This window comes from Choloepus didactylus, chromosome 20 (assembly GCF_015220235.1).
Source record: "Choloepus didactylus isolate mChoDid1 chromosome 20, mChoDid1.pri, whole genome shotgun sequence".
In the NCBI taxonomy this organism is placed as follows: Eukaryota; Metazoa; Chordata; class Mammalia; order Pilosa; family Megalonychidae; genus Choloepus; species Choloepus didactylus.
This window is the reverse complement of record NC_051326.1, coordinates 26,688,580-26,798,069: the sequence shown is the minus strand read 5'-3', so window position 1 is coordinate 26,798,069 and position 109,490 is coordinate 26,688,580. Positions and strand designations below refer to the sequence as shown.

At 37.5% G+C, this 109,490-nt stretch overlaps 1 protein-coding gene and 1 pseudogene across 3 annotated transcripts; both read right to left on the bottom strand.

Annotated features, from left to right (window-relative positions):
* Window positions 1–8,451: 8,451 nt before the first annotated feature.
* XPO7 (exportin 7) lies at window positions 8,452–108,022 on the bottom strand. 3 transcript variants are annotated; one of them, XM_037812519.1, is made up of 29 exons: window positions 107,949–108,022; window positions 71,071–71,102; window positions 44,219–44,365; window positions 41,983–42,076; window positions 41,307–41,473; window positions 40,213–40,305; window positions 38,314–38,418; window positions 36,252–36,417; window positions 35,591–35,664; window positions 33,841–33,960; window positions 31,210–31,356; window positions 30,258–30,430; window positions 28,550–28,743; window positions 27,990–28,095; window positions 24,970–25,105; window positions 24,374–24,447; window positions 23,145–23,225; window positions 22,164–22,227; window positions 21,625–21,733; window positions 20,610–20,716; window positions 18,455–18,543; window positions 17,631–17,738; window positions 15,579–15,661; window positions 15,082–15,296; window positions 14,699–14,837; window positions 12,675–12,835; window positions 11,713–11,811; window positions 11,022–11,149; window positions 8,452–10,057 (listed from the first exon to the last, which is right to left on the bottom strand). In XM_037812519.1, exons 1-29 carry the CDS (start codon window positions 107,974–107,976, stop codon window positions 9,964–9,966), a joined length of 3,333 nt encoding a protein of 1,110 aa, XP_037668447.1. In that variant the 5' UTR covers window positions 107,977–108,022; the 3' UTR covers window positions 8,452–9,963. The 3 variants fall into 3 exon arrangements, with proteins under 3 accessions (XP_037668447.1, XP_037668448.1, XP_037668449.1); XM_037812520.1 differs by having other exon boundaries at window positions 40,240–40,305; window positions 107,949–108,021; XM_037812521.1 differs by lacking the exons at window positions 71,071–71,102; window positions 107,949–108,022 and adding an exon at window positions 44,888–46,244 and having other exon boundaries at window positions 40,240–40,305.
* On the bottom strand, window positions 71,597–75,813 carry LOC119516956 (annotated as a pseudogene).
* Window positions 108,023–109,490: the final 1,468 nt, after the last annotated feature.

Below are 109,490 nucleotides of genomic sequence, written 5' to 3'. Positions count from 1 at the left end.
AGAAATGCACTCTTTTTTGTGCTTTTTGCTCAGCAAAACATGTTTGAGATTTATTCATATTGTTGCTTGTATCAGTAGTTCATTTCTTTTTATTGTTGAGTGGTATTCCATTGTATGACGATACCACAATTTGTTTATCCAGTCACTTGTTGATGGACATTTGGGAAGTTTCCAGTCTTAGGCTGTTATGAATAAAACTGCCATGAACAGTTCAGAGCCAGATTTTGGGTAGTTGCATATGTTTAATTTCTCTTGGGTTAATACCTACCTAATAGTGATGTAGCTGGGTCATATGGTAAGCATGTCTTTACCTTTAATCAAACCTGCCAACTGTTTTCCAACATGAATTTACCATTACACATTCCCCTTAACAATATATGAGCACCCCAGTTGCTCTATGTCTTTACCAACATTTGGAATTGCCGGTCTTTTTCATTTTGGCCATTCCAGGTGATGTATAGTAGCATCTCATTATAGGATTTATTTGTATTTCTTTTATGACTGGTGATGTTGACATCTTTTCATGTGTTTATTGATCACTTACATATTTTCTTTTGTGAAGTGTTTTTCAAATCTTTTTCCCACTTTAAAATAGAGTTCTTTGTTTTCTTATGACTGAGTTGCAGGAGGTTTTTATACTCTCTGGATACCTGTCTTGTGTCAAATATTTGTATTCATAGATTTTTTTTTTCACTCCAGGTGTGGCTTGCCTTTTCATTTTCCATCAGTGACTTTGAAGAGCAGAAGTTTTAAATTTTGATTAAATTCAGTCTTTTTTTTTTTGTGGCTAATGCTTTTGATGTCTTAGGAATCTCTGCTTAACCCAAAGTTGTGAAAATTTTCCTCTAAGTTTTCTTCTGAAAGGTTTATGGTTTTAGCTTTTACTTTTAGATCCTAGATCCATTTTGAGTTAATTTTTATGTATGATGTTAGGTAAGGGTTGAGGTTCATTTTTTCCCCAAGTGGATATCCAGTGTCTCCACCACCCTTTTTGGAAAAGACTATCCTTTCCCTGTTGAATTACCTTGGAACCTTTATCAAAAATCAATTAACCATCTATGTGCCAGTCTATTTCTGGATTTTTATTCTGTTCCACTGTTCTTTAGGTCTATTTTAATGCCAGTACCACATTCTCTTGATCACCATAGCTCTATTGTAAATAGTGTGAGTTCTTCAACTTTGTTCCTCTTTATCAAAAATGTTTTGGCTATTCCAGATCCTTTGCATTTTCATATAAATTTTAGAATCAGCTTATCAATTTCTACAAAAAAAGTCTTGTGGGATTTTGATAAATATTGCTGAATGGTATTATCAGTTTAGGGAGAACTGATATCAGAATTTTGAGCCATCCAATCCATGAGCATGTTATAATCTCTCCACTTATTTGTCTTCAATTTTCCTCAGCAATGTTTTACAGAATTTAGTGCATAGGCCTGCATATATCTTGTTAAATTTATTCCTATACAGTTCATGTTTTTGTATGCTATATAAAGGTTATATATTTTAAAATTTCATCTTCTAGTTGTTTATTTTTAGTATATAGAAATACAATTGATTTTTTATGTTGACCTTGTATTCTGTTATTTTGCTAGATTCATTTATAAGTTTGAGTGGCCTTTTTGACCCCCAAGTCATGTCATCTGTGAATCAGGTTTTACTTCTTCCTTTCTGATCTGTATACCTTTTATTACTTGTTCATGCCTGCTCTGGCTAGGACTTCCAGTACAATGTTGAACAGAAGTGGTGAGAGTGGGCATCCTCTCCTTGTTCTTGATCTTAGGGGAAAAACATTGTCTTTCATCATTAAGTATGCTGTTGGTGGTAGGCTTTTCATGGCTTTCTTTTATCAGGTTAAAAATGTTTCCTTCCACTACTTTGCTGAGAGTTTTATGGGTGTGTGTTGAATTTTGTAAAATGCTTTTTATCTCATGAGATGATCAATTTTTCTCTTTTGTTTATATGAATTACATTTGTTAACTTTTTAAAAATTTTAAACAAACCTTGCATTCCTAAAATAAACCCCTCTTGGTCATGGTGTTTTGTCCTCTTCACATGTTGCTGGATTTGATTTGCTTATATTTTGTTAAGGATTCTTGCATCTATGTTCATGAGACACTGTAGTCTAAAAGGCTCCCCCCCCCGCCCCCTTTTAATGTCTTTGTTTAGTTTTGGTAGCAGGGAGTGCCTGTTTCATAAAATGAGTTGAGAAGTGTTCCCTCCTTTTCTAACTTGTGAATTTTTGTGTGATTGGTATTATGTCTTTTGTAGGAATCCGCTCTTGACATCTCTCAGTGCTCTGCCTGAGAGCAGGGGTCTCCTTGGCTCCGAGTTCCATTCAGACTCACCAAGCGTGCTGCCCTCTCCATGGTACTCTCACCTCCCACCACCTGATGCCTCCTCTTCCTTGACTCAGCAGCTGTACCACATGCTTTCCCTCTCCCTGTTATGCAACCTTACCCACACTCCCAGGAGTATTCTCTGGGCCTGCCTGAACCCTGGCTTTCCTCTAAGGGAAGTCTGCCTCTGTGGCCCTTGTTCACCCATTCCCTATGAGTACAGGGGCTAGATTCACCTTTCTTCTAGCTTCCTACTGCTATTCCTTCTCCATCCTCAAGCTTAAACATTCCTCCTTCAACCACTGCTCTCTGGTTTCTGTTTCCACCATTCCAATGAAACCGCTTTTGCAGAGGTTTTTCAATGATTGCCTTCATCAGCAGGAGGGAATAAGCTATGCTGTCGTAACAAATAACCCCTAAATTTAGGGGCTTAACATATAAGAAGTTTATTTCTCACTTATGTTTTAGGTCCGTTGTGCATTAGTTGCAGGGCTCTGTACTTCAGTCACTCAGGGACCCAGGCTGTAGAAGCTTTCAAGCTTACCGATCAGTGGAAAGGACACACAAGTTATACGCTCGTTTTTAAAGTTTCCACTCGGTTGTCACACTCATCACTTCCACTTGTATTTTACTGACCAAAGTAAGTCACATAGTCATGCTTCACTTCACAAAAGGTCAGGGAAGAACAACCCTACCAGCTGCCTGCAGGGAGAAAAGCTACAAATATTTAATGAACAATCCTAATTACTACCACAGCTCTTAACATTTAAATCTAAGGGGCATTCTTTTGCTCAGTGTACTTGGCTTGTGATGGCTGATACAGGTGCTCACTCTCTCCTGAAAGTTCTTATTCCTTGGCTTCTGGAACAACACTCGGACAATTCTTTTTCTTTTTCCTTTCCCAAACATGTCTTTTCCCTATGGTCTATCCCCAGCTCACTGCTCTTCTTACTCTTTACAATCTCTTCCCAAACCAGAGCTTTAATGATCACATTTACTTCTCCAACCGAGGCCTTTGTATGTCTGGATAGCGTGTCCCTTCCCATTTCTCCAGCTTGGTCACTGACCCAAGACCTGTTGCTTCCACTTCCCTTAATGTTTCTCAGTTGTCTCCTCAGGGTCCTTGTCTTGGTTTAAGTTCCTACTTCTCACTAGTTGGTCTTTTCAAATGCATCATCCACACTGCTGCATGCGGGACCTTTTGAAGCAAAGACTGAGGGCTAGGCTGCTTTGCCTAGTGGACCTTAGAACCTGATTGCTTTGGGGACCGAACTCTATAATCCCGTGCGGTGCAGCAAGCAAAGTGGCCCACTCTCATTTAAACACCTAAACGGCTGCCCTCTCCCTCCAGCCATACTGTTTGCAATTCCTAGAAAAGTACAAATTGTTTCAAGTCTAAATGTTTATGTACTTCTGCGTCGTTCTGCCTGAGTGTTCTTCCCTATCTTCTTCGACTGACTGTTAGGGTTCCCCTTGGGTGCTTCTCCTGTTTAGTCTTCTCCCAAGGCAGGGTCCAAGTCTTTATCCCTGTATCGCCTAGAACAAGTGCCCCTATGATTACCACTGCGGATACTAGGTTTGAGAACACGGTGCGCGTGAACTCGAGCTCTACGGGGCACAGGGCTCGGCGGGGGTCCGACGGCTGCACGAGCTCAACTCAGATCCTCCCCAAGAAGAACCATCCCGTGACGGTGGAGACAAACCTGCCGTCTAGCTAGAACAGAACCAAACAGCCTGCCCGCCCAGGAAGGGATCTTAACTACGTCTGCGCGGGGCCGCGGCGGAACAGAGTGTGCGCAGACGCGACCCGAGCGCGGTTGCGGCGTCTCTGCCAATTGAAGGAACGTGGAGAACCGCTTCCGGGGAAGCGGGGAGGCTGTGTGCGCCTGAGGCTTGGTCGCGGCTTGCTGGGGAAAATGAGATGAGTCGGGTGTGAATCTTTTCCGTCTGCTTCGCAGGGTCCAGGGGGATGGGGTCAGCCCTTTTGATCTTTTCCTTTCGATAGAGTCTTACTGGCAACGATGTGAGCTTAACTCGCCCAAACTGGTCAGCCTGTGGTTTCTGCATCTTTCCCAAATTGATTGCTCCTGCTCTCTCCGCGCCCGACCTGTCCTCTTGCGCAGATCCTCCCCACATCCCTACACATCCTTTCCGTTTATCAGGATCTTTTTCATCTGGTCCCTACTTATAAGGACGTGGAAGGGGGGTAGATTAGTAACACCTCAAAAATGTGAGTAGGTCTAAGGCTCTTAGGGATAGGGACAGTAAGGAGAGACTTTAGAGAGGGACCGGGACTCGATTTGGATCTTGAAAAGTAGGTGGACAAAGGACATGGAAGTTTAGACTGAGAAGAGAGGGCTCTGCAAACCCAGAAAAGGCATGATGGAGGGCATGGAGGCAGAGACAGCAGTTACAGCTGTCTAGTTGAAAGGAAGGGGTTCCACTACAGGCAGTTTGTAACTTGAAGGGTAAAGTTTATAATTTGATTGCTTTATACCTCTGGGTGCAAGGTGTTGAAAGGTTGGGGAATTAGTTTTTTGATAACTACAAATGATAATGGCATGCTATACTCTTAGAATTAAAAGTAGTGCCATTTCCATTATCTAAATTGGTACCTTTTAACCATTCTCCAGTTGTATTAATTCAGCTCCGAGAGGAACGATTTACCCTGATTGCAAAGTGCAGTGAGTTTTTAAGAGTTGAGGAGAGATGGTGTGCCAGTTTGAATGTGTTATGTCCCCCCCCCCCCGAATGCCATTATCTTTGATGTAATCTTGTGTGGGTGGACCTAGCAGTGTTAATTAGATTGTAATTCTTTGAGTGTTTCCATGGAGATGCATCCCACCCAACTGTGGGTGATGACTCTGGATAATTTCCATGGAGGTATTGGCCCGCCCATTGGGTAGGTCTGAATTAAATTACTGGAGCACTGTATAAGATCAGACAGAAGGAGCGAGCTTGCTACAGCCAAGAGGGACACTTTGAAGAATGCACAGGAGCTGAGAAGAGCTACAGATGAGAGATGGTTTGAAGATGGCCGTTGAATGCAGACTCTTGCTCCAGAGAAGCTAAGAGAGGAAAAACACCCAAAGAGCAGCTAAGAGTGACATTTTTGAGGAGCTGCAGCCTAGAGAGGAACATCCTGGGAGAAAGCCATTTTGAAACCAGAACTTGGGAGCAGACGCCAGGCACGTGCCTTCCCAGCTAACAGAGGTTTTCCGGACGCCATTGGCCATCCTCCAGTGAAGGTACCCGATTGCTGATGTGTTACCTTGGACACTTTATGGCCTTAAGACTATAACTGTGTAACCAAATAAACCCCCTTTTATAAAAGCCAATCCGTCTCTGGTGTTTTGCATTCTGGCAGCATTAGCAAACTAAAACAGATGGCTTGGTTTTTTGTCTTCTATTCTTAGAATCTCCCACCCTTTTACTAGCTGCATGGATTTCCTATCACTCTGTATAACCCGGCCCCTCTGAGCTTTGCACAGGAACAAATTCATTGTTCCTCAGTTTTTATCCTGTGACAGTTTGTCCTCCAGATCTTGAAGCCAGACATGCACAGTTTTCCTTAATTTGTCATCCAGTAGCAGGGGTTAGGAGATTCTCCACTTGTCATTCTTCACTCCTTTGTAACGTAATTCTGTGATGGTTTGGGCCATGTGGGTGACGCTGTATGCTTAAGTCTATTGAGTTGTCTGTCTTCATGGTTATCAAGCAGAATTAAAAATATAACTGTGGTGCTTGTATTAGTGTTGCTCACTCTGTTATGGAGTCAGTTTATATTATTTAAGGATCATACCCACAGAGAGCAGAAGGGTGGAAATGAATTTGCCTTGCAAATGAGGATTTCTGCTTTTCTTTTGAGTTTACTTTTCTGTTGCTGTCAAAAAGGTATCTGGCCTATAGAAGATAAACTTAAGTATTTGATGAATGAACAGATAACAAAGCCCAGCAGCCAGGCTGTCTTGAGAACAGTAAGGATTTTCTGAGGAAGGGGGATATTATTGCAAACTTGATTTCATCTTCCTTCTGATAATTTAATGTCTCATTGTCAGAGTTGACCCATAGTTTCCTGGAAGACACTGAATGACCAATCAGTAAATTCCAGGTATCCAAGACACCCAAGATAAATGTAATGGACCCAGAAGACATTCTACAAAGGCAAGAAACCTTAGATCTTATCTAGCATCTAACTGGCAGTTGTTTAGTTATGACTGGTGAGTACATTTTTATTCTTTCAAACTATTTAAAAAGTGTCTAAGGAACTAGGACTTTTAAGTAGCTATAATCATTTACATTTTTCAAGGCCTTGACAGATTTATGGCTTTTGTAGGTTCCCAGTAACTACCTTTCTTTGGATCATTCCTTTGACCATGGATATTTTGGAAACTGGTCTGATTCTGTACTTGGTTGAAATTTCATAGGGTACAGGTACTAAAACAATATTTCTTTTGTGTGTGTGTGGTGGGAGGGAGGGAAGTTCTTGAGAATAGGCTCATAATGCAGAATGTAAAGCTTTTATTTTTTAGTAGATTGTCTCTTGTCATTAGAAAATTGACACTTCTGTGGGAATGACATTAATGTTTAAAATCTAAAAACTTAAAATTGTGACGTTGGGTCAAATCGCTTTCCTTTGTCTGATTTACACTTTAGTGGGAATAGATAACTTATTTGTACACAGTACAATGTAATAATCGACAGTGAAGAATTTAGGAATTTTGTCAATGTAAGGTATAGTTTGTGTCAGGAAACACTGTTTAGAGACAACTGACTTAATGAACATAGCACCAAGCAAAGCTCAGGAACTCCCAAATAAATTCATGTTTTGACAGAATAAAACCTCCCACATGATTTCTGGGGAAACTGGAGTCTAAAGATAACTGACCATCACATTTATTAGGTTTAATCATAGGAAATTGCTGATAATTGCCCATTTTGAACCCCCCCCTCCCAAATGGCTCTTCTTTCGGTGCCTCCTTGAATAATTGCCAGTTAAAGGAGTGAAAAGCTGTATTATTTTCAAAGTTTGATGGGGTCAATGAAGAGATTTTTACTATGGCATCTTGTCGTGACTGGGCTGTGCTTAGATTATCATCATTGAGTTTCTTGTCTCTAAAATTGTTTTTGAGGAAGGGAAGGGAGAAGTGTGGGCTTTTGCTCATCAGTCATCATCATCCCAAGGTAGAAGGGGAGAGGGGGCTCTTCTTCAGGACCTATGAGAAAGTTATTTTTACTCTCCTTTACCACAGGATTAGCATTCCATGTCCTTAGAGTTTATGATGGGAGTGTTTTGCATATCAGTGAAGCTTCACCATCTTCTATTTCTATTAAGCTTAGAGAAAGAACATGGCTAAGAAAATAATCTTATTTGCTTTCTAGCCACCAGGAAACAATTTGTTGCCTTTGAAGTAACTTAGGACTGGAAAGGTTATAACAGAACCCAGCAGACTAAAAAGGCAGAGAAATATTAGTAGAACATCTAAATAAAGTGGACAGGAGTGATGCTCTAGAGCCTGTGATTCACTGGATATAAATCTGCATCAAGGTACAGATACCTATTTTTATCTTATTTGTATTTTAATGCTTCTCAATTTTCCTGGCAGTGATGTTCTCTTATCCTTAGGTATTACATAGTATAGGGTTAGAAGAAGGCCCTGTTAACAATAGTAGCCTTCACTTGATAAATCTGGCCTGGGAAGTCTGAAAAATATTCTATGAGATAACATTTGCCCTTGAACTTGTCAAGGTCTCCAGCCTATATTAGAAGAGCAGATGTCAGAATATTAATAAAACTGGGCTTTCTCGGATTACTATTTTTCTGCTGGTAGCCATGTTTTTACTTGGATATAGTAAGAAAGTTAGGTGTGGAGAGGCTTCACTTTTATGGTTGTGGACAATAGCATATGCTAAATATATCAACGGAACTAGAAAACTAGTCGTATTTTTAAAATAAACTGAATCAGACTTAGTCAGTGAGAAACAAGTTAATTTTATAAGGTTGAGGGACCCTTGTCATCCACTGGCTTTTAAGAATGAATGTTTCCAGTAGCTTCACGTGATTCAAGTTAGCCATGTCCCTGTAAACACACTAGACTTGACTGCTGACACCAGGTCAGTAGAAACCATTGAAGTTTATTGGCGGTCACAATGCTTACACTGTATGCAGCAAACACCCTTACAAGTCTATCCGCAACCTGATCACGCAAGAAAGGATTCACCACACAATCGCCAGAGGAGAAGGAAAAAAAAAAATTAACAGGCTTGTTTCCGGGGGTAGAGGAGAGAAATAAAAATAAAACCTAATTGATGAGTGTCTCATGGGCAAGAGCTGAACTAGAGATGCGAACAACTAGCAGCAACAGTTATGGAAAAAGTACAAGGCAAATAGCTTTCTCCATTAATTTTCCTCTGTAGGTTAATTTTTTTTTTAATAATATTCAAAACATTTATTATGGTTTTCATTTTATAAAAATGTATATTTTTTTTAAAGGGGTGGGAGAATGGTAAATACTTCATGCTAGGCAGACCTTGTTATTAAGAACCCCCTCCACTGTAATAACTTCCTCCAGTTCATACATTCATGAATGCAGGGTATATATATATATAAATATCCACACGCATACATCCACACACACTGCCTCAAGGGCTGGGGAAGACGAAAAGTTAATGGCCACACGCAGCTGGGCCTCTGGTGGACTCATCCAAGTTGCTCAACAGCAGAGCAACTGGCTTAATTACTTCTCTCAGGTCTCCATCTTACAGAGACCAGGAACCCTAAACATATAGTCACAGACTGTTTTAAAAGCAAGAGGCATCTGTCTGAGGATGAGGGTAAGAAAAAGTGGGAAAAAGGATGGAGATAAAAACACCAAACACTTTTAGCTGGAGTTGTTTGTTACTGTAAAAGGCCAGGGGACCTAGGGCAGCATCTATGGTTAATGGGGGAGGAACGGTGCTCTGGCATGGCTTAGAGTTCCTAATAACAAGGGTTAATACAGTAACAGGAAGTGATACTTTTGGGGCGAGAAAAGGGCAATAAGAAAAAATATACATTTGGAATTTTTACCTTTTTTTTTTGCCTCCCTACACTTGTGTCACTAAATATATCTCTGCACTTTCACACATTCTTGTCCAGTAAAGCTTCAGGCCACCAGAATACACATTTTCTTCACTCGCATACACAACCCCTCACATCAGCATTGGTGCACTAGACTCTGTAAAAATTTTTCAGTCACACTTTTTGTTTTTAAACTTGAGTCAATATAAACCTTGTTCAAAATGTTATGAAAAAATGTACATGTTTATACAAGGCAGGTTGTGGCAGGACACTGGGGGTTCTTTCCCCTTGGGTGGCCCCAGGAGGAGGGGGCTAGAGTCTCACACTTTTGTGTTGCTATCTCCTCCCACCACCCTTCCCACCCAATCCCCTAGGAACCAGCAGCGCCCTGCCCCCCAGTGAGTGCACTCATACCCCTATTCCCTGGGGAAATAGCTAGTTGACCATTTCCCCCACACCCCTAGAGGAAGGAACCAGGATCGGCCAGGCCCTCTCCCTTGTAATTGTTTGCCCCTCTGGGCCAGACCAAAGGTACGCTGCTCTGTACAGGTAGAATCCAAGGAGGTGTCAGCTCATCATGTCATTGCTATTCACGCCATAAGTGGAATTCTTCATCGAGTCGTTGACTTCTCGACGGAATGCTGACAGGTTCTGGGTGAACCTGCAGAGAGGATGCATGTGGGTTGGGGAGCAGGGTGTAAGGGAAAGGTCTTTGCCTAAAACGTTTTTAGCAGAGAAGTGGCTACTAAGAAGCAGAACGTATGAATCGATGAGTTCTGTTTCTAAGACATGTTAGTCTCAAGACTATAATGCAAAGTTGGGCTAGTTTTGCCCCCCTTTATGACCCCTTTCTTCATAGCAGGCCTTGAGATCTGGTTAAATCTTGGGCTTTGAGGGCCATTTTGGGTTTATGGCAGCTCAAAAGGAATCTGGTGTTGGGGCTCCAACTAACCTGGTCCACTGACAGAGGTGGGAAGTAACTTTCAGCAAGTGAGGGCAGTAAGAGAATGAAGCTGCCTCATTTCTTAATGCCAAGAGACCAGTGGTTTAGATCTGTGCTGTCCAATACAGTAATCGCTTGCCACATGTGCTAATCAGCACTTGAATTGTGGCCAGTGTGACTGAGGAACTGAATTTTTAATTGTATTCAATTTTAATTAATTAAAAACAAACACCTGATACTCACTTCAGTTATTAGAAAACCTTTTAAGTATGTTTGGACAACCTGGATATGGGAATCTACTTTGTCAACTCTGAAGTTTATGAAGTCTAAATACAGACCAGGTATTTCTGATGAAAATTTAGCATCTGAATTGAGATGCACTACAAGTGTTAAATGCATACAGGATTTGACGACTTGGTACAAAAAAGAATGTTAAAATTCTCAATTTTTTATATTGATTACACATTGACATAATATTTTGGATACAGGTTAAATAAAATAAATTATTAAAATGAATTTTGCCTGTTTCTTTTTACTTTTTACACATGTGGCTCACTTTTCTATTGGACAGCGCTGCTTTAGATGGTCTCCAAACAAAGACTTTCTAAGGAATCTCCCTTGCTTCAGTGATCTGAACAGTAACAACTGTCCAGGATTTCATGGCAGGGCCCTCTCCACTCACCTGTCTCTGTTTTTTGTAAGAAGATTTCGCTCGATGCCTTCCATCAGGTTTTCAAAACACAGATGCATAGCCTGCTGTTTCTCTGGTGGCTGGCTGTTCACGATACTGTTCCTTAGGTCAGAAAAATACTGTGGGGCAAGGAGTGAGAATATGGAGGGAAGGCAGATTAGCCTTCTGTCATCTGCAGGGTTGAAGGAATATTATTCTCCAAGGGGGAACTGCTACTATAAATGGATACATTATTTGAAGGATAATATATCTTTATTGTATTTAAAAAAAATAAAGAATTTTAAGTTTGTAAAGCACCCTGAGAGTCATCTGATCCAGTGTTTATTTACATTTATTTATAGCAGAGCTGGAACTAGAACTCAGGTTTTAGGTGCTTTGACCTCCAGGTACAATTCTCTCCTACTGTAAAGGATTTCTTTTACTACCAAGAAGAAAATACTTCCTCATCCTTTACCCCTCATCTGTTTGAACTGCCACACATGCTGCCTTCCAACAGCTAAGTGATTATGTGATTAGATACAAATGATGTTCAAAGCATGGCGATGGCAGGCTCAGTAACTGGGTCCTTTTCCCTCTGCTTTCTAGGGTGTTTCTGTAAGCATTTTTTCTCACAGGCCCCTGAAATGATTGCAAAACGCACCACTGCTTCTGGCTCTGGGCACCTGAGATCTGGTTCTCCTACCTTTTCATTAAGTAGTATCAAGCCAAGTAGGGGCCGGGACATAGACCACTGGTTCCTGCAATCTTCAAAGATGATAATGTTCAGCACCGTTGACAGCATCTATAAACAGACAATATGAGGCAGTGACCCTGGGGAGTGTGTGGCATGGTCGGTGGGAAAGAAAGTTACAGATTCCAAGTAGAGGAGTTTATTAGGTGAAGGCATTTTCTGTCTAGGGTAAGCCAGAAAAATGTTTTGTGAAGCTTCATTTTAGTATTATATTTCAAGGTAAAGTTTTCTTCTCAGATATTTCTTTTTCCTGTCTTTTAAACTGGTTTGATAATTTCATTTAAAAAAGGGACCTTCCCAGTTCACTCTGATTTTTGTGGGGAATGGAATGGGGGGTAGTCAAGCATTATTGCTTCCAGATACTTATCTCTGAGAATATAGCTTTATGTTTCCTTATCTATTTTTCTCAGTATTGTTTGTTTACATTGTTTCCCAAATCTTATTTTTGAAAAGATGTTGCATACAAATAATATGAGGGCAAGCATATGGTTTGATCTCTGTGTGGGCAGTTATTGCCTTCTGTCCTGCATTCTTGTTCCCAATCTGTAAATAGGAGTACAGGCCAAAAGAAAGATGATACTGCAGACCCTTGCTCCATCTTTGGCAGTAAGTAGATGAACAATCTTTTCAAGGAAAGAGAGTGCTCATGAGATGGGCCAAGGCATTGAAGATGGTGTGGGTCACTCAGAAGAACAATTTAGAACCTGACTTTTCCAGATATTCTATATCCAGTGATTACTCAGCAAACTCTCAAAATCAATTGCAATTTCAATGAATAACTTCACCCCAACAGTATTAACTTGATGAGATGTTACTCCAACTCATCATCTTGCTTTGCCTCCCTTCTCTTCCAAAGAGATTTCTTCCACTGTAGAATAAACCCCTCACTGCTTCAAAACCCTCAAGTGCCTTACCTGCTGTATCATCTCTGGATGCTGCTGCATGATATGCAGAAAACGGTCACTCTCCTGGTTCAGGGGCGTTGTCCTTTTCTTGGTACTACGTGACAGCTGCTTGAAGAGGTATGTCACGATGTGGTCCAGGCAGGAGCAACAGCCTGTGCACACCATGGTGTCTGGAAGGAAGAGGGGGAGAGGTGGAGTAAAGCAGGGATACTGAGCTACTGATGGTGACATGGGCAAAAACATGGATTCCTTTGCCCTAAGCTGAGAACCCAAGTAGGTACCCAGTAACACTGGGAACTGTGGCTATTTCAGCTAAGGCCATTACTCAAAATGCTTCTTGTAAACCTCTTACCTTCATGGTATAGCAAGGCCCAATTTCTAAGTTTGAGAGTAAGTGTGTGGTAATAGATAATATAAATAATACTGAAAATTGCTGACTCAGTGTGTTGTGGATATATGTTTTCTGCTTCATAAATTAGCATAATGTTGTTTATATTCAGCAAGTGCTCCTTTTGTGCCAGATATTATGCTAAGTGCTTTACAGGTATTATCTCTAATTTATTCTCATGAGAACTCCATGAGGTAGGTGTGCCATTTTACAAACGAGAAAACTAAAGTTTGGAAAGTTCATGTGACTGGCCTAAGATCACACTGCTAGTAATTAGATTAGAATGTGATTTGAATCCAAGAAGTCTGAGATGTGAGCTGATACTCTGAATTACTTGGGGGATGCCATCAAACCCAGTTTAATAGACATCTACGATTTATTAGAATGTGGCACTGTATTTTTAATCTCTAAAGCATCCCCAGGGAGAAGTTAGGGGGACGGAGCACCAAAGACTGGTCTCTGTTTTTATGAAGGGAACACTGCAGCACAGTTTGACTAGGGGAGGCATAGGCCAGAGGACTAAGGGGTGAACCCTTAAAAGAGTGAACCATGCTCTGTTTTCTATGGGGCTGATATTTTCAGTAGAGGCCCCTCTATTTTCAAGAAGCTATAAAACAGCCTCCCAAAGAAAAGTTTGATACGTTGCCTGGAATGTACTAGATATGGCTATGAAGTAAATGCCTATCAAGAACTGGCACAGAAGTGTTGATAATTCTGTGTCTACCTAGGTGTAGATAAGACATACTATGTGCATTTGCAATATATCATGATTATCTCACAGCCAACTTAACTTCTTACTTATGTTTTGTTCAACCTCATATAAAATATGTTTTATTCTCTGAAGACACACACCAAATTAGTATGTAAACAAAATGGTTGGCAGGAACTAGCTAGACTAGGATGAAAAACCTCATGTAGCTGCTGCTTAAAACCCTTCCACAGCTTCCACTGCCCCTAGGATAAAAGTTTAAACACCCTAATAAGTTTTAAGGGCCCCCTTCATGATCCCCAAATTTGCTGCTGTTTATCTCTACTGCTTCATTTCATTCCTCTCCAACTCTTCTGCCCTAGCGTGCCAACCACCTCAATTTCCTTTTTCTTTTTTGCCTACAGGTGTTAGTACTTGCTGTTCCTGCTGCAAGGAACCCTCCTGGACTAATCTGTTCAGCTTTTGGTTTTAAGATTTGATGCTAATTCTTCCAGCAAGCCTTTCTTGACCCCCCTCCTCAGAACCAGGAGTTTAGGTATTCTTCCTGAGGGCTCCTGCAGCAGTTTGTACTCAACTCTACTGTAGTTCTTAAATATGGTAAACTGGCAGCTGCCTGTTTATGTGACCTTTTCATCCACCAGACAAAAAGCTTCTTAAGGCTAGGGACTATATGTTGTTAAGAACTGTATCTTCAGTTCCTAGCACACTGCCTAGAACTTAGGAGGGGATCCATAAAGTATTTGCTGGATGAGGATCTACCCCACGAGTTATGTATTCTGTTGTAAGGGCTAACTCCACAAAGCAGTAACCCTGCTGGACATTGAGGCAAGATTGTTCCCTTCTGTTTAAATGAGGAAAGAAAAAACAAAAACAAAAACAAACAAACAAAAAAACAACCAACCTAAAACCAACCATCCATCCAACTCAGATGCTTACCAAGTGCAGTAAGTCCTTCAGAAATGGAAGAGAGAATATACATGATGACATGAGGTTCCAGGCTTGCAATAAAGTTCATATGGTCCTGGGTTAGGACTTCCAGTAATGAATAATAAGACTGGCTGAGCTTGGGGTAATCCTGTGGGAGAAGAGGAGGAGGAAAATCAGCTTAGGCATGTGTGCCTTAGCATGCATGAAGCAAGATCTGAAGTAAAACAGCTTAGTTCACTTCAGATGGAGAAATAAAAGACCTAGTTATAGCAGAAAGGATTTAGCTTTACTATCTCAAGAGAAACACTGAATCATGGTCTCAGTTTAAAAAAAAAAAAAAAGACTGGAATGTGACAAGGGGCTAGATCCTGTCAATGAAGCTTAAGGCTCACCAGGAGATCACTGTGGGGAATAGAGAGGAGCAGCTTGATGAAGGTCTGTAGAGCATTGTCCAGGGCATCATCTCCATAGAGACGAAAGACTCCAAAATTGACGTAACTTCCACTGAGAGCAGCCTTCAGCATGGAGAAGCAGATGGAGATGCCCTTGAGCTTCAGTGCATAGACCTGATCCTTTGGGACCTCTCCTAGTGTCAGGATACGATTGCCTGAATAGACATATAATACGTATGTATGTAAATATTTATTCAATCACAATATAATCGATAGTTTATATACCAATTTCAACCCTCCTATTCAAAAGAAATACAAATTCTAGCAGGCCCTTGGTGACTGCTGGCACTCTAATAGAAACCTATGAGGAACACAAGTCTATGAGAATGCTGTCCTGGCTGTTGCCGGGCTAGCCTGAGACTCACACACTAATGCTCTCAGGGTGGTGACTGAGCTGGAATTCACTTCCAGGGGTGATGCTCCTTTAAAGCACTCACCATACATTGTTATCATCTTGCTGGTTTCTCGGAATAGCAGGATACCATTGGGAGAAGAGACGTCAAACTGTAGTCGCTGGGATCTGAGCAGAGAACACAGAAGTAGAAACAGTCAGTGGCTGGAAGATCAGAGAATAGAAAGGCTCTTCAGGCTCATATATGAGTACCTTGGATGATTTTTTTTGCACTAAAATGTGCAGATTACATATCCTGATGTGAAAAAGCCCCAATAAGTCAAGGATATTTAACCAGTGATGTAGACTGTACCCTGAAGACCAACATACAAGATCCAGGCTCTACTACTCAAATTAAAAAAAACATTTCAAGGGAACAAAAAGGAGGCAGCAGATAAAACTACTCTTAAAATTTTCAAATTTCATTGATTAAAATGTAGCCTCTTCCACAGTTAGCTCCTGGTACTGCTAACTCATAGACCTTCAGCCATTAATTTTTATGTACTTTTATGGCTTCAGTGGTAACTAAGGGAATGGTAAGGATTGTTACTACTTCATAGGAAGAGAACATGCAAAGATGAAAAATGACTTGGAATGGTATAACAGAAGTCAGGCAAGGATGGGGAAAAAAAAAAATAGTTTTGAGTTCCTGACTCTTGTTCCCCAGACCAGAACACCTCTTTTTTCTGCTCTACCTTTTAGTGAGCTTCATTTGACTCTGGTTGGTTAGTCCTCAAACTCAAGAGTTCTCCTCGACTCTTCTTTCCTTCCCTCTCCATGTCATCAAAATCAAGCTCTAAAATACGTCCTGAACCCATCCCTTACTATGTGGTCTCCCTGCTTCCACTCTGCCCCCTATAGTTCAATTTCTTACACGGTAGTCAGAAAGATACCTTTAAAAAATATACATGAGATCCTTTTAATGTCTCATTTAAAATACTTGAGTAGCTTCCCGCTGCAGTGGGAATAAATGTGTACTTCTCCCTGCTGCCAACCCAAGCCCGACCCGACGGGCCTCTCTGCCTCAGCATCTCCCGTGGGGTGTCCCTCATACCACACTCCGGCCACTGTGGCCTTTTTCTGTCTCCCTGTCACAGCAAACTTATCCCATATTAGGACTCTTGCAGTTGTTTTCTATTCAGAATACTCTTGCTCCTTTTCTTTGCATGGCTGCCAGAATCTTTTCTGTCATTTAGATCTCAGCATAATATAACCTTTCTCAGAGAGGCCTTCCCCAACCTTCCTACCCTTCAACTTCCTCTCTATTCTATTGCCTTGTTTTATTTTTGTCACAGCACTGATCACTGTTTGAAATTATCTTCTGTACTTTTTATTTTTATTGTCTTAACTGAATGTAACATCTAAGAGGGCAGAGATTTTATCTGGCACAGTAGCTAGAAAAGTGCTTGGGAAAGAGCAGATGATACCAAATATCTATTTTATAAATGAAATAATATAAGCCTCACAGGAGGCTATAGCCTCTCTGAATATTACCCACTCCTTCATGAAGGTAGTTCTAAAAATTATGAATTCTCCCAGGAGTCTTATGAGAGGCAGATGCACATACCAGAATCCTAGCAAAGCCAAGGTGCTGGATTTTTCTTTTTCTCCATTCCTAAATTGTTGGGCAAGTCTAAAATTTGGTATTTTGGAACTCTTTCCTGACTTCTTAGGTAAATTTCTACCAATCCAGCTGTAATAAATACCACTCTTAAAAAAGGTATTCTGATACATCCTGTATTACTCTTAGTTGTCTCTAACTATGAAATGTGATGGACATGGCACCATTACCAAAACTTAACTTTTGTATTTGTTGAGAAGGGAAGTAGGAATCTTGGTTGCCAAATTCACTTCTCATAAGAATGAATACCTTGAGACTCTTTTTAAAGTTTCAATCAGCTAAGGCTTTGTGTGGTTGGGGATATCCTTATTTAAAACAAACAAAAAGATACATTTTTAGAGATTTTCAAATTTTAACAGGAGTAAATCTTATAAGCTTCTACAATCTGCCTGAAACACTAGATAAATCAAATTCTCTTAGGGCTTTCTCAGGGAAAAGGGCAGTTGTGTGCCCTTCGAAATTATTCCTCCTGCTTACCTATTATGAACTAATTCAGCCATCAGCTTGAGCACAGGTGTGGTACAGGCTGGATCATGGTACCAAAGTTCAATTGCCCGCTGGAGAATTGGCATGTAAGATGGATATCTGTAAATGAGAGAAGCTAAGGAAGAATTTGTGAATCCAGAAAGGTTCTGAATTTAAAATAATTTTTCAGCACTAGCTAAGCCCCAATTTTCAAATTATAGTTCTCTAATTTCCTGTCTTTTCTTGTCTTTCTGACCAGATGTTAAAATATTCCCTTTAATCTAGAATAAGAATTTGATACCTTTTAATTTACATAATGTCTTTCTTCTGAGGAGCACAATGTATTTTATACTGTTATTTATCCTAACAACTTCTACATGATAAGGGATCAGCTATTTCCCTTATATAATTATTGGAGAAACAGGACTCAGATTTTAAATGATTTGTTCCAGATTATAAAGTCACTAATAAGGTGATACTTCTTAATTCCTAGTAAAGCTGTCTTTTTAAGTAGTTTGAACTGTCTCTCTTTTCTAAGTGTAGCAAAATTCATGTGGAATAGCTCCACAGTGGTATAGTTCCAGAGGCATTTGTATTTGTGACCCAAAAGAGAATTCTGGAAACTACCTCCCTCATTTCCAGTGTCAATGACCTGAGCAGACATTACGTCATTAGACCACTATGGAATGGCAGCATACAGGACATACGTGGCAGGACTTTTGGATAATTCTTTACATTCTTTGCCTCCACCCTTCCTCTGTCCCCAATTATTCCATCACCCATTCATACTCCAGTTAAGGCTTGCTGTGTTATGCTCCTAGTTTGAGTTAGGATACATCCATTCAAACAGCATCATGAAGCTGGTCTTGGCATTGAAGGCAAATGCTATCCCTCTCAGGTCTCTTACTAGGCCAACAAGAGTTCGCTGTAGGAGAAGGCAAAAATATGTTAAAATAGAAAAATAAAACCTATAGCTGCCCATTAGGGATTTCACATTCTGTAATCAAATTCTTCCTCCCAGGATTCAACAAATACTTCTTCCCAAATATTCTGGATCAATCTCTTCCATGCAAGAATGGAGTCTATTTACTTGGAAAATTAGTTTTGGAAATCTGTTATACGAAGAAAAAGGAATGGTTTCTGGCCCATCACAGTAAAAGGAGGGGCTGATAAAGTTTAAGAATTACAGTGATAACTCAGATGTAAAAAACAGAAAAGCAAAAAAGCCCATTTGGTCAAGGTAGAAGGGTTATATCCCTAAAGGCCTGTTTTTGTACCTAATCACACAAAGGTACCAATAACACAGGAACTCAAATGCAGGCCCTCCAAGAAGGAAAATAAAGAGGGCAGTCTATCTGGTACTTGTCTCTTTGGTTGGAGTGTCTGGAAATATGACTGAGGTGTTGAAACTTAGAACTAGAAAGTACTATATTCTTTTCCAGAAAAAGAGAGACTGAGGTCTTAACAGGTCTAGTAACTTGCCCAAGGTCATGCTGTTAGGTGGTAGAACGGCTAGGATTAGAACGCAAAGCACCAAGATCCCAAACCAATACTCTATTATTGTTATATCATACTCTTTCTCAGATAGAACTTTTACTTGTGGGCCTTGAACAACAATTAGAGCACTTTTAAAAGCAGTCATCAATATGCTCGGGAAGGTAGCCTATTTGGTGTCCTGACTCATTTGTCAAAAATTACAGTACTTCTGCTAACAGCCTGCTTTAAGCAAACAGCTCTATTCCTAAACTGATACTATAAGCTCAGTTTTCAAGTCTAAGACATGGTCACCCTAAAAGACTTACCATGATACCCCTTAATTAAGTAGTTGATATTGGTTGCTGCTCTAAGCCTCCATTACTAATGTGTTACACATTAGCCTTAACTCTGAATGGTACCCATCTCAGACCGCAGAACACAATTAGAAAGGAGAGAGAGAGAGCTGGACAAAGTGGTGTTGCTAACTAACTTCTCTACCGATTTGAAGGTGGAAAGCCAAGAGGCTTTCAAAAGGTGAAAACAAAGGGGAACTTGAGAAAGTGAGGTAAACCTGGCATTTTTTTACGGCTCTAGTCCTGGTTATCTGGTGGCTCTATAATTCAGCCTCAGTGTTCTTAAGAACATTGCAAAAATTCCTAGAAGAATTAATATCCTAGTATCTTCTGTTTTGGGCACAGAGGATAGAGGCCAAAAGATCAGGTGTGTGTGAAATAAAAAGAGGAGGAAAACAAAATTCAAGAAATGACAATTCTGAAAGCCAGGAATCGATAACTGAGAAGTAACTTTAAAATTCCATATATATGGAAATTCAAAACCCTTCTAAATGACTCGTGTCAAAGAAGAAATCTTAATGGAAAGTAGAAAATATAAAGACCTGAATGATAATGAAAATGTTACATATCAAAGCCTGTGGAATACTATACCTAGAGAACATTTACAGTCTTAAATGATTAAATAAGGAAAGAAGAGCAGAAAAGTTAAGAAGTTAGAACAGAATAACCCCAAGGAAAATATAGGAAAGGAAACAGTATAAAAGCAAAAATGAAATAGAAAACACAGATAAAATAGAGTTAAAATAAAGCCAAAAAATGTTTTCTTTTTATCTTTTTTCAAACACTGTTAAAATTGACAAACCTTTGGTAAGACTAATCAATAAAAAAGAAAGCACAAATAAGTAATAGTAAAAATGGAAAGGGAACATTAAGTTGTAAGAGAGATTAAAAAGACAATGAGAAAAATATAATTTTATGCTAATATTTTTGAAAACTTAGACAACAAAAATCCTAAGAGCTGCCTGAGAATATACCTTAACATGGAAACAAGAGTTTATAAATCTGTATTGGTCCTTCTATTTCAAAATTCCAGGAGCCCAAAAGATGAAATAAAAAGGTAAATCAGTGGATAGTTCATGGATAAGCACTATTTCGCTAATGCTGTCACTATCAAAGATCGTCTTTAACCAGAACCTGATCAGTCAGTGGGTGAAGGACTCACCTTTGCCTCTTGCTCGTTGAAAGTATTAGTGCTAAACATCTGGGCCACAGCCTCAAATGCTGCTGTGAGTGGCAGCATGAATTGCTCATACTGATCTTCATCCTCTCCTGGAAGGAAAATAAGCCAGGGTGTGACCCCAGTATAAAAAACTCAAAGCTGTGTATGCATGGAAAAGAAGATGGAATGAAAGATGAGTGGATCCAAGGATAATTCCAAGGGGTCCCTTTATTATCTTACCAGGTAGCGGTAGTGATCTAAGAATAAAATATCTATAAAACATACTTTTTGAACTAGAAAAGTCCAGAAATCATCTAGTCCAGAGATGTCTTAATTTTTCAATAATTGGCCAACAATCAGAGATTCATATGTGTACAAGGTACTATGTTCTTCATTTTTCTTTACATGAGAACTATAGCCAGTTGAGAAAGGACTGAGCCTGCTGTGTGAGGACTAGATGAGACTCACACCTGAGTTGTGTGCTTGTGGCTTGTGGAGCCTTATTCACCCTTATTTTTCTTTATTCAGTAATCCTTCATAACTCTGGAAACTTTTAAATGTCATTTTAGTGGGATTAAATTTCAATAGCTCAAAATTATAATGACATCATTGAACTTCAGTTATTAGTGGACCCAAAACTGATAAGATCATAGCTAGAAAGGTGATTAAGCCCTCCTTCCTTGTTCATATATGCCAGTGAATTGGAAAATAAAAGTTTTATAGACCATCTCAGAGTGTTGTACCTCAGCATGGGAGATGAGGAGCTATCTGGCCAATGACATTAATTAGGAATCTCAGTTTCAATCCCTCTATTTTACAGATGAGGAAAATGAATAGAATTTTAAAAACCAATGCACATCGGATAAAAACTTCAGGGGCACACTGCTCTTGTCTCCTAGCTATAGGAACCATGATAGCATGATCTGTTTTTCTCCCTCACGTCTACTTTTCTATCCTCAAATAAAAATTTAGAACAGTGCCAGATGATTTCATGAGCCTCTAAGGTTTACTGCAGTACCTAAATCCACCATGAGGAGACGCCCAAGTGCTGTGTAGAAGGTAGTTCGACACCGCATGTCTGTCAGGTTGGACTGATTGTTAATACCCAAAAATGAAAAGTGCTCGCTCTATTGAAAAAAAAAAACAGAAAATAAGTTAAAAAGATAAAAGCATGAGTTAGAGTCAGAATACAAGCGAGTAATTTTGGAATTACTGAGCCCTTTCAAACTAATGGCCACATGGTCATACCCAAGGATCTGAGGATGTTTTTTTGTTACTGTTGTTACTTATAGCTAATTTATCTGAAGTATGAATAATAGTAGTAGGTGACTTCACCATAACTCAGATCATCTGGATCCCAAGAGTAGGTCTATAGAAGTTAAGTGTAATATGGCAGATTAACTTTTAGGAAAAAATTTGGCAATGTGTTGTGAGTCAGTGAACAAGGTCTTCTGCTGTAGTGGCACCAAAAAACTCAATGAAAAAATCTGCTTTGTGTACTGAGAATGTGTATGGGCAGCTGGAGATTAGAAACAGGAAGAAGGTAAAATCACTCACCGTGTGATTGTTCAGCATGAACTGTACTGCACTAAGCTTCACTAGTTTCCTTACACTACTGTATGTAAAGACAAAGGGAGAAGGTCAAGGAAAGTGTGAAACAAACTAAGAATCTTAATTTAAGGGAGACGGAAACTCTCCAGGATAAATTACAATTTATTTCTTTACTATGAAATCCTTACTCAAATATCTTATTTTTCTTAACTGCTTGAGTATGCCACTTACAAAAAGGAAAAAAATGTGTTCTCTTAAAAGCATTCTTTTCTACGCAATATTTAGTGACCAATATGAGAGGACCCATATCAAACTCCTATCTGTAAGAAAATAAGATAAAACCTAGCATTTTCCCACCAAAATCATGAATATTCAGAGTAGCTTTTCTCAACAGGGTTTCAAAGAGAAGTCCTAATACCTGCCTAAGGTATTCATGTGTGTAAAGATTTAATTTCTTGCCTATGCATTTAGAATGGTGTGAGCTATATATAATCTTTGAAAGAACTGAGAAAAAATCACTCAAATATCCACCCTCCCCCAATAATTTTTATAAGATTTAATTCTCTCACAGAACCCTGGTTGTAAAAGACTGTCCTAGAACAATTCAAACTTTACAGAACTAATCAAGTCAAGAGGAAGTACAACCACTTGTTTTATTGCAAAACTTGGTTTTGGCTGATAGGGCAATCCAAGAAGGACTTTGCCTCCACTGAGAAGGCTAAAATCTTGGCCATGCAGTGTGTATACCTGTGAAACAGATCTGCTGGCTATTTCCAGACTGTAGGAATAGTCAGGGAGAAATCTGTAATAAACTGTTAGGTTATATGTTGGCTCATTTTTGGGGTCTGGAATTATTTCTGGATTTTGCCTTGGCTGCAAGGAAAATCGAAGATACTTCAGTATACACACTAAAGAGCTAAATTAAAGCAGAAAAAGCAGGAGGCCATGATTTCTGTTGTATACAGACTCTATCTTAGAAAAGGATATCCAATAGAGAGGTCATTGAGAAGCTGTAGTGTCTTGGAGGTGATTGGTTCACAACGGCCCCAGTACTTCAAGTTGGTGATGCTGCAGGACAAAAATAAAAAAAAAAAGCAAGAGACACTTTTGATTTCCCTGGTTTCCGTGAGGGTTGGGTGAAGAAGAAAACCATCCATCAAAAGTCACCACACATCTCCATCACCAATTCACAGACATCACGACCACAAAAAATGGGTATAAAATCTCCGTACTTACATTTGGTTGACTAGAAAAATTATCCTTCAGATAATCTTCACTACTTGGTTCCAAAGCTACACTGGCCCATACCCAGGCCCTTGGAATTCTGGGGGCACTCCAGGGCTGATTTCTGCAGCAAGGGTAAGAGATTTCTGCGGCAGTGATAACATGCAGACGTATGCAATTCTGCACCTGCACCATCCACTGTCAGCTGCAGAATTCTAGTAGCCCTTGCTTCTGGATTCTTGGCTGGGAGAGTCCTTTAGACCCCCTTTGCTTTTTTCATCTTAAATTATTAACCAGCTCATGGATATGAGTGTTCAGGGGCAAAATGTTACTTTGCACAAAGCCCTGGGTAATAATATATTTGGCTTCTAGTATGTGCTTTAATAAATTGAGCTCCTAAAAGAGGAAATGTAACCAAAGGGGCATAACTTGGGAAAAAAAAAAAAAAAGAAAAAAGAAAGAAATAAAAGGGCCAATTAGGAGATTCAACGTTGAAGACAGTCCAAACAATAGCACTAGATTTAGGAGACTCCAAACTCTAAAAGGGTGATGCTTCTTGAGAGGAAGAAGTCTATTTTAAAGTAGGACTCTCCTCTTGTGGGCATAATTAGTGAAAATGAGCACCAGAAAGTGAAAGCCTACTCTGGGCATCCCTGGCAGCACAGCCATTGGGTGAGAGGCTGATCACCAATCACTGCAGAGGCAGGTCCATTTTGCTAATGCCATGACAGGGGTTTCACCCCATGACTCCAGAGGCTCAAGATGAGATTTCATAGGAACACAATTAAATCCTTTCCTGTATAAGCCTGGAATGCTCTGGGGCCGGGCCATACCTCTAAGCACAGGTTGTCACACACTCAAATGCACAGTTTTCTGACGCAAACGATCAATGCTGGAATACCAAGGCACTGGCAGCAAAATGCCAAGATCACATTCTACAAATGCAACAGGATTTTATGGGATTCTTGCTGATGGCAAGCTAAGACACTTACATTTTTCCTATGAAGACACTAAGGACCATGGTCTCATCATTCAAGCCCAGAACTTCTGAGAGTCGGCGGTACAGCTGGTAGTGTGTTAAGGGAAGAGAAAGTAACCAGGAAATATGGATTAGAACAATCACATCCCAGTATTATTTTTGTTCCACATTCAGGGAGTAAAATGTTGGGAGAAAAATGGGCAACAATGCTGGGGGAGACTTTATCGAAGGGATAAGCTAGTTTCTAGTATTATTGAATACTGGTTAGATGCTGAGCTATCTTGTTGGTCCCCTTCAACCCTGAAATTACAGAAAGACTACTGTTCTGAACATTCATTCGTGTACAGAATCTACTAAAAATTGCTGATTTTGTGGGGAATACTGACGTTTTGATGGGACATTTGTTAAGCATGTGTAATACTATAGAAATGGACCCAATTCTTTGATGAATCTCCCAGAATTCTACAGACTAAGACGAGATAATTGGACTCCCTTGATACCTAAAATTTGGAGGCTGTATTTTAACTGTTATCAACTTGTTTTCCTCAATCAGCAATTCCACAAGTGAGAAGTGAGAACTAAATGTAGCCAATTGAGAGTCTCTATTACCTTAGAGGATTTCTGCACCTGGTCCCCAATGTAGATTTTACGAAACTGTTCAAAGAAGCTCAGCATGGCCAGTTCCAGCTTCTCATTACCCGCCTGAGCCAAGCGAGAGTCTGTGAGGTTCATCAGCTGGAGCACCCTAGAGGAAGAGCAATGACACTCTCAGCAGCAGGAGATCCTAGTCACTAAAAAATCCCATCTACCCTGCAATAGTCCGGTATGCCTCCTTTCCTTTCCCATCCTATCTGGAAGGTGTTTTCTGTAGGCTCTAAGCTCTGTTGAGGGAAAAATTTGTTCATTTCATTTCTGCCCCACTGGAACCAGAGCCGAGGAGCGAATGACTAGTTAGATGTTTAATACTTTCTATTCACCAAGACTGCAGTTGAGGCAGAACTCATGATCGGCTTAAAAGTAGTGGAAAAAACACTAGTATGAAGGGTAATTGTCTTTCTTGAAAAGTGAGAGCTTGGGTAAAGCAATTTATTTTCTGAATCTCAATTTTTCATCTTACAAAATGAGACTGGACTAGACCAGTGGTTCTCAAGTCTTTTTTCCACAGAGCCATGATAGGAAAGGAGACGTGAAGGATAATGTTCACAGGCAGGTAACATGTCAAGGGACAAACAGCAGATATGCTAGCTGTGACTTCATCCCTTTTTCTCTATACCCTTTCCTCCAAAAGAAAGCATGTTAAAATGCAAGTGAGTGAATGCTGAGTGAACAGGAATCATCTTATGACAAGTGAGTCATCTGACATGTTAACAGTGTGAGAACAGGCAACAAACTATTTGAGGCCTCTCAGGAGTGAATTAGACTCAATCATTGTGTTGCAACCCTCAAGCTGAGAACCAGACACTGTGTGGTCTAAACGTAGGTATTAGACTTTCCTCTTAAATCTTTGCTCAGCCCTTCAAAAATTGCTGATGGGACAATGCCATGGAGATATTTGTCAGGATTAAGGCACCTAAGGGCAAATGGGCATCTGATAAACAAAATGGGGGTGGGAAAGAGACAAATGGGATTTCCTGAAGAATGAGAAATATAGTTCAGGTCTTTAAGTAAGATGTCTGGGGACCAATAAATTCTAAGGTATTATGTTAAAATGTGTTCATCTCTAAGGAGGGCACCTGAAGGTTTAGAACCCTTTAGAGTAGCAGTTCTCTGCAAGATCACAAAACCATTTTCATAATAATACTAGGACATTATTTGCCCTTTTCACATTTTACGTGCAGTCTCACATAAGGGTATAGTGGGGTTTTCCAGAGGTTAAAAGAAGTGTGATATCACAACAGATTAAATGCAGAAGCAGCTATGACAATCCAGTTGTCTTCTATTAAGCCAGAAATTAAAGAGATTTGTAAATATGTAAAACAAAGCCAGACTTCTCATTAACGTTTTGGGGAAATTTTTCATAAAAATATATTATTTACATTAACATGTCATGGGCTTGTTATTTTAAAATGAATTAATAAATATTTTTATTATTATTATTTCTCAGTTTTAATTTCTAATACAGTAAATACTGACAGTTATAATCCATTTAAACAAAGTTCTTTGATGTCCTCGATAATTCTGAAGGTAAAGTAAGCCTTGAGACCAACGTTCAAGAATCTCTGCTTTTGCATATTAAACAAATCCTGCCTTTTTATTTGTTAGCCTCCCTCCAACACTTGACTCAACTTAGAAAATTTAAATGAACTTCGCTCATTTAAACGTTTTTACTAAGAAGAGAGAATTACACATAAAATAATGAGCTCTTGTATGGCCAAGAGATTTGAAAGGCTATAGGAAATCTATCTTTGGGGATATTCAAAGAACCATAATTTCCTATTAGACTTATTTTCATTTGGCAAAAGCATTCTACATTTCGACTGACGGCTTGACATGCTGAGCCCTCTGTCTTGGTGCTTGTCCCTATGAAGCTTGTTACTGCAAAGGCGAGGCTAAACCTGCTTATAACTGTCCCTAAGAGTCTCCCCCTGAGTGCCTCTTTGTTGCTCAGATGTGGCCCTCTCTCTCTAAGCCACCTTGGCATGGTGATCTTACTGCCCTACCCCCTACGTGGGACTTGACTCCCAGGGGTGTAAATCTCCCTGGCAATGCAGGATATGACTCCTGGGGATGAATCTGGACTGGGCATTGTCGGATTGAGAACATCTTCTTGATCAAAAGGGGGATGTGAAATGAAATGAAATGAAACTTCAGTGGCTGAGAGATTTCAAACGGAGCTGAGAGGTCACTCTGGTGGACATTCTTACACACTATATAGATACACTTTTCAGGTTTTAATGTATTAGAATAGCTAGAAGTAAATACCTGAAACTACCAAACTCCAACCCAGTAGCCTTGACTCTTAAAGATGATTGTATAACAATGTTGATTACAAGGGGTGACAGTGTGATTGTGAAAACCTTGTGGATTGCACTCCCTTTATCCAGTGTATGGATGGATGAGTAGAAAAATGGGGACAAAAACTAAAGGAAAAATAGGGTGGGATGTGTGTGGGGGATGATTTGGGTGTTCTTTTTTATTTTTATTTTTTATTCTTATTCTCATTCTTTCTGGTATAAGAAAAATGTTCAAAAATAGATTCGGGTGATGAATGCACAACTATATGATGGTACTGTGAACAGTTGATTGTACACCATGGATGACTTGGTATGCGAATGTATTTCAATAAAACTGAATTTAAAAAATAGACTAAAAAAAAAAAAGCATCCCACATTTCACTAAATCTGAGATGCTGTCGTTAAACAAGAACTAAAAGCTACTCCCACTTTGGTTTTCCTAATTCTGTATCCTATTTTTTTCTAAATTACTGCAAATGCATAGTAATTAGGCAGAGTTCTTGCTACACTTACAAAAGGTTTGATATGGGCTTATAGTAATTCTTCATTTTCACGGGCAATCAGCTTCAAAAGCTTATATTCTATAAATGGGGAGCATGTCAAGTCCCTGTGTCTCAGGACTCAAAGTGAGGGACCGTGGCAATTAAACAGAAACCCTCTGTGGGGAGTGCTTACCGACAGACAAGTTCACCATCCATGGCATCTTGCTCGTCAGTGCTGGCAAAAGAAACCCGGCCACCAATCACTGCTCCAATAATGTAAACCAGCCACGTCAGCCTTCCTGAAACAGGAAGACCACCCTGTTAGCGTCACCTCCAGTGATAATTTCATGGAGAAATTCCTGAGGTTCATTTCTCACTTTGAGCTTCCTTAACCTTCAGAGCACAGTGATAAAGCCACAAGGTTTTAATTTCCTAATAGAGTATTCTACTCTGCTTTGGCAAGGATGATGCCAAAGAGGAAATTTATTAGCTAATCAAGACAAGATCATTATTTTTAGGATACAGACTTTCTTAAGAGTTAAAAAGATCCATTGCAGATATAACTTGAGTGACTCTTCCCTTGTCCCTTGTTGCATTTATTCACAGATATTCTTTTGCATACATGGAGGTAAATGATGATAATAGAATTCTTTTATGGGGGAAGGTAGAAAAGAGGCATGACAATGAGTGAAGGGGTTCTGACAGCTTCTCCTTACAGGTCTCAAGTTCAGGGGCAAAGCACTGTACACTCACCTTCCTGCACTGCAATATCCACAGGGCTTGCGCTGGCACTCTGTAGCAGCTCCTGATACGACTGGGCCGACTGGTCAAACAGCTGCACGAGGAGTGCACATGTCTTCTCATATTCACAACGCCCAATTGTAGACAGCTGGTCCAACTGCTGCTGGACCAGACCTGTATCGTCCAGAGGATCTTCCAGCCCATCTCTACTCCCAAGGGAGGAAGGAAGGCAACTCTCTCAAAACATGCCTATTGGTTTCCTCAATGCAGCAACTCCCTTTCTTCTTAATCAGCTGTAGCCATCATGCCCAATCCTAGAGGCCCACCTTCTGATACTACTTTTTACCAAGGAAGGAATGAAAAAAGGTTGGAAGGCAGATGTCTTTGCCCTAGCATCAGTCTCCCTTAGATATATTCTGCTTGTTGGTGTCAAATCCTCAAATCTGAATTACCAGATTTGTCTGCCTTGGCTCTTTCAACCCTATGCTTCTCAGCTCTATGAGGTCTTGGGTCCTGGCCTTTGGCTTGTTCTTGATGATAGCAAACTTGGAACTTGCTATGGGTACACAATCCTTTGTGTGAAGCCACTGGGGCAGATGTGTTTTGGAATTCAGAAATTTTTGGTAGGGTAATATGAGGCTTATATTATGCTATGTAAAACTTTCAATGGGCTCTGAGTCAGTATAAAATATAATATTTCTGTAGAAAAATCTATGAATATTATGAATAGTAATAGTAAAAAGGCTCAAAAAAGACTATAAATGAACTCGTATCAGTTCATGCCACGTTTTGCTGCCAAATGAGTTTTGGTGCCAAACAAGAAAATTCAGTTTTCATATCTTCTTGGATTTCAGAATTGCAGAAGAGGGCTTATGGATCTGAACCAGGTCTTGCTTTATCTGCTGGTTCCTGGATTTTAAAATCTTGTCAAATAACAAGCTCTTTGTCTACTGTTGTTACATCATGGAATAACTATGTGGACAGAAGTACCAATCTCATCCTTCTGCCCCACCGCTACTACGAGTAGTTAATATCTGTAGCTTTGCCATGTGCCATTTACTGTTCCAGGACAAATTAATTTAATTCTCAAAATAACCTTATGAGGCAGGCCTGTATAATACAAATAATATTGTATTTTATAAATAAGGAAACTGAGAAACTTGTCCAATAGTACATGCTTTATGTAGATCATTATAGGTATTTCTTTGGCTAAAGGTTTCTGATCCAGTTACTAGTCAAGGTGGACAGAACTCTGTGTTAATATAATAAAATCAGGGGTCAGCTGCCTAGAATTCTTATGACTTCTAGTAAACTCCGAAATTAGAGAACTGGATTGTGTGATCTTATTTCTCTAGGAATTAACATTAAGTACCTATAACTTGCACATTATAATTCTTATCATCTATATCCTATAAATGTTTCTTTCATGTTTAAAGAAAATCAGTGTCAAGGAAACACATTATACTGATATATTTTGTATTTAAAGATGTTGCTATGGTTGGTGAAAAAGGGGAAAATGAACAGGATGTTAAAGAGAAAGGTATTTCTTACAGACTTTATGCCCTCATATACTATTCATCTGACAAAGAAAAATAACAAGCTCCCATAAGACTCATATCAAATAACCTTTGTCAATTGGGTGTCTGATCTCTGGTAAGTCTGACATCAGGGTACTAGGCTACTGATTGGATAATGAGGGAGGCTGCCCCAGTTCTCTTACCTCAATATGATGTGCACCGATTCCAAACGGGATGTGATGTAGGCTTTGGTGACCTCAGGAGTATACGTTTCCAGCATGTGGGGCTCTGTGGCTTTGACATATGGCACAGAGGCTGCCAGTCGCTGCCAAAGGCTCAGGAGATAGTGCACACTATTTGGGGCAAATTCCCAGTGCTACGGAAAATCAAATGAGCAGAAGATATATTTTTCATGTTTGTATACAATACATTAGTCTTATGCCATTCAACACAATGGATAAAGACTTTTTATTTAAGAGGATAAATTTTCATGGGCTTTGTTTTGTGTGGCAACTAGTTTAATGCATTCATTAAATATTTCAAAGAATAAGCATCTAACAAGAAGAGCTGTTCTAAGCTGGTTGTAAACCTTACCACAAAGAAAGCATCATGAGAGTGGTTCTGTAATGTTACTATGTATCAGAATCACTGGGAGAACTTGTTAGACCTATGGATGCTTGGGTTCCACCCTGGATCTAGTGAATCAGAAATTATTCAGGTAAGACCCAAGCACAGTATTTTTCATCAAGCTCCCCAGATGATTTTGATGCAGGCCATAAAATCTGAGAACCAATACCCTATATTATAGGACTGAAAAAGAGCGAGGATTAACTCTCTACTCTTCTATCTAGCTCCCTGTTCCAATCTTCCCTTTTTAGGGATGATTATGAGGGAATTCTCTCTGTCTCGAATCTAAATATTATCCTTGCAATTCCCACATGTTCCTCTAATCATACCCCTTGCATTTTTGCAAATGCAAATAAATTGGCTACAATAGTAACTACTCTGCAAGGTTTTCCTATACTTACATTCACTTTTGCAAGAAAGAAAAAAAAAAGAGAATATTGAGCATATTCAAATAAGGTTAAAAACAATGAGCAACAGGAGAGAGGTTCCAATGTTTAGGAAGAAAGGGACAAATAATCAAAGACAAACCTGCAGGCTGGTCACTGTGAAATTGGCTATCAATCGAATAACCTCAGGGTAGTTTTCCACCTTTACCAATTCTCCCAGTTGATAATTGCTTTTCAATCGGGCCAGCAGTCTGCAAAACTCATGGTAATTGTTTGGGTCTGATAAACTCTGGTGACAGACAATATAAGAGGAAAATAAAAGGTAAATTGTGACACACAATATTTCAAGAATTACATATATTTGGGATGGCATGGGGAAGGGGAGAAATCTACTTTTTAACTTTTGAGCTGCAAATCACCATTCAGAATGATATATCTGTATAAAGTTTAGAAGCAATATTTTTAAAAAGTAATTTTAAAAGGGACAGACACATCTATCATCTCATCTGTGAGATGGTATTCTTAGCCCAACTGAAAAAGTTTGAAAAAGAAGCCCAGAAGGATAACACTACTTCCATAGGGTTATAAAGCTAATTAGTGGCAGATATGCGGCAAAATCCAAGATGTGACTGTTCTGTCTGCTTTCCACCAATTTAAGAAAAGACAACAAAAATTTTCATTTTTGCATTTGTCAAATTTATCACTAAGCACAACTTAACTATTTTAGCAAGGTTACACAAATGTTTCCCAGGTTTCTATTATATCCTCATTAATATAATAAGTTTATTTATTCATATATTATATTAGTATATTTATATATTTTATTACAACTTACATAAAATATTTTTGATTTGTTTTTATATTATAACAATATATTCAATTATATGCCTCCTTATATATGTATCTTCCTGTATCAGAATATGAAGGTGGAGACTGTTTTGTGTCTAGGCATGGTATCCCTGTGCCTGGCACACAGTAGGTACTCTATACAATCTGTTGAATGAATAAGTGAAATTTTAAAAAGAGGGACAGAACTGGGTGTATATATATATATAAATATATATTTTTTTTATTAAATTCAGTTTACATTTACACACCGTACAATCATCCATGGTATACAATCCACTGTCCACAATATGATAACATAGTTATGCGTTCATCATCACAATCTATCTCTGAACATTTTCCTTACATCAGAAAGAACCAGAACAAGAATAAAAAATAAAAGTGAAAAAAGAACACCCAAATCATCCCCCCCTCCCATCCCATTTGTCCTTTAGTTTTTATCCCCATTTTTCTACTCATCCATATACTAGATAAAGGGGGTGTGATCCACAAGGTCTTCACAATCACACTGTCACCCCTTGTAATCTACATTATTAGATAACTGTCTTCAGGAGTTCAGACTGCTGGGTTGGAGTTTGGTAGTTTCAGGTATTTACTTCTAGCTATTCCAATACATTAAAACCTAAGACGTGTTAATCTATATAGTGCATAAGAATGTCCACCAGAGTGACCTCTCGACTCCATTTGAAATCTCTCAGCCACTGAAACTATTTCGTCTCATTTTGCATCCCCCTTTTGGTCAAGAAGATACTCTCAGTCCCACGATGCCGGGTCCACATTCATCCCCGGGAGTCATATTCTGCATTGCCAGGGAGATTTACAACCCTGGGAGTCGGGTCCCACGTAGGGGGGTGGGCAGCGAGTTCACCTGTCGAGATGGCTCAGTTAGAGAGAGAGAGGGCCACATCTGAGCAACAAAGAGGTACTCAGGGGGAGACTCTTAGGTACTATTACATACAACTTTAGACTCTCCTTTGTGGTAATGAGCTTCATAAGGGCAAGTCCCATGCTCGAGGGCTCAGCACATCAAACCGCCAGTCCCAATGTTTGTGACAACATCAACACCAGTCCAGGTGAGGATGTCCAACACATCCGCACCCTTCCCCAGATCCTCGGGGCTGGGGAGGGAGAGGCTGTAAATATATTTATTATCTACCCAAATTACTCTGGGATGTGTCACTACTTCACTCCAGCCTATACTAACCTACCGTATTTCACTTCCTATTCAAAGTTCCACGCAATTGTGGTGTTTGAACAAATCGACTGTAGAGTTGTACCGTTTAGAAAATTTAGATCCTGTACCAAATAGATATCTATTCCCTTGGTCTCATATGGAAGTTGAAGTTTTAAAACACAATCAGTTTCAACCTTTAAGAACTGGGTATATTTAAAAAGGCTTTTAAAAAATATTTCCTAGTGTAGAAAAATGATAAAATGACACCTAAAAATAGTAGGTGTTGGCTCAATCTTTGAGACTGAAAAAGACAAAAGGAGCAATCGAGTTATGGAAAGAATATTTAAAAGAGAAATAGCTCCCTTCCCACCTAAAAACAGACTATACACTTGGATTAATCATGTACATTTAAAAAAAAAAAAGGAAATGAAAACAAAACAAAAACTTTAGATTCTTATTTCTTAGGGAAAAATGACTAGATCTATATTTTATTTTCCTGTATCAAAGTGATCCCTTCCCACAATTCCTGCATGAGTGAAGCTGGAGGATACAAGCTCCTCTTTTGGACAATACTCTCAGAATTTGCCTACAATTATAGATTCACATAAATCTTCCAAGGAACAGCAGACTGAACCATTTTCTGGGATTTCTGCTAAGTGTGGCCTTTAGATACATTTCCTCCTGATTCATAACAAATAGTATATATTAATTCTATCTATATGGAGTCCTAAAAAAAACTGTTAGAAAATTTACCTGAGGATTTTCCAGTATTCGTTTAACACCATCGACAAGATGAGAGAGAAACTTAGCCCTCTCTGCGTTGTTAAACAGGGATCTTCGGACTGAGGCAATCTGTACTAAGCAGGATAACACCTAGAAGCAGAGGCACAACCCAAACACCGCAGATTAAAGGGATGGTACAGCTATTTTCACCATACCCCTTTCCTTTTTATAATATTTTCCTTTACATATATGATTAATTCTATTCTCTCTACCCCTGCTACCACTATAATGATAGGGAAAGATCAAAGAGGTTATAACTTAGGATATCTGAAACACCTTTGCGGAAAAAAGAGCATTAGATCAAAATCAGTCATAGCAACTTATTAAAATCACAGTTTGGAAATATATTTAGGTATTATTCTTTGGCTTCTTTGATTCTTGCTAAGATATATATTTAATGCTTGAAAATACCAAGCAATTAAAGTTTCAATACTTCAGATTTCTGCCTAAAGGTAGAAGATTTTCCCTGTTTATGAAAGCCCTTTGGCTAATCAAGCTTTGCTATGTAGTGCTATAGTGAAAAAGCCAGATCTATGCCTTGAAAAAAAATCAGCTTTCACACAGAAAACATTTTACCCTTTCCCTGCTGTGCTAGATATTTATATTCTCTGCCCCTTCAGATCCATTTCTACTTTTTCCTGGGAGGCTGTTGCTCTTCTCTGGGAGGCTGGTCTCTATGGACTACAATAACCAAGTTCCCTTGCCCTTTGGTTTCTACTTGGCTTCAATCAATGGAAGACAGCAGCAGAAGCTTAGAGGGCAGAAGGAGAGAGGGCACTCTCCCGCCCTCCCCCTGTTGGGCTATGGGTTGGCAGAGGCTGAGTTTCTCTACCAATGACCAAGTTCCTGTTCTTTAGCCCTCTCCTAAGTCATAGCTTTAGCTTTCCCCAGGGTCATCTTCCCTTGCTCCTGGAGGCTTCCCACAATTGCTAGCTCCAGGGGACATGATTCACCACCCCATGTTGGAGTCCTTAATTTTGTCCACACCTTTCTCTGCAAATGGTCCTTTCAACATGCAACTATATTGAATTGATGTTTCTGTTAAAGCAAAGGTCTACATTAATTTGTAAAAGTATTACATGACCAGAAAGTAGTCTACTGCAGAAACATTAAACAAAACAGCCATTACTTTATGGTGTGTGTGTGTGTGTTTGTATATTTTGTATACAACAGTATTTTAAAGAAACAATCTGAAATACTAGACCAACAGTATTTTAGAACCTGAATGGATCTTGGGAGTTTGAGGAGGTTAATTACTGCTTTAAAGGAGAAATATACCATTCCCAATAGCTTTCAAATGTTATTTCGGATAAATATGCAAATTTACCTTCCCATTATAGCCTCCATTTATCACTTTTGTAATATATGCCTGAGGGACTTTTTAAAATTTTGTCAGGACCATTTTAATGGTTTAACTAGACACTATCAGGTGAATCCCCACATTCTAGCCTGATGTATAAAATCAGATATAAGATGAGACCACAAGAGCTTGACCATCTGCAGTAATTGGCCATAGACAGGAACAATTTAAAAATACTGAGTCAAGACTTGATTAGGAAACCTTTAGGCTGCAAGATTAATTTCAAAAGGTCATATAAATAATACTAGTATTTCTAAGCTTTACTTGTATGATTTTTAAAAGCAAAATGAACATAAGGCTCATTTACCATTGTTACTTTCTAGAAATAGGTTTGCTTTAGGAACTGTAGTCCTGACTCACCAGAGGTGAAAATGAAGGAGGGATGGAATGATACAGGTCAAAAAACAGCTGCAGAGTTGAAGAATCTAAGAATGCTGAAAGAAAAATAAAAGAGAGCACTTTATTGGGTACATCTACACATTGCTACTGGCATACCTCTGACACTGTATTTTAGAGAGCATATACTTCTGCTTACTTATCTGATAGAATCTTTAAGAAAGTGATAAGCTAATAGTGGCTTTTTGTTTTCTTTTTTTTCTTTTTAAAAACTCGTTTTTAGTTCCTCTAGGAGAGTCATTGCTCTGATTCTGAGGGAACAAATTAGGACTCTGTCCATTTCAAGAATTTTTAACACAAACATAGGCACATGTTCTTTTGTTTCATTTTGTTTTTAATGATAGACATTATTCCAAATGAATATGAGCCAATAGATGTCTCTAAGCTGATTAATGCAAGAAAGTCAAATACGCATCCATTATTAATCAGTAATTAAAGAGTTCTCCCTGCTGGAGGATCTATAAGGTTCCTACAACCGCTACTCAGTACCTTTATAAAGATAGATACCAAAATATTAAATTTTCTCTCAAAGGAAAACAAGAGATTGCCAGGAGTTAATCAGATCATCCTATAGAACTATGTAAAGTTAGCAGCACACTGTTGTAGGTGGTATAAGTTCTGTTACCTGATCTCCAGCTGGTGGGAATCTGTACTGTACACAGGTCATCTGAGGACTCATCAGTAGAAGTGCCGATAAAATCAAAGTTTAGGCAGTTATGAGTGAGTTTGAGCAGTTGCATGAGCAAGCCATGCTGACTTTCATCATTCAAGTTTAGATTCTTTCCTGAAGCCTGTAAAAATTACCACATAATGAGCCCCAAGCAATCACTCCTTTCTTCCAAGCTTGCTCCCAGACTCACGAGAAGGCTGTTAAGCCAGAAAAGAAAGGCTATATTATAACACAGTAAAGTGACGTGCTTTTTCCAAAACAGATGCTATACTTCTACATATCACTTTAATGTCATTATGAAAATACCTAGCTCCTTATCTCCTTACCATTATAGTGAAGGTTGTTAGTTGTACAACTTATGTAAGAGCTTAGCAAGCCATACTTTTTTGTGGTCTGGTTAGTACCAGCTACTAAACCAATACGAGGGGAGAAAATGAAGAAAAGAATTTAAAACAAAGAAAGGGGGCCAGTGCTGTTTGTGATAAACGACAAACAGAAACTGAGTTTACTTCTCTGTTAGTTTAATTAGCACTCTGTGAATGGGTTGGGATTTTCACAGGGCAAAAGATGATAAAAAGTGACAGATAAGAATAAATTCAGAGAAGTCATAGTGCTTGAAGAACAAGGGATATTTTGCATACTTGTTAAGGCAATTCTTATAAAGAGGGTAACTTTACAAAAATTGAGCTAGACAACATTAAACAATGTTGAAAAACATGAAGCTGGTAGTTAAAGAAATTCCCTTTTTAATACTTGTCTTTGTATATTGTAGACATAATGGCCACAGGGAATTCTGAAGCTATTTCTCGACAGAGCAAGGATTAAACTCTGAGAAGGAGTTCTGAATAAATTCTATACCCTACCCCTACCTTTGCTTTTTAACACCACCACCACCGTCACCAAAAATCTTTCAAACCAGAACTGCCAATGAATTTTATTTATTCACCTGCAGTGTCTATGATAGCTTAATTCTGGTCCACAGCTACTATGACTATTGGATTCAAAGATAATACCAGCTTTGGCTTTAGTGACTGGCTGGTTGTTTCTGATAGTATCACTGATGAAGATTAAATCCTCAGTTTTCTGAAAAGCTTTTCCCCTCCAAGGGCTATAACAGCCTTTGCCAAACACACTACCCAGCCTGAAAATTGTTTGGGAATTCTGAGATACAGCTAAATAATTGAGGAAAAAGATGGATATCATTAATTTGGGACCAAAAAAAAAAAAGAATCCAAACTTGCTTCTAAAATTAAAATTGGTATATACTGGAAAATGCAAACAAGAAAAAAGAAATGAACAAAAAGCTGGAGGCTAATATTTACACATCCCATTTAGCTTCCCACAGGGACAAAGCATCCAAACACTGGTAAAAATGTGTAGGACTCTTAGGTTAACAGTTCTTTCTTTGTTCAACTCTATCAATAAATGAATTGAAACACCAAACAGGTAATTTCCTTATGTGATACTGTCTATCCCTTCAGGTTATTAAACCTAAATGGATGTTAAAAATTCAAACTCTACTTTTCCTTACAGATGTTTCTTGTTTATTTGCTGCTTTTAACTCAGCAGGGAACAGGGAAGCCAGCCTAGTTTTCGTATGCTAACAATGTAGTCTGAGCCTGCTTTCAGAGTACTAAGAATCCAAACACCATAAAACTGACACGCTTTTACTCTGTATAGGAAAATCTTATGTGGTTATAAAAAGCAAAGAATAAAATTTAAAACTCTGTGGTAAACTAGATTCCTTTAAGAAAGGCACATGTGATAAGTTCACTTATTGCTCTTTACCTAGGTGAATAGATCTAACACAGGGAAATCACAATCGTTTTTCTAACTTTAAATAATCATTCTGGTAAGTTTTTCCAACACCTCTGAGATAGGCATTATGTGAGAGATGATGATTAAAAATGTACATAAACTCTCATAGGCTCAGTTAAGAGCTGACATCCAACAAGTCCCCACTCATTCTTAACCTTTCAAAAGAACCTAGGAAGCTTGACCCAACCTACAATCTCACCTGTTTTAATAAATTACAGGAAAGTGTGAAGATATCAAATAATGATGAATCTCGGAAAGAAGAGGCTATTTTTCTGTGCTTGGTCAAAGGATGAGTGGTGTCTGCCTGTGCAGAAGAAAGAATAAACCAATGCAAATTTTAGAATTAGCTGCAAAGAAACATTTTTTTTTTCATGTAGATTTCAAATAAACTAAGAAGACTTCTAGCGATATTTAAAAACATTTTTAACTTTTACATTATTGTTAAACCATATATGGTGAGAGAGTGTAGAGGACAATAAGCTGCTAATAGCCAGCCAAACTATCACTTCTCTACAGCTTACATGGAAAAAGAAAAGGAGGGATGATTATCTCTATTGTAAATTTCATTTTCCTCTGTACTCAGGTAGGTAAAATTTACAAAATTATTGGTAGACAATGCTAATTACTATCATGTTGTGTTGTGGCTTAGTCTCAAAAACAGATACTCTAGCAAGTTTGGATTTTTGTAAACAAACCACTGAGGGCTGAAATTACTGTAGAACTTCTAAAACAAACCCTAACAGACATGAGCTTAAGATAAATGACAGTAGTCTGTATTACTGGTTTCACTTATTCTTCTGTTTTTGTCTTTGCAGCTAAATTACAGATATTTTGTATTTCTGACACACAGTAGGCACACAATAAGGGGAATAAAATAATTTCACGGTTGCCAAGGGACATCAAAGAGAAAAAGATTAACCCCATAATAATAATATAATAATTTCATAGTAATCTCCACACTCAGTTAATACATGCCTTCCTATTTCTAAGGTAATAGGGTTAAACGGTAAGTTAATTGCTAAGCGCACAGGCTCTGGAATGAGACTATCTTGGGTTCAAATCTGGGTTCTATTGCTTACTAACTGTGAAACTTTAGGCAAATTATTTAATCTTTATGTGCCTTGGTTTCCTTATCTGGAAAATGGAAAAATAGTCCTATCGCATAGGATTGTTATGAGAATAAAATCGATTAATGTAAGAAAAGGGCTTAGAACAGTACCCGGTGCGTAGTAATCACTCAAAAGTGTACACTACTATTATTTGATAATTATTGGCCATACTGGGGATCGCATGTGACAGAGTACACAATATGGACTCGAAATTTTAATAGGCTATAATATTGTGCATTTAAAATAATACCAGCTCCCAGTTAAAATTTCTCAGGGTTAATACAAATGTCTGATTAATTATGAGCAATAGCAACAGCGATGTTAATGTAATTAATACACTGACAACTTAAAGGTGAGATATTATAACTAATATTAATACTGACCTGTTCAATATTTATAAAACTTTAGCTGGATACAAAAGTAAATGACTGAAAAATAATAGAGCACTAGAAAGCCACTGGCATTTCCTCTGTAGTAAACTGTAACATCAATGACTATTTAAAAAATTATTTGGCATTTAACAGAATGTTTTATGCATTCTGAAAAGATTACCAGCAGACCCTTCAATAACAGTCCATGAGAATTGGCTTTTAAGTGAGTATAAACACATATTATTGTACATAAGAAGAGAAGGGGCACACAATTGTTAGTGGTTCCACTTTTAGGATCTCTTTTTCTGGGGACTCATTGTCTTTGATCAGCAAGGCAATTTTTCATTATGGTTTTTACTTATGACCATTGCTCTCATCTCTAACAATGCCTATTAATTATAATAAAGAAAGCAGAGATGGGAGGGTAAAAAATTCTGGAGACAGAAGGTGACCAGGGTATTAACAGTGAGGTAGTTTGCACTTGCAGAGGAAAACCCAGTGGAACTATCTTGCTTCAAAAGGGCACTAATCACTTACCGCAAAAGCACACAACTGCCAAAAAAGGTCATCTTACACACAGCGGAAAACACCACTACTAAGAAAAAAGATGACACTTACTTCAATGAGGAAGGCTGTAGCACTTACTTGATTAATTTCATTGGTAAGCTGAGATAAAATTGTGACGCCAATGATGCAGTATTCAACGCTATCCTGGAAAAACAATATATAAGGCAGAAAGAGTTGGCATGTGCAGCTTGATTTCTGCATTTGGGGTGCCGTCATACTTTTGAATGACAGATCCCAGAGTCACTAAAGAAAATGCCTAGACAAGACAGCAAAGAACTGTAGTTTAAAACTGTTGCTTTGCAGGACACTGATAAATATGACTTAATCAAAATTTAAACCTTTTTATTTAAAAAATTTCCATGCATTATACCATAAACATTATAAAAAGATAAACTGGCAAAACACCTTTGTAAGATAAATGACAAATGAATAAGTTACAATTAAAAGTGACTGTATATAACAATAAGAAAAAGGCAAAGTATCCGACAGAAAAATGTATATTAAAAAGAAACAGGAAACTCAGAGAAACAACACAAATGGTAAATTAACACATGAAAACCGTAACCTAAACAATAAGATATCATTTTTTAACCTATCAAATGGGAAAAATAAAAAAGTTTAGCTCCCATGGTTGAGGTACGGAGAAAGAGGCACGCTTACAAACTGTTGATAGATGTGTAAATGGTATAACTTTTTGGGGGGAAATTTGGAAATATCCTTGCAAGTAAAAAAATACATTTATCTTTGATTGAATATTCCAAGGCTAGGGATTTATCCTAGAAGCACACTTATTCAAAGTATGACAAGATATATATAATATTCACTAAAGTATTTATTTAACAGCAAAACAACAACAAAACAAAAAATTGGAAACAAACAAAATGCCCATCTATAAGTGAGTAATTAATCAAATAATGGTATTTTAGATTGAAATAGTAAGTAGGCATTAGAAAGAACGAGGTAGGGTTTGTTTATGCTGACATGTAATGCTGCCAAGACATATTAAAGGCAAAAAAAGTAAAATGAAGAAGTGACTACATCAAATACTTCTATGTTGTGTAATTTTTTAAAAGTGGATAAGTATATAAGTAAATACATACATTTTACTTCCCCCATTCTTATTACATAAAATAGACACATCATACCTGCAAAAACCTTGTGACATCTGTGATTGCATTTCTGAAGACATAGTCATCCTTCTGACAGTCAAACCAGCCCAGTTTTGTGATTCTGGCATATAACTGAATGAGTGCTTGTGTCACAAAAGTAGCTAACTTTGGCCGAGTGGCAAGGTAGTTGAGGACATAATTCCCTATAAATCAAAAAGTAATTCATATAATAGAAAGCTCTACCAGAAAAGGGTATACATCCTTAAACAATGGCCAAGAAATGGTAGCTTTAGACTATTTACCCTTAACTCTCTTTATGCTACGGAGAAATGAGACCTTGAATTCAAGATTATTAGTAAGCTTTCCAATTCAGAATTTAATACCTGTCACAATGAACCTATCCCTAGGTGGTAAATGACGTGGTCTGAATAGAATTGAATGGAAAATCCTTAACAATGTTTTTCTTAGTTATTAGGATCAGTAAAGACGGAATAAAAGAAATCTTCTGACAACAAATGGGATGATTTAGGCTTTATCTAAAAGTAATTATACTGCATATCTTCACTTTCATAACCTCAAAGTTCTGGAAAAAATCTGAATTCGATAGTCTACGTGCTTAGCAATTTCAAGCTGGCACATAAATTTAACCATTACAAGCACATCACTGAACAAATCAATTTCTTTAAGACAGAACAGAAAATTCTCTACTTACGAATATCTATTCGCTGCTCCAATGGTAGAGGGTTGTTTGTGCGTGATACAAGCTTTGTAAGGCATGTAGCTGCCAGTAACTGGGAGTAAGATGACTGTGAAAAGATGGGGGAAGAAAAAAAAGAATTTAGAAGAAAAATCTCTTCTTTCATTTACACCAAGAAATGTTCTCCCCTCAAATCTCTGTTACAATGATGCTTCAATGTTTCACCTCAAAATATTCCTAAATGTATGGTTGCAGCAAGAAAAAAGAAAAATTAGAAGAATTACTATATTATGCTGTATTAAATTATAAAATTATAGTAAATTATATCTTTCCATCAGCACAACTATCAATCAGCTACAGCTCTATGGAATGTGTATGTTAGTTTTAAAATAAAATTCATAACAATCATTTACGAGAAAGAAAAATTATGCCCTGAGCAATGGAATAGCATTATCCCATTCTCTTAAGTGTGGCTTTTAATGAATTTTAACCTAAGAAGAATTAGGCATTCCATCTGATCATAATATATTAGAAGGAACCACGTAAGAATTCCTCCATGAGGCTATATTACATACTGGTATATAATAGGAAAAAACTCAGAACCATTAAAACAATTTAATCAAGGGTCAAGGATAATTTTCCATGAAACGAAGAGTCCTCAAAGCAGGTTATCCATTTATGGTAGCATTACATAATATCATCAGATATAAAAACAAAGTCTATGAAAGTGACTTTGGAAATTGAAATTGATTAGTTAGAGCAGGTGTGTCAAACCACTAATAACGGAAGAGAGACTCCTATAACTTAAGAGACCATGGTTTTTACAACCAAGTCCAATAATTTTGCCAAGTCAATAAGAAGCCAACGGAGAGATTAAAAAAAAAAAAAAAAAAAAAAAAGCAATCCACTAAACTTAAGTGTTTTTAGTACAACACCCATCCCATTTTATTCCAGTTTACTGACAGTCAATAATAAAAAACTAGAAGTAACAGTGAAAGATTACACTGTGGGGCTCCAGTAAGAGTAAACTGGAAGAGCTACTTGTACATCTCCCACAGTACAAATGTAACTGGATTAATCCTGAAACCAAGTGATTTAAAAGAAATACACAAAATATACGAGAAAAGTTTAGAAGAGAGCACTACACAATCTCTGACCTTCAAAGAAATGGATCACTCAGTTTACTAAAGGATATTTTTTACCTAATTATAATTTGTTATATTCACTACACAAACAATACTATAACAAAACTAATGATTAAAATTTTAAAACAAAGTCACCTAGAATTTTGCCCTCTTGACAAATTAACTGCTTTTTTTTTTTTCCCCAACATTTCCTTCTAGTCTTAAGGATACTTTTTGGGAAGTAAATTTTTAGTAACCAATTCTTTAGAGATCCATTGTTGCTCAGGATATAACACTGCACTATCATTTCTCTTTTCACCTCTATCGTACTGACAATTATGGCTAATATTCATACTTTCTCTTTTTTCTTTCATCTGTGAAACAGGATAATAAAGGTAAACATGCTCAGAAAATAGTTCGAGTATCAGGAAAAATAAGAGGAGGACTGGACTTGATTATGTCGCCACTTTGTCTAAAGCAGTATCGTGTTCGATGCTAAAGTGTAGTTGTTATTCTAACTCCCGCAATTCCCTTTCATGGTACCTTAGTGGGATCCCACCCTTCCCAAGACCTCCACCCTTCAAAAACATTAGTTGAATCAAATTGGCTCATTGGTCACTGCAGTGTCATTTTTAAGCTGGAAGAGTTCTAATTCCAGGTTTAAATCTCCAACTTCCTATACTTTTCATTGTCAGGATAATTTTTTTCTAGACTTCTAAGGCATTAAGAAGTAGCTGTGTGGTGCAGAGAAGAAAAAAACAGAAAAGCCTCAGGGATATTGTAAGGTAATATGAGAGACTTTGTGGATAAAAAGGTCATTTATACATAGGTCTGTCTTCTTCTCTAAAGGATATGAGGTAGCACTTAAATATAAAAACAGAAAAGGAGTCCCAGAAAAATGACAGAACAAAATATAGTTCAAAGAGATCTTCCTGATGAGGCTGTATGATCTTTTTTTTTTGGCCTGTATGGCAGGTATAGTGCTTTTTAAAAGTGAAATTAAGAAAGCAGTGGCATCTAGAGTAATCAAGGAACAGAAACTATCCCAATTCATTTCTAAAAAGTAGAACTAGAATATGTTTTCCTAAGCCTTCATTATCATTTGGGATTTTTCAAATCTTACGTACACTCCCTCTTTCGAGGAGTAGCTGGCACTTGCTCAGGCAATCAGGGCTGTTGGTGAATTCAACCAAGGCTTTCTCTGCCTGGAGTCGAGTGGTTGTATCTGTTGTTTCATACAGCTGTTTGCACAGATTCTCTAGCTGGGCCAGGCTCTGGAAGAAATCAGTCAACAAATAAATCCAGTCTACTATACACGCAAAGTGCTATGCTTAAGGTTACTGGACAAAAGAAAATAATAACGAAGAGTTGCTTCTCAACTCTGAGGATATTCTGGGTGACCTTTATCTAACAACAATCATCCGTAGCTCTCTTTTTTTGATGCTTTAAAAAACAAAATGAAAGAATGCTTAAGATATCTATATACTTTTTCAGCCAGTCCCTTGAAGATCAATCACAAATGATACATTTTTTTTCCTTACAAATACCCAACTTCCTAAGCTTTTCTATAAGGTTTTCAAATAAATATTCAGAATTTACTTCTATTCTGCCATCATTTTCAGAAGTATGAATACTTGAGGCATTTCTGCTAAAATTAAGCACATAAACACAGTGCCACATAAATCTTTATATAGTTTTAAATATTCTCCCTTTTAGTAGTAATTATTAGCTTACAAAAATGTATCTGCATTAGGATGCTCATCTCTATGAGAAAGTCTTAGAATGCATGTACCCACCTTCCTCCCTGGATCCCGCATGTCTCAAGTTTAGCAGACTCTCTTCTCCTGCTGTACTTTAAACTCTTACTTCGATTCCAAATTTAAAATGGAAGGGTCAAAATAAATTCAACACTAGCATATGCTCACACTGAGATAAGACAAAGAAACGCCCCCAAACAAACCCTTCTCTTCAAATCTTCAACTAGTTCCAGGGAGGCAGGGAGTGCATGGGTGTGTGCTTTGGTCCAAAACCCAAAGTAATCTGAATCTACTTCCACTTAATGTGGTGTTTCAAAAGCAAGAGGAAAGGAACTGATTAAGACTACACTTAACTATCACTTTTCACTGACTAAAGAGTTTGCCTTTAAAGGAATGGTTTGGTCTTTAAGAAGAAATCTGAGCCTATTTTCAAAAGTAGTAAGGAAGATTTGGTTGAAATAGTTAGAGAGATCCTACTATTAAAAACAACAATTTTGCCAAGACTACTACTACTAATAATTAAAAAACCAACCTGTGTAAATTGCCTAAGATGCATTACACAGCTAGTCTGCCCAAGGCATTTTATTATCACTTTATTTCATTATGCTGTGACTTTATAAATCATAGCTTTTCCACTAAGCAGGAAAGCCCTTAGGGTAGGATTCCTATTTTACTCTATCTGTTTAATGCATATCAAACATTAACCTAAAGGAAACAAAAAAGATAAATGCTGACACTCTAAGAGAAGATCACCAGCCTCACTTCAGAGACTGCCCCCTACCTCCAAGAACAAAAACAACCCAAACAACAACCCCAAACAGACCACTCCTCAAAACATCTTGGGACTTGATTTATGTTCAATTTGTTCTTCTCTGACTTCCCAAAGGTCCCACTTAATACCTCCTTCAATCCAAAAGCACAGAGAAAAACCATAATTGCAAAGTTAGATCTCAAGCAATGAAATTCTACAAGCAATACCTGATTTTTTTTCACATAGTTTATAAACACAAGGAATAGAGGGTAAGGCTAATTACACAGATTCCCTAAAATACATGTGAAAGTCATTCTTATGCTTGCCAATACTACTAGTCCAAGACCCTATTCACGAAATCAGTTTAAAAATTCCCAGGTTCCCAAGCAAGGGGGAATAAATCTCCATCACAAGGTTTTGTTTCAGCCTTCAAATCTTTTTTTTTTTTTCGTTTTTCTCTTATATCATGATTCACGTAAAAGAAAAGGAACAGATTATTTTAAAAACAGGTAACACAAGATATCAACAGAAGGACATCCTAAACAAAAATGAAGGACAGCTGTAAAATCTGTTATTAAGTATTAGGGAGCAGTGGCAGCCTCTTAACCTCCACAGCAACCACACACTTGAGCTTTCCAACATCCTGAACACTCCCTAAATAGCCATACTGTTTAAGGTATAATGACTCTCCTTAAAGTCTGATCAATCAGTTCTGGTAGCTCCCCCAGTGCAACTCTTGTTTATGTTTATTACAGCAAAGCTGTTCACATGACAGTGGCTAAGCATCTGTCACCAGTGGCTCCTTACTGCCAAAAATTTACATGCAGGTAATGGTGGGCTGCTGTTGTTTTGTTTTGATTTGCTTTAATTTAGTTGACAAAACATACTGCAGGGTAAGTCTGGTAATGAGTTCTCAGCTCAGAAAATAATACTGTTTAAAAAAACAAAAAAGTGACTTGATCATTTACACAAACAGTTTGAAGAACTAAAGCTCTATTTCTGTGTTTCCAGAAGAACAAATGGGAAGCAATTTTGTTTTCCCAAACAATTAGTGGAAATATCTAAAACCCAAAGAGTTAACAGTTACTTTATTTGGGTTTCCCAATAGTTCCCATGGAAGAGTAAAGGAGTGAGAGAGAAGCTTATATTTATGTTCTTTTGGATCCTAGTGTTTATAATGGTTAGATTATTTTGCATCATCTTTTTTTGGACCCAGAAAAAACAACTTATCCTACCAACTGTTTGATAAGTTTTTAAAAATAGTACTTCACATTTATAGGGGATCAACAACTTGCTACAGCATTGTCCCCCTTTGTATGTTAACACCTGGGTTAAACCTTTTCCTAATCCTCAATTCTTATTAAGGACATTTATTATGTGATGTCAGTTGGGTCACAGAAAAGTCTCTGAGAAGAATGTCTATTTTCTATTCCTGATACTGCCAAACCTATAATCCACAGAGATCTTTCATCTGATCCAACTGGAAAAGAAAAACACATCTGGTTAAATACTTTATAGAACTGAAAGGTGATCTTCAACTAGCAAAGTACTATTTTAGTAAAGGTAAGTCAAGACAATTAAATCCCAAATATAGAACCATACTGACTTCACCAATAGCAGTCACAATAAAGATATTAAAAGAATGTATCTTCTTTAATATTTAGCAATATTTTGTATACTCTTTTAAATATGGATAGAGAAAATACAGCTCAATTATTCTCATTTTCATATAAAGTGCAACCTGTTGAGACTACAGACCTCAGAACAGGATGACTGCCTGAAGAGCTGCCTCTGGATTAGAGGAAAATGAAAATTTTGTTTATTCACTAAATGCTCTAGTTTTCTGCCAAGTAGAATGCCTTGGAATTTATTTTATTTAGCTTGTAAAATATTGTTTTTTAAATAGTCTAAGAACATATCTTTTAAATTAGCCTCACTGCTTAAAAAAGTCCATTTGGAGATTTCCAACCAGAGAGTAGGATACTTGCTTTTAGGAAGGACTTGACGACATTCTCAATAATGCTGAATACTGAACCAGAAAACAAGCATAAACCTGTATGATCGATCAGATCTGCAGGTCCTCTGCAGAGCCATCCTTAATCTGATTGCCACATCTGAATATCAGAAGCTAACATTTTATTACAAAGTGTAGGCCCAATCCAGAGAAGTTCTAATGAAGATTAGAGTAGATCTGCTGATTTAGCACCTGAATTTTCATTATTAGAATGCCTCAAATACAAAATGAATCGCTGAAAAATCAAGCTACTTTCAACTTGTTTATGAACCCCATTAATTCATAAATCCCCTTAGCTAGGATTTGTCTGTGTACTAGGAAAATTTTGTCTTAAGTAAATTAAAATATGCATAACTTACCAGAAAATCAACCATTTTACGGACTTAAGGATTAATAAAATTGATATACTAATTACATTTTATTTTTTAACCTATGCCAAAAGGTAGAGCCTGAATGAAAGCATTCTATTGTCAGTAATGAGTACCCAATTATCACAGATAAAAATCCTAAAAATTTAGTAATAACAATTCTTGTTAGGTTAAGAAAACAAGTGGCAAAATACTATGTAGAGTATGTTATCATTTGTGATATATGTTAATAAATGTATAGAAGAAAATCTGGATGAATACCAACCAAACTTAACAGTGGTGGTCTCTAGGAGGTAAGATTATGGGAGACTTTCCATTTCTATGCTACATAGTCCCATAACTTCTGGATTTTGACAACAACCACATACTATTTGTAAGCAGGAAAAAACAAAACAAAGCAAAACACACCCAACAATAGATAAGTATTTTTTAAAAGGGCAATTTAATTACATTATTTTTCTAAGTGAACTCTTCTAATTAGTATGGTATTACTACTTAACAGCTCATTCTGTTACCCATCAGAATACATAAAAAAAAATTATATAAACAGAAAGGTAAAAAAAGTATAAAAATTCCAAAGGCTAATTTTTTAAAAAGTATAGTTGTGCTTATTACTACTTTTACTTTGTTCTTTCTTACCAATATTAAATATTGGTAGTTTCATTTAACACTTCTAAAAAATGACCTGAAGGAAATGAACACACTCCACTCAAGACTTCTCATCTAGTTTACAAAGTTACTTAGAAGGCAATCTTGTGGGCAAAAACAATCTTGGTTTTATACATACATCAGCAGATATTTTGGAAGTTATTCGCTGCAATTCCATCAATGGGGAAAAACTAGCTACTCTTCCTCTGAATGAGAATGTTTATATATACAAACTTACTATTTATTTTTAAAAGTCAGCTGAAGAAAAAGAGTACATTTACAAAACCAGGGCAAAAGACTTGAAAAATACTTCACGAGATGATATCCAAAATGTCCAGTAAGCAAACGGAAAGGTGCTCAATCTCAGTAGTCAGCAAGAAGTGTGTAAATTCAAACCACAATGAGAAAGCCTTCAGAATGGCTACAATGAAAAAGCCAAGATCAAAGTGTTGTTTAGGATGTGGAACTAGAACACTGGTATACTGCTAAGTGGGATCTAATTTAGTTAAAGAATATCAGATATCTGTTTGAAACTATCTATTAAAGTTAAACATATGGATACTCTATGACCCAGCTATTCCCTCCCAGGTATATACCCAACAGAGATGTGTACTAAGCTCACCAAAAATAAAACAAAATAAAATAAAAAACATAAAAGAATGTTCATGGCAGCACTGATTGTAATACGAAATAACCCAAATGTCCATCAACAGTAGTAAGGACAAACGTTTTATTTCTTAATCTGGGTGCTAGTTACACAGGTATGTTCACTTTGTGAAAACTCACTGAATTGTGCATTTATAATTTGTGTATTTTTCTGCATGTATATTTCAATAAGAAGCTTCCAAAAAAGTAGATAGATGATGTCACAGTTCTCCCCAAAATTTCCAGGTATTTACTCTCATCTATTTCTTTCTGATACTGATGGAAAAGAAGTTCATCAATAACCTACAACTCCACTTCAGATTTAGAATGCTTTAGTTTTATATCCATTCCTACTTTTAGAGTCACAACTCCCATTATTTTCTCAGGAAATAAATAAGGTAAGACTTTCGGATGCCTTTAGGGACTTTCTATTGCTGAGAGTTCTAAGAGGGTGAGTAAAACTTTTTGGTTACAGATGCTGTGTAATGTCCACTGGTGTAAAACAAGATAAAACACATATTTTCAGCAAGTGATAATGCTATGCCAGTGCCTTGTATGCATTAGATAAGGATGGCAAGTCTGCTACCAATATGAGACTGCAAAAGTCTACATTTAACATCAAGATACTAATATATTCTAACTTGTAATAAACATGTGTGTCCTTTACATTATGGGTAATACACAGTCACAAAACACGTAAACAAGTTATTTCATGGCGTAAACAGCCAGACTAACTGTGCCTGGTCACTTAATGGTTTATTGACTTACAAATTTAACCCCAAAGTTATGCCATAAGAAACTGGTTTTGGTGCCTTGTCACAGTCACTAACAACAAGGATGGACGAAACCTAAAATGCAGGATGAATCTTCTTAAGTAGAGGCTACAAACTGGTAGCCTGAAACTGGCCAACACATTTTTTTTTTTTTTTTTTTTTTTTTGCCTTACAATGTGGCTCTAAAGTTTGACGTAGTTGCCAATATTTCATAATAATATCTGGTTTTCCAGCTTCTCATGAAAAAATTAGAAGATCTGATATCACAGAACCTGCACTATCACATGTCAACTATCAGATGAAACTAAGAGGCAAGTGCTTCCCTGGGGCATGCTCTCTTTAGTCCACTACATTCCGAACTCAGCCTGTTTAAGTTATGTGTCTGGCCCCTGTAGACATCTATGTTTTCTCCCGCTGCTCCAATGCACTTTTGTCTCATATCAGTGGTTCACTCCAGGATGACAAAATTAAAAAGTAGTGAGTATATGACCATATAATAGATTTTGGCTTAACTTTCAGTACTCTGACTAATTCTTTGCCAAATTTGGTTAAAACAATCTTTTGAGTACAAACTGCTATATAAAACTTAGGTAGATAAAAGGGAATTAGATTGAGAATTAACCAGTTTGGATACTGGTCTTATTAACTAACTGTGTGACTTTAGGCAAGTTAACTTCCTAGAGCTTCTCTCACATGTAAAATAAGAGGATTTTATTATATGATTAAAAAAATACTTTCAGCTCTAAAATTCTGACTGTAATATACTATCCTTCCTGTTTTGATTATATAAGTAAAACAGATTTAAAAATAAGCAAATATTAAAATTAAAATGACCATGAAAGCAACAGTCAGGACTTTGTTTTTTTTTTTTTAACAGAGAGAATTATACTTAAAAAAATAAATCAGGCAATACACACAATTCCTTTCACCCTTATCTACAAACAACGTCAGTACCTAGCAGCAGGAACAATGATTTCTTTGGAATTGAGGTTCAATACTGTGTAATGGTTAAGCCCTTAGGTGTCAGACAAAGCCCTACTCCTCTGTTTACTAGCTGTGAAGGGTGAGCAAGCTACAAAAATCTTTCAAACTATTTTTTTCTTCTTTTAAATACAAACAACACCTATTTCATAAGGTTGTAAGGGTCAAAGAGGTAATTCATTTAAGTTGTTAACTACTAAGTTTATTACTGGTTATCTATTACAATTGACCATTAAAAAAACTCTGGAAAACAGCTGCTTCTATACACGTACATATAAATGTATACAGACTCTCAACTGTTTCTTCTAGAGGGGTGATAAATCCCCTTTCCCCATAGGGCTAGGGGACTTGGGGATGGGATATGTTCCCTGCATTACCGGGTTGCGCTCAGTACGTATTTCCCCATAGAAACAGAACTATGAAAAGATACAGAGTTTAGCTACAACATGGATAATAATATACTTTTCTGGCAACCTAACCTTCCCTTTTATAACAGTAGTTCTATGGAAAAATGCATTCCAAGTTTTAAAGATATAATTTAGAAATAAACTACTCAGTTCATAAAGTTATGGCTTCCACTACTTCAAATGTATTTTCTTACCAAGAATGAGGTAGAAGCACTAATCCCACAAAATCTTTCATGCCTAACTATAAGGTTTAATAAATACAGAAGATTAAATAAAAATTTCTTTTCACACTTCACACCACATGAAATGAAAGCTTGCTATATTAGCCACCGTTTAAAAGGCATTTGTTCAAAGATTTAATCTATATGACTTCCATATTAATGTGCGCAATACTCAAATTCTTATACATTTGTCTCAAATGTTTTCCTTAAATTACAATTTATATTAATTATTTATTTACTGTGGTTTTAGTTAATGAACACTAACGCACATACTGGATGGAAAGGAAAAAGGAATGCCCACAGTAGGAACTTCATAAAAATGCCTTGCATAAATGGATGAGTCTAACTCTTCAAAAGGGACTTTGGGCTAAAATGGCAAGTTGAGCCCACATCTTGTTTTTTAAAAAACTTTTTATCTTGAAATAACTTCAAACTTACAGGAAAGTTGCAAAAATAACACAGAAACAATACGTATAACTCCAACCTGCTTTCCACCCAGAAACTGAGATTTACCAGCTGTTACCATTTTGCAACATTTGTTACATAATTCTTTCTTTCTGCCTACCTGTCTGCCTATTTACATGTCTACTTTGTAAACATTTAAGAGTAGCTTGCATGTATCATGCTCCTCTAACACTTAACACTTCGAACACACATCTAATTTTTGTTACCTCTCCAAACCTAACTTAAACAACACTAAAGGTTTTTTTTTCTTTTTCTTTTTTTAAAGTCATAATCCCACAAGAATAGGGAAGACAGGAGAGGGGAAAATAGCAAAATTCTGAAAGCCAGAAAATCAGTGTTGACTGACTAAATTGACTCAAGAAATCCAAATCCCCTGTCAGCAGTGAGAAAACCTAAAAACCAACTTGATTTACATGCCATGCTTAGAGGATACCAAGGTGAAGTAGGGTGGCTAAAATGAGGAAAAGCAGGATGAAAGTATTTTTGAGAAGACAGATTCCTAGATAACCTCTTACTCCATTTCTCGGAGTAACTACCCCCCTGTAAAAGTCGGGAAGCTTACGTGGGACGGAGAACATCTTCTTGACCAAAAGGGGGATGTGAAAGAAAATGAAATAAGCTTCAGTGGCAGAGAGATTCCAAAAGGAGCCGAGAGGTCACTCTGGTGGGCACTCTTACGCACACTTTAGACAACCCTTTTTAGGTTCTAAAGAATTGGGGTAGCTGGTGGTGGATACCTGAAACTATCAAACTACAACCCAGAACCCATGAATCTCGAAGACAGTTGTATAAAAATGTAGCTTATGAGGGGTGACAATGGGATTGGGAAAGCCATAAGGACCACACTCCACTTTGTCTAGTTTATGGATGGATGAGTAGAAAAATAGGGGAAGGAAACAAACAGACAAAGGTACCCAGTGTTCTTTTTTACTTCAATTGCTCTTTTTCACTCTAATTATTATTCTTGTTATTTTTGTGTGTGTGCTAATGAAGGTGTCAGGGATTGATTTAGGTGATGAATGTACAACTATGTAATGGTACTGTAAACAATCGAAAGTACGATTTGTTTTGTATGACTGCGTGGTATGTGAATATATCTCAATAAAATGATGATAAAAAAAAAAAAAAAGTCGGGAAGCTTATACTCTGGATAAGGTGAAATATGAAGTCTTTGGACCAGGAGACACAAGTCAATCAAAAGGCAGGAGTTTGGAAGATTTTTCCCCTGAGAATCTCATTAGTTATACATGAAGTACTTCAAGATACACGGCTATGGGAGTTAGCCAACACATTACCTTACTGTTATGCTTGAAGCAGACAAGACTTGTCCACATTCTTTAAGGTTCCAATCACCTTTGTAGTCTCTTAATCCATAAGCAAATAATAAAGGACTACGAGAAAACTGAAGAAAGCCTCTGACACGGAAGAGAGACATCTAAACAAACACAAAAAAACAACCTGGAACAAACAGAAACTATGTAGGAAGGGGAAACTTGAAAAAAAAAAAAAAAAAAAAAAAGATAAAGGAAAATAAAAAAATCATTAAGTTCATCAAAGAGAGAAAACTTATTCCAACGGTGGGACAGGAACAGGATTTTCTAAAAAGGAAACATCCAAAGTACAAAGAAGAGATCTTAGAAATGAAAAAAAAAAAAAAAAGGTAGTAGAGATGAACTATTCTATAGGAGGGTTAGAAAATGAAGTTAAAGTCCACCAGAAAGCAGATCAAAAGAACCAAGATTGAAAATAAGAGGGCAAAGAAAAGAAAACCAGAGGCCTGGTTCTAGAAGTCCAACATCTAACTATTAAGAATTCCAGAAAGAGAGAGCAGAGAATAGCAAAGGAGAGAAAATAATCAACAAAAAAATTTGAGAAAATTTCCTGGAACTGAAGAATATCAATGGCCAGAATGAAAGGGTCCACTGAATGTCCAGCATAATAGATGAAAAACCAACCTACACTGAAGCACATCACTGTGAAACTGCAGAATCCTGAGGACAAAAAATGATTCTATAAGCTGCCAGGGAGAAAGAAACAGGTAACGTATAATCGATCAGGAATCGGAACGGCTTCAGACATCACAAAGGCAACAATGGAAACAGAAACCAACAGAAAAATGTCTTCAAAATTCTGAAGGGAAATTAATCTTCAACACAGAAGACTGTATCTGGCTGTTTCAGTTTCCTTGTTGCTAAAGCAAATAACATGCAATGGATTGGCTCAAACAATGGGAACTTATTGGCTCACAGTTTTGAGGCTAGGAGAAGTCCAAATCAAGGCACCATCAAGGCGATACTTTCTTCCTGAAAACTCGCATTCTGGAGCTAGCTGCTGGTGATCTTTTGTCCTTGGCTCCTCCTCACACAGCAATACACATGGTGGACTTCTAGCCTCTCCCTTCTCTTTTGGGTTCTGCTGACCTTCAGCTTCTTGTTTCCCACGGCTTTCACTCTGTCTGAATTTCATTCTGCTTATAAAGAACTCCAGTAGTAGAATTAAGACCCAGACTGACTGCATTGGGCTACATCCTAAATGATGTTGCCTCATCAAATGATCCTATTTACTATGGGTTAACACCCACAGGAACTGACCAAGCCTAAGATGTTTTTCTGGTGAACATAGCTCCAAACTACCATACCAGCTAAACAAAAAATCAAGGATGACGATAAAGATATTTTCAGGCATGTGAGGCCACAAAAACTTATCTCCCACATTCCCTAGTTTGAGGAGCTACTAAAGAATGTGCTTCATACCCAAACAAGAGTAATTCCATAAAAAAGCATGGAATGCAGGAAATGGGAATTCCAACCTAGAAGAGGGATATCAAGGGAATCCCCAGGAGGATGGTAAAGGGGAATCCTAGGATGACAACTATGCATAGACAGCAATCAGGTCTTCATTGAAGCAGATGATTTGAGGGATAAGTCATGTTCAGGATATCATCACCAAGATCCCTGTTACCATTACCCTCTTTAAAACCCAGGACAATATAAATACCTGGGTGAGAATTCTTATTTTATGTAGATTTCACCTTAACCCATATTGAAGTTTGATTCACAGGACAGCCCTAAATTGACAAAGCAACCACTCTCCTTTAAACTTTGGGAAATTTTTAAAAAAGCTGCATAATTCATATATATATATATATATATTTCACTGAGATTGTTCACATAGCATACAATTATCCAAAGACCCAAAGTATACAATCAATTGCCCATGGTACCATCATACAGCTGTGCATCGATCAACACAATTTTTTTTCAATTTTTAGAACGTTTTCATTACTCCAGAAAAGAAATAAAGACAAAAAAAGGAAACTCCAATCCTCCCATACCCCTAACCCCGCCCCCTCCATTATTAATTCAGTTTTGGTATAGTACATTTGTTACTGTTGATGAAAGAATGTTAAAATGCTACCAACTGTAGTATTTAGTTTGCAATAGGCATATATTTTCCTATACGTCTCTCTATTATTAACGTCTAGTTATAGTGTCATACGTTTGTTCCAGTTCGTGAGAGATTTCTAATATTTGTACAGTTATTCACAGACATTGTCCACCACAAGATTCACTGTTTTATATATTCCCATCTTTTAACCTCCACCTTTCCTTCTGGTGACATATGTGACTCTGAGTTTACCCTTTCCACCACCTTCACAAACCTTTCAGCACTGTTAGTTACTCTCACAACATGCTACCATCACCCCTGTCCATGTCCAAATGTTTAAGTTCACCCTAGTTGAACATTTTGCTCATAATAAGCAACCGCTCCCCATTCTTTAGCTTCCTTCTATATCCTGGTAACTTATATTTTATGTCTATGAGTTTACATATTAATTAGTTCATATCAGTGACACCCTGCAATATTTGCCTTTATGTGTCTGTCTTCTTTCACTCAATATAGTACCCTCATGGTTTCTTCATCAACCCATTTAAGATGGCTTTGTTCACACACCATATATTCTGTAACAAGTAAACAATTGTTGGTTCCCTGTACAGTCACGTATTTATGTACTCAGCATGATCGCCACTATGTATACAAGGACATCTCCATTTCTTCCACAAAGAAGGATGAAGAGTCAAAGAAGGCAGAGAGACAAAAGAAAAAGAAAAAAGAGAGAAAAACAAACAAGAAAACAAAACTTGACAGCTAGAAAGCAACAAAAGGAAAGAGAGCATTAACCTAAAGTAGAATAAAGAGTCAGACAACATCACCAATGCCAGGAGTCCCATACCCTTCCCGTATTCCCCTCCCCCCCACACACATTAAGCTTTGGTATATTGCCTTTGTTACATTAAAGGAAGCATAATACAATGTTTCTGTTAATTCTAGCCTCTAGTTTGCATTAATTGTATCTTCCCCCCAATCCCACCCTATTTTTAACACATTGCAATGCTGATATTCACTTGTTCTACCTCATGTAAAAACATATCTGTACCTTTTATTACAAATGTTGAGCACCCTAGGTTTCCCTGAGTTACACAGTCCCAGTCTTTATCCTTCGTCTTTTGTTCTGGTGTCCCACATGGTCCCAACCTTCCTCTTTCAACCATACTCACAGTCATCTTTGTTCAGTGTACTTACATTGCTGTGCTACTATCTCCCAAAACTGTTTTCCAAACCTCTCACTCCTGTCTTTTCCTGTCTGTCTACAGTGCTTCCTTTAGTGTTTCCTGTAGGGCAGCTTTCTTGTTCACAAACTCTGTCACTGTCTGTCAGAGAATATTTTAAGCTCTCCCTCATATTTGAAGAATAGTTTTGCTGGATATAGGATTCTTGGTTGGTGGTGTTTCTCTTTCAGTATCTTAAATATATCACCCCACTTTCTACTTGCCTCCATGGTTTCTATTGAGAAATCCACACATAGTCTTACCAAGCTACCTTTGTATGTGATGGATCACTTTTCTCTTGCTGCTTTCAGGATTCTCTCTTTATCTTTGATGTTTGATAACCTGATTATTAAGTGTCTTGGCACAGGCCTATTCAGATCTATTCTGTTTGCGGTATGCTGCGCTTCTCGGATCCATAATTTTATGTCTTTCATAAGAGACAGGAAATTTTCATTGATTATTTCCTGTATTATTGCTTCTACTCCTTTTCCCTTCTCTTCTCCTTCTGGCACACCAATGACTCGTAAATTCTTGCTTTTCGTTTTGTCCTTGCTTTTCGTTTTGTCTGTTCCTGCAGACGATGCTCGTATTTCTCCATTCTTTTCTCTATCTGTTCTTTTGTGTGTAGGCTTTCAGGTGCCTTGTTCTCCAATTCCTGAGTGTTTTCTTCTGCCTCTTGACATCTGCTGATGTATGTTTCCATTGTGTCTTTCACCTCTTGTGTTGTGCCGTTCATTTCCATAGATTCTGCCAGTTAGTTTTTTGAACTTTCAATTTCTACCTTATGTACACACAGTGTTCTCATTATATGGTTCATCTCTTTTGCCATATCTTCCCTAAACTTTTTGAATTGACTTATTATTAGTTGTTTCAATTCCTGTATCTCAGTTGAAGCGTAAGTTTGTTCCTTTGACTGGGCCATAATTTCGTTTTTCTTAGCGTAGGCTGTAGTTTTCTACTGTCTAGGCATGGTTTCCTTGGTTACCCCAATCAGGTTTTCCCAGACCAGAAAGGGCTCAGGTCCCAGAAGGAAGAAATATTCAGTATCTGGTTTCCCTGAGGGTGTGTCTTAGAAAATGGGTACACCCTGTGATGCCTCAGGTCACTGTGCTTTTCTGCCCAGCAGGTGGTGCCTGGCAGCCTGTAACTCCAGACTGGTGTAAGGAGGTATGGCCCGTGGCTGTTTTCCCCCAGGCTCTGGGGTCTGGTTCTGAATGGAAGGCGGGTAGTAGAGCCGGCACCCATCCCTTTCCACTTAGGGAAGATAACCCCCCTAGGGAGAGGTCATTAGCATTTGAATAGACTCTGCCTCTGCTGTCTCCACCCTTGTCTGGGTCAGAGTGCTGGGAACTGGAAATGGCTGAGGCTTTCTCCACTGAGCCGAAACAAGGACAGAAAGCCACCCTCTGGCTCTCCAAGGTCAGTCGTCACCCAAAGCATCTGTCTGTTTGTTGGGGATTCATAGCTTGTAGTAAGCAGTCCCTGCTTGTTAATTAAAACCCCAGTTGGAGCTCAGCTGAGCTATATTTGCTTGCTGGGAGAGAGCTTCTCTCTAGCACCACGAGGCTTTGCAGCTCGGGCTGTGAGGGGAGGGGCCTCCCAACTTGGATCCATAGTTTTTACAGATTTTATGTTGTGATCTCGGACATTCCTCCCAATTCAGGTTGATGTATGATGAGTGGACGTTCACGTTTGTCCCCCCGCAGTTATTCTGGATTATTTACTAGTTGTTTCTCATTGTTCATTAGTTGTTCCAGGGGGACTAACTAACTTCCACTCCTTTCTATGTAGCCATCTTAGATCCTCCTCCTGCATAATAATTTTTAATTAACATCCAAAAACAAAGGCAGTTGTACAATCTTACAGGATGACTATGAAATCAATACTGCATGTTATGGTTACTTAAAGCATTTAAATGAGAACAAAACAAACAAACACATAAACTTTGCTTTTGCCACCTTCCTTCTTAATAAAAAAGGCTGTTTGTCCCTTAGATGACTTTTATGGAACTTGATTCTGCCATGTTGGCAGTGTTAAAAGACCAAAAACAATGTGCTTAGCTATGAAAATGGCTGAGTAAGAAAACAGATTATGTAGGCCAAGCAAATGACCTGAAAAAGAAATGAAGCCAACATGCGGCTATTTGGGAACCCAAATTTGAAGTTTGAAACAATCACACATCCAAATAAAAACTTTTCTGCTATATTACCATTTCCCTAAAAACCACATTTTTATAAGCAGGTCTAATACAGAGAAAACAGTCCTACAGTAATTTAATATTCCTGTTAAGAAACCGTATCGCAGATGGATGAGTAGAAAAATGGGGGCAAAAAAAAAAAAAGAAAGGCACCTAGTGTTCTTTTTTACTTTGTTCTTTTTCACTTTAATTTTTATTCTTATTATTTTTGCATGTGTAGTAATGAAAATGATCAAAAATTAATTTTGGTGATGAATGCACAACTATATAATGGTACCGTGAACTGAATGCACGCTTTGTGTGACTGCATGGTATGTGAATATATCTCAGTAAAATTGAATTTAAAAACAAGATACCATATCTTATATTTTAAATTGGTCTGATACTGTCTTCTGATATTTTCAGATTTTATCTAATAAGGACTTTTATCAAGCATGGTTAAACATTTGGCTTCTAAAGTTTAGAAAGTGATTGCCTATTCTCTAGGTATTAAAGGAACCAAAATGTGAGAAAGAGTTGTACAAACTTTCACTTCATTTAGTCCTGGTTTTTAAGAGCTATTTGTTTTTTGAGTTCTTTACTACGTAAATTACACTGTAGGGGGGGCACTGTTGGGCCAATGTGCATTTAGTATTTTAAATTTATGTTCTTAACATCAAGCTGGTGTAACATTCAAACTTTAAGAGTACTGGGGGTATTCTGTGTAAAATCATAGTAAAAGCTCCATTTAAATACTGAATTGTACAAAACAGGGCAAAGGAAGCAATCAAAACAAAATACACAATCATCAATTCTCTGAGGCTACCAATCACCAAACTTCCTTATTACGTACCATAACTAAATAAAAAAGATTTTAGATTCAAGCACTTATAAACACAAACTGGCCTGCAGAGTATTCGAGTAGCTTTAGGAATCTTAGTGTTTTCCCCCTTCTTTCTACATTATTAGTTTTTACAATTTTCCAAGGCTGATGGTAACTGCATTTACAATCAAAATCTAATTTGTCAATTAAAAAGTACAAGTCTTCCTCCCTAGATTTTATTTTAGTATTGTCTGGTTTACTAACCAGTATATCCCAGCTTTCATCCTCCTGGCAAAAAATGCTTAAATTCCCTAGCTTAATATACAGGCATTAGAACATTGTCATTCATATTCAAAGATGATGTAATTAAGTGTTACATCACCTTAGGTCTGCAGCTCTAAATCAGAATCCATATCATTCCTATCTGGTATAAAATAGTTTCCTGCTAGAGGATCTATATAGGAAATATCTTCAAAAGTTAGATTTATAAGGTCATTTGAAAAGTAATGCTAAGTACATAACTTATTGCTATTTTTCTAAACTATCCCTTATCCAAACCTATGTGTCTCCATGGAACATGACACAAAATATACCTTGGTTTGCCTTATCAGCCTTCTATTTTATCTAGTATCTCTGGTGCTCTGTCTTTCAAAAATTTGTATACAATTCTGGCACACTTCAACAATTTGAAAACATTTTCTCTAAGTTTCTGCAGATTAACCATGCATGTCTGGTTCCATTAAAAAAAAAATCATAACACTCATGTCACCTGAGAACCAGAGTTTACAGTAAGCTTTAGCAGATTTGTTGCCACATATCTAACTAGAAAAATGTGCAACTAAAAAAAAGTATGTGTACAACATACCAATAAACTTATTTTTCAACATTTCTAATGTTTTTCATTCACAGACTTATTTCTGGAAATGACTACAGGTATTTCCTCATCTCTCACATCCTAAACTGGTATAAATTTTTTGAGCTAAATTCTCACAAAGGAAATAGGCAGGGCAATTTGCATCCGATATCTTAAAAAAAGTAGAGAAGTGACATCTACTAAACAGGTCACTAATACCAAGGAGCAACTTTCCTACAATGTGGGGGAGTGGTATTGGATGTTTTAAATTTGCTGAGATTGGGTAATCACCAATCACTCGTATCTTGATTAACTGCATGGTCTCCATCATTTCTAGGGATTTCCATTGTCCAAACATCACCAGGATCTTCTCTTTCACAATTAACATAACCATATGACTCAGAATTAATTATATATCAAATATACATTTATAATTAACATGAGACCGTCTATAAGTTCCAGTACCATAAATAACCATAAATACTCTTCAAAAGTAATTTTCCAAAATATTGGGCTGAGAACATAAGGTTTTGAAAAACATTAACAGTAGCTGGAGACTTGCAATAACAAAACAGCACACCTTTATGGCTATGGTTGTTCCAAGTGTGACCAAATGCCGACAGGCTGCATAAATATTTAAACTAAATGGGTAGAAAAGCAGACTAATGAGAAGAACACTGAACTTGAAAATCAGGAAAGGAGGGTTTAACCGGTGGTTTTTTTTTTTTTTTTTTTTTTTTTTTTTTAATCATCATTTTATTGAGATATATTCACATACCACGCAGTCATACAAAACAAACTGTACTTTCGATTGTTTACAGTACCATTACATAGTTGTACATTCATCACCTAAATCAATCCCTGACACCTTCATTAGCACACACACAAAGATAACAAGAATAATAATTAGAGTGAAAAAGAGCAATTGAAGTAAAAAAGAACACTGGGTACCTTTGTCTGTTTGTTTCCTTCCCCTACTTTTCTACACATCCATCCATAAACTAGACAAAGTGGAGTTTGGTCCTTATGGCATTCCCAATCCCATTGTCACCCCTCATAAGCTACATTTTATACAACTGTCTTCGAGATTCATGGGTTCTGGGTTGTAGTTTAATAGTTTCAGGTATCCACCACCAGCTACCCCAATTCTTTAGAACCTAAAAAAGGTTGTCTAAAGTGTGCGTAAGAGTGCCCACCAGAGTGACCTCTCGGCTCCTTTTGGAATCTCTCTGCCACTGAAGCTTATTTCATTTCCTTTCACATCCCCCTTTTGGTCAAGAAGATGTTCTCCATCCCACGATGCTGGGTCTACATTCCTCTCCGGGAGTCATATTCCACGTTGCCAGGGAGATTCACTCCCCTGGGTGTCTGATCCCACGTAGGGGGGAGGGCAGTGATTTCACCTTTCAAGTTGGCTTAGCCAGAGAGAGAGGGCCACATCTGAGCAACAAAGAGGCATTCAGGAGGAGACTCTTAGGCACAAATATAGGGAGGCCTAGCCTCTCCTTTGCAGCAACCGTCTTCCCAAGGGTAAAACTTATGATACAGGGCTCAGCCCATCAAACCACCAGTCCCCTATGTCTGTGGTCATGTTAGCAACCATGGAGGTGGGGTAGGCGAATACCCCTGCATTCGCCACAGGCTCCTCAAGGGGGCACTACATCTTTTTTTTTTTTTTTTCCTTGTTTGTCTTTTTTCTTTCTTTTTTTTTTTTTTTAACTTTCCCTTCTTTTTTAAATCAACTGTATGAAAAAAAAAGTTAAAAAGAAAACAAACATACAATAAAAGAACATTTCAAAGAGACCATAACAAGGGAGTAAGAAAAAGACAACTAACCTAAGATAACTGCTTAACTTCCAACATGTTCCTACTTTACCCCAAGAAAGTTACATAATATAGCAACATTTCAGTGAACTTGTTCCTACCACATCCATCAGAAATTAACAGACCATAGTCATTTCTGGGCATCCCCAGAACGTTAAATAGCTTATCTGTTCTTCTTGGATTATTGTTCCCCCTTCCTTAATTGCTCTCTACTGCTAGTTCCCCTACATTCTACATTATAACCCATTTGTTTTACATTTTTCAAAGTTCACATTAGTGGTAGCATATAATATTTCTCTTTTTGTGCCTGGCTTATTTCGCTCAGCATTATGTCTTCAAGGTTCATCCATGTTGTCATATGTTTCACCAGATCGTTCCTTCTTACTGCCGCGTAGTATTCCATCGTGTGTATATACCACATTTTATTTATCCACTCATCTGTTGAAGGACATTTGGGTTGTTTCCATCTCTTGGCAATTGTGAATAATGCTGCTATGAACATTGGCGTGCAGATATCTGTTCGTGTCACTGCTTTCCGATCTTCCGGGTATATACCAAGAATTGCAATCGCTGGATCGAATGGTAGCTCTATATCTAGTTTTCTAAGGAACTGCCAGACTGACTTCCAGAGTGGCTGAACCATTATACAGTCCCACCAACAATGAATAAGTGTTCCAATTTCTCCACATCCCCTCCAGCATTTGTAGTTTCCTGTTTGTTTAATGGCAGCCATTCTAACCGGTGTTAGATGGTATCTCATTGGGGTCTTAATTTGCATCTCTCTAATAGCTAGTGAAGCTGAACATTTTTTCATGTGTTTCTTGGCCATTTGTATTTCCTCTTCAGAGAACTGTCTTTTCATATCTTTTGCCCATTTTATAATTGGGCTGTCTGTACTATTGTCATTGAGTTGTAGGATTTCTTTGTATATGCAAGATATCAGTCTTTTGTCAGATACATGGTTTCCAAAAATTTTTTCCCATTGAGTTGGCTGCCTCTTTACCTTTTTGAGAAATTCCTTTGAGGTGCAGAAACTTCTAAGCTTGAGGAGTTCCCATTTATCTATTTTCTCTTTTGTTGCTTGTGCTTTGGGTGTAAAGTCTAGGAAGTGGCCTCCTAATACAAGGTCTTGAAGATGTTTTCCTACATTATCTTCTAGGAGTTTTATGGTACTTTCTTTTATATTGAGATCTTTGGTCCATTTTGAGTTAATTTTTGTGTAGGGGGTGAGGTAGGGGTCCTCTTTCATTCTTTTGGATATGGATATCCAACTCTCCCAGCCCCATTTGTTGAAAAGACCATTATGGCTCAGTTCGGTGACTTTGGGGGCCTTATCAAAGATCAGTCGGCCATAGATCTGAGGGTCTATCTCTGAATTCTCAATTCGATTCCATTGATCTATATGTCTATCTTTGTGCCAGTACCATGCTGTTTTGGCAACTGTGGCTTTATAATAAGCTTCAAAGTCAGGGAGTGTAAGTCCTCCCACTTCGTTTTTCTTTTTTAAAGTGTCTTTAGCAATTCGAGGCATCTTCCCTTTCCAAATAAATTTGATAACTAGCTTTTCCAAGTCTGCAAAGTAGGTTGTTGGAATTTTGATTGGGATTGCATTGAATCTGTAGATGAGTTTGGGTAGAATTGACATCTTAATGACATTTAGCCTTCCTATCCATGAACATGGAATATTTTTCCATCTTTTAAGGTCCCCTTCTATTTCTTTTAGTAGAGTTATGTAGTTTTCTTTGTATAGGTCTTTTACATCTTTGGTTAAGTTTATTCCTAGGTACTTGATTTTTTTAGTTGCTATTGAAAATGGTATCTTTTTCTTGAGTGTCACTTCCGTTTGTTCATTTCTAGCATATAGAAACATTACTGACTTATGTGCATTAATCTTGTATCCCGCTACTTTGCTAAATTTGTTTATTAGCTCTAGTAGGTGTATCGTTGATTTCTCAGGGTTTTCTAGATATAAGATCATATCATCTGCAAACAATGACAGTTTTACTTCTTCTTTTCCAATTTGGATGCCTTTTATTTCTTTGTCTTGCCGGATTGCCCTGGCTAGCACTTCCAGCACAATGTTGAATAACAGTGGTGACAGCGGGCATCCTTGTCTTGTTCCTGATCTTAGAGGGAAGGCTTTCAGTCTCTCACCATTGAGTACTATGCTGGCTGTGGGTTTTTCATATATGCTCTTTATCATGTTGAGGAAGTTTCCTTCAATTCCTACCTTTTGAAGTGTTTTTATCAAAAAGGGATGTTGGATTTTGTCAAATGCTTTTTCAGCATCTATTGAGATGATCAATTGATTTTTCCCTTTTGACTTGTTAATGTGTTGTAATACATTGATTGTTTTTCTTATGCTGAACCATCCTTGCATGCCTGGAATGAATCCCACTTGGTCATGGTGTATGATTTTTTTAATGTGTCTTTGGATTCGATTTGCAAGTATTTTGTTGAGGATTTTTGCATCTATATTCATTAGGGAGATTGGCCGGTAGTTTTCCTTTTTTGTAGCATCTTTGCCTGGTTTTGGTATTAGATTGATGTTAGCTTCATAAAATGAGTTAGGTAGTGTTCCATTTTTTTCAATGTTTTGAAAGAGTTTGAGTAAGATTGGTGTCAGTTCTTTCTGAAAAGTTTGGTAGAATTCCCCTGTGAAGCCATCTGGCCCTGGGCATTTATTTGTGGGAAGATTTTTGATGACTGATTGGATCTCTTTGCTTGTGATGGGTTGGTTGAGGTCTTCTATTTCTTCTCTGGTCAGTCTAGGTTGTTCATATGTTTCCAGGAAATTGTCCATTTCTTCTACGTTATCCAGTCTGTTGCCATACAGTTGTTCATAATATCCTCTTATAATTTTTTTAATTTCTTCAGGATCTGCAGTTATGTCACCTTTTTCATTCATTATTTTGTTTATATGGGTCTTCTCTCTTTTTGATTTTGTCAGTCTAGCTAGGGGCTTGTCAATCTTGTTGATCTTCTCAAAGAACCAACTTTTGGTGATATTTATCCTCTCTATTGTTTTTTTGTTCTCTATGTCATTTATTTCTGCTTTAATCCTTGTTATTTCTTTTCTTGTACTTGGTTTGGGATTGGTTTGCTGTTCATTTTCTAGCTTCTTCAGTTGATCCATTAGTTCTTTGATTTTGGCTCTTTCTTCCTTTTTAATATATGCGTTTAGTGCTATAAATTTCCCCCTTAGCACTGCTTTTGCTGCATCCCATAGGTTTTGGTATGTTGTGTTCTCATTTTCATTCGTCTCTATATATTTAGCAATTTCTCTTGCTATGTCTTCTTTAACCCACTGATTGTTTAGGAGTGTGTTGTTTAACCTCCAGGTATTTGTGAATTTTCTAAGTCTCTGATGGTTATTGACTTCTAATTGTATTCCATTGTGGTCAGAGAATGTGCTTTGAATAATTTCAATCTTTTTAAATTTATTGAGGCTTGTTTTATGTCCCAGCATATGATCTATTCTGGAGAAAGTTCCGTGAGCACTAGAAAAGTATGTGTATCCTGGTGATTTGGGATGTAATGTCCTGTAGATGTCTGTTAAATCTAATTCATTTATCAGATTGTTTAGGTTTTCAATTTCCTTATTGGTCTTCTGTCTGGTTGATCTATCTATAGGAGAGAGTGATGTGTTGAAGTCTCCCACAATTATTGTGGAAACATCAATTGCTTCCTTCAGTTTTGCCAGTGTTTCTCTCATGTATTTTGTGGCACCTTGATTGGGTGCATAGACATTTACGATTGTTATTTCTTCTTGCTGAATTGCCCCTTTTATTAGTATGTAGTGGCCTTCTTTGTCTCTCAAAACATCCCTGCATTTGAAGTCTATTTTATCTGAGATTAATATTGCTACACCTGCTTTCTTTTGGCTGTAGCTTGCATGAAATATTTTTTTCCATCCTTTCACTTTCAGTTTCTTTGTGTCCCTGTGTCTAAGATGAGTCTCTTGTATGCAACATATTGATGGTTCATTTTTTTTGATCCATTCTGCGAATCTATATCTTTTAATTGGGGAGTTTAATCCATTTACATTCAACGTTAAAACCGTGAAGGCATTTCTTGAATCGGCCATCTTATCCTTTGGTTTATGTTTGCCATATTTTTCCCTCTCTCTATTAATATCCTTTATTGTACCCATACCGAATCTCTTTAGTACTGAACCTTTCTCCAAGTCTCTCTGTCCTGTCTTTGTTTCTCTGTCTGTAGGGCTCCCTTTAGTATCTCCAGTAGGGCAGGTCTCTTGTTAGCAAATTCTCTCAGCATTTCTTTGTCTGTGAAAAATTTAAGCTCTCCCTCAAATTTGAAGGAGAGCTTTGCTGGATAAAGTATTCTTGGCTGGAAATTCCTCTCACTCAGAATTTTAAATATATCGTGCCACTGCCTTCTTGCCTCCATGGTGGCTGCTGAGTAGTCACTACTTAGTCTTATGCTGTTTCCTTTGTATGTGGTGAATTGCTTTTCTCTTGCTGCTTTCAGAACTTGCTCCTTCTCTTCTATGTTTGACAGTGTGATCAGTATATGTCTCGGAGTGGGTTTTTTTGGATTTATTCTATTTGGAGTTCGCTGAGCATTTATGATTTGTGTATTTATGTTGTTTAGAAGATTTGGGAAGTTTTCCCCAACAATTTCTTTGAATACTCTTCCTAGACCTTTACCCTTTTCTTCCCCTTCTGGGACACCAATGAGTCTTATATTCGGACGTTTCATATTATCTGTCATATCCCTGAGGTCCATTTCGAGTTTTTCAATTTTTTTCCCCATTCTTTCTTTTATGCTTTCATTTTCCATTCTGTCACCTTCCAGGTCACTGATTCGTTGTTCAACTTCCTCTAGTCTTGTACTATGAGTGTCCAGAATCTTTTTAATTTGGTCAACAGTTTCTTTAATTTCCATAAGATCATCCATTTTTTTATTTAGTCTTGCAATGTCTTCTTTATGCTCTTCTAGGGTCTTCTTGATTTCCTTCATATCCCGTACTATGGTCTCATTGTTCATCTTTAGTTCTTTGAGTAGCTGCTCTAGGTGCTGTGTCTCTTCTGGTCTTTTGATTTGGGTGCTTAGGCTTGGGTTATCCATATCGTCTGGTTTTTTCATATGCTTTATAATTTTCTGTTGTTTTTGGCCTCGTGGCATTTGCTGAACTTGATAGGGTTCTTTTAGGGTTTGTAGACCTACTGAAGTCCTTATCTCTAATTTATCAGATCTACAGCTTCGTGGAGTACACTTTCTCTAACTAACCAGCAGGTGGCGTCCACGAGCCACCTGTTCTCCACAAGCCAGTTCTCCCCTGCTTAGCCTTTTTGGTGAGTGGGGGAGTGCGTCTTGTGGGGCCCAATTGGTGTACCAAGCTTGCGTGTGTAGTTGGTGTTGCCTGCCCTGTATGTGGGGCGTGTTTCTGGGCAGTCGGGGAGGGGGGGTGGCCCTAACAATCAAATCTCCCTGATGATCCTAGAGTTTTAAAGCTGCTGCAATAGTCTAATCCTTCAGTTCAGTCCTGCCACAGTTTGTCTCTGCCACTGACCCACAAGTCTTTGGTATTGGCGTATGGCTCCTGAGACTTGCAAGTGGGCCCCTCTTCCAGGCTGTGCACCCCGGGTCCTCTGTTGAGGGATGACTGTGCTATGTCACAGGTGAGTGCCGTCCCCCCAGGGCAGTTCTGGGCTGCTGGGCTGTGTTGGGAGGCTCCCAGTCTGCTCAAATGATGGCTGAATGGGGCTTTGTTAATTCACACTGCTCCACCTTCCCAGCTCTGGGACATTCAGCTGAGGTTGCAGGGAAGGCTAATGTCCACGCCCAGTTTTGTGGTGTGTGCCTGTTATTTGAAGCACTTCCGTCACACTGGGTTGTCTGGGGCAGCTCTGGGCTATGGGGCTGGCAATGGGCAGGAATGTTTCCTGTCCACCAGGATGGTGGCTGTGAGCGGACACCCCCCTTTTCTTGGGAAGTTGTGTTGTTTATTGAATTTTCTCAGCCACTGGATTACTTCCTTTTGTCTCAGAGCTCTCTTAGTTTTGCTCTTGACTTGACGTGCCCAAATTGCAATTCTTTGAAGCTTTCTGTATTGGGCTTCTTAGAGTAATTGTTTTAGAAAAAGAAAAAAGGATTAAAAAAAAAAAAATAAATAAAAAAAAACGGCCCTCCTCAGAGATCTAATGGGTTATTGAAATGCTAATAGACAAAGCAACCAGGGTCATTAAGGAAAGGTCCACAGGGCAGAGAGATCAGCTTTTCTTCGGGATTTGCATATGCGCCTCAGGGCCTGAGCTCGGGCTTGAGCTCTGCCCTTCCCCCTTCTATGTTCACCAGAACTCCAAAAATCTTCCGCTTTTATTTTGGAGTTTTTCGTGTTGTTTTTTTTCTATGCCTGTCTCCTCTCTGCTGGGCTGGCTGCTCTCAGAGTCTCTGGTGTCTGGTCTCAGTCTATCTATGGTTGGAGTTTGAATCAGTAGAATGAGTTTCCCATAAGAGGAGCCACTGCAGTTCTCCCTTCTCCTTCCCGGAGCTGACAGCCCCTCCTCCCACGGGACTGAGCCTGGCAGGGAGGGGCGCGGGTCCCCTGGCCGCAAAAACTTACAGATTTCGCTGATCTCAGCAGTTCCACGTTTTCATGAGTGTTGTATGAAGTATGCCCAAAGTCAGATTGCTCTGTGGTGTCCAGTCCACGCAGTTCCTGGCTTTTTACCTACTTTCCTGGAGGAGTAACTAAAACTTACAGCTCACCAGTCTGCCATCTTGCCCCGCCTCTAACCGGTGGTTTTACAAGCAGCTCTGCTAGATTATTTATGTGACACTGAAGTTCCCTAACTCTTGAATATCTCCATTCTATCACATGTGAAACAGGACTCATTCATTGAATAAACATCTGAACGCCTACTTGCCAAGCAACGTTCAAAATATTTGAGATACATCAGTAAACAAAACAGATAAATATCCCTGCCTTCTTGGAGCTGACATTCTAGTGAAGGGAGACAAATAATAACAAACATAATAAATGAATTACAGGGTATGTTAGAAAATGATAAATACTATGGGAAAAAGAGAGGAAGATTAAGAGGGTATTTGTGGGAATGGGAGGAGGAAGAGATGCAGGCTGCTGTATTCAATACTATAGTGAAGGTAGGCCTCAGAGAAAGGTGAAAAATGAGCAAAGGTAGAGGGAGTTAACCAAAGAGGTAAGTAAATCTACTTACCTCTCCTAACAAGGGTACTCTATGGATAAGACGATACATGCAAGTTCTCAAAAGGGAAAGACTATGCCTTTCCTGGGTATTGACTGTGTGCTAGATACTTTATATCTATCTCATTTTCTAAACAAATTGAAGGTAAAATAATAAAATTATCAACTTAAAACATAATAGGCAAATATAAATTTTGCAAGTTGATTCAAATATGTGTTTGCATTCTCTATATGATATTTAATCAATCGCTTTTTAAAAAATTATTTGTCATCAATATCAAGATACTTCAATTTGAATTAGTCCAAGGAAAGTCCATGTAACACGTGCAGACTAATAAAGATAACTTGAAACTAAATAGGCAATCTAGCAGGTGAGATGAAAACAACTGTAATATTCCCAGAAACAGACACTATGCAACCTAAACATCTTCACGTAACCTCACCAACAAAGTTTAGTTTTTTTGACAGGGAGAGCAATATACTTTTCTCTTTAATAAATTTAGGGAATCAAAAATTAGCCCCTTAGTTTAGTAACATGAAATGTTCCTTCAATGAATGGTTCAAACGCTAATTAAATCTTTAGGCAAGGGTTTCTTTGAAAATGTCCTTCAAAGCCTATGGAGCAAATGAGATTAAAGAAACTATTTCTAACGATTCTATGATTTTAGATACATTCAGTTCAACTGAATACTGAAATCTTTTAGGGTATAGCTGTGTTAGGTCAAAAATAAAAACCACCTAATAAGGATGCTTCTTTTTTTAAACTCAAACAAAATGAAACAAATCCTAGATCCCAGTAAGAATGACCTATGTAAATATTCTGGAACTGAAATTTGTTCCTACTTTGCTAATTAGGCTTAAAGGAAAGTGTTCATTACTATCTACATTTTCTTCAGAAATATAAAACTTTCAAAACTGCAATAAAGTAAACTTCTATCTTTATTTCCCTACCAAAAATAATAAAAAATGTTCAATAAAATTTAGAACTAAATATATGAGAGTGAGAGACCTGAACACTGTGAGGTAGAGTATTTTTTAAAAACATTGCCCTTGGCATGATTAAAATGACTGCTGGCAAAGACAAAAAGATTTAGAGCAGCAACCGGGATACCTTGGCTATTACATGAGAGAAACAAAGCCATGGAGCATGTGGCCTTTAAAGATACAGTAAAGACTCTTTTTCACCAGATCGCTTTTAACCAATCCTCAAGTACTAAGCCTTTCTGTAACTATTTTGGAAGAATTAATGCATAAAAATAACTTATTTGATTGGTAATAAGAATCTAACAGTTATTTTTCAGTTTCATGGTATTCTATATGTAGACTTCTGAGAAACACAGTTATGCTAGCAATTGCCTTTGGGTAGGCAATGAGTTAATGATCCCTGGGGTTGGGTTTTTTTTTTTTTTTTTTTTTTTTGGGACCATGATATTCTTTTTATTGAAAAGCAATATAAAATAGCTTTAGGTACCTGGCATCCTGGGATTGAGAACATCTTCTTGTCTGAAAGGGGGAAAAGAAATGAAACAAAATAAAGTTCCAGTGGCTCAGAAATTTCAAATGGAGTTGAGAGGTTACTCTGGTGGACATTCTTATGCACTGTATAGCTATCCCTTTTTAGGTTTTAGTGTATTGCAATAGCTAGAAGTAAATACCTGAAACTATCAAACTGCAACCCAGTAGCCTTGATTCTTGAAGACGACTGTGTAACTATGTAGCTTACATGGGGTGACAGTGTGATTGTGAAAACCTTGTGGATCACATTCCCTTTATCCAGTATATGGATGGAAGAGTAGAAAAATGGGGACAAAAACTAAATGAAAAATAGGGTGGGATGGGGGGGATGATCTGGGTGTTCTTTTTTACTTTTATTTTTTATTCTTATTTTTATTCTTTCTGGTGTAAGGAAAATGTTCAAAAATAGATTAGGGTGATGAATGCACAACTATATGATGGTACTGTGAACAGCTGATTGTACACATATATAGTATGTGAATGTATCTCCATAAAACTGAATTAAAAAATAGGTTTAGAAACAAGAGGAAGATAATATTTTACATTATTTCTTCTGTTATGAATATTTTTATGCTTGGTATAGGAAGTTCCTTCTCTTAATTCTTCTTGCCTTATTGGAAACATTTTACATTAGATTCCTACATTATTGAATATCTGATAGTTTAATTTAGAAAAGCTTAGTAAACTGCTAATCTGAGAACAATGGTATTTCCCTCACTTGTTAGACCTTTTTCCTGAACATGCCTATTTATGTAAAATTTGGAAATAAGATCCTGTTCTCTTCCATTCAGTCAAAAGTACTTTTTGCACCTCTTCTGGTGTAAAACTTAAAACTTCAGGATCAATATCAGAAGGAAAAGTATTTTCTCCTCTGCAGAATCTTGCTCTCTATTTTCTCTAAGTGCTTCATGACGACAGCCTGTTGCTATGGGCTGCTTATGGCTATCTGTAGTGTGATTTTTAGGGAAAAGTTGCTCATTTTGCAAATTTGGAAAAATGAACGGAAAACAGACATACAGCAGGGTTTGTATTTGAAAAATGGAACCCCTGAGTTTCTTTAGGTCCTTGACTCATTTGTTCATCTTTTAATCCACTTTCTAAATAATGTGGATAATCCTTGTGGCTAGACAGATAAGAGGACCTACTGCTATTCAAGCCTGATGTTCCCGGTTCACAGTGAGATACAGAGGATACCTATTTGTTATTGGATAAATGGTCTTTAGGATTTGATGGACTATCTTGCATCTGTTTTGTAGAAAAGAAAGGTAATATACTCCCCTGGAGACATGTAATAGACAACTCAAACTTCCTTTCCCTTGAAATTTTTCTCTAGATTTTCCAGAAAGGATTTCTTCTTCAATGTCTACCGGAAGCTGCTTAAAGACTACTTGGTCAATACCCTCTGGAAGTGAACAGAGTAAGAATTCATTAATGTCTTTTTCTTTAGAAAAATTTGTAGTATCTAGTGGAGACTCCACAGTTCTTATACTTGCCATTCTTCCACTGGTAGAAAATCCCAGTTTGTTTTTTGTCTTCTGAATAATCTTCCATATGATTGTCTTTCATTTCAAAATTGCGCTTGCCAGAGCATGAAGTTGTTGATAATGATGGTGTTAAATAATAATCAATAGGTCCTTTCTTAGCAGTATTAACTGCTTTAAGATTGCAGAAACACATACTTAGAAGGGTAAGGTGAAACAGCATCTTCAAATTCAATGAAAAAGCTTCATTAAGTGTATCAACTATTGGGGTCATCACGAAATAATTCCGTCCCTAACTTCTGAATCACATGGGATGGAACAGGGTGCTGATGACTCTCACGACTACAGTGCTTCTCAGATGAATACCTACGGATTATTAATCTTATAGTATGTGGCTTCCTTCCAGCTTGGCATAATCTGTTCAAAACACTAGCAAGTAGTTCTTCCATCTTTTTTTTGGCTTCGACTTCTGAGGAACACTTTTTAAATCAATATTCTTCACTAAAGTACTCTTGGTGCTTAGTTTGAGCCATTTAGTTCACTTTTATAGTAACTCTTTATCTGCAAGTTATTGTATTCCACTAGAAAGTGCACTGAGGTGGTCCTGGGGACATCACAGGAGAGTCATCCTCTCCAAAACTGAGCTTCTGGATACGCTGAGCAACTGAAATTCCTAATTCCTTCTCGAATATTTTGGATGAAAAGGTTTGTAGATCATGCACACTACTGATATCCAGTGCTTCAAGACATTTGGTCCTTTTATAGCCAATACCTGTAACCTTATATGACATCTCTCTGTAATGGGTCAATTCTTCTCCATTAACTATTATCAGCTGTTACACTTTTCTTTTGCATCTCTGACATTCATAAGCTTCTTAACTCCAAGTTTCCTGGCTTCATGGTTGCACATAACCACCAAACATTTCTGCTGAACTCCTAAAGGTTTGCCCTTCAGTTCTGGATTTGAGATCAATTCTACTTGTGCATAAAAGCAATCCAGATCCACGTGTACTAGAACTCTGGATGAGCAATTTTCTATGGCACCACTTGCTCATGAACTGCAGTTAAAAACAAGGCAGGCTAAATGTAATGTGATGCTCTGGTTTGGATCACTGAGGGGGGCTGCTGAGCTCCTGAGGCCCTGGTGTGCCTAGCCAGCTGCCAGTCGCCCTGAAGTTCATGCCTGGAGCCACGTTCTCGGCCGCCTACCCCCTACAGCTCTACCCCCAGCCTCTCCATCCTGTGCAGCCAACTGCAGAGCAGCTTCCTCTGGGTAGGTTTTTGATGGTTGCAGGAGCAAAGTGAACTGAATCCCAAAGAGCGAAAATTGGTTAAGTCAGGAACACTTGTGATGGACTAGGTAGAAAACTCACTAAATTATAAATGTGGAAATTAAACTTCACAGGGTGGTAATAATTAATTTTGCCTATAACATTGATTTCTGGAATTATTGTGTCTGCTAATGAGGTTTTTCTGCAAAGTGTAATTCAACAGCAAAACAGAAACCAGTAATAGGGCATCTAGAGTTCTAAACAGAGTTTGACAAACACTTAGAAAATTATTTTGAGTTGTAGAAATTTTCATCTGTTCCCATCTCACAACACCTAATTTGCTACTGCTGCCATCTTAGGGAAGTATCTCCTGGTAGCAACTAATTATGGATGAGTTCACACATTCAGTACCCTATACTGTTTAGGGTACCAACTGGCTTTATAAGAATCCTTTTTTTTTTTTTTTTGAGTTTTTAAATTTTTTTACTTCAAAATGTGTGTAGTTAATTACTGTTCAGAAGTCTCTCACTATTCATACAAAAATACTGTGCTACTGATACAGTTGAAAAAATTCAATCGTTTCTCCTGTAGAAGAAATTCACAGCATCCCCAGGACCAACATGAAACATGGCCCTGTCCCTACTGTCATAATCCTATGTATACTTGTAGCCTGAGACCATCTTCTGGTATGTAAAATACTGAATTCACAGAGATTTTGGCACAGCTGCTTTTAAAAGGATGTTAAATTCTGGCCTACTAATACTTTTAGGTGAATAAAACAATAACAAACCCCAAAAAGCCCAATTTCCCAATTTTCACTCATATGGATGAACCATATGAAATTACCAAAGACCCAGTCATTCTTGATCCTCAAAACTGGCAATTTCAGTGATACATCCCAGTTTATAAAAATACTTTAAAACTCCTTCAAAGCACTTTGCAATTTGTATTCTGCCTGTATTTATGGGCTGCATTTCACTTTTAGGTTAAGATATTACTGAAAGACCTTTTACAATTTGGAAAATAATCTGACTTCATTCTACCTATTCCAAATCTACTTTCCATTACTCCTCTGGTCTCTGTGGCTTTCAAATCATCTTTTTCATTCTTCCCCTGTGTTTTCAGGTCCACTTACCACTCTAGTTTTTTGCTTTTTGCTCATTTTGGTAGATAACATGTAGTTGGATCTTGTTTTTATTAGTCACTCTGATAGTGTCTTTCATTTGGTGTATTTAGATCATTCACATTTAAAATGATTACTGATATAGTTGGATTAATATCTTCTGTGCTGGGTGACGTCATCAACAAGGTGACACAAAGAGCTACTGAAAACTTCTCTCCAGAGAGTCAATGAAAAAAAAGACAAATCCGAATTGTCTGAAACTCTGGAGGAGGACATAGACTGGAAGAAGTCTCTGCAAATGCCAAACTGAAGAAAGAGAAGAAATATCAGGTACGAATCTTCTGTCCGAGACCAGCCAGTCCTCTCCCGTCCCCTTCACTCAGTCTCAGAGGCACAGAATCAGCAGATGGGACCCCTCCCACTAGGGACACAGATTTAAAATCTCTTACAGCAGTGAAAAATACCCTCACTGTTCAAAGACCTGGTGGACAGGGGAGAACAATTCCAAGGCCCAGATCAGTGAGGGACAAAGAGACTGAGAAAACATGGACAGAGACTGTCTCCAGCCCTGGGTCTGAAAGCACTTCCCCAACCCTTGAGGGAAGCAGCACCCAGCAGCCATTTCCTTGCCTTGGAGACAGCTGGAGTGCTGGGACAGATAAGGGAGTACTTTGCCACAGGTGGAGCCCCACATCGAGCCAGATTTTGGCTGGCAAAGTGAGGGCATAGGAATCCCACAGTTTCAGCCCACCTGTGTGTAGAAGCAGCCTGTGCTCAGATGCAAGGCAGCTTCGGATGGCAATTAAGATATCAAACACCGCCATCTGCTGGATAGTCCAGAAAGTGCAAGGGAAAGGAGACTTTTAAAAAAGATGCTTCAGACCCTTTCTTAGCACAGGAGGTGGTCTACATGCCTTATATGGAAATCCGGCTCTGTTTTGGCTGAGAAATCGGGCTCCAAAACAAACCCAGATCTTGCTAGCCGGTGGAAAATAGAGCACTACTGGGAGCCAGCAGATTTGTATTACCACATACACTGAACTTGCTGGGGTGCCTAGTGCCTACTTCCTGTCCCTGTGGCAGGCCACAGTGGGTACCCGATTTTGGGGGGGGGGGGGGGACTGGGAAGCAGAACCAATCTGACAACTGGCCAGGGAGAGAAACAAAGAAAAGATAGAGATCAAAGACAACCAACAAGAAAACCTTAGGCAAAAGAAAGAAAACAACCCCCAGAACAAACCAATCAAGAAAATCAGATGCCTGGACAGCAAAAAATCACGAACCACATCAGGAAATGGAAAGATATGGCCCAGTTAAAGGAAGAAATTAACACCTCAACTGAGATTCAGGAGTTGAAACAACAAATTATAGATGTTCAAACAAATCTTCTAAATCAAATCAACGAGTTGAGAGAGAATATGACAAAACAAATGAAGAATACAAGGAAGACACTGGGTGATCATAAGGAAGAATTCGTAAGCTTGAAAAAACAAATGGCGGAACTTACAGGAATTAAAGGCACAACAGAAGAGATGAAAAACACAATGAAGACATTCAACAGCAGACTTGGAGAGGCAGAAGAAGAGATCAGTGAGCTGGAGGACTGGACATCTGAAATACTGCACACAAAGGGACAGATAGGGAAAAGAATGGAAAAATATGAACAGGGTCTCAGGGAACTGATGACAACACGAAGTGCACAAATATACATGTTATGGGTGTCCCAGAAGGAGAAGAGAAGGGAAAGGGGGCAGAAAGAATAACAAGAGGAAATAATCAATGAAAATTTCCCAACTCTTATGAAAGAAATAAAAAAGAAAGTTGTGAGGTATGAAACTAGATGAACGGTCCAAGAAGCACAGTGCATCCCAAACAGAACTGATCCAAAAAGACCTAATCCAAGATACTTACTAATCAGATATTCAAATGTCAAAGACAAAGAGAGAATTCTGAAAACAGCAAGAGAAAAGCAACCTATCACATACAAGGGAAGCTTGATAAGACTAAGTGGGGATCTCTCAGCAGAAACCATGGAGGAGAGAAGGCAGTGGTATGATATATTCAAGATACTGAAAAAGAAAAACTGCCAACCAAGAATCCTATACCTGGCAAAACTGTCCTTCAAAAATGAGGGTGAATTTAAAATATTCACAGATAAACACACACTGATAGAGTTCATGAACAGGAGACCTCCTCTATAAGAAATATTAAAGGGTAGAGATTGGGCATTTGATGTTGAAAGAGTATAGAATGTTCTAGAGGGCTGATTGTATAGATCCAGAAGTGGATAGCACAATCCTATGTGACGGTAGCACAATATTGTAAGTACGCTGAAAAAAGATGACTGTGTATATGGTTGAAAGAGGAAGGTTAGGGCTATGTATGATACCAGAAGGAAAGAGAGAAGATAAAGACTGGGACTGCGTAACTTAGTGAAACCTAGAGTGGTCACTGAGTGTGATTAAATGTACAAATATAAGAATGTTTTTACATGAAGGAGTGGCAAGAAGGAAAGAAGTTGTGAGGTATGCAACTAGGTGAATGGATCCTGAGGACAGCAGTTGACTGCAATAGGCCAGAAATGAAAAGACAAACATTATAATGCCTCACTAATATGAACTAATAATAATGTGCAAACTCTGAGAATTGAATCTGGGAGCATGGGTTATCAGGGGAAGACTTATGTAAAGGTTCCTAGATTGTAAGCTCTTATAGCAGTCATGTCTATTTATGAGTTATAACAGTTATTTCTAAATTTTGAGATGCTAAGCTGTTTGTTTGTGATGTGGTCAGTCTCCTTGAGCTTCAGGTGTACCTGGGACTCAGAGCCAGAGTTTGCCTGCTGTGAGTGTCAGCACTGCTCCATGAATCAACTGTTTAAGAGGCTGAAAAGGAGATCAGACTTCAATTGGAGATATGAATGCAATGGACTTAGTTAAGACTGGGGTAGATTAGACTAAAGGGTAGAGGATGATATTAACTGTTTTAAAACTTTGGCTTCTGTGTGAGACCAAAGGAAGAGATGTTTATTTGGTGCAAAATCTGTATTTTCTACAGCACACTATACAATTTAACTTGTATGGTCAGTTTACTCAAATACCATAATTACATGGAACCTTGACTAGGGAGTGAGATCTTGTTGGTTTGTACAGGTTAGCATGAAGCCCCGATACAACCCAGAGTAATTTGGGCAGAGAATAAAAAGTATTTGCAAAGCCCCCTTGAGGGTCCGGGGAAAATTCCCCAGCTGAGGAATTCCTGAGATTCTCACAAGCATTGGGGACTAACGGCTTAGTAGGCCGAGACCTTGATCTTGGCACTTGCCCTTATGAAGCTTGTTACTGCAAAGGAGAGGCTGAGCCTATTCATAACTGTGCCTAACAGTCACCCCCAGAGAACCTCTTTTATTGTTCACATGTGGCCCCTCTCTCTAAGCCAACTCAACAGGTAAACTCACTGCACTCCCCCCTACGTGGGACATGACTCCCAGTGGTATAAATTTCCTGCCAACATGGGATGTGACTTCCAGAGATAAGCCGGGACCCTGCTTTGTGATTGAGAAAGACTTCTGGACCAAAAGGGGGAAGAGAAATGAGACAAAATAAAGTTTCAGTGGCTGAGAGATTTCAAATGGAATTGAGAGGTCATTCTGGAGGTAACTCTCACGCATAGATAACTCTTTTCAGTTTTTAGTTTATTAGAATTAGAAGGAAATATCTGAAACTGTTGAACTGCAACCCAGTATCCTTGATTCTTGAAGATGACTGTATAACTATATAGCTTATACGGTATGACCATGTGATTGTGAAAACCTTATGGCTCACAATCCCTTTACCCAGTGTATGGACATATAAGTAGTAAAATGGGGACAAAAAGTAAATGAATAATAGGGCGGAGAAGAGGCATGGGATGTTTTGGGTGTTGTTTTTACTTTTATTTTTATCCTTATTTTTATTTTCTGGAGCAATGAAAATGTTCAAAAATTGATTGTGGTGATGAATGTACAACTGTATGATGATACTGTGAACAACTGTTTTACACTTTGGATGATTGTCCGGTATGTGAATATATTTCAATAAAAAAATGTAACCCCCCAATCTTCCGAGTTTAAAATTGTTTTCTATTCATTGCCTGTTCTTTCTTTTTCATCTTCCACTCTTTTTCTATCTTCTCCTGTGTCATTTGAGCATTTACTATGATTTTATTTTCTCTCTTCTCTGAGCCTATCAGTTATACTTCTTTTTAAAATCCTTTTACTCGTTGCCCTAGAGTTTGCAAAACACATTTATAGCTCCTTTAAGTCTGCTTTTAGTAATACTATACCACTTTACAGGTAATGCAGGTACCCAATGATAGAGCATTATCAATTCCTCTCTCCCAACCCCTTGTCCCACTGCTGCCATCATTTAATTTACCCATAAACTTAACTATCTGATATATTGTTGCTATTATTTTGAACAAACTGTTCTCTTCTAATGTTAAGAATGAGAAAAATAAAAGATTTTATGTTGCCTTCATTTATTCTTTTTTGAATGATCTTCCTTTCTTAATGTAGATCTGGTTTTGTGAACTACATCATTTTCTTTTTCACTGAAGAGCTTTTTTTTAAAAAAAAAAAATTTATTTTACTGAAATATATTCACGTACCATACAATCATCCAGTGTACAATCAATTGTTCGCAGTACCATCATATAGTTGTAAATTCATCACCACAATCAATTTCTGAACACTTTCCTTACTCCTAAATAAATAAGAATAAAAACAAAACAAAAGAAAAACACATAAAACATTCCATTCCCCCATCCCAACCTATTTTTCATTTAATTTTTGCCCCCATTTTTCTACTCATCTGTCCATACACTGGATAAAGGGAGTATGAGCCACAAAGTCTCTGAAGAAATTTTAACATTTCTTGCAAGGCAGGTCTACTGGTGACAAATTCCCTCACTTTTGGTTTGAGAAAGTCTATTTTTCTTTCACATACAAAGGATAATTTCACTGGTACAGAATCCTGTGTTGGTGGGATTTTTTTCTTTTCAAACCATAAATATTTCACTCCACTCTCTTCTTACTTACATGGCATCAGCAGAGAAGTCTGATGTAATTCTCTTCCTTATTCTTCTGTGGGTAAGGGTTTTTTTTTTCCCTCTGACTTCTTTCAAGATTTTCTTTTTTTGTCTTTGATTTTCTGATGTTTGAATATATGCCTAGATGTAGATCTTTTGGCATTTATTCTGCTTGGTCTTCTCAGATTCCTGGATCTGTGGTTTGGTGTCTGTCATTTATTTTGGAGAATTCTCAGCTATTACTATGTCAAACGTTTCTTCTGTCCCTTTCTCTCTTCTCCTGGTTGTATGCCCATTATGCATGTATTACACATTTTGTAATTGTCCTACAGTTCTTGGATATTCCGTTTTGTTTTTTTCATTCTTTTTCTGTGTGTCTCAGTTTTTGAAGTCTCTATATGACATATCTTCATGCTCAGTGATTCTTTACTCCATTCTTTCTTCCTAGCTGTGCTAGATATTCTGTCCTCCATATAACCTTTCATAATTTTCGTGTCTTCATCTCTGTTCCAGTTTGCTTTTAAAGCTGCTATTATGCAAAATAGGAGAAATGGATTGGCATTTAAAAAAGGGATTTATTAGGTTACAAATTTACAGTTCTAAGGCCATAAAAGTGTCCCAACTAAGGCATCATCGAGAGGATACCTTCACTGAAGAAAGGCCGATGGCGTCCGAACACCTCTCTCAGTTGGGAAGGCACATGGCTGGCATCTCCAGCCCTTTGCTCTCAGGTTGCATTTCAAAACAGCTTTCTCCAAAATGTCTCTAGGCTTCTATCTTTCTTAGCTTTTCTCTCTCAGCTCCTGAGCATCCTTGCTTGTTCTCCCAGGGCATTTCTCTCTCAGCATCTTGGGATCCTCTCTTAGCTTCTCTGGGGCAACTCTGGGCTTCATCTCTTAGCTTAGCCTCTTCCTTTCTGTCTGCATCTCCAAGCATCTGTGTCAGCTCTTAGCTTTTCTCCAAAATGTCTCTCTCAACTTCTCTGAGCTCTCTTAAAGTACTCCACTGAACTAATCACTGGATGGGTGGGGTCACACCTCCATGAAAATTATCTAAAAAAAGGTCTCACCCAGTTGGGTGGGTCACTTCTTCATGGAAACAGTCAATCAAAAGATTCCACCCGACATGACTGGATTAAAAAGATCATGGCTCTTCTGGGGTACACAAAAGCTTCAAACTGGCACAGTCTCCCAGTGCTTTATTCTGAATAATTTCTTCAGATCTTCTAGTTCTCTAACTCTCAAATAAAATGTGTTATCATTTTCTATGCTTACTTTCTGCTTGCTCATTTTTCCTTCTAAAGGTATATTTTATTAAATATTTCATACAGTTTAATTAATTTTAAAATTTTATGTCTGATGATTTTCCGGTATCTGAAGTCAGCATCTGGTGTGTGTGTGTGGGGGTGGTGGTGATGGGGGGTGGGGGGTGGTGTAATCTAAATCTGTTATTGTTTCTGCTGAATCTCATTTGTGGTGGCTTGTTCTGTGTGTCTGTGTGTGTGCGTGTAGGTGATTTTTGTTTGTAAGTGCATAACTGGTTGACAAAAATCTGTGGAAATTCTAAGTACCTACACTTCCCTGTTTCTGTTAGTGGCCAGGGAGTGCTAACAACTTTAGCCGCTTTTTAGTGTCCTGGATTAAAATGGAAATCTCGGCTTTAGCTTCCTCACCTTGCAGCAAGCTCAAGCGTTTAGTTTTGGTATTTGACTCGAAGGCCGCTTTTGCTTCACTACTCGAGACTCCAGTTTGAATGTATTCATTTAAATTAATTAATTAATTGGGGTGTTTGTGTGTGGAGATTTCCTTTACTTCTTGCAAGTTGTCAATGTAATTAAGTCACTTATTGAAATTCAAAAAGGATCTATTCATAGTGATACGGCACTTCAGAAAAATTAAGTTTGACATAAAACAGGAAAAGGAACTTCATCTTCCTACTCATTTTTGCTCACAAGGGATTTACCTTACTTTTTTTGGTTAAGGTCTGCTATGTATTTAAAAGGATTTATTTGAGTATTTTACTAAACATTTCTGGGTGTTCTATAGTAGACGAATTTTCAGATAATGTACCCTGCCATATTGCTAGAAATTAAGGAAGTCCTCTTTTTTTCAAACATCATGTTAAACTAGATCTCTCCCATTTCATACCCACGTAGTTGTCCCATACCTACATGAAGGATCTTGCATTTATCTGTATAAAATATTATCTTGTCAGATTTGGAGACTTTGTTCTGAGAATTTCTAGCTCTATTACCAAATCCCCCCTCCCCCATATATATGATCAGCATATTAAACTTTTATTTTTATTCCATCAATTACTTGTTTATGACAGTTCCTTTATTACCCTTTGAGATTAAATGATAGGATATATAATTGTTTTTGATTTTTAAGGGCATTTTGGAATATATAACTCACCGAAAGTATTCAATAGATGCATACTGAATAAATGTCCTTGTCTAAGTTACTAATAAAAATACTGAACAGGACAAGCCCATGGTCAGAGCCCTGAACTACAGCAGATACCTTGTCCCTAACTGTCAATGATCCATTGAGTAGCACTCTTGGGTATGGACATTAAACCAGTTAGTTACTCACTGATTCCACAAATATTTGAGATGGTGTTAAATTTTACATTTTAGCCAACTACCCACTGTCTATGAGGGCATTTTGAGAGATTCTGTCAAATGCTTTGCTGAAATTCAGATATTTTTCTGTCTATAACATATCCCTTTTCTGAATATTCCAGACTGTACTGATGTCTCTAGTGCAACACTGAACTTAACAATATACATTTTTATACTTAACCATGTATTGCCTCATTCTCTTTGTTTAATGAATTTATAACTTATCTATAATCTAATATTTAACCCAGTGTTGAAAATGTAGCAGTCAATAAATAACTCATAGAATTTTTTTATAAAAAAATTATAGTAGAATTTCTCTTAAATGTTTGAGATATTTGAGGATAAAATGAGAACTCTTCTCTAGCCCCACCCTCACTGGAAGGAAAATGGGAAGGAAGAAAGAGGATTTTGTATTAAGTTACCCTTGGGAAGGAGAAAAGGGATGTTGTGTGTGTTTAATAAAATTGCTCTTTCCTAATGCTACCAAAATCTGCTTTCATAGCCTTAAATCTATTTCTTCAAACAAAGTACAGGCAACAAACACTTGTGGGAGAAATGTATTCAATTATGGAAATCCAAAGAATACAGGGGGCTATACATTTCTCAGATGATGTGAAAAAGAATATTTTGAAACATACTGTGAATCACTGTACCACCCCTAAATATTTTATTTAACTGATGACACCCAAAAGGAACTGCCAAAAAAATCAAGTTCTTAATTTTTATAAGCCCAGGAAAGCTGCATCATGTGCCAATTCCTTAAAAACACAAGTAGTTATTTTCATGTTTCTCAAAAAATAGCCAAGACGAGTGCTGAATAAAACAGCTAATAAGCATCCACAAAGTTCACTGGTTCCATGGTTCTCAAAGCGTGGTCCCATGGACCCCTGGAGTTATTACTGAGAAGTCTTTCAGGAGGTTCATAAAATCCAAGCTATTTTCATAATAATACTAAGACATTATTAGCCTTTTTCACTGCATTGACATTTGCACAAATGGTGCACCAATGGTACAAAAGCAATGGTGGAATAAAATTGCTGATGCCTTTAGTACAAACCAAAACAGTGGCACCAAAATGTGTTTGTAGTCACTGTATTCTTCACTGCCACAGATTAAAATAAAAAAAGAAAAGAAAAAGAAGCCAGTTTCACAGGATGTCCTGGATAGGGAACAACATAAGAATATAAGGACCAAAGACAAAATTATTTTATTTTATTCATCATTTGAAATTTCAGAAAGGGAGAAGTATTTTTCCTGTTTCCAGTGAAAAAATTACACGAAAATCTTGTTTGTTTTTTTGTTCGTTTGTTTTTTGGTCAAAATGAGATAGGAACAAGACTTTCCCAAAAAGATACAGCAGGGCAATTATCTTAAAAATTTAAAAGTACAGTATATTTAAAACAGCCATGCTCCTCATTCTTATTAAGAAGCACACATAAAATCTCAACAATCATATGTGTTTCTCAATCTGGGATCCTCAAGATAGAGTCCCAGTGCTCCATAAGTTCTCTGTGATTTTTAATGCTTATATTTTGATGATTGTTAAAAAAAAAAAAAGCATATTCTGGATCATCTGGCTGATCACTTTAATATCATGTACTGCCTCATGTTTTTGGTGCTCACATTCCTGTTTATGGGTGCACTAGTTATTTATGCTTTACTGAGAATTAATAAAAAAGGAATATAGGTGGACTTAATATGGAAATTATGCATTCTACCATGTAAAGGCCAAATTACATTATGAATGAAGATTTCTCAGTCCTTTAAATGCAGAAACAAGGTGGGAGAATTGGGACATTACATGGCACACAGCAACATGGGCATGCTGAACTCAAAAAGAACTTACAGCACAGCAATCAGTATCATAGCTATCACTATCGTCATCCAGCATATTAAATGTATGTTGCTAATTTGAATGTAATTAGGTTTTTGTTTTTAGTTTTTTTTTTTTTCAAATCAAAGAACTTCAAGACTTGGTTCCCTTCAGGAATCACACAGGTCAAAAAGGAGTCAGTAGCAGAACTACAGTGGCCTCCAAACAGGCAGAAAGAAAAACCATTCTCAGAAAAGTGAACAGAGCAGGCAGTGGCATTTTTGTGGCACACACAGGAGGGAAGAAACTCTGCCTTAGCAGAGTGTGTTAAAGACAGAGCACTTAAATGGAACTTTGAGCAAGGGTCATCATAGAGTGAGAATTTCAGCAAACAGGAATGGGGTCTTCATATATGGTTTTAAAATTCACAATTATAACTTTAAGTCAAAATTATAAAGCAAGGCACTGTTAATGAATTCCAGCTTCCATTCCTGTCCCCCTTCCAACTGTCACATTCCCTTTAAGAAAACCATTTTTATTCATATATTTAAATACATTTCCACTCTATCTTAGAGAAATGGTAGCGCACTATACACACTATTCTGTTCCCTGATGCTTTTATTTAATCCGTAGTTTAAGACAAAAGTTTTTGTTTTTTTTTTTTTAAGATGGAAGAAATAGCATATTTGTACACTGATGGGAATGCTCCAGCAGAGAGCAAAAATCTGGGCGGAGGACAGAGAGAATTGTTGGAGTGACTGGTTTTAGATCGGAGCATGGAACATTAATCTGTGGTAGCAGAGGGGAAGACAGAGTATGTGGGTGCAGATGCTGCTGGCTGGGTGGATGTGGGTTGGGAGTTGAATGTAATTGATTTTATAGTTTAATTTGTTTTAAATTTGTAAATCTGTTTAGTTATAGTTGTGTAAGAGTGACAACCCTGAGGAATTTTACACCTACTTTTATGTTTGTTAATATCTCAAACAAAAAAAATTTAGTAAGTACCAGGGGTCTGTGAGATACCACTTGCTCTTTAAAAAGGGACTACATATTAAGAAAGTTTAAGAAAAACTGGTATGAAAAACTTAAACATGATCTACATCTTATTCCTCTGAAGCTTTAGTAATAAAATAGTTCAATAAAAAATGGGAACTTAATGCCAGTTTTATATCTTCCTTATGAATCACTCCAAGACCTTTGAAGATTCTCATTTACCCCTATAACATTTCTTCTTGTAAAAACTGAATAATGATATGAACAGTAGTTTCTCAACAAATAAACAGTGACTGATTTTAAACAGAGGAACAAAGATAACCAAGAATCAGACATTGAGTAACAGGTTTCCTTTTGGTCCAGGATACTTCAGTTTCTGTTTTACCCTCTACAATTAAACAAACTTACTAGTCAATAACTTCTAGCGATTTCAGTGATTCTTTTAGTAATTAGTAAACTCAAAAGAAATACGTCCTTTGTGATGGAAATTTATGGCAGGCTGTTATAGATGGGGAAAATGCAGTGACAGGAGCAGTGATGGGAACAGAAGGCCTAAGAGCTACTTTAGAATCTCGAGAAACTAGACAAGCCCAGTTTGAAAACTATACTAAACTCAGCTCTGGAGTCAGCCAGCAAAACATCAACTAAAAGTCTTCCCTATTTTATGAGTACTAAGAGGTTTAATCTTCTTAGTAGAGAGATCAAAAGTGCTTCAGCAAGATAAGCTATTTACCATTCTGGGGATGCCCAGGAATGACTATGGTCTGTTAATTTCTGATGGATATAGCAGGAACAAGTTCACAGAAATGTTGCTATATTAGGTAACTTTCTTGGGGTAAAGTAGAAACAGGTTGGAAGTAAAGCAGTTATCTTAGGTTAGTTGTCTTTTTCTTACTCCCTTGTTATGGTCTCTTCGAAATGTTCTTTTATTGTATGTTTTTTTTTTTTTAATTTTTTTTTTTCATACAGTTGATAGTAAAAAAAACAAGGAAAAAAAATATGTAGAGCCCCCTTGAGGAGCCGGTGGAGAATGCAGGGGTATTGGCCTACCCCACCTCCATGGTTGCTAACATGACCACAGACATAGGGGACTGGTGGTTTGATGGGTTGAGCCCTCTACCATAGGTTTTACCCTTGGGAAGATGGTTGCTGCAAAGGAGAGGCTAGGCCTCCCTATAATAGTGCCTAAGAGCCTCCTCCCGAATGCCTCTTTGTTGCTCAGATGTGGCCCTCTCTCTCTGGCTAAGCCAACTTGAAAGGTGAAATCACTGCCCTCCCCCATACGTGGGATCAGACACCCAGGGGAGTTAATCTCCCTGGCAATGTGGAATATGACTCCCAGGGAGGAATGTAGACCTGGCATCGTGGGACAGAGAACATCTTCTTGACCAAAAGGGGGATGTGAAAGGAAATGAAATAAGCTTCAGTGGCTGAGAGATTCCAAAAGGAGCCGAGAGGTCACTCTGGTGGGCACTCTTACGCACAATTTAGACAACCCTTTTTAGGTTCTAAAGAATTGGGGTAGTTGGTGGTGAATACCTGAAACTATCAAACTACAACCCAGAACCCATGAATCTCGAAGACAATCGTATAAAAATTAAGCTTATGAGGGGTGACAATGGGATTGGGAAAGCCATAAGGACCACACTCCCTTTGTCTAGTTTATGGATGGATGAGTAGAAAAATAGGGGAAGGAAACAAACAAACAAACAAACAGACAAAGGTACCCAGTGTTCTTTTTTACTTCAATTGCTCTTTTTCACTTTAATTATTATTCTTGTTATTTTTGTGTGTGTGCTAATGAAGGTGTCAGGGATTGATTTAGGTGATGAATGTACAACTATGCAATGGTACTGTGAACAATCGAATGTACGATTTGTTTTGTATGACTGCGTGGTATGTGAATATATCTCAGTAAAATGAAGATTAAAAAAAAAAAGTGCTTCAGCCCAAAACATAACAAATCAAGATGTTTGAAAAGCAAATAAATAGTGCAATGACTGAACTCAAGTGTGTTTTGGAAATACATTTAATACATTTAATAAACAAGATTGATTCAGCCATTCATTCAACAATTAGAAATCCATATGTGCTTTATAGTGGTAATTTTCATCTACTAGTGATTAATATGTAAACTGCAGACTTTAAATATTTTTAGCCACATTAAAGATTTCAGAAGATATGAAAGCCTGAAATTTTTTTGAGTCATTATTGTGCTAGGCATTTACAAATATTGTATCATTTTGGAACTCAGAGATTTGCTTAATCAATGTCTGAATCTGTCAAGAGTGACCCAAAGGCTGATGAAATGAAAAAGTCAACATTCAAAAAAGAATTCTCCAGAATAGATGACAATCATGAATTTGAAGAACATCTATCAAACAGGATTAATAAAAGCAAACCTACCCCAGACACTTTGTTGGAAAACACATAAAACAAAGAGATCTTAAAGAGGGTGACCACATTCATTTTCCAAACTGGGAAAACTTTGTCTGAGACAAATGCTAAACCAGATGGGACCTCAAGAAAATAGGATTAAACTGGTACTGTCCCAGACTATATAGCCAGCCAAGACATACATCATTTTAGTAAAGAAATGATAAGGAGATTGATAGTAGGCTTCCTGACAACAAAAGCAGACAGAAGACAGTGGAACAACATCCTCAAAGGGTCAGAAAAAAGTCGAGTATTGTCAACCTATACTTCTGTCTCCAGCCACACCATCTTTCAAAAATGAGGGCTAAATAAAAATATCTTCAGCTAATTACAGACTGAGTTTCCCAGTCAAAGGCCCTTGATGGAATAATCACTAAAGGAAGCACATATCCGAAAGGAGATTCCTCTCAGAAGGATAGCACAGAGATTGAAGACCTAATAATTTTATGAACATTGTCAATTAATTAGAAACCTTTTACAAGATAAAATATTATTAGAAAAATATAACTTGCCATAATTGACTCAAGAAATAGAAAACCTGAATAGATCTACTGCCCCACCTCCAAAAAACCAGGCTAGACAAGTTTTATGATGAATACTACCAAACATTAAAGTTCTACTATCAGTCTCATTAAAACTATTTCAGAAAAGAAAGCAAGATAAAAAGGAAAGTTCCTCAACTGAGCCTGATACCAAAACAAGAAAAGAGTAGAGCAGGGTATTACAAAGAAAAATTATAGGCCAATTTTCATTTATGAACAGTTACCAAAAAGCCTAAACAAAGTACTAGCAATCCAAATCGAAGACATTAAACTTGACAAGCTGATTCTAAAATTCACAAGGAAGAGCAAAGGAGCCAATTTTAAAAACTGCCTTAATTTCAAAAGAGACCATTTTGAAGAACAAGATGGGGGACATTTGACTTTCCAGATATAAAACATTTTTATAAATCTATAGTAATTAAGATAGTGTGATACAAGCACAGGGATACAGAAATTAGACCAGAGTACCCCAAAATGGATTCATACACATTAACTTGTTATGTGACAGATATGGCAATATAGATTGGAGGGAAAGGGCAGGTGTATTATACAATAAATAGTGTCGAAAATACTCACATGGAGAAAAGTTAAATTAGATCTCTACGTAAAAATGAATTTTAGGCAGGAAAAACTGAAAATATGATACAAATATAAGTTTTTTTTCATATCAATAGCAATATTTTCAAAATAGTATTATTTAGACAGAGAACATTAAACATTCTTTGAGAAAACAATTCAGTTTACTATGAATACTAGAATAAATGTCCTATCTAGTTGGAACTAAGATCATCAGGTTATTTTTATATATATATATATATATATATATATATATATATAACTTAACAAGCTGTATACACACGCTATTCCTAAACACAACTTTAGATGTATATATAACTAGCACAGTCCTTAGAGAAAATAAATTATCTTTGGGAAGAGGGCATTTTATTAAAAAGTCTCCATTTATTAATGCAAATGTCCTTATTTTAGTCGTATCATTTCTCATGCATACTCAGTTCTAACAAATAACAAAACTGAACAAATACGAAGGAAAAAAACACATAATCATGGTCTACTTTGTGGTATATTTTCATCTTTTTGTCATTACATTCCCCTTCTCCAATGGAAACTTACAATCAAGATACTGCTACGAAGTTTCATTCCTTGGTTTCCTCATTTAACTTTATGCAGTGAACATTTTAATAAATCATTAAAATCTCTGAAAATCTTGTTTAAATGCCTGTATAACAGCCCATTTTATTCAAGTTCTTGCTATTCTGTTCAGCCTCATCTCCTCCATGCTCACTAAATTCCAGCAAGGATTGTCTTTTATTTCTTTGGAGGGAAAATCTTCCTTACCTCAGGGTCTTGAAATATGCCATTTCTTTTTTTATGGAACACTATCTCCCTTCCTCCCCCTACCTCCGAAATAAAAAATAATAAATCAGCTCTCTCTCTTAAAATCTTTTATTACCCCCTTTTCCTTCAGATCACTTACTTGTAAATACATATTTATTGGCACAATTATTTGTTGAATATCTATAAGCACTACAAAAGCAAGGACCATACCTATGTCGGCTCCACAAGAGCGAAACACACAATTTACAAAACTATTTCCTCATTCTTGTCTAAACCTTCATTAATCATGTTTACTGGTACTTTTTCATTAATTATGCTGTCTAAAAAAATTGTTAAGATTTTGTTTTAATGGTTGGAAAAGTTCAAATTCTTATATTACCTCTAAAAACAATAACATACAGTTAGCTACTCCTCCCCCAAATAAAATGTAAATTACAATTTTCTTTACTATACCATCACATGCTAATGTTCTTTCCAGCTTGAAAATAATGTGATTCTAATCCCATTAGCTTGATAACATTATTATTTCAATTACCATGGACACATAGTAAAATCATTGCATTCACAAATGAAACATTCCAAATATTCAGTTATGGGTAAAGAGAAACTGTAGATTTGTGGAGAAAGGCTGGCTGGCTTAAAAATGCTTTCTTAATATATCCACATAAATAATATGTAATATTAAATACCTGAAATAAGCTACCAATGTACATCATTAAAATAGCTTTGACTCTATTTAAAAACGGGTCAGGGCAGTATTTATTCCAATTTAAACAAACTTGTATATATAATTGGAAAACTAATGATTCATACACCCCTGACATCTTGAATTAGAGGCATTTTCATATAATCTATTAAGTACAGCAGCAACATCATAAAATCCAGCAAAACAGGATAAAATTCTATAACCTCAGAATGTGATTATACCACAGGCCAATTAATACTTTCTTGCCTTATAAAAATAAATCCTTGATCCAAAGTCCATGTAAATAATAAATTCATATCACAGCCATTTTCCTAGAATACCCCTATTTTTTATGTTATTTCTTTATACCTATGTATAACAGATAATAAAGAATGAACAGCCAATAGTTTCTGAGGCTACCTACTAGTATATTAAGATTTAGCATTTCCTCTGGCTTATTGACTAACATTCTAACTATTGGTAAACATTTAAAGGTTTGTTAGGAAGAATGAAAGGGGAGATAAGAAATAAAGGCATGAAGAAAGAGGACAGAGTTTTACTAGCATAAAAATTCAGAAGCTCAGCTTCCTTTATCTGTTTTCCCAAGAGAAAACCCCAAACACTGCATGTACTCCTTCAGAAGACTCAAAAAGAAAGAAATTTTAGAAACTCAAAACAGAACATTAGAGGAAAAAAGATAAAAGCAATAACAAATACTTAATCTCAGAACCCTGAACTCTGATTCAGAGAAGCAAAGAATTCAGAGTTCCATATTTACCACCTAACAAAAAAGATTAAAATAATAATAATAATAATAATACAGAAGCATTAGGTAAACATTTCTTAAGCAGCTTTGGCATACATGGCTCATACACGGCAGGTTTTCAGATTCTATGGAATTCAAAATCATTTTTCCCTTAACACTTTTGCAAAGTATCTATTTGCTTTTCAAGCTTATACTACTATATGATCTATAAAAAATGCTTTTTAGGAATTCATCAAGTCAGCAAAGAAAGAAGACCAGAAAAGCTATAAAATGAAAGAAACAGACTTTTTAAAAGAAAGAGTTCCTTGTGGGTCCCCCTGAAACACCAGGTAAGATGGGGAGATAAAGAAAAAATAGTCTGTTTTCCCAAAATTTAAAGATGGGGTGGGAAGACAAAAAAGACCAAGGACAGATAAAGCAGAATTAATTTTAATTGCCAGAATAACAAAAAAAAAAACCTTTAAGAGGTATTGGTGGCCAGAATACACAACACTGTATGGTTTATTCAGACTCCTGAGAATACTACCTCTTCCTTTTTGCTTTAAAATGCATGTAAATTTCATGGTGGATTGTCAAAAGCATTTTACTCCTGCCTCTGGCAACAAAGTCTGAGACTGTCTTAACAAGTAGACTAGAAAAAAAAATCAGGGTTTCACTCAAGTTTTGCAGTCGCTGTTAATAAGAAATATCAGATAGGTACATATTGTAAGCTGTAACACTTTTTACATATTTACAATACTGCAGGTACTGAAACGGGCTTTTTATTTTTTTAATGAAAATGTGTTCTAAGTCAATTTGATAACAGATCAATGATTGTACACTGGATATCTCCACTCGAATGTACACAAGCAGCTCAAACTCTGTATATTCAAGATTGAGTTTATTATCTTTCCCAACATCCTGTTCATTCCTTCTCTCCCTGCTTAGTTGCCCAGAAATACGGGAGACTGCCTTCTTGCTTTATATACAGAAGTCTTGCTGAGTGTAATCTCCATAAAATCAATCCCCAATTCTCCATTCTCAGAGATACTGCCTTAGTGTGAGCCCCAATCATTTCTTACTTGGACTACTGCTTCATCTCTTACTTTGTCCACATCCAATCAATCTTCTATACCATAAATACAGTGATTATTCTGTCATGGCCGCTTAAAAATCTTCACTACACTTCCACAGTACAAATTCCTCATTATAATAGGCCCTTCATATTCTCATGATCCCTTTCTACCAATATGGTCTCATTTCTCACTCTGCTCCTCTTTATCACCTGTATAGCTACAATATTTATTCACTTGGAATGTTCCATGAATGTATATAAATTCACCTTACGGGTACTCTGGTATACTCTTATCAACCTGGAAAACAACCCATATTTTTAGATCTAGATGAAGTGCCTGCAATTTTGAGAAGCCTTTCCTTGTACTTCATTATACTCTGAGTATATGTGTCACATCACCTACATCACTATAATCCTTATTGGTATTACATTTCTAGCTATTAATGTCCTTGAGTATAGATGATGTAACTTATTCACATTTATATTCCCACTGCCTAGAAATCCAGCACATAGTACATTATGAAAAAATACCTGGTGAATGAAGGAATATTTACAGATAGCGTATTTAATTGTCATTTCTCCTACCTGACCAAATCATCAAGAGATGAATACTATTCTAAATAATATCATTCTGTTAAATAGCAAATAGGTTACATATTTAGGATGCAATTTGAGAGGTATCAGGTCAATTATAGAATGTGACAATAATTACATCTGAAAGCAGAAACGGCAGATACTGTTTAAAAAGATAAGTTTCTGGAAGTCTCTAAAACATCCAGTTGTCACATATTTCCTTATACTTACAGATAAGAACAACGTCAACAGAACATCTAGGACTTCTGGTTGACCAAGATGGTGGCAAAAGATGCTCCAGGGTGCTGTTCCCTCATTGAATCTTTGGACAACTAGCAAAAACTAGCAGAGTCATTTTCCTCAAAAATGCATAAAAAGTAATAAACCTATGGTTTTGGACATACAAACAATGTATAAAGATATAATCTGTAACAAGTCCAACAAAAGGTGGTGGATGGAGTGGTTACAGGAACAGTGTTTTGGTATGCTACTGAAATTAAGTTGGTATGAAATTAACCATTGGGGCTCTACCATTAGGTGCATATATATTTGTCATTGTTAGGTCTTCTTGTTGAATTGACCCCTTTGTCAGTATGGTCAGCTTTAGGATGTTTACTTTAAGCCCCATGGTAACCATAAAGAAAATACCTAAAACATATGCACAGAAGGAAATAAGAAGGGATTCAAAATGGTAGGAAACAAAAAATCAAATAAATACAAAAGTAGACATTAACAGAAGAATTGAAGGACACAAAAGGTATAAAACTTACACAGACCAAAGAGCAAAATGGCAGAAGTCCTTTATTATCAGTAATTAATTTAAATGTAAATGAATTAAACTCTTCAGTCAAAAGGCAGGGACTGGCAGAATATATAAAAAAGCATGACTCTACTATATGCTGTTTACAAGGGCACACCTTAAATTCAAAGACTCAAGTAGGAAGAAAGTGAAAGGATAGAAAAAAATATACCATCAAATAGTAATCAAAAAAGCAACAGGATAGCGATATTAGTATGACATAAAATAGACTTTAAGTCAAAACTGTTTTGAGGGCAAAGATGGCCATACTGACAAAGGGGTCAATTCAACAAGAAGACCTAACAATTACAAATATATATGCACCTAATGGCAGAGCCCCAAAATCTATGAAGCAAATACTGATAGATTTGAAGGGAGAAATAGACTGTTCTACTTTAACAGGAGACTTCAATGTGCGACTCTTAATAATGTATAGAACATCTAGACAGAAGATCAATATGGAAATAAGAAGATTTGAATGAATACTATAAAACAACTAGAACTAACTGACATATATAGAACACACAATCATCTCAAATGACACAGAAAAAGCATCTGACAAAATCCACTACTCCTTGATAAAAACACTTAGAAAACTAGGAATAGAAAGAAATTTTCCTCAATATGATAAAGGGCATATTTGAAAAAAGCCACAGGTAATATCATACTTAATGGTGAAAGACAGGAAGCTTTTCCTCTAAGATCAGGAACAAGACAAGGATGCCCACTGTGTCCAGTTATTCAACATAGTACTGGAAGCTCCAGACAGATCAATTAGGCAAGAAAAAGAAATAAAAATTGTCTAAATTGGAAAAGAAAAAGTAAAACTTTCCCTAATTGCAGATGGCATGATTCTATTTATGGAAATCCTGAAAAATGCACAACAAAGCTAATAGAGCTAATAAACGAATTCAGGAAAGGGGTGGGGTAGAAAATCAACAAGCAAAAGTCAGTGGTGTTTCTATACACAAGTAATGAACAATCTGAAGAGGAAATAAAAAAAAAAATTCTGTTTACAAAAAGCAAGTAAAAGAATCAAATAATCCAGGAATAAATTTAACCAAAGATGTAAAGGACCTGTACACAGAAAACTACAAAACACTGCTTAAAGAAATCAAAGCCCTAAATAAGACATTCTTTGCTCACGGATTAGAAAACTAAATATTGTTACTATAGCAGTTCTACTCAGAGCGATTTACAGATTTAATACAATCCCAATCCAAATTCCAACAGCCTTCTTTGCAGCCAATCATTGCATTTATTTGTAAGGGTAAGGAGCCTCGAGTAGCCCAAACTATCTTGAAAAAGAATGAAGTTAGAGGTCTCACACTTCCTGATCTTAAAACTTACTCCAAGGCAACAGTAATCAAAACAGCATGGTACTGGCACAAGGACAGACATACAGACCAATGAAACTGAACTGAGAGTTCAGATATAATCCCTCACATCAATGGCTAATTGACTTCTGACAAGGCAGCCAAGTCCATTCAATGGGAAAAGAACAGTCTCTTCAACAAATGGTGCTGGTAAAACTAGATAGCCATATGCAAAAGAATGAAGCTAGGCCCCTACCTCAGAATATATACAAAAATTAACTCAAAATGGATCAAAGACTTACATATAAAAACCAAAACTATAAAAACTCCTAGAAGAAAACACAGGAAACATCTTCAAGACCTTGTTTTAGAGAATGGTTTCTTGGACTTTACACCAAAAAGATGAACGATAAAAGAAATAATAAATAAATGGAACATCATTAAAATTAAAAGTTTTTTGTGCATCAAAGAATGTCACTGTAGGCAAAAAAAAAAAACAACCTATGGAACAGTAGAAAATATTTGGAAACCACATATCTGATAAGGGAATAATATCCAGAATATATAAAGAACTCCTACAACTTAACAACAAAAGACAAACAAGCCAATTTAAAAATGGGCAAAAGACTTGGATAGTCATTTCTCTAAAGAAGAAATACAAATTGCCAATAAGCACATGAAAAGATGCTTAACATCATCAGCCATTAGGGAAATGCAAATCAAAACCACGAGATACCACTTCACACCGACAAGAATGACTACTATGAAAAAACTGGATAATAACAAACGCTGGAGAAGATGTGGAAAAATAGAAACACTGGTTTATTGTTGGTGGGAATGCAAAATGATGCAGCTGCTGTGGAAGACAGTTTTGCAATTCCTCAGAAAGTTAAGTACAGAATTACCACATGGCCTAGGAATCCCACTTCTAGATATATATCTAAAAGAATTGAAAGCAGTAATTTGAACAGACATTGTACACTGATGTTCATAGTGGCATTATTCACAATTGCCAAAAGATGGAAGCAACCCAAGTGTCCATCAATATCTGACTGCATAAACATAATACGGTATATACATACAGTGGGATATTACTTTGCCGTAAAAAAGAATGAAGTTCTGATACATGAAACATCATGGATGAACCATGAAGACATGAGGTTGAATGAAATAAGCGAGATATGAAAGACAAATATTGTATGATCTCATTGGTATGAAATGAAAATAAGCAAATTCATAGTCAGAATCTAGAACAAAATTTAGCAGGGGCTGGGGTAGAGGTAGGGAATGGAGAATTAGTAATTAATTGTTACAAAGTTATTGTCTGGGGTGATGGGAAAATTTTGGTAATGCATGGTGGTGAAGGTAGCATAACTGTGAATGTAATTAACACCACTGAATTATGTTTGAAAGTGGTTAAAAGGGGCAATTTTTTATGCAGAGCCCCCTTGAGGAGCTGTTGGAGAATGCAGGGGTGTTGGGCTTCCCCACCTCGATGGCTGCTGATGTGCTCAAAGACATAGGAGACTGGTGGTTTGCTGGGCTGAGCCCTCTATCACAGGACTCACCCTCGGCAAGACTGTTGCTGCAAATGAGAGGCTAGGCCTGCCTATAATTGTGCCTAAAGGCCTCCTCCTGAATGCATCTTTGTCGCTCGGATGTGGCCCCCTCTCTCTAGCTAAGCCAACGTGGCAGGTGAAATCACAGCCCTCCTCCCTACATGGGATCTAACACCTAGGGGAGTGAATCTCCCTGGCAACGTGGAATATGACTCCCAGGAGGAATCTAGACCCGGCACTGTAAGAAGGAGAACATCTTCTTGACCAAAAAGGGGATGTGAAAAGAAATGAAATAAGTTTCAGTGGCTGAGAGATTCCAAAAGGAGCCGAGAGGTCACTCAGGTGGGCACTCTTACGCACAATATAGACAACCCTTTTTAGGTTCTAATGAATTGGAATAGCTAGCAGTAAATACCTGAAACTATCAAACTACAACCCAGAACCTATGAATCCTGAAGACGATTGCATAAAAATGTAGCTTATGAGGGGTGACACCGTGATTGGGAAAGCCACATGGACCACATTCCCCTTTGTCCAGTGTATGGATAAATGAGTAGAAAAATGGGGGCAAAAAAAAGAAAAAAAAAAGGGGGGGGGGCACCCAGTGTTCTTTTTTACTTTGTTCTTTTTCACTTCAATTTTTATTCTTATTATTTTTCTGTGTGTGGTAATGAAGATGTTCAAAAATTAATTTTGGTGATGAATGCACAACTATATAATGGTACTGTGAACAACTGAATGTACTCTTTGTATGACTGCATGTTATGTGAATATATCTCAATAAAATTGAATTTTAAAAAGGGGGAAATTTTTATGTTGTATATTTTACTGTAAGAAAGAAAGCGATAAGAATGTACAACACAGTGAACCCTAATGTAAACTATGGACTATAATTAATAGTACAATTATAATAATATTGTTTTGTCAATTGTGACAAAGGTAGCATTCTAATGCAAAATGTGAATAGGAAATATACTATGTGTGAGGGGCATATATGGGAACTTAATATTTTCTGCATTTTTCTGTAAACCTACAACTTATTAAAAAAAAACCAGAACACACATATGCCACTTTCTCAGTATTAGTTGGTGCATTTCAATTCCTACTTCAGGAATATATTCCGGAATTTCTAGGAAGGAGCATGAAGATATTACTGAGTAAGAAATTACCAAAAACTTATAAACATCTCTGTTCATATAAGAACAACAACAATAAATCATCAGGTATATCTCATTATATTTTTTTCCAGTAAAGAGAATGACTATTTAATAATTTATTCATTGACTTCCATGTCACTATTAAGGATCAGTTATGTCTGCCCCTAATAGAATCTGAGTTTTCACTGATGAGAAGAAAAGCCTTTCAATTCAGTTTTAAAACAGGCCATTTAGCCATTTTTACTTTGAACATTTCTGGTTATTTTCAAAGCTAATGTTATCTTTATGAAAACTTTAGGGTCAATAATATTTAAAAATTAGTGGCTGAAGGGAACCATGAATGCTAGAGTACCAGGACCTAATTAACACCTTAAATAAGTGATTTCATGATTTTATACCACCTTCAATAGCCTCCATCTTATCTGCAAAATGATTACAAATTTATGGAAATTTTAGAGGGTTTGTTTTTACACAGTGCTTTGGTAAAGAATACATTTTTTTTTAAGTCCTTAAAACACTACTTTCAGATTTGTGAATTTCTTTTTGAGTCGACTGCTTCCTCTCAGACTCACTTGACCAAGAGAACAGAACATATCTTAGGCTCAGAGAGTGAATAGTAAGTAATATTAAGTAAACCATTTAATATATTCACCTGCATTAACAGGTACCTGGGAAGATGAGCATCTAGTTTATTAGATAGGTATACAGAAAAGCAAGTTTATAACCTTATGTTTCACTTTTTCTTCCAATCTCTTTGTTCAGAGGTATTAGGTCAATTATAGAACGTGACAATAACTGTCTGAAAACAGAAATGGCAGAAATTATGGAAAAAGATAAGCTTATGGAAGACTCTATAATGTACATTTGTCACACACTTCTTTTGTACCTTCTTATTCTAGAGCAGCACTGTCTTATAGAGCTTTCTGTGATAAAAGAAATATTCTATATCTGTGCTGTGCAATATGTAACCAGTAACCAATTCTGGCTATTCAGCACTTAAAATATCGCTAGTGTTGAAGAGGAACTGAATTCTTAATTTAATTTAAATAGCAATATGTGGCTAGTAGTTAACATATTGGATAGTGCAGTAGAGACCCCTGCCACAAGTAATCTCTGAGTCTGATCTGGTTCCTGTCAAATTTAGCTTTGCTTAGAACTACACTAGGTTAGTCCTTCTGCCCAACCCCTCCAAAACAACAACAACAAAAACAAAAAACAAAAAACCTAGCAAAAGATTTGAAGAGACACTTCATCAACGAAGACATACCAGAGGTTGTCAAACTGTTTGTGTAAAGGGTCAGAAAGGAAATATTTTAGGCTTCGTGGTCCATTAGGCCAAAAGGTCTCTGTTTGACTGCCATTATAGTACGAAAATGGCTACAGACAATGCATAAGTGAATGCGTGGGGCTGTGTTCCAAAAAAACTTTATCTATGAAGTTTGAATTGCATATAATTTTCATGTGCCACAAAATAATATTTTCCTTTAGATGTTTTCCAATAATTAAAAAACATAAAAACTGTTCTTATTTGCAGGCCATAAGAAAATAGGCTGCAGGGAGCAAAGCATCAGACTAGTAAGAGAAATGAAAGGCCAAAAAGCACATGGAAAGATGCTCAACATCATTACTCATCAGGAAATAAAATATTAAAATCACAGTGAAATACCTCTACATACCCATTAGAATGGCCAAAAAAAAAAAAGACAAATACCAAGTTTGGTGAAGATGTAGAACAACTGGAACTTTTCTATACTGATGGTGAGAAAGTAAAATGGTACAATTACTTTGGAAAATCGAGTTTCTCTAAAACAAAGGACCCAGACATTCTACTCCAAGGTCTTTGCTCAAGACAAATGAAGCAGATATCCACAAAAAGACATGTACATGAATACTCACAGCACCTTTATTCACAGTGACTAAAACTGGAAACCCAAGTATCCATCAAAGGTGAATGGATACATAAAATGTGGTATACCCTTACAAAGGAATACTACTCAGCAATAAAAAGTAAACAACTACTGATACTATTGCAACAACATGGAAGAATCTGAAAATCTTTGTGCTGAATGAAAGAAGCCAGAAACAAGAGTACATGGTGAACCAGTCCATTAAATATAATTCTAGAACATGCAAACTCATTTATAGTGACACAAAGAAGATCAGGGCTGCCTGGGGCTGAGGGTGGAGAGGGATAGATTGCAAAAAGTCAGGAGGAGACTGGGAGTGATGGAAATGTTCTGTATTTGGATTGTGGTAGAGGTAAATTGCACATTTTAAATGGATACAATTTATTGTATATATAAAGTTGATTTAAAAAGATGTGATTTCACTGCATCAGATTTACCTACTATCGATCTCTATGAATAGATACGTCCACTTTTATCAGTGATGACTAACATGGGGACAGGAGGAACAGATAAATTAGTTTGGAAGTATCACACTATCACTGCTAATGAGAAATGTGCCCCTGGAACCTCTAGGTAACATTAATAGGAACCAAAATCAAAGAACTCTGAACGGACAGGTTTTAGGAATTCTGTGAAGTGATGACTTTCCTGTACACAATGTTCTGATCTCCCCTGGGTGATGCACTGCTGATACTTCTTGTTTGAAACATGGCTTTTAAGTTAAACTAAAATGGAGAATTTCAAGTATTAGTAAATAATCCTTTACATTAAAAGGTTTCATTTGTAATAAATTTGGGATAATGTTCTATTTTAAATAAGCCCTGTTGCTCAGATTCAATTTGTCTAAATACAAACAATGTGTTATAGGTTTTATGCAAGCTCGAAGAAACTTGTTTAGCTCTGGAACAATATTATCCATTCAAAATATTAAGTGTAATGCAAAATGATGTTCAATGTTTGTAGTGTCATAAGTCACAGTTGCCAAAAGGTGGAAGCAACCCAAGTGTCCATCTATGGGAGAATGGAAAAACAAAATGTGATGTGTATATATATATAGAATGAAATATTATTTAGCCATAAAAAGAATGACGTTCTGATATATGCAACAACGGGGATGAACCTTGAAGACATCGTGTTGAGTGAAATAAGCCAGACACAAAAGGACGAATATTGTATGATCTCACTGATATAATTAGAATATGCAAATTCAAAGTCAGAAATTAGAATATAGATTACCAGGGTTAGTGGTCCAGGAGGAGAATAGGGAGTTAGTGTTTAATTGATACAGTTTCTGTTTGGGGTGATGGGAAAGTTTTGGTAAAGGATGGTGGTAATGGTAGCACAATATAGTGACTGTAATTAGCACCACTGACTTGTACACTTGAAAGTGAGTAAATGGGAAATTTTACGTTGTATATATGCTACCAGAATAAAAATTATAATGTAAACAAACCACAAAACTGTAAAACAAAATTATGAATAAGAAAATTAACGTTCTGTTTTCCAGTAAGTTTTATTTCTTTTAAATTCTGGGTATGCCTCAGAATGGTTTTTGACAAGACCTTCCTTATGGGTAAATGAAAAACTAAAGACAAAATATATCATCTACAAAAGCAAAACATATTATATGCTAAATAATTTGTGGCTATATATTGGGCAATTTTTTCTACCAAGTATAGATATGTGGAATACATATCTGGCCTCCCAGATTCTTTTCAGAGTAGGTTCCTAAAGTCAACTTAAATTTCAAGACTGACTTTAAATAATGTCCATTTGGAATAGAGAAATAAAGAAAAACAAAATGTCAAAATTCAGGAGTCAGTGGGGGGTGGATGAGGTTAAAAAAACAAACGTTGAAATGATTTTTGCCAAACTCATGACACATGCTTTCAAAACACTGCAAACAATTCTAAATAGAATTGGAGAAAACCTTTCCTTTTGCAGACTTAAATGCACTCTTTTTAATTATATAATTAACTCAAATTTTAGGGCAAATGTCAAGTATAACTCTCAATTCTAGGAGTGCACACTTCAAATAACATAATTTCTTACCATGCACAGTACAAATGAGATCAGCATTTGTGCCCACCATAAGTTCATACACTTAAAAATTAAAAGGGCACCACAGCCGTAAGATTACTTCTTGGAGTGGCACAAGGGGTATTTTATTAATCTATTTGTTTTCAAAAGTATCTATATGAAAGCATTCTTATTATTTTTATCCAACTAATCTCTCCCCAAGAGAGGATTCAGTTGAGGGATTTTCAAATGAGAATAATTTCTCTGTCCACCTGCATCAGCACCTGACTAATAATATTTCCCATAAGAAATGTCTTTCACTGCATACTGTCCAACCAAGATACCTTTACTCTTTACTTGGAGCAATAGAGCACTCAAATTGTGAAGAGTGCTACAGATTATTAGATCCTAAAGAAAAAACTCAGTTTATGAGACTGGGGTGGTGGGTGGTATATTAAAATTGATGGTGGGGGGGGGAGAAGGCATATTAAGATTGGTGAAATGGAAATACTGGAAGCAAAAAAATCTTAAGAAATTTTACAAATATCTACATATGAATTGAGAATATGGTGGTATATCTTGGGAAGAATGGTAAGGGGAATACTTGGAAATCCCAGCCAAAATGTTAGAAGTAGAAAGGACCTGACAGATGACCTAATCCAATCTCCTTATCTTTCAGATGAGAGAATTGAGGCTCAGGTAGACAAAAAACAAGATCCCACTTAAATGGCACAGCACATATAAAAGGGCTTAGCACAGTGCCTGGCACATAATATATGCTCAATAAATGTTAGTGTATCCCATTTTCTCTTACCCCCTACCAAAGTTACACTCCAGTAAGTTTTACAATAATCACCACCATTATCATCACCTAAATCTTCCAACAGTTCTCCAGTTTTGCAGATACCAGGTCCTTTAATAAGCCCATTTCAAGGAAAATTCCATTACTATTACCTCTATAGTACCTACTTCATATTGGTAGTGAGGATCAAATGAGATTATGAAAAATGGCAAGCAGCTAAAATCCCAATAAATGCTAGCATGAACTCCCAATTTTCCCTTCTCTCAAAAAATATCCTTTCTATGTATGGTAGTAGGGGTGTATGGGGAATTGTGTGTGTATTTGTGTGTATGTGTACACATACGTGGAATTGTGTGTGTGTTTGTGTGTATGTGTACACATACGTGGAAGGGTAGAGAGCTGGGGATGCAAATATGAGAAATATTTAGGCCCCAGTTTTTTATAATTTCCCTCCTTTCTTGAAGATTTTGATATGCCCCCTAGGGACCAACCTCATTCCACTGAGAATTCCCTGCTGTTGTGAGTCACTATAAATGTGGTAATGAACTGTATCCCTCAGATATACTGGAATGGGAGAAAAGGGTAACAGGTAATAGCTCCCTTATTCAGGGACACGTTAGTCAAACCAGTCTCATTACAAATGCACAATTTGTAACCCAGGCTTGTTATTATCTCCCCAATTAAAATGTAAGGCCTCTGAAAGCAGAGGATCACATCTTGTACTTTCTTCAGAGTCTGCATAGCATGAAGCACTAGACAGTATATGCTTAATAGTCAATCTTAATCATCCCCAGGAATATAATCCAGTATTTAAAAATTTAGTCTGCATGTGGTTCTCCAGAACACATATTGTGATCCTGAACTAGCCTTTCAAATAGGTCAAAAGACAAATACTTACTTGTACATCAACTTATTAAGAAAATGCTAAGAGCATTTTCAGATAAAAGGGAATATATTTTTTAAATTCTAGTCCACGAATGGCTTGAAATTGTTGGCAAAATTTTGTGCAGGTACGTTTTTCCCACCTGGGGAGCAGTATTACAGCTTCTACTCACATTCTCAAAAAAAGTTAAAAAGATATACAAAAAAAGGTTAAGAACCACTGCCCTATACTACTTTCCCTGGCTTTTAAATTCAAGCTGTCATAAATAGGCCTTCCTCAGGTTGACTTCTAAAACCATATTTAAAAAGCAATGACAAGATATACTTGGGTAGTGGTAGTTACGGGTAGTTAGGAGGGCACCAGGGGACTCTGGGACACTAATAACATTATTTCTTGATTTGGATGCTGGTTGCAAAAGGAATGTTCACTTTGTGAAAATTTACAAGTTGAACACTTAGGATTGTTGCACCTTTCTGAAGGTATAAATTTCAGTAAGTTTTTAAAACATCAGTAATAGTCAGGGGTCACTTATACCTGGGTGACACAATTACATAATGCAAAAAAGTCCTTAAAAATGATGCAATCTCTAAACACTATCTTCCTTACATATATTAAAGTGAGCAAAGTAGCTTCAGAAGTTGTACCTAGAGAGAGACATTAGTGTATTGGTTTAAATTGGCAAACTTCCTCCTCTCAAGGCTGTGGTACAATATTGCTTTCAAAACCCAAGCAAGAAAAAAGAAAATACAGCTGGTGATTATGAACATCAATTTCCGGATCAAATGGAAGCTAATTTCTCTGTAAGCTACAAAGCAAGAATCTTCTCAATGCTTCTTTCTGCTACCTCCCTTTAAATGAAAGATTATTCCATTACAGTAATATATTTTGTGTTTTATTACATACATGTTTGAATGATGTCATAAACATATATATAGTCCTTAATTTTTCTGAAGGTTTTTCTCACAAGAGGAAACATACTAGTCAGAGCTGTCAAGTAAATGTAAATACATTTAAAAATAAAGATGTGATTATTTGTCTAAATCCACAGAAGGGGCAGATGGGGGTGTGTGAGGGGATGTAGCTATTCTAGTATCATCCAACACAAATGAAGCATGTTTTGAAATCAATGTCATCACTTTCTTATTTGTTCTTGTATCTATGTTTGTACTTCTGAAATGCTGCCCAAATTGAGCATCAGAATTTGACACTTCGACAATCTGGCTCCAGTGTCTTTCTCATCTCTGAATCCTCTGCAGTGCCCAGCACAGCAAAGGGCCTTGTACACATTAAGCATTCCAGTATTAGTTTAACTGAAAAAAAGGTTACAAGAGTTACTGCTTTTTCTGTTTGAAATTCTCAAAAGTTGTACAGAACTCCCTTCTCAAAATGGACCATCCATAGCTCTGATCATTACCTTCACATCTTTAAAAGTTGAAAAGGCACCAACTTTGCTATAATCAGGCTAAACTTTTGCACCTGGTTAAATTTTAACCTGCCAGTTGTAATGACTCATGACTTCCTAGAGTTAAACTGGAAGTCAATGTTTAATTACTGCACATGAAATTTAAAACAAAACATGACTACTCTGAAAACAGTATTTTTTATTACACAGCCATAATTCAGAGCACTGTAACATTTTAAGATTCTATAGAAGGGCCGGCATAACATAATAAAGCCAACAACAAAAAAACCAGAATTATCCTTCATTTGTGTAATTTCCAAATTCCTTTCCCTCTCAAGATCCTGAACATCAACTAACAATATTAAAGTTAACACTACCCTTCTTAATCTTTTTCATTACTACTGTGCAGTGAGAGTTGCCTTTACCTCTTTGTAATAACTTTGCTTGCTGGCCAGCAACTAAAGCTAATTAAATACAACTAAAGCTAATTAAATACAAATCAGGTTATTATTATTATTTTTTTTACAGTCAATGTTTTGAAACCAACACCTCTATAGTGGGAGTTACATAAGGTCACCTAAAACTAAGAATAAGAAACCCTTCACATCAAGGAGTCATTAAGGCCACTATTCTAAGGATGCTTGACTGGCATCAACAGAGCTAAAAAACAAGTCAGATATTATAATTTTTCCATCATTAAAAGTTTTTACGGCACTTAAAATCTTCCGTAAAACATGCATCCTTAAAAGAGATGCCCGCAACTTCAGCCTGAGTCAATCTGGGTCATTTGAATAGAAGGGTCTTGCTTAATGTCAATTAAAACTGCTCACCCTGGTGGTTTAAAGAAGTACTAGGTACAAAATGACTCAACTATTCAGCACTATATATGCAACTTCCAAATAATCAGTCTTGAATCTAATAATAGACTCCTTTATAAACTTCAAAGTCCAACAGTATTATAAGCACTCCCCTTCAAAGCACTTCAGACTCCTCTTTCATTCATCATTTCCTTTATTTACTTATGCCACCCAGAGGAGAGTATATCTTTTTCAAGGAAAGTTTTTCTGCTACAACGAAGTCATACCTTACAGTCTGTGAGTATCCAATACTAAAACTTATTTAGGGTGGGCTAACAAACAAAAGCCATATGCCTCATTCAATCTAAAGAGAAAACTTTCACCCACAAACTTATTCTGTTAATACAAAGACCACTAATTTAGAGTAACACACTGTAGCTTGTAAAAAGTAAATAAAGAGTAAAAATAAAACACTGACTGACATGCTCCTCTTTGATTTGACAAGTTAACAAGTAAATTCTTACTTTGATAGACTTATTTCGGGGGATTCGGGAGAAAAACATCACCTCTCTAAAAAATAAGATAGACCCTTCTTTGAGCCAAAAATGCTCTGAGGACTGTTTTGATGTTGATTAGGTACAGCAATCTTTTTGGTCAAAATGTGGGAGAGAACACAGTAAGAGATACTACAGGAGACGGAACAGTGAGGTATATCCCTAAAAGTACTCTGGCTTCCTCTGCTTTCTAAAGCATCTTCCAGAAAGGCTATCCAAGGTATGTTATGGAATGCACATGGATACTTTTTCTTTTCTCTCCCTCCCTCCTTTTCTCTCTCTCTCTTTCTCTCGCACACACACACCTAAGGGAACTGGACCTAAAGTCAGTAGACTAGTCCACTTAGCCTTACCTTAAGCATATTCCTTATCAGTCTTGTGCTTTGTTTCCTTCCTTTAAAATGAGGTAAGTAATTTGACTACCACTCTTTTAAGACAGAAGATAAAAAAAAAAATTGTTTAAAATTCTTCACACTTCTTAGAAATGGCAGCTATAAAACTCAAGGTGTTACACTATTATCATCATCCCGTATCAAGTTTTACCGCTACTTCTGAAATAGGCTATGATAATGGCTTTAAAACACAAATCTTGTTGATACAATCCCGTCCTGATAACCTTCCCCTCACACTCCAAAGATTTACTCTACTGATCCCTAGCCTGAAAATTTAAGTCTTTTGTTTAGTTCCTCTTCTCTTAATCAAAGAAGCTGATAAAAGTCATATTAGAAATAAGTATCATTCCTTTTACTTGAGAAATGATGCTATATAATATGCAAAATAAAAGCAACACTTCTCATATTCTCTAATCTTTACTTCCCACGTCACAAAACTTGTACAGATACCTAGAAAATCCGAAGGTTCCTAACAATAAATTTGTACTGGCAGCTGTCATAAAAAATACGAAATCTTAAGGAACAGAGAGAAAAAACTTTATCTAGTTTGCAAGAAATAGCCCTGCACGTCGCCAGCTACTATTAGGTTTGGTATCGGCTGCTTCTTTTAAGGGCCTGTGCCATGTTTTTGAGGAAAAGTGGCCTGGGCTCAAAGCACACCGGGGGCAATGCCTGAGGCCGATCAAGACTCTCCGGAACAACCTCTGCACTTAACACTGCGTCTCTCATTTCAGCCACACCCCCTCCACCCCGCGTTCCTTGGGAGGTGTGGGCGCTCAACTCCCTCACTGTGGGCAGGGGGGCAGGAGGGGGGTGCGGCGAGACGAGGCCCGAGCACCCATTTTGGAGGATTGAGGAACTCGGCCCTTTAGGCTGTGCGATTTGAAGTGAGGGAGTAGAGAGCGCATCCATGGGAGGGGAAGGAGACCGGAGAGTGGGGGTGGTCTGTCCTATTCGGGGACGTGAAGAGGAAGGCGGCGGGAAAGACTCTGGAGAGAGAGGCTTATCAGTGTGAGGTTTTCTTTTTGTTATTTGTTTAGTGAAGGCGGGCGTAATGGGGAAGCCCCTCAGGACAGAGTCAGCAAGGGGATCTCCCTCCCTTTCTCTTTTTTTCGGCGGCGGGGAGTGGTGGTCACTGAAGACGCGGGGAGGCCTCCCTCCCAGCGGGAAGGCAGGAACTGATAAGCGATGTAGGTTGTGTGCGCCCGGGCGCAGATTCCTGCACCTCAATCCCCGCGCGACAGGCGTGGGACCCGGTGGGAGGAGATGGAGGAGGCCCCTGGCCCGGGAGGCGGGAAAGGCCCCAGAGCCCCAGGACGGGCGGCGGCTCCGGGAACCCCGAGTGGCGGTGGCGCGGGCCTTACAAGCCCTCAGTCGGCTCGAGCCCTTTGGGCCGCGTGCGTCCCCCACTCCCCACTCTCCGTGGCCGCCCCCTCCCCTCCCCCCCCCCGCTGCTCCCCTCACCTGCACATGATCCGCCATTTTGCTCCATTCATGCTCCTCTCTGGCCCTCCCTCCCCCTCAGCGCGCACCTCGGCCGGGGCCGCTGCCGCCGCCGCCGCCGTCGCCGTCGCCGCTGCGCCTGCGCGCTGGGGGCTTGTCGCGCTACGCTCGCGGCGTAAAGCTCCTCGGCTGCGCAGGCCCTGGCTGCCAGGAACGCCGTTTGAGAATGCGCAGCACCGTTGGGACGGCGTAAGGGCGCAGGCAACGTCAGCGGCTTGGAGACGCAGGGGGTGGGAGGAAGCAGAGCGCCGAGGAAGAGTGAAGGGAGGGGGAGCTGGGGAACAAAGCTTTGTTTACATGGATTTTAAAGGGGCCGCGCTCGCTCCGGCGGGCGGGCGACTGGAGTGGGAGTTCGCTCTGCATTCTGTTCATCTGTGTGGTGAGGGATCGTGGATGTGGGTCGGGACTTATCCGCGCCCGGAACCCTTGCTCCCAGTGTCTTCGCCAGTTCTCAAGTGTCTCGGTCTTGACTTGCCGGTGAACCACTCCCCAGCCGCACAACGACGGTAGCATCCCTAGGGATCTAAAGATGTGCCCGCCGTGGATAACGACCCACTTAGAATACCTGCAATATTCTTTACTTTTAATACACTGTTTTCAACGGAGGAATTTATGTTTGTGTCTTTCTCGCTTTCTGCTCCAATGGACAAGGGCCTCACCAGCAACCCAGTGATCTTGTTTTCATTTCTGTCATTTTCGCCTCAATAAACATTCATGGAAGTAGCCACCAGGCAGTGGTGGTGATCAAAACATAGAGAAGGCATAGTTCTAATCTTCCCAAGTAGATTGTTACCTTACCCAGTACTTTAAGCTGCCCCCTGAGAGGGGTCAGATGCTGGGGAACGTTGGGGAAGAGTGAGTGGGAAATGAAGGGATATTTGAACCCGTGGGCTCAGTCTGAGTGAGAAAGGTACCCCTTTGGGTCAGATGAGGTCCAGCTGTGCCTACTGAGCCAATTCCTGCCTTTCCCACTAGGAATTATGTGTGTTAGATAATGCTGTTCTTGTTTTCCAGTGGATTCTACTGTGGCTTCCTTTCGAATTAGATCTTAGCTGGATTCCAAGAGTATTGGTTGTTTGAAGTTTGTACTGACTTGGGATTACCATTTGTGATGGAAATAATGATAGTCCACACTCTTTATGTGGTGGATAGAGTGGACAGTGCTCAGCTCTCGTTTCAACCTCCCTCCAGGTCCTAGTGTGTCTTCCTGGATTACAGAAGTAGAAAACCTAAAAACTACATTACCCAGACTCCTTTGCACAAGGGTTCTGTAGGCAGGTTAGCCTCTGCCAAATATTCTCTGTTGAGAATATTTAGGATGCAGAAGTGAGGCAGATACTTTAACTGTTGTTTTGAAAACTTAGCTGCTGAGATGTTGGTTTTTGGGGGCAACAACCTTCCAGTGTCCAGTTCTTACCTCCATGAGGGTAGGAAGGCAGATGTGGTGGGGTCAAGGAGCTCCTGACCTTGGTGGTATATTCTTGGAGTCCCAATTGCAATGGC

Bases quoted from the DNA above. Each gene is read 5' to 3' on its own strand.
- XPO7 (XM_037812519.1), bottom strand. From the start codon at position 107,976: ATGGAGCAAAATGGCGGATCATGTGCAG. The intron at 25,106-27,989 runs GTAAGCACTCCC...CTCTTCCTCTAG, and splicing joins GATGGTGAACTTGTCTGTCG to GGTGCTCCAGCTGATGAACC. The intron at 15,297-15,578 runs GTGAGTGCTTTA...ATGTCTATTCAG, and splicing joins CAAGATGATAACAATGTATG to GCAATCGTATCCTGACACTA.